The sequence below is a fragment of the Mustela nigripes genome, chromosome 6 (genome assembly GCF_022355385.1).
Source record: "Mustela nigripes isolate SB6536 chromosome 6, MUSNIG.SB6536, whole genome shotgun sequence".
In the NCBI taxonomy this organism is placed as follows: Eukaryota; Metazoa; Chordata; class Mammalia; order Carnivora; family Mustelidae; genus Mustela; species Mustela nigripes.
Window position 1 is genome coordinate 141,770,512 of NC_081562.1, and position 144,179 is coordinate 141,914,690.

The 144,179-nt window shown below is 36.4% G+C and overlaps 1 protein-coding gene across 3 annotated transcripts; it reads right to left on the reverse strand.

Annotated features, from left to right (window-relative positions):
* Positions 1 to 15,823: 15,823 nt before the first annotated feature.
* On the reverse strand, positions 15,824 to 117,779 carry CUL2 (cullin 2). 3 transcript variants are annotated; one of them, XM_059404394.1, is made up of 21 exons: positions 117,602 to 117,779; positions 93,629 to 93,769; positions 82,057 to 82,159; positions 78,544 to 78,638; positions 71,860 to 71,965; positions 65,966 to 66,048; positions 41,426 to 41,522; positions 41,222 to 41,332; positions 37,760 to 37,922; positions 34,573 to 34,697; positions 32,788 to 32,895; positions 32,046 to 32,105; positions 31,185 to 31,313; positions 30,990 to 31,076; positions 29,818 to 29,970; positions 29,453 to 29,530; positions 24,437 to 24,503; positions 21,345 to 21,547; positions 19,351 to 19,452; positions 17,652 to 17,768; positions 15,824 to 16,617 (listed from the first exon to the last, which is right to left on the reverse strand). In XM_059404394.1, the coding sequence occupies exons 2-21, from the start codon at positions 93,745 to 93,747 to the stop codon at positions 16,486 to 16,488; spliced, it is 2,238 nt and encodes a 745-aa protein (XP_059260377.1). In that variant the 5' UTR covers positions 93,748 to 93,769; positions 117,602 to 117,779; the 3' UTR covers positions 15,824 to 16,485. The 3 variants fall into 3 exon arrangements, with proteins under 3 accessions (XP_059260377.1, XP_059260376.1, XP_059260378.1); XM_059404393.1 differs by lacking the exon at positions 117,602 to 117,779 and adding an exon at positions 117,355 to 117,538; XM_059404395.1 differs by lacking the exon at positions 117,602 to 117,779 and adding an exon at positions 117,069 to 117,212.
* Positions 117,780 to 144,179: the final 26,400 nt, after the last annotated feature.

Consider the following 144,179-nt stretch of genomic DNA (forward strand, 5'->3'; position numbering starts at 1 on the left):
GTCAAAAAAATAAATCTTTAAAAAAAAATTCTTTTATTTGAATATAGTTCACACACACTGTTACCTTAGTTTCAGATGTACAACATCACAATTCAACAGGTTCTGTGCTACGCTGTGCTCACCATGGGTGTAGCTGTCATCTGTCACCATACAATGCTATAAACGGGGATATTTTTAGTTAAGCCTTTCTCTATTATTGATCTTTCTCATATATACATATTTAACTTTTTATTGAGATATGTTTCCTATACCATAAAGTATATAATTAAATGGTTTTTAATATATTCATAATGTTGTGCAACTATCACCCTTACCTATGAAGTGAAGTCTTTACCTCTCAAAAGAAATACCTCCAAACCCATTAGCAATTGCCCCACATTCCCCCTTCGTCTAGCCCATGATAACTACTAATCTACTTTCTGTCACAATGGATGTGTTTATTATGGACATTTCACTTAATGTGTTTTTTTGTGACTGTTTTCACTTAGCATAATGTTTTCAAGTTTTATCCACATGGTACCTTGTGCTAGAATTTCATTCCTTTGTGTGACTGAATAACACTCTATTGTATAGATATATTACATTTTATTTATCTGTTTTTCAGTTAGTGGATGTTTGGGTTGTTCTTTTATGAAGTCTTAATTCACAATACTGCTGCTATGCACATTTGTGTACAAGTTATTGTATGAATATAAGCTTTCAGTTCTCTTGAGTATATGCCTAGGAGGGAATTGCTGGATCACATGGGGATTCCGTCTTTAAACTATTGTGGACCTGATAAATATTCCAGAGCAGCCACACCAGTTTACATTTCATCATGTGAAGGGTTCCTGTTTCTCCACATCTTCACTAACATTGGTTATCATAGCCATCCTAGTGAGTAGAGGATGTCTCCCATCTCACTGATTTGCATTTACCTACTGACTAATGATATTGAGCATCTTCTCATGTACTTATTGGCCATTTGTATATTTTCTTTGGAGAAATGTCTGTTCAAATATTGTGCCCTTTTTAAATTGGGCTAGTAGACTTTTAATTATTGAGTTGTAAGAGTTCTTTACATATAATATATATATATATTTTTTTTTATAGTAGACTCTTATCTGATGTATGAGTCCACAAGTATTTTTTCTCATTCTGTGATAAAACCCTACACTTTTTAACTAAGTTTTAAAATTTTAATCCCCGTATTGTTAACATATAGTGTTATATTAATTTCAAGTGTACAATGTAGTGATTCAACAATTCTATACATTACTCAGTACTCATCATGCTAAGTGTACTCTCAGTCTCCTTCACCCACTTCATCCCCATCTTCACCTCTCCTCGGTAACCATCCGTTTGTTCTCTATTTTATTTTCCTTTGCTCATTTGTTTTGTTTCTTAAATTCCACATATGAGTGAAATCATACAGTAGTTGTCTTTCTCTGACTGACTTATTTTGCTTACCATTATACTCTTTAGTTCCATTCATGTTGTTGCCAATAGCAAGATTTTATTCTTTTTTATGACTGAATAATATTTTGTATATATTTATCACTTCTTTTTTTTTTATATATACTACTTCTTTATCTATTCATCTATCGATGGACACTTGGGCTGCTTCCATAATTTGGCTATTGTAAATAGTGCTACAATAAGCATAGGGGTGCATATACCCATCTGAATTAGTGTTTTTGTATTTTGGGGTAAATACCCAGTGGTGCAATTACTGGATCATATGGTAGTTCTATTTTTAACTTTTTAAGGAAACTCCATGCTGTTTTCCACAGAGGCTGCACCCACCAACCACACATGAAGGTTCCTTTTTTTCCCTCCATATCCTTGCCAACACTTGCTGTGTTTTTTTAAATTTTATTTTACTTATAAATTTATTTTAGCCATTCTGGCAGGTGTGAGATGGTATCTCCTTATACTTTAATTTGCATTCTGTGATGTTGAATGATGTGGAACATCTTTTCATGTGTCTGTTGGCCATCTGAATGTCTTCTTTGGAGAGATGTCTGTTCATGTCTTCTACTCATATTTAGTTGTATTATTAGTTTTTTGAGTATTGTGTAAGTTCTTTCTATATTTTGGACACTAGCCCTTTACTGTATATGTCCTTTGTAATTATCATCTCCCATTCCATAGGTTGCCTTTTAGTTCTGTTGATGGTTTCCTTCACTGTGCAGAAACTTTTTATTTTGATGTCGTCCCAATAGTTTACTTTTGCTTTTATTTGCCTTGCCTCAGGAGACACATCTAGAAAAAAGGTTGCTACGACCAATGTCAGAGACATTACTGCCTGTGCTATCTTCAAGGATTTTTATGATTTTCAGGTCTTACATTTAGGTCTTCAATCCACTTTTTAGTTTATTTTTGGGTACAGTGGAAGAAAGTGGTTCAATTTCATTCTTTTACATGTAGCCGTCCAGTTTTCCCAGCACCAGTTGTTGAAAAGAATTTTCTCATTGTATGTTCTTTATTCTTTTGTCAAAGATTAATTGACCATACAACTGTGAGTTTATATTCTATTCTGGATTTTCTACTCTGTTCAATTGATCTAGGTGTCTGTCTTTAATGCCAGGACCATACTGTTTTTTGTTTTGTTTTGTTTTGTTTAATTTTTTATAAACATATATTTTTATCCCCAGGGGTACAGGTCTGTGAATCGCCAGGTTTACACACTTCACAGCACTCACCAAAGCACATACCCTCCCCAATGTCCATAATCACGCCCCCTTCTCCCAACCCCCCTCCCCCCAGCAACCCTCAGTTTGTTTTGTGAGATTAAGAGTCACTTATGGTTTGTCTCCCTCCCAATTCCATCTTGTTTCATTGATTCTTCTTCTACCCACTTAAGCCCCCATGTTGCATCACCACTTCCTCATATCAGGGAGCAAAACAAGTCAAGCAGAGAAAGACAACTATCATATGATCTCCCTGATATGAGGACCATACTGTTTTGATTACTACAGCTTTGTTATATAACTTGAAGCCTGAAATTATGATAGCTCCAATTTTGTTTTTATTTTTCAAAATTGCTTTGGGTATTTGGGGTCTTTTGATAGGGATAGGGATTGCATTAAATTGGTAAGATACTGAGTTTCATAGACTTTTAAAAAATATTTATTCTTCCAATCCATGAGCATGGGATGTCTATTTCTTGGTATCATCTTCAATTTCTTTCATCAGTGTTTTCTAGTTTTCAGAGTAAAACAGGTCTTTCACCTCTTTGGTTAAGTTTATTCCTAGGTATCTTTTTTGGTACAATTATAAGTGGGATTGTTTTCTTAACTTTGCTTTCTGCTTCTTCATTTTTAGTGTATAGGAATGCAACAGATTTCTGTGCATTGAATTTGTATCCTGTGACTTTACTGAATTGATTTATTAGTTCTAGTAGTTTTTGGTGGAGAGGTTAGGGTTCTCTATATAAAGTATCATGTTATTTGCACACAGTGAAAATTTTACTTCTTCCTTACCAATGTGGATACCTTTTATTTCTTTTTGTTGTCTAATTGCTATGGCTGGGATTTCCAATATTATGTTGGATAAAAGTGGTGGGAGTGGACATCCTTGTCTTGTTCCTGACCCCAGGGGAAAAGCTCTCAGCTCTCTCAATGGTTATTTTCTCCAATGAGCATGAGGTTCACTGTGGGTTTTTCACAGGAGGCCTTTATTGTGTTGAGGTACTTTCCCTCTAGCACTACTTTGTTGCAGGTTTTTAATCATGAATAGACATTGTATTTTGTCAAATGCTTTTTCTGCTTCCATTGAAATGATAATATGTTTTTAATCTTTTCTCTTATTAATGGTATGTATTGTGTTGATTGATTTGTGAATGATGAACACCCTTACATCCCAGGAATAAGTCCTAGTTAATTGTGGTGGATGATTTTTCAATGTGTTTTTGGGTTCGGTTTGCTGGTATGTTGTTGAGGATTTTTGCATCTGTGTTCAGCAGAGATACCGTCCTGTAGTTTTCCTTTTGTGTGTGTCTTTCCTGGTTTGGTATCAGGATACCAAGTTCATAGAATGAATTTGGAATTTTTCTTTCTATTTTTTTGACAACTTTGAAAAGAATGGGCATTAATTATTCTTTAAATGTTTGGTAGAATTCACCTGAGAAGCCATCCTGTCTTGGACTTTTGTTTTTTTTTATTACTGATTTAATTTCTTTGCTGGTTATTGGTCTGTTCAAATTTCCTATTTCTTCCTGCTTCAGTTTTGGTAGTTTATATGTTTCTAGGAATTTATCCATTTCTTCTAGGTTGTCCAACTTGCTGACATATAATTTTTCATTTATAGTTTCTTACAATTATTTGTATTTCTGTGGTGTTGGTTGTTATTTCTCCTCTTTCATTAGTGATTTTGTTTATTTGGATCCTCTCTCTCCCTTTCTTTTTATGAGTCTGGCTAGTTGATCTTTTGAAAGAAACAGCTCCTGGTTTCATCAATTTTTCATTCCTTGTTTTTTAGTTTCTATATTATTTATTTCTGTTCCAATCTTTATTATTTCCTTCTTTCTCCCTTAGGTGTAAGCTTCAGTTGTTTATTGGAGATTTTTCTCGCATCTTTTTTTTTTTTTTTAAATATATATTTTTAAAGATTTTATTTATTTATTTGACAGACAGAGATCACAAGTAGGCAGAGAGGCAGGCAGAGAGAGAGAGAGGAGGAAGCAGGCTCCCTGCTGAGCAGAGAGCCCGATGCGGGGCTCGATCCCAGGACCCCGGGATCATGACCCGAGCCGAAGGCAGAGGCTTTAACCCACTGAGCCACCCAGGCGCCCCTTTTTTTTTTTTCTTTTTTTTTAAAGATTTTATTTATTTATTTGACAGAGAGAGATCACAAGTAGTCAGAGAGGCAGGCAGAGAGAGAGGCAGAGAGAGAGGAGGAAGCAGGCTCCCTGCTGAGCAGAGAGCCCTTTTTCTCGCATCTTGAGGTGGGTCTGTGTTGCTATAAAATTCCCCCTTAGAACAATGTCTGCAGACACCTGCAGATTGATGGTTCTTGTTTTTGTATCTGTCACCTTAAGTCTTTTTTTTTAAGATTTTATTTATTTGACAGAGAGAGAGAGTGAGCACACAAGTAGGGGGAGGAGCAGACAGAGCTGAGCAAGGGGCCCGGTGAGGGACTTGATCCCATGCCCCTGGGATCATGACTGCACCAAAGGCAGACATTTAACCGACTGAGCAACCCAAGCATCTCCTTTATGCCTTTTGATTGAAGCATTTAGTCCATTCACATTCACAGTAATTACTGGTATGTACTTATTGCCATTTTGTTACTTGTTTTGCAGTTGTTTTTGTAGTTTTTCTCTGATCTTTTTTTCTCACTCTCTTTCATGGTTTGCTGGCTTTTTTTAAGTGGTATAGTTGGATTCCTTTCACTTTATTCTTTGCATATCTATTACTGGCTTTTGATTTGTAGTTACTTTTCAGTTTGTATATAATATCTTCTGCATACAGCAGTCTATATTAAGTTAATGGTCACTTAAATTTGAACCCATTCTTTACTCCCCACTCTAATGTTTTAGGTATATGGTGTTCTATATTATGTCTTTTATTTTAAGAATCCCTTGACTTTTTTTTTTAACAGAAATACTATTACTGCTTTTGTGGTTTTTACTTTTCATACTCTCATTTATAGTCTTTCCTTTCCACTCAAAGAGTTACTTTTAATATTTCTTGTAGGACTAGTTTAGTGGTCATGAACTTAAACTTTTGTTTGGGAAACTCTTTCTCTTTCCTTCTATTCTGAATGATATCCATGCTGGATAGTTTTTTGGGCTGCAGACTTTTCCCTTTCAGCACTTTGACTAGATCATGCCCCTCCCTTCTGACCTGCAAAGTTTCTATTGAAAAATTGCTGATAGCCTTATGGAGTTTCCCTTTTATGTAACTGACTTCTTTTCTCTTGTTGCTTTTATTTTTATTTTTTCTTTATCACTTCTTTTTGCCATTTTAGTTAATGTGTGTTTTGGTGTGGACCTCCTTGGGTTGATTTTTTGGGGGATCTCTGTGCCTCCTGGGTCTGGATATCTGTTCCCTTTTTCAGATTAGGACATTTTTCAACTATTAACTCATCAAATAATTTTTCCCCTCCCTTTTCTCTCCTTCTTCTTCTTTGCCCCTTATCATGCAAATGTTCTTATGCTTGATGAAGTCACTGAGTTCCCTAAGTCTATTCTCATTTTCTGTAATTCTTTCTCCCATTTGTTCTGCTTGATTAATTTCCATTACTCATTCTTCCAGGTCATTAATTCATTATTTCTCTAAGTTGTTATTTATTCCATCAAGTGTATTTTTAATTTCATTTATTGTGTTCTTGATTTCTGATTGGTTTCTTTTTATCTCTTTGCTGAGGGTATCACTGATGTCCTCTACTCTTCTCAAGTCTGGTATCTTTATGAATTTCTATCATGTGTATTACTTATATTCATTTCACTTAGGTCTCTTGTTATGGTGTGGTCCTGTTCTTTCATTTGGAACATATTCCTCTGTCTCCTCATTTTGTCCAACACTCTGTGTCCATTTCTCTGTGTTAGAAATGTCAGCTAAGCCTCCAGCTCTTGAATGTCCTTATGAAGATGTCCTGTAGTACTCTGCAGTGCAGTGTCCCATTCCCTAGGACCTGGCACTTCAGGAAGTGTCTCCTATGTGTGTTGTATGTGCCTTGCTGTTGAGTTCTGGCTGATTTTTCCTTCAGTCCATTCATCTGCAGAAGCTCTTTCTGCCTATTTTGGGCAGTGTTTGGTACCCAGCTGAGTGGGAGAAATTTTAACAAATTTTAACTGGTCTGTTTGCTAAGTAAGACCTGATGCCACCACTGCTGGAACTGAGGTCCCACAAAAGTTATGGATCAGGACACTTATTGCTGGTGAGGTTTGCATCAGTCTTCTATGAGAAGGGCCCCATGGTACCACAGCAGAGGTGAGCATGACTGGGAAGGGAGAACTCAGTGAAGCATAGGGGCATGGAACTTGGTGTAAGCAAGTTAGGTAGCAGTGTGGGCACTGCAGTGATTCTTGCAGGTGGCCATATGTTTATGCCATAGGGGGTGGGGAATGATACCTGTCAGATCCTTTGTTCCTGGAGAGGCAGTCTCATGGTCCTGTCTCTCTGGGACATCCCCTGAGATAAGAAAATCACTCTCTCTCCTGTGTGACCCAGGTGTTTTTCAAATTGCTGCTTCTACACTGCATCTCTTTATCTCTGCTGACTCTGTATCATGCTGTCTTTTTTAAGGGCAGGACTCCACTTCTTAATGCCCTCCAGACTCTCCTAGATTGAGTACACACATTTTTTAAAATTCCAGGCTTTAAGTCCTGCTCGTTGTAAGAACTCACAAAATTCAGCCCTTCTCACTATCAAAGCTAAATGTTATGGGGATTCATCTTCCCCATGTGGCTCCCCAGTGTGACAGTCTGTTTCTTGCCCTTCACTGCGACCCTAGTTCCCTCCTGCCACAGATGCCCATAATTCATTTTGCTCCCAAACAGCATTTCTGGGAAACATTTGTTTCCCCAATTCCTGCTTTCTCCCAGTGTCCCTGCCTTTTTCTGACAGTCTCTTGACAGTCTCCCCCCACCTCTAGAATGCTTCAGATGGTCTACTTCCACCAGAGCTCAAGATTTGTGACCGGACTCCTTTACGCAGACAGAAATATAGCTTGCTGTGTTCATCTGGTGGAAAAGCAGAGGCATTCTGAAATACATGAGCCCTCCCTGAAAACCAGTTTGTACAATAACCAGGAATTTTTACTCAAATTCAAAGGAGACTTGAATAGAGAAATTTTAGACACTGAAGTGAGGGTGATGTTTTGAAGTGTTTTTGGCCAGAGATTTTTCCAGACCCCTCAATTCAGTGGCATATAAACTGTAACACTTCTTTAGTTCTAGAAAAACAGATTTTTGGTTGTCCAAGCAACCAAATTTCAGCCTGGTGTCAAGAAAAAGATGCTCTCCATCTTTTTCCTTCTAGGAAAAAGAAACCAAACTAGGCAGACCTTGTTGTCTCTCATGTTACCAATTCTTCTAGAGATTCTGGAGGTTCCTTTCATTTGGCTTACAAAAGGAACATCTAGAATGTTTACAGTCTAACCTGGAGAACTGGAGGTGTCTCCTTGGGTATTTCTTCTGCACATAAGAGACAAAGCTATTTCATTTAAGCCAAAAACGTATGGAAGGGGATTTTTCAGTATGAGCTTTAACTATTTTACTGTTAAGGCCAATCTAACTGTGCATTAAGCCTACTGAGGCTCACACGATATAAGCCTGGGAACTACTATCTCGAGGTCCTCAGTACATACACTCAAATATCTGTCCTCCTTGTTTGGAATCAGAGCATATCAGACACAAATTTCCTTGGTGATCTTGTTAGAATGTGTTAGACCAGCTTTACTATCACCCCACTATCTGTCTCTCCAAACTGGGGCCTCTTGACTTTCTTTGCAGATGTAGCCCCATTCCAGCCTCCAAACCAAATCCCTGTGGTAGAAAAGATCTATAGTCCAGCACTGCTAGTTCAGGCTGGTGCCCATATCTGATGAGTGAATTTCTTCCTATTTCTGAGACTTTTAGGCTGGCTCCATTTGGGTTAACTGAGGTTTTCTCTTGCTTCCTGTACACAATCTCTGTTATAAAAATGCTAGGACTTGGGGTGCCTGGGTGGCTTAGTGGGTTAAGCCGCTGCCTTCAGCTCAGGTCATGATCTCAGGGTCCTGGGATTGAGCCCCACATTGGGCTCTCTGTTCAGCAGGGAGCCTGCTTCCTCCTCCCTCTCTGCCTGTCTCTCTGCCTACTTGTGATCTCTGTCAAATAAATAAATAAAACCTTAAAAAAAAAAAAAAAAGCTAGGACTTGGCTTGCACATTCCAGTCTCCATAGCTGGGCCCTGATATCTGCTGACTCCTTTGCTGATGCAGGTTCTGCTTTCCATACTGCTGAGTGTCCCTTGCCTCCAGCCATGCTGATACGCAGCCTACTCCTTGATACATATACCTGCTGCTCTGCTGGCATACTGTCAGTCTCTAGTGCAACCCATCTGCCAGATTCGGAGTATGCTCTGAACGTAGAGACAAACAAGTGGGACATGAGAGAAAGAGTAAAGAAAACTCTAAGGTTTGGCCTGAGAAACTAGAAGGAGGGAGTTGCCATCAGTGGAGACGGGAAGGGCTGTAAGTAGAACATGCATGGCGTTGCAGGAGGAAGACCAGAAGTTCAGTTTTGGATATGCTGACACAGAGATGTTCATTGGCTATCCAGCTACAGAGACTGAGTTGGTCACTGGACATACATTTCTGGAATGTGGGAGAGAGGCCTGGACTGGAGGTTATTATTTTGGATGTCACTAGTATGTAGCCAGCATTTAAACCATTGCACTGGGTGAGATCACCTAAAAAGGTTGATGTAGATAGAAAGTCCAAGAACTGAACCAAAAGACACTCCTACATTAGAAATTGATAAGAGGAAGAATCAAAAAAGACTGCTTTCTGGAAAACTGGTTGCTCTTTTCCAGCAAATAATTAGTAAACATGACCATAGATGCATGCTGGGATCTAACCAGAGTTCTTCCTCTGTTTCTTCACAGAATGTGCCTCACTTTACACACAAATAGGATGCTACATACCACTGGTGGAGGCCTTTTTTATATAGTTCTTACCATGGACTTGGATTTGCTCCAAGTCCTCTTTATTTTCTCCTGGTATGTGTGGGATCAGTACTGTGATTTCCATGAACATGCAGCAGCAGAAGAAGTGAAGCTCTGTCTAGAGAGCAGTGCAGTTTTATAGGGTCCCATCTGATGGAATAAAAGGTTTAAGAACAACTTTCTACCCAAATATGCTAATCAATCATATCTGCAGGTGAGCATTTGGCTTTTTGTGTATATAGATTCATCACCTGGTAAATGGTGATTCTTTGGGAACTATTTTCTCTCTTTTTAAGGAAAAATTGAAAAAAATTGTGTTTAGTTAGCTTTTATAAGTATCATCTCCTAGCTAAAATGTAAACTATTTAAAATATTAAAAGCCCAGAAAACAATCTTAAACAAACCCATTTGAAAAAATGTATAAAAGGGAATCAGAGCACCATAAACTTGGTGGCTTAAAACAACAAAATTTATTCACTCACAATTCTAGAGGCAGGAAGTCCAAACCAAGGTGTTGGTGCGCTCTTCCTTGTCTTTTCAGTTTCTGGTGGTCCCCAGCAATCCCTGATGTTCTTGGCTTGTTGCTTTACCTTCCAATCTCTGCCTCTGTCTTCACGTGGTCTTATTTCCTGTGTGTCTGTGTCCAGATTTCCATTTACTTAGAAGGACACCAGTCAAAATATTAGGGCCCACACTAACCCAGGATGGCCTCTTCTTAACTTGATTACAACTGCAAAGCCCTACTGCCAAAAAGGGTCACATTCACAGATTCTGGATTCTGGGGAGATAGGAATTGGCGGGGGGGCGGGGACGGACACTATCCAACCCAGTAGAGTAAGAGTGAATTGAATTTACTCAATATGTAGCCAAAATACAATATATCATTCTCATAAAGATGAGCACATATGCCCACAGCAGAACAGTTAACAAAGTAAACACACAAGAGGATTTACCCTAATTCCCAGTTCATATCACACTTCACTGTATTTCTCTAGTGTATTTTCAGAAACTATAGCACTCTTCTACTGTGCTCCACTGTGTTTCATAGATTCCTTAGTTGGCCACTTGCTTACCCTTTTGTAAGTCATCCCTGATAGGTTTGATAGTCTACTAGGGCCAAAAATGAATCAGGTAGCTTTCTGTTTCTTCCTTTATCTCTGCTTCACACAGAATCCCAGATTAGTTGCCTCAAGCTCTTCCCCTGGTCTCTGAACTTTTGGATCTAATCAGCTTGGATAGCAGTGAGCCTAACTTCTTCAGAGCTATGCTTGGCCTCCTAAAGGGACAATCTCCTATGGAATGCAAACTGGCTCCCTCCATTCAAACATGGGTCAATGCAAGTGAAAGCACAAAAAGTTGGGTGTTAGGTCATGGATACCTCTTCCTTACTCTGAGTGCCACTCTTCCCTGTTATGTGGAGCAGTGGGCAGGGTGCCCCCAACCAGGATCAAGCACATAGTTTACAAGTGGGAGAGCATGCTCCTTTCTGATGTCTTCTTATACCCTGTATTTCCAGTTTACCAAGTGGCTGGAGATCTTCATCTTGGCTGTCAACATGTAGACATGGTTATTTTGAAATACACAATCCAAACAAGGAATCCCAGATATTTACCTCATAGCATAGATTTGAATTCTGTCACTTCAGCACTATATAAACTAAAATACTAAAACAGCTTTTTTTTTTTTTTTTTCTTTTCAGCATCACCTTTTCCTTTAATGTCAGAATACTTCTGCTGCATCAGTTGCCTCCTTGGGCCAAATATTAGGTACAATTTATGCTAACCCAGTTTATTTCTACTGAAAGAAGATCTTTGCTTATCATGTCTGTCCTTTCCTCCCTAAGAGACAAACTAATAGGTAAAACCTGCCTACTTGAAGAAGTTGAGGTTCTCAACAGATGGCTGAGTGCAGTGCTAGGGAGAGTCTCATGAGCTAGTTGATAAAACCAAACATTATTCATCTCTTCCCTATAACACCAAAATTCTTCCAAGGAAAATATCAATCTGGTTAACCTGCTAACTTTACCTGCTCCCAGGACTGCTAACTTCAACACAACCTCTAACTCCTCAACTATTGTAACTATAAATAGTAAGTCACTAACAATGGAGAAAAAGAAAATAAATAAAAATGGAAAAACCCTTCCTTTCATGCTCAAGTTCTTTTCTACAAATTCGTTCCCATAGGTTCCTAATTCTTGCTGAAAAATTGTATCATTAAGCTTGTCAGGAGAATGCAAAACACTGATATATTTCTTCCTAAAGGGAAGTGTGTAACTAGTAGCTGACAAAGATTTGTGAATATAAGAAATAATCATACAGATTCACTTCTGGCTCCGTTACCCCACTTCCATAAATGTGCCCTTGCCTCAAAGTGGGTAACAAAGATCACCCACCAAAGTATAGAAAGACAAACCCTAGAATGGGTATAAACTACTAAATATTCTCATCTCTTTTCATTCTTGTTTTTATGACTCAAAATGTATGTATACATTCGTGTGGTAATAAATGTTTACCTCTAATCACATTTAACCTGGACACTGTTAATTCATGGCAAAAGAGTCAATGAAATGAGAATGCATCAAAAAACCTCTAGGGAATAGTTTCTAAGATTCAGGGCAGGAGCCTCTACAAAGCGGTTTCAGACAGTAGAACCAACTACCTGTTCCATTTGGTTATCTCAAAAGCACATCGAATGCAAGGTGTTATAACCAAGTTCATCATGTTCCTCCTCCATCCTCATCCTGTTCCAGGCTTCCTCTAACTCACTAAATGGTGTTAGTTGTGAAAGCCAAAAATCTACAAGCCATCTTTGACTCACCCCTTTCCTCATTCATCCTAGCCCAACCCATTATCAAGTCATATCAGTTTTATCTACTTCATTACTCTGGAGATGGCCACTGCCACCAAAACAACTGCTAACCTCACCATAGTCTCCTAAGTATCCACACTAACCATCAACAGTCCTCTAGAGTCTATTCTTCACATTAATGCAGGTTATTCACTTTCCACTCAAATTTGCAAACAGTACTTTGAAATAGTTCGCAAACACCCAAGAAAAAAAATAAATGCATACACTATAAAGCATAATAAAATGAGTATTTCCATTTTACTCATGCACCTACATTTTGAGGGCGGGGGGAGCAAATGTAACTCCCCTGCATAAAATCCAAGTAATTCATTCACAGAGGTATTTTGGTTCTTAGGTTATGGCTGCCACTTCTTACCTGAAGATCTTCGATGTTACTACTTAAATATGCTCTACTGCTTTCATTTTCTGCCCTCCTAACTTCTCTTACACAACTCTCCCCAGGGTACCCAGGGTTTTCCTTCACAAGCACTTACACTAGAAATGGCATATTTATGACTGATTGTTACAAATCTAAAGCTCTGTGTTGGCACAGACTGAATCTTTTTTGTCATTGCAACGATTGTACCCACGTAATACACTGGCACCAGTAAATGTTTGTTAGACGATGAAAGGTGAATTGGTTGAACTATGGGCGGAGAACAGGGAAAGGAAAAATCCTTAGAATTTCCTGTGTGGTAGAGTCATTTCATGTGAAAGGGGCTTCTCCCCATCAGTGAATCCTACTTTTAATGAATTCTAGCCCACGGGGTAGTATATGTATCATAAGAATTGCCTAATTTGATTGCATCAGCTTTAGACATGCTTCATGAACTTCAACCAGTGAGCCTCTCCGTATTATCTCTATTCATTTAGCTATAGTCTATGCACAACTGCCCTTAGGACTAGCGCTTTAAAAGTTCACATCTTTACTTTGACCTCGCTCAACCAAGAAAGTGTACTGGGAACCAAAATTAAGAGCTCAATAAATTATCTATTGCTACTATATAGTTGGAGAAATTTTAACTGAACACAGGTTTGTATTAAGTATATATACTTTAAGTAAATATTCTATAGCTGTAAATTTGAATGTAAAATATTGAATTTACAAGTATCCTTTGCCATGGATCAGCTATAAGCCGAGTTTTTAACAATGTATATATACTTCTTAAATAAGTATCTTAAGAAACTAAAACATGAAGCACTGATTCTCACAATCACCTAGAAACAAATTTTTATTCTTTAAAGCCAGGAGAAACTATTCTTTATGTAAAAACTGAAGTTACTTCTATCTTACAGGCTATTATATATATATATATATAGAGAGAGAGAGAGAGAGAGATAAAGAGAGAGAGACACTGTATTTATTAGGCCCACAATTTTGACTGGGATTTAAATTCAGGTTCTGCAGTTTCTGGCAATGACCTCTAGAAAACTCATTTAGTTTCCTCATCTAGGAGAGAGGAGCATTGCCTGGTTAACAGGACTATCTGAATTTCAAACAAAGTAACATATAAGGAAGCACCAGTCACAGTCTGTACTTGGTAAAGGTTAAAAAAATTAACAGAAACTTTATAGCATTGTAGCATATACGGGTTATAAAATTCTATAAAGGTAGTTAAGTTATAAATAAAACACAAATCCTAGAGTATCTCTTGTTTATATTAAAGCAAACTGTCATAAAATCTTGGCCCAAACCCTAGAATAAACCTACAGCAGGAAGTAAAATAATCTGGCTTCAAGGAGGATGAGTGCGCACAAAAGCTGCATGCTCTCTGGCTGAAAAGGTTATCACGGACTCATCTGTGTTAACTATCTCAGTGTTAATACTAATTTTTTAAAAGCTCCTGAAAGTTTTGCTCACATTATTTTTGTTTTCCAAGATCAAGCACAGAGAAGCTTTTCCTCTCTTTCCTCCTCTTTCCCTTTTGTAGCTCTGACCCTCTCTGCCTATGAGAGCACTAGGGACCACACACAGGGTCTGCCAGGTTAGTGCTCTGGGCTGTGTGCAAGGGTCTTCAGCAGTAATGACTTCAAATACTTGACCTAACTTGACCAAACTGCAACCTTCCCTTCATTCTCCTCAGCAGAAGTTGTGTGCTATAATTGATTTGAAACACTGCCCCTTTCAGATGGTGACTTGGTCAAATGTATCTGGCCTCTTCCGCCTCATGCACAAGCATACCTTTACTGTTTCTTTCAAGTAAAATGAGCAAAAGATGTGAAGAAAACTCTTGTCAGTCATTTCTGTAGACCTCAGCACAACTATTTTGTCAATTTTTCAATATAATATATTTTCTTGACAATTTAGATACCAAGATAAGACTTAAATTTAACATTTATAAATATTTAAGGAAAAAAAGAATCAATTTGGAAACTTTACCAACAAGTTATCAAAACAAAGGTTTGTTTTTTGACATTGCATGTACAATATTCTATGGTTTGCCATTACTTCCTCTCTAGGAAGAAAGATAAAATGAGAAATACAGTATAGAAGTAAGTCGTTGGAAGTTGGTAGTTTTTTTCAACACTTAAAGAGACACGAGTCAGAAAAAGTGCAATCCAACAAACCAACTGCAGAAGCCATTTTGCAACAAATTTGAATATGGACCACATATTAGATGATATTAAGTAATTATTATTTTTGTTAGGTATAAAAACGCCTTATAGTTGTGTTTTTGTTGTTTTTAAAAAAGATCTTATTGGTCAGAGACACAAACTTAAGTATTATAAGTAAAATGATTCATGTGGAAATGCATTAAAATATTTCAGCTTAAAAAAATCACATTATGTGTGTCGTAGTGGTGTGGGGTAGAGAGGTAATAAATATAATAGACCAGAGTATTCTAATACTGCTGTTAATATATATATAATAAACAAAATAGTGGAATTTCATGTCTCTATATAAGTGGCACCTGGTGTAATGCACCATACAGACCAAAAAACAAAAACAAAAACAAAAACAACCCCCCCCCAAACAGCACTTAGGTTATGCACTGCTAAGCACACCTGTGACTTGTGAGAGTCAATCTAGTGTCAAAATGTTAGGGTTGTATGGGTAATATATAGATAGGAAAATGGAAAGAATACACCGGTATCCCAGGATCTCCTACAACTCAGAGAAAGATAGGGAGGTAAGAGAGCTGTGGTATTTGCTTATATTAGAATTAAGGTATTATGAAAACAGAAGACAAATTTTGAGCGAGAAACTCTTTCTATGCCAGACCTGAGGCCACCACATATTCTCCTCATCCTTTATTTCTGTGGTGTTAGCGCATCACCAGAAACTCTCGATAGAATAAAATCTTCAACATCCAAAACACTCATATCCAACGCAGTTCCAATCCATGAAAATAAAACATTCTTTATGTTGAATGCATCTTTATGCATTCAAGTACAACAATCTAGACATTTTTCATGTAGGACTCAAGTAGGAGTAAAAGTGAATTAAACCATTCAGATAAAAATGCAACTAAAGCTGTATTAGCTGCTTTGATGACTCATGAGAACATTTATACATACACGATTATATGTGATACTCCATCCACATAAAAAAGGCATTCTATTTCTTTATTTTTTTTATTTGACAAGCAGCAATATCATGTTTGTCATTTTAATGTAGATACAATTATTATGTTATCTGTCATATTACAATATTTAAGTTTTTTATTTTATGTTCTTTAAGATACATTAAAAAAAAAACACATCAACTGCAAACGTGAAGGGGAGAAAAAGCATGGTACCCAACCAAATTCCCACATTTCAGCAATACTTCACTCATTCTTTTAATAAAGTTTTAAGAAATGTCATAATGACATGAGCTTGAAATATCTCTAGGCATTTTCTCTGACGCTCATGACGTGGCACTGGTGATGTTGTAAACAGCAGAAAAACAGGGGCTGCCAAATGACCAAATTATGGAGGCACAGGCCTGCTTTTTCCCACAGGAACACACCAAATGGTGATGGCAATGATCTTCTCACACTCACACTAGAGGAGAGCGACATCACGCTACGTAACTGTATTCATCTGCTGATGCTTGACTGCGCTCGATGTACTGTTTGTCTATCAGAACTTCAATACATTTCTTAATCATGCTGATGCTAGGATTAAACCTAGCTCTTGACTGGCTAATCACCTGTGTAAGAGAGACATGGATGTCAAAGTACTGCTAATTAGTAAGCTATAAATAATTACTTTTAACCAATCAGTTGTGAAAGTGCCTCAGATGTACTGAGGTCCCATCAAACAGACCTAACCCATATGGGAAAAATGTACTTAAAGTAGTTATGAAATCATACTGATTAAAATGAATAAAATCATCCTAAATGGATGGATGTGATACATCAAGCAAATGAATCCCATGAACAGTCCTGAATTTTTTAAGCTCGGATGGCAGTGCACAAGGAGAGAGGAAACAATGAGCTCAAAGTTTGATGACAAAAAAATTTAATGCAAAATAAGAAAAAAGTCTAATGTTTCTGTTGTGAAGGAATTACAAAGCAGAACACAGAGCAAAATCCATTAATATTCATCCATAACTAAATTAAACTATAAATTACTTCATCTATCTAAATACACACCCACACGCTCCAGCTCCTACTTAACCTCACTTACCTTCCAGGTCCTAGCTGAACTAAACACTTTCTCAAGAAAGCTTTCCCCAACATCCCCTGAGTCAATACTTTTGTATACATTCTTATACTACTGTAGCTCTTTTTCAGTGCATGTTAATGTAATTTTTTATTTTGCTTGCATACTATTTCAATAATGTAGTTCTTCCCTATTAGAAGGTGAACTTCAAAAAGGCAGGAACCACATCTTGGGTTACTCTGCATCACATTCCTAATGACTAGCACAGCACTATATCACATGTAGACACTCATATATTTATGGAATGAATGATTATTTGAAATCATCAATTTCCTCCAATAACTGGACAAAAGGCTCAAAATATTGGTGAACTTCAGGCCTCTATATCTGAGCCAAAGCAAACTTGAACTTAATACTGAAATTATAAGTAAGTACTGTTTTCATTAAGTGATGAGGCATTTCTTTATGCTCTTTTGGAATCCTATTATTTATGTACCATTTGACAAAGAAGCATTCCTAATCCATTCATTGATAATACTGGTTATCTCAAAAAGCCTTGAGGGCTTCCCCTCCTTTTACCTCTTGAATAAGGGCATTATGCCGAAGTACTTTTCGTGCTTTCATGATACGAACTATAGCAGCCTGGAGATACATTTTCCGGTCCTCATCTACAGCACTTCTAGTCTGCTCCATTTCCTGTTTCACAGGGGTGGGGGAGGGAGCAAATGAGACATTAAGTCACTGAATCTTTCATAATTCATTTTATCAGTGAGTTTACATAAACTTCCCATCAATACTGAGCATCAAATTAATAGTTATCATATGCCCATTATCACATAACCATTACCAAATGAGTATCTACAGTGAGTTATTTATAATTTCTTGGGTTAAAGTTGGAAGGTTATTAAAAAAAAATTAACACTCTTGTAAAATGTATTTCAAGTAAACAAGCAATAAAGTAGAACCTAAATGACATAGAACAGTTAATTTTCAAGATTTCTCCTTGAGGGGCACCTGGGTGGCTCAGTGGGTTAAAGCCTCTGCCTTCGGCTCAGGTCATGATCCCAGGGTCCTGAGATCGAGCCCCACATCAGGCTCTCTGCTCGGCAGGGAGCCTGCTTCTCTGTCTCTCTCTGCCTACCTCTCCGCCTACTTGTGATCTCTGTCTGTCAAATAAAAAGATAAAATCTTTAAAAAAAAAAAAAAAAAGATTTCTCCTTGAGATTCTCTCTCAATCTTCCTCTGCTGCTCTCCCCTCAAATAAGTAAATAAATAAATAAAATCTTTTTAAAAAATAAAAGATAAAATACAATCCACAAATTACAAATTAGTATTCACTAGTGTAGAGAATAATGGGATTGCAAACATTTTAGGGTTCAAATTTAATTAACGATTAGTTGACACTGGTCTCCCCGTGAGGGAGTAAGCTCCTGAAGAGTGACTGACATCTTATGTAACTTTACATCCTGACCAAGGATAGGGTGGCACATAGAAGGGAATCGAGAAACTTAAGTGACATTACCAGGCTATCCCATAACAAAGCAATAATCATTACTGAGTTAAAAGAGGGGCGCCTGGGTGGCTCAGTGGGTTAAAGCCTCTGCCTTCGGCTCGGGTCATGATCCCAGGGTCCTGGGATCGAGCCCCGCATCGGGCTCTCTGCTCAGCGGGGCGCCTGCTTCCTCCTCTCGCTCTGCCTGCCTCTCTGCCTACTTGTCATCTCTATCTGTCAAATAAATAAATAAAATCTTAAAAAAAAAAAAAAAAGATCAACAGTAGATGTTCACCTTGCAAACCAGCTCATCTGGTAGTTTGAACCCTACTCTGGACATTACTAGATCACACTCTGAGCATTAACAAGATCCCAAGTGGTTCATTTGCACATGAATTCTGAGAAACACTTCTAAAGACTTCTTTGAAAAAATGTGATAAAGCTTTCCCTTATTTTACAAATAAAAGATATGCGACATTATATTACTACTCAAGGTAAAAATTTTTGTGAAGAATCCAAGCAACACTCCACATTTTAATATAGTCTGAAAGTAAGTATGCGTATAGTGTAATACCTTTTTCCTTAGATACCCATTATATTACTGTTTTTATAATCTAAGATACTGGCAGCAGTTTTGTTTGCAAAATTAGTAAATTCAGAGAATAAACCAGAAAAATGCATTGCATTATTAATTTTGATGTGCAAAGTTTTGCATTATTTCAGTTACCACTTGTGAAGTCCAATGCTCAAATCTTTCCAAAAGAAATGACATTAAAAATCACTTACCTGTGGTGTGTCTTTTTGCATTGATGTAGTAATTTTAAATTTTGTTCTTTTACTGCTAAAGTTCATATTTAATGAAAATGAAGATTCTGCATCAATGTCTTCCTACAATTAAAAATAATTCATTTATATTTATAAAAATTAAAATAATTAGAGTTGCTGTAAATAATGTGCCATAAACTTAAATGACTAAAAAAGACTAATTTCACATTATAAAGAATTATTTAAGAGAATAGTAGCTTTCTTCTGTCAAGGAAAGAAAAGAGGCTAAAATCAATTCTAATTTTACACTTGAATTTTAATCTGTTTAGATTTAGAAATAAGCTATTTCTTGTCCCGACTATTATAAATAAGCATTGGATAAACAGTCATAGCTCATTGGTTTAAACAGAATTTAACATTTTAATTCTTATGAACTACTAGGCTCATAGTTTTTCTATCACCCCATTTTGAAAAAGTGAGCAACCAAATGTCTTTTAAAGTACTGTAATAACAAAATACAGATTATAAATAACCGGACGACAGAAGAAAGTAGTTTCCAGTGGCACACGTGACCCTGTGTGGTTCTGATGAAAGCTTACCCTTGAACTCATGTTTTATTCAATCTACCTGAAGCAAGTGGCCTTTTCTCAAGTTAAAGTTGTTAAGCTAATTTTTATAATCACAACTCTGATCACCACTCTGATCATACAGTGAGTTTTCTTATCAGCAGGATCAAAAAGCACCTGGCAAATGAACTCACGCTCAATAATAAGCTACAAGTTCTGTTAAGGAATGGCAGATTCATAATTAAAATTTAATGTGCAAACAAGAATCTATATTTTGTACATTTCTGGGCAGCTAAAGTAATACATTTTAGAAAACTATACAGCTTCTTAGATACTTAATTTAGCTTACAAATTTAACAAACTTCAGGTTTTAAAAAAATCATGCTTAACTTATAATTACTTGACTTAATTAAAATATTAGGAATTTAGTATTTTGTTAGGATTCTGAAGTCAGAAAAATCATTTCTCAGTATTAAGAAAAGCTTGATTTGAATTTCAGAATATACGCCATTTAAAGCTGTTCAGTTATAGGCTACAAAATACCATCAATTAAGAGCACCTGGATGAAGCAGTTAAGTGTCTGACTCTTGGTTTCACTCAGGTCATGATCTCAGAGTCATGAGACTGAGCCCCAAGTTGGGCTTTATACTCAGCAGGGAGTCTGCTTAGGATTCTCTTCTCCCTCTGCCCCTCCCACCCCCTTCAAATAAATCAATCTTAAAAAAATATATCATCAATTAAATGAACTGAGGACAGAAGTAGTAGGCTATTAACTTCACCAAAATAAAAATGACACCTCATTTACAAGAATTTTTTCTTATAGGCATAATTTGGTTTAGAAGATTTAACTCACATCTGTTGCTTCTGAACCACTTAAATATCCAAGATATACTATAACAATAACAAAAACTTGTTATCAGGAAAAAAAGCTAAAAAGAAAAGAAGTATATTACTAGCTTGCTATTCTTGTGACAGGCAGTACAAATATATGGTGGTTATTAGTTAAATCCTGGAATGAAGGGACAGGAGAGTGAGAGCATTTAGGATGGTCACACAAGCTAACTATGCATACAAATATCAATAGTGGTCATTCCCTATTACAGAAGTATGTAATTAAATATCAATTAAATACATGAAAAAGTGAAACACTACAGTTTTTAACATCAGTTAATCAGAATCCACCTGATAGCAATTCTTTCACAATTTTCAGTACACTGTCACAGTATAGGACAAATGAAATCAAACTATAAAGTGCACACAGGCACCAACTTCTCTGTGATTCCAGAAACTCATAGCTATAAGGAGCCTGCAGCGTTGTTAGCTGACTCAAGCGCTTTCCAAAGTACAAAGGGCATTACCAATTATAACCTCACTTTAAAAACTCAGAACATCTCGTGAAAAAGATATAATGTTAATAATGCTTAAATTCCTTGAAATACCACCCCATACCTTTTCCGAATCATGGTTAATCATTTTCACATCAAGTAATGATTTGATTGTTTTTGTCAGTTCTTTTTCATTCATCTGAGTGCTGTCCTGAAGCTCTTTATAGCTGACAGTTTCACTGTTGTTAAAGGCAAGAAGAACTGCCATTTGGTATGTAGTAACCATGGCTACATATGGTTTGCCCAAATAGTTCATTTTAACTTCACCTACAATTAAAACAAAATTGTAACAATAAACTGATCATTCAAAGAAACAGAATTCTAAGTAATCAGTCCAGAAACAGAGCCAAAGGATTAAAGGAGCCCTGGAACCTTATGATAAATGTGAAGACACCAGAACAAGAAGCTTAAAGGTGGACGGTGAGAAACAAAACTAAATAACTAAACTAGATACACTAAATAACTGATGAATATACAAGGCTAACATCTCTCTTGCAAAGGAATAAACTCTTTGGCTTTAATTAAGACACACATACACAACAGTAAAGTAAAACCCAAAAAAGGAACTAACGACAAGTTCCAAAAATCTGGTTATTATGGACCAGCTTAGGAATTTAGTACTATTCAAAAACAGGAAAAGAATGTTGATTTCTTTCCTATTTAGGTGTTAATGGTAATACTCTTCAGGTCAAATTCCAATGGCAAAAACTATATACATAGTCTTTTCTTTATTTCTATATACAATTAATTGCTGAACACCAAAAAAGTGAGCCCCTCACAAAATACTTTAGGAGACAGGCTGATTATTGCTGAGATAATTAGAGAAAAAAGGAGAGTTTAAACTCCGCAAGACATTCAGGGGAAGTAAAACTAAATTAAATACAAATACATTAATTAAATACAAATACATTAAGATGTATGAGAAATTCTTTTAGTTATCTAAAACACAGGGTGAGTGAGGTGCTTGGGTGGTGCAGTCAGTTAAGCGTCCAACTCTTGGTTTCAGATCAGATCGTGACCTCAGTCAGGGCTGTGAGATTGAACCCTGTATTGGGCTTCCTGCTTATTAGGGAATCTGCTTGAGATTCTCTCTTCCTCTCTCCTTCCCACTTGTGCACTCTCCCTCTCTCTAAAATAAACAGATCTTTAAAAATAAATAAATACAAATAAAACTGGTTGAGCAATTTTTTTCCTTAAAACCAATTATGTTTAATAAATGAGAGTAGAAAAAATTCACAACAGATGTAAAATGAAAGGTCAAGTACAAACTGACCCGCTTATTAAGAATATCATATCTCTCTATTTCACAAACTGCTGAAAAAAGGTAAAAGCCCAACTTGCTTAATACAGATAAACTTGTATAAGTATGTATTACCATGTACCAATTATGTACTAATACGTATTACCAACATAATGACACATTATATTACAAATATAAATTGGTCAAATAAATGGCACTTAAAAGAAATTAAGTTTCTCGTAATGAAATTTCTCTTATGTAAGTGAACAGAATTTCCTAATAAAGGTTAATGGCACTTGACTGATCAAATTTTCTTACATCATTTCTAAGAGATACACATACCCTCCTTTCCTTATACAAAAGGTAAGTTGATTCAATGCATTTTCAAAGCATAGTTTTAACAAAAGGAAAGAGAATTTGAGGGTTTGCTTTGGTTAACATCTTCAGGCAACTCAGAGCAACTGCACACAGTCTACAATCATTCAGGTAGTAATCCTACTATCACATAAGTGTACAACGGTTCCAGAAAGAAGCAAAGGACTGGATTACGGTTCCAGAAAGAAGCAAAGGACTGGATTCTAACTAAACTTTTCTAAAATTAGAAACTACTGGAAATTAATTGTGACATTTTGGGAAAAGCATTTGCTATTGCAGTGCACAACAGCACCACAAATAAAAATCAAATGGTTAGATATCCTTACAATGCTATAATGGTTACAGAAATTTCCCTGGTGCTGCCACACTGAAAAATAGTATGGAGGTTCTTCAAAAAGTTGAAAATAGAGCTACCCTATTGACCCCTTAAAGATACAAATGTAGTGATCTGAAGAGGCACGTGTACCCCAATGTTTATAACAGCAAAGTCCACAATAGTCAAACTATGGAAAGAGCCTAGATATCCATCAACATTTGAATGGATAAAAAAGATGGGATATATATATATATAATATAATGGAATACTATGCAGCCATCAAAAGAAATAAAATCTTGCCATTTGCAACGACATGGATGGAACTAGAAGGTGTTATGCTTAGTGAAATAAGTCAATTATCGTATCTCTCTGATATGAGGAATTTGAGAAACAAGACAGAGGATCACAGGGGAAGGTAATGCAAAATGAAACAAGGCAAAACCAGAGAGGGAGACAAACCATAAGAGACTCTTAATCTCAGGAAACAAACCGAGGGTTGTTGGAAGGGAGGGAGGTGGAAGGATGGGGTGGCTGGGTGATGGACATTGGGGAGGGTATGTGCTATGGTGAGGAAAAAAAAAGTGAATGGAAAAATGTACACTATTTTGAGGGTAAAAAATCTGAGCCAAGAATAAAGGTGATTAATGATGACAAAAAATTTTTTTTTCTGAGGTTTTCTGACATATTTAGGGAAACTTGTCAAGTCTTGGTTTCTAGATAAAATTTCTAATGTCTAGATAAACTGGTGTGTTACAGAAATGTAACAAACTATTATAAAATTCAGAAACTTTCTTAATAAGCAGTAATAAAATATAAGCAGCATAAATTTATAAGGCACTACTAAAAAGTGCTTCACTTGGGGTGCCTGGGTGACTCAGTCATTTAAGCATCTGCCTTCAACTTGGGTCATGATCCTGGAGTCCTGGGATTGAGCCTTGCTTTGGGCATCCTGCTCTGTGGGGAGTCTGCTTCTCCCTCTCCCTCTGCCCCTCCCCCTGCTTATGCTCTCTCTCAAATAAATAAATAAAAATCTTAAAAAAAAAGTGCTGAACTTAAACTTCATTAATAGTTGCTTTAATGATAACCAGCAGGGTAGACAGAGGAAAAGAGATGAAAAGCCATCATTAGGGAAAAAAACTATCATTAGGCTATAAGAAATCCTTTCCTATATTATTAAGATATTTATATCAGTAAATTTCACTAGATATAATGAAATGTGTATTACCTGTACAGAGATAATGTAACCACGTAAGTTTCCTTCCACTGAAATGCTGGCTGTAAAATAATTCAAACTGTAAAAAAGAAAAAAAATTAATTATTTTCAGCTACTGTAACATAACTTATTTAGCTATTACTACACAAAAAAGTTGATGTTAGAAAAGATATTATAACCCATCTGGTGTACTTACTCATTTTATAGATGAGAAAACTATCCATGCAAGTCCCTGACCAAGATCATACAAATATTAGTGCAGCTCTTTTCACTTACAATTTTGTCCAGGGTACTCTCCCTTAAACTACAACCCTCCACAATTTGACTTTATGTATAAATTCAGAAAGGACAGTCAATGCTTAATTATCAGTTTCAAATGACAGCAATTTGGACTTTATAAATACTAATTACTGACCCAAAACACCATCATATAAATTTCAATATGAAAATGCAAATCATACCTTCATTTTTATTTTCCTATTTGCCAACATATGCCCTTGCTGAAGTGACAGGTTAATATTTCTGTGATTACCTATAAGGTGATAACTACAATTTAATTTCCACATCCAGCCAAACACTAATACAAGCAAAGCTTCAAAGCACTCATCTTTGTATCATCTTTTGTTGATATTACTGTAAAAAAATTTAACATTCTATTAATGTTGCTTTGAAATTAAAAAACTCCTTCCTTGAATTGAATGTGTAATTGTAGGACATCAATTCAAAACATATCTTTCAAAGAGTCAGTACATAAATATATAGTGAGAAAATGATACTGAAATGTAAAATAACAACAACAACAAACAAAAAACCGAAACACTCAATATCATTGTAAAGCCGAAAAATAAGCAAACACATCATGTCACAATTCAAAATTGTGGGCATACTTTCAGAATGATGTGCCTCATGTAATATTTACAACTAAAGCTTTTAATTGTATATCAAACCTAACCTCCTGTACTCCCATAACAAAATTTCAATCAGCAATGTTTGACCTGCCAGCCAAAATAATTAGTGAATTTTTTCAGCAGTCCATTCCACATTTGCTTAGTCCTCATAAGCTGAAACTTGCTGAGCATGCTTTCCCTCCAGTGGTGCAAATCCACCAACCCCCTTGCATGATAAACAGGAAATGACTGACACCTGAAATACTTAGGATTTTATGCATGGTTCTAATCTAGACAAATGAAAGTCAAAATTATGTCATAAAAGTAACCCAGAAGTTGGCTCTAATTAACAACCTCCACAGGTGTCAATAAAATTCAATTACTACTATGCAACTCTTTATTTATTTATATATATATATATATATATATACACACACACACATATATATATTTAAAGATTTTATTTATTTATTTATTTATTTGACAGATAGAGATCACAAGTAGGCAGAGAGGCAGGCAGAGAGAGAGGAGGAAGCAGGCTCCCTGCTGAGCAGAGAGCCCGATGAGGGACTCGATCTCAGGACTCTAGAATCATGACCTGAGCTGAAGGCAGGGGCTTTAACCCACTGAGCCACCCAGGCGCCCCACAACTCCTAATTTAATTATGGACAAAAGCAAATAAAACATTTTGAAATTGAGAAAATCAAATTTTCTAAATTATTTAAGCGCAAGGATGTATATTTCACGGATCAAGCCCTGCGGCGCGATGTATATTCCAAGCTCTGAAAACAATGTTTTGCCTCTTTCTACTCCTAGCAACTAGTACTATCAATAAAGTTTTAATGATAATGACATAGATAAGCCAGCAGAAAACATTCCTTTACCATTAAATTTTAAATCTGATTACAAAGATTTTCATGTCTATAACTACCCAAGAACAAAAGACTGAGCACCAAATGGAAACATAAATTCATCTGGTATTCAAAGACAAACGCTATAAAACCTTGCTTCATTCTATCATTAAACAATTATGTTACCAAAGTTTATTAGTAAAATATATACCTTGCCTAAACTTCTCATTTTAAAATAAATAATTGTCAGGCTAGGACACCATCCTTTAAATACCATGTGAGGGTATTAATTAGAACTCAAAAGGCCTTGGGGGCGCCTGGGTGGCTCAGTGGTTAAGCATCTGCCTTCAGCTCAGATCATGATCCCAGGGTACTGGGATCGAGCCCCACATTGGGCTCCCTGCTTGGCAGGAAGCCTGCTTCTCCCTCTCCCACTCCCCCTGCTTGTGTTCCCTCTCTTGCTGTCTCTCTCTCTCTGTCAAATAAACAAACAAAATCTAAAAAAAAAAAAAACTCAAACGGCCTTAAAAAGTAAAGAATTCATATTCACTTCTAATAAAGAGCTGCATTAATACATAATACTTTATATTTCTTCGATATTATTCAGATTTGTAGACCAGGTACAAAGGAAGTACAACAATGAAGATTTATTGGTCTAATATGCAAAATAAATTACTTTTAATTAAAGCTTAATTTCCACAGTTTTAAGATTCATATGTGTAAAATGAAGTAATTTTTAATACACAGTTATATTTAAGATACAAGATATACAAATGATCATTAAGGCAAGATGAATTAATTTATGTGTGGAAATGTACTCTGTTAAGTACACCAATGGATTCTGAGTCCTAGGTAACTAAACACTTGGATTTAGTAGGAAAAAATAGAAGGACAAACTCCCTCTACTGGTAATTAGAGAAAATCCAGATGGAGAGGATAATACTCTTAGAATCATAATTTCATAGTCAGAAAAGAACCCACTATTTGTTTGCAAATGAGGAAACTGAATCCTGATGAAGGTTTATACATTAATAAAAGTTGAAGGGGTTAATAAAAGTGTTATTGGAAATGATTATTTCAAGGGGGGAGAGAACAACAACATAAAGTCAGAAGGAAACTATTTCTGACAGCAACTATTCTCTGCCTTAATTGCAATTCTTACTTCTTAAGAAGTAAGTTTTAGTACTGTTAAAGGTGAGTACATCAAAATGCCTTACCTGGCTACCCCATCTCCTACCACTAGCTTGCATCTATTCTTTTTGCAAAACCCATAATAACCTGCCCACTTAACAGAGTGCTTTTCTTCATATAGTTTTTAAGATGGTCACGCTATTATGCCTTTCTAAAGAAGACCCAATAAGTCCTTAAGTTAGACTCTCTGGTCTAAAAGTCTAATGCTTGGTATCTTGAAATCTACCTGGTTGTTATACTTCTCTACTCTCCTAGTACCACTACTACTATAACTATTACTTCCTCTCTATCAGCTACCATTTATTGAGTACTTACTATATACCAGGCTAAGTGCTTTACATTATTTCATTTTATTTTTGTATCAACACTGAGTAGTCCTATCATCAGAAATATCAGAAAGGTATTTGCCCGAAGTCACAGAGCATAGAAAATGGCAGAATAGACACAGGAAACCAGAAATGATGACTCAGAGTCTACACTGTGTTATTTTCTTTATAATCCTTATTTTAAAAGGAACAAAAAACACACTTTTAAAAAACGACTCAAATAACTGCAAACATCTCTAGGGAACAGAATAATGAAATACCATTTTCATTTTAAACTTCATAATGTATGCATAATTCACTGGATCACAACCTCAAGTTACTGCCCAAAAACGATAATGAAGATTTCTCTAGAAAAACTGCTATTCAAACTTCCATCGAGTCAAGAAATAAGAAACCTCTTTTGGTGAGTTAGAAAATCAAGGGTCAGTTTCAAGAGAAATGAAAAATGTCCACTCAAAAACCTGTACAAGAATGTTCATAGTAGCATTTTCATATACCAAAAAGGTGGAAACAACCCAAATGTCCATCAACCAATGAATGGACAAATAAAATGTGGTACATCTATGCACTGGAACTACTGATACATGCGACAACATGGGATGAACCTTGACATTATGCTAAGTGAATTAAGTTAGTTACAAATGTTAAGACTCTATGTGAGGTGTCCAGAATAGGCAAATCTACAGAGAAAGAAAGTAGATTGCCTAGGACTGAGAGGGGTGGGGAAGGGTGTTGGGGGAAAACAGAGAATGACTATTAATGGGTAGGGGTTTTGGAGGAGCAATTCTGGGGCAATAAGAATGTTCTGATATTGCGTGTGTGTCTCGTGGTTGTACAACTGTGAATATACTAAAAAACTACTGAAACTATACTTTAAATGAATTAGTTATATAATGCTATGGTTTGAACGTTTGTGTCCCTCCCAAATTCATATGCTAAAATCCTAATGCCCAATATGTTAGTAGTAGGAGGTGAGGCCTTTGGGAGGTCTCAGATCATGAGGGTGGAGCCCTCATAAATGAGATTAGTGCTTACTATAAAAGAGACCCCACAGCCCCTTCTACCATGTGAGGACACAAGAAGTCTGTGACGTGGAGAGGGCCTTCTCCTCACCATGCTAGCATCCTGATCTCAGGTTTCCAGCTCCAGAACTGTGAGAAATAGATTTCTGTTGTTTATAAGCTGCCCAGTCTGTGGTATTTTATTAGAGCAACCCGAATAGACTAGGACATCTGATACCTTAATCATATCCCAATAAAACTGTAAAGATACAGTCTCTTTAAAAGTTTTATAGTAGGCATTGTAAGGCTTATATTCAGTTGCACTTTAAAGCGTTTTTTCTAGATTATTTCACATTCCATATATACTTACCTAAATTACAGGCCAGAAATAAAAATAACTATTATAAGGGATAAATGTGGAGGCATAAAAATGTCTCCAAATTCAAATGAAAAATTAGAAAATGACTGTTTTAAGTACTGAGTTCTAAACTTTCTTCTAATAATTTCTGTAGTTTAAAACTGCTTAAGAGCAGATTTAATAAAAATAAGAGACACACTTTGACAAAGAACTGTATGACACCCTTAGCATTGTAGTTTTAGTATTAAATAACTACAATATACATTCTTCCTACAAGCAGACAAACTATCATTTGAGCATATACTTTAATATAATATGAGCCCTTAAGACTTTGGAACTATACTTAAAGTAATATAACATGAAGACTATTATTAAAGTTTCTTTGGTCTTCTAACATATTTCCTGCAAACTTACCATCTGTACACTTTTTTCCAATTCCTGGGGAATTGCAAATGTAGATGAAGGAGCCTGAGTAAGAGGCCATGCACCAGCCTAGAAGGAAAAAAGTTCAACAGATAAATATCTAAATTAAAAGTAAAAATTTGTAAAATTATTTAAGTGACTAAAGCACCTTTTTTTTTAACCTTCCTCGAAATGTTGATAAAACCCATCAATATTTCTAACATGACACATTTCATTCCAATTCAATATAACACTTAACTTTAGAAGCTACCATCCACTGATTGAAAGAAATGTAATCAGTCATCTATTCATTAATTCTCTGCATCAGAGTATTTGAAATGGTTAATAAATGCCCAGAATGGAACACATACTCATACCTGTAGAACATATATTTGAAAACTAATTCCCAAATCTATTACTGTGTCTTGATTTTTGATAAAATTGTTGAACTTATTGTTGAGATCAGCACTGACACTCATATCTGTATACATCCGATGTAGCTTGCTGGTAAACTCATAACCACAGGCTTGCTGTAAAAGAAAAAAGTTTTCAAAAATATATGATTAAAAAAGAAAAATAAAAAATCATATCGATTATTAAGAATGTGTTTCTACTGATAGGCCTATGGTCAAAGGTCCTGCTTATGTACTTACTCCAAAAGCCTATATTATTCATAATCCAAAGCAGCTATTCAAAACAAAATCTTACAAAGATTTTTTTCTTCTTCAATGCAGACTAAATGAAAACACAGATTTATAAAACAGTAAATTTCCCTTTAAAACAAAAACTTTTCTATAAATTCATGTTTCTTATTTCAACACTACAAAATGCTCCATTTACTCTAAGTAAGATACCTTATGAAGTATTATAGTATCAAATACCTAGAAAGATGACTAGGCATATTTGAATCACTAGTCAGTTTCAGGAGGGTACTTAGGCATATTTTTAATACCATCTACTGAATAATGAAGAAATCCACTTCCTTGAAATTTTTCAAAACTGTATCATCAGCAGGTCAGAAAATCTGGATCTTTAATCTTGGGATAGAAAATGTTTTGTGTTTAGATTATTTTTTAAAAATCAAAAGGTAACTACTGAATGGTATATTTAAAAAGGGCCACATAGTATATTCAATGACTACTATGTAGGAATTATCAACTACTAAGTAACTCAGGATAAATATGAATCGATTACTATTTCTCTCATCAGTGTGTACACTAAAATGATGTAAAAATGACCTGAAATTCAACTGCACTCTAAAACTTGTGAACGGAATAATATAGGTGTATTCATTCATTAAGTAAATACAAGTCTCTTATAAAGTTAACAGGTTTGTATCTTGTGGATGATTCTAAATCAATATATAGAGAGAGATTTTGTCTTTTCAATTCAGTATTTGCAATCCCACCATGCAAATATACATTCTGTATTTTTTAACCAGTCACCTAGTAATGAAATATTTCTTTACTACATATAATGCTGCAATAAATATCTTTATGTGCTCATGGAATAATTTCTAGGACATGATCAGATCAAAGGCTTAAATTACCTTTAATTTATTGATCATGGCTTCTTCAGAATCCATAGACATAGATAACCCGTGAATTAAACGTTTTGCCAGCATTCTTGCGTAGAACTGCATTAAAAAATTTTGTTCAAGATTACTTTCTTTCTGATGATTTAAAGTTCAAAAGTAAGTCAAAGCTGATTAAAACACAATTAAAGCTTTCTATTAACAACTTACCTTTTGAAAAACATCTTTATCGTCAATATACTTGAAAACAGTAATGAAGCTCGTGAGTTTGTCCTCCACTTCATTCTCAGTCATCCCCTTCGCTGACTTCTTTAATAAGTTGTCACAGTACTTAGCAAGCTCAAGTAGAAATTGACAGTAAATTTTAGAAAAGGCCCTTCTGTACATATCATGCCTCAAAGGAGGCAAAGTGGCAACAATACAGAGTAAGATCAATGGATAGGTTCTTTGCCATCCTAAAGCTGTTTTAAAAATTATGAACATGCCCCAAAGAACTTAAAATATATTTTATAAGGTAAAAACAAAACAAAACTAAACAAAACAAAAAACTAGAAATAAGTAAAAAAAAACTAATCAACGTGTAAAGCCCAATAAAGCACTGATATAATAAAAGTTTCAAAAGAACACCCAGATGAGTTTTGAGAGGCTCTGATAGTTTTTTATATTAAATAAGTACTTTTTAAAAATCTTACAAAAACCTTGGTATGTCAGTTTCCTGTAAAGGCTATCAAAAATTTACTGCACAATTTCCTTTAGATTTCAGATAAAATCAGTAAAATCCCTAGGAGAAGTAATGCAAATTATTCCAAAGCACACATATTTTAAATGCCAAACACTGTGAAATGAAGTATTTTCCTTGTCAGTTATTCCTTTAGTACACGGTCGATTACATTCCTTAAATAAATGCCAAATTATACACAAGGTACACAATCATTTTTATTTTTAATAATTTAATTTCATCTATTTTTCTGAAAGATACACAAAGCCAAATTAATTTGATGCTCTCCTCAGTTTTCTTTTTCTAATACTGATTTTCCATAAAATTACTTTTAAGCAACCATCAAAACTTACCAGTTCAGGTGCTTTGCAAACAGACTTGGGTTCTCTGTAATTTACAACTGATGTGAGGGCCTAAATAAGAAAACAGACCAGTAATTAGCCCCCAGTAATGGGGTAAAAGTGCAGCTGGTTCAATACAGTATGCTATAATCTGTATATCTAAAAAAGTTACTGTCTTACACAAAACACAGCATTCTGATGGTAGTGTGCTCCTGTTTTCATATTTAATGCAGGTTAAATTTCTAACTGTATCCCTCATAATAATTATATATAAAAAACTGTATATATTTTTCCTACCGAAAGACAGTCTCTATAATTCATTACTGGTATCTGAACACAGATAAAATAAGACTACATTTTAAAAAATCTTACAATAACTATGTAAAAACTTTATTTTAAAGTATACCAAAATCAAAAAATTTAGAAAACATACTTATTTTTTTTCAAATATTATTCAGTATAATACCTTAGTATTATATTTAAAAAAGGAAAAACCAGCACTAAGGAATATTAAAATTATACAAGCATTTTTTTAGAAGATACTAATTTATTAGCAATGTCCCCCTACGTAGCATACTCATGGGAAATTCAATTCCCATATAATTCAAGCATTCAATTTAATCACTCAGTCTTTAATCTAAAAGTTGTATTTCTATTTTGACTTTGTCTAGATTAGAAATCATATACACAATTAGGAGCTCTCATTCTGAAACTGCCTAAAGAAAATTGTATGTATTTATGTATTAAAAATTACCTTATCCAATGCACTCATAAAGTGCTGATCACCATTTAAAACAGTGTTGATAAGTTGAACAAATTTACCATGTACTTCCAAAACTGACTCCACAAATAGTGTTGGCATCTAAAAATATGAAATACAGAGTATAAGATCACCTTTTAAGAAGTTCAAGGATAAAATGAGGCTTACTAAGAAATTGTTTATGTGTAAAGTTTTCCCCAAATTAATGTTACACACACACACAAACCCTCAAAAATGTTTTTAGCTAAGATGACCTGAAAAGTCTAAAACTTTGATATTGAAATTAACCTGTCATTCAACATGAGAAATATAGGACTAGAGTTCTGCCAGAAGAACCCACTAAAAGCACTCCTCTCTACTGGAACACCGTATCTTCAGGGTAACAAGATACAGCCTCTGAACGAACTACCAGGCCTACCACTTTCATAGAGGATTATATAAACCAAAACTGCCTTCAAAGCTACTGAAGGCTGAGAGTGAAAGAAGAGTTAAAAGGCCAGAGTCTGAGAAAACAGAGAGAGATCCCTGACCTAAGCAGTACAATTCTCCTACACCTCAGAGGTAAGAAGTATCTAGCAGTGCAAAAGTGAGTTTTTGAACTTAATGGAGAGAACTATGTCATAAAATTATTTGAATCTATTACAGATGTATTCTCTTACACATCCACCCCGTCCTTGACACCACGCCCTATGCCTCTTTGCTCAGTATCATTCAGTACCCTAAACCTAAAAGACTAATAACATAAACTAATGGTTTTATTTATGCATTACTGGCAGAACATAAAATCACTGAAGTGATCAGCATTTAATAAATGCTCCTGAACAATGATGTCCATATAGAAATTACTGAAATGAAGAGCCAAAGCTCTACTTCAGGAAGAGAAGTAACATTTCACATCATGTCTATCTTACTGGTTAAGCCATCACTAAAGTATTAACAAAGAAGGTGATACAGCAAGACTTGACAATAGTTAACACAATTCGAGAGGAAAGACACTTTGCTGTAAACAGTCATTTAAGTGGTAGGGCACTCTTCAGAAAGATGAGTAAGAGGGACATGAGGATCACTGCTGGAAATTTTGGGTAGCAAGCATATATTTAGGGAAGATTGTTTTAATCTAAATTGTTTCCTGGGCTACCAAATTTGGAGCATATATAAAGAAAGCAAATTGTAACTTGCCTGTATTGCCCCTGATTAATACCATTACCACTACAATTATTAATGCCAATTACATAGAAACACAATCACTTAGAAGCAGCAAACATATTTTTCTGTGAGAAGTTACTTAACAACTGCCCAATGAACACATCAATATGACTAAGAGAAAACCTATTTCATTCAATGATTTCCTAATAATGTGGTAATTCCAGAATGAAGCCAACTACAGGCTTAATTTTTTTTTTTCAACTACAGGTTTAAAACATTTTAATAAAGATACTTCATTTGCTGGGGTGCCTGGGTGGCTCAATGAGTTAAAGCCTCTGCCTTTGGCTCAGGTCATGATCCCAGGATTGTGGGATCAAGCCCCACATCAACTCTCTGCTCAGCTGGGAGCCTGCTTCCCCCTCTCTCTGTCTCTGCCTGCCTCTCTGCCTACTTGTGATCTCTGTCTGTCAAATAAATAAACAAAACCTTAAAACAAACAAACAAACAAAAAAAGATGTTTCATTTGCTATCATGGTAGGATTTTTCTCTGGCATTGTTGAAAACAGTAAAGTCAAGAAAAAGTCCATTATAATCTGATTAAGAGAAAAATATCCAGTTCCTTATATCACTCACATTTTCCTGAGTAAGATTACTGGTTGCTCTAAGGCCCTCATCATGGATATGATTTTGCAGCTCCTGAATCATATGAGGTAAACCAGTGGACACAGCACGAAGTAACACATACATATTTGCCATGTCTGAAGAGAAAAAGAAGTTTGATTATCAAATTTCCAAAGAGTTCAAAAAATGTTTTAATGTATTTGGTAATATTTGGTTCAAAATGCAGAATTACAAGAGAATGCAAAGAAAGGGCTCTACACCCATCTCCTGACCATCAACAGGAAAGCAATATTACAGTTAACATTTCAAAGATGTTTCACACACATTCAAACAAATAGTCTTCCCTCTGCCTTTTTACACAAATAGTGTAGCATATTTTATGTATTATTTGCAACTGCAGAACAGAACATTTACAGATCTTTTATGTCATCATATAAAGGTAATTTTCCAACTGCATTAGCACCCCCATTATATGGCTATATTAAAATTTCTTTAAAATTGATGCAAATTTGCTTTTTTCCAATCCTTGGTAATACAATATTACAATTAATAATCCTGTATATGGACAAAGATATCTGTGGTATAAATTCCTGGAAGTGGGAGTATTGTGTCAAGAGCTTCATCTTATAGACAGATCCTTATAAAACAGCTCCCAATAATAGGAAGTTCTCTTGCCAACAACATGTAATCAAACATTTTGCTCTTTCCCATTGAGAAATGAAAATGATGTCTCAGTGCAATGCTTTTTAAACTTTTTATTGAAATATAACACATACACAAAAAGTGTACAAACTATAAGTATATATCTCAATGAATTATCACAAGTGAACACATACATACCCACGTCATCACCACACAGAGTAAGAAAGAGACAATTCCCACACCTAAATGCTCCTTTCATACCTCCTCCCAATCCCTATTCCTCTTGCTCTTCTACACAGGTAATCACTATAATGATTACCAACCCACAGATTAGTTTTGCCTGTTTTGAACTACTTATAAAAATGGAATCAATTGTACAATTCCTTCATGTTTGGTTTCTTTCGTTGAACATGTTTATAAGGCTCACCTGCATTCTGTATGTCGCTGTAATTGTTCATTTTCAGTTCTCTAATAGTATTCCATTATAGAAGTATACTGTACTTTATTCTACTGTTATTGGATATTTGAGTTCTTTCTGGTTTGGAACTAATACAAATAATACTGCTATAAACACTCTTGTACCTTTTTGTATATATTTGCATGTAGTTTGGGCAGGGCATTATGTATCGGGATTGGAATGGCTAGATCAGAAGATATGTATACATTCAACCTTAAGAGTTAATGTCAGTTTTCAAAGTAGTTGCATTAATTTATACTCTGAGTCCACAGTATATAACAACTTCTTACTAGTCTACACACTTCACAACACTAATTATTTTTGGTCTTTTAAATTTTATATCAAAATGTGAGTACTGGTATCTTAGTGCGGCTTTTAATTCACATTCTCCTATTTTAATAAGATTGAGGGCCTTTGTATATGTTTACTGGCCACTTGGATATCCTCTTCTCTGCAGTACCTATTCAAATTTCTTGACCATTTTGTATTTTGGACATAAATCTTTTTCAGTGATTGCAAATATATTACCCTATGATTGTCTTCTGATGGTCTCAATGGTCTTTTAATGATCCAAAAGTTTTTTTTTTTTTTTTTTAATGCAGTCCACTTGATCAGTCTTTCCCTTTGTGGCCAGTGCTTTTTGTGTCTCATTTAAAATATCTTTCCTTACTTCAAGGTCATGAAGTTACTCTCCTATATTATCTTCTCAAAGTGTTACTATTTTACATGTAGGTAAAAAGCCAACAATGTATTGATTGATTCTGTATATGGTGTCTGAGGTAGAGATCAGATTTTATTTTCTCCCCAGAGAACATCCAATAGACTCAGCATTATACTAAAAAGACTTATCTTTCACCCACTGCTCTACTGTGTCACCTTGGTCTCAAATCAAGTACCTATTATGCACGGATTATTTCTAGGCTATTTTATTCCATTGGTCTGTTTGTTTACCCTGCACCAATGTCTCATTGTCCTAATTACTGTGGTTTTATCGTAAGTCATGCCATCCTGCAAGGTCTTCCCATGATAGTCTTCAAGACTGTCTTGATTTTTCTTAGTCTAAGAGTTTAACTTTCAGAATTAAAACAAATGAAAAATCATTTAGTTTTGAGTAGATTCTCCTGGATCTATATATCAATGCTACCTTCAATTCAACAATGTTTCATTTTCTGTGTAGGTCTTGCAAGTATCTTGTTACATTTATTCCCTGCTATTTGAAAACTTTTAGTGCTATTTTCTCCTTAAAAAAAAAAAAAAAAAAAATTTCAGGCGCCTGGTTGGTTCAGTGGGTTAAATCTCTGCTTTCGGTGCATGTCATGGTCTCAGGGTCCTGGGATTGAGTCCCCCCTTGGGCCCTCTGCCCGGCAGGGGGCCTACTCCCCCCCTTGCCCCCCCCCCCCCGCCAATCTCTCTCTGCCTACTTGTGATCGATCTCTCTGTGTCAAATAAATAAATAAATAAAATCTTAAAAAAAAAATCCACTTTGGAAAGCTGGGTGGCTCAGCAGGTTAAGTGTCTACCTTAGGCTCAGGCCATGATCCCAGGTAGAGCCCCGCATCCGGCTCCTTGCTCAGCAGGGAGACTGCTTCTCCTTCTGCCTGCTGCACCACCACCTATGCTCTCTCTGACAAATAAATAAAATCTTTAAAAAAACAAGCTCCATTCTTTTACTACTTATAACTAGTATCTCACTTGTATTTTCTTCTATTCTGAATGAGATTGAGTATCTGCACATATTTAAAATGTTTATTTCCTTTTCAAGGGTGCCTGGGTGGCTCAGCTGGTTAAAATGTATTATTTCCTTTTCATCTTTGTTTTCCTGCTATTTAGTAGAAACTCTTAATATATTAAGGAAATTAGGCCTTGTGATATGTAAAAATGTACAAACACTTTTTCCTAGTTTTTCTTTTGACTTTGGAATACACTTTGAAAACATACCTTTCCAAAACAGTCTTTTAAAACAGATTATTAAGAATTGATAAAAGGCATATTGAATATTTTAGACTAGACTATTTTTGAAATCTAAGAAAGCTTGGAGATGTGTAGAAAGTGGATTTATAATTTAGTTTCTATTCATACTCACTGTTTCATATCACTTACCATTTTTTTTCTCTTGTCGGATGATATTATGACATTCTGCATGTAAGAACTGTAAGTGGTCTGCTACCATTCGTTGCTGACATTCATGAATCACTTTAGTATATGAACTTGGATGCAAGTATTTTCGACATCGAATTTCTTCATCTTTTAATCTACCTAGAACCTTTAGAAATATATTTTTACAGTCATGAACTACTATGAGGAAAAACCTGTAATACCAGTAAGTAATGTAGATAGCCTAATTTTAATGGTTCAATTAAAGATGGCCAGGTAACAAATATGGATTATATAACCAATTTAAACTCACATTCCATAAATCATTTTAAATTTTATTTAGGCATTAGTTATCACCTACATTTTACCAAAATCTCATGAACATGAACTCAAGTTAAGTGGCCTGCATTTTGTCTTCATTTAATAACCCTGATCATGCTATTATATAGGTAACCTAACATGCAACAGGAAAAGTGGGTAAAAGTTATTAAAAAACCAGAACAGGTGGTCACTTTATGAATATTTAACTATCAAACTAAAAAACAGTTTACATCAACTGGATTAAGTAGATTGATCTAATTATTTTATGTTGGTTCCTTGTCTCATAAAATGTAAATGTAAATAGTATATACATGATAATTATCAAATTAAAGATTTCATTAACATTTTTTAAAGTCATATTTAGGGGTGCCTGGGTGGCTCAGTGGGTTAAGCCGCTGCCTTCGGCTCAGGTCATGATCTCAGGGTCCTGGGATCGAGTCCCGCATCGGGCTCTCTGCTCAGCAGGGAGCCTGCTCCCTCCTCTCTCTCTCTCTCTCTCTGCCTGCCTCTCTGCCTGCTTGTGATCTCTGTCTGTCAAATAAATAAATAAAATCTTAAAAAAAAAAAAAAAAGTCATATTTAGTCATATTTAAATATGTCAATTAAGAGCTTTAGTAAAGCTTATCCTACATAAGAAACACTGGGCTACCAATAATACACTGATTAATATTAACAAGAACGCGCTAATGAAGATAAGAGCTAGAGAATCTGGCTAATTTCTACCTCAAAACAAAACAACATTCACAATAAAAACCAGCTAGTATAGCACATATACATACAAATGTTTAGACTTGGAAAACTCAGTCTTCCATATTAACCAACTTGAAGCTATGTAACTAGACTTTCTGAACTCAAATGGTCCCAGAGAACTATGCACAGTTAAGCCTTGGAGAATACTGCTGAGTTTGCGAGGGCCTGAGAAGGTAATACTGGAAAGGAAGGTGATGTTGAAAGGGGAAATAATACATCATTCCTGGTTACCTCTCAGATACCTTTTGATGAAAATGAGGCAAAGACTGAAGAGAGACTCACCATCCTATCTTTCCTACTACGCTCCCCTGTGGAGCCAGTAGTCTAGGACAAAGTCACAAAAACCAAAGGCAGGCAAGAAAGCTATCTGAACTAAAATATGTTCAGTGCATATTTAATCAACTAAGAAAGTAATTTTTGTCAAAAACTTTTGCTTTTAAAAGAAAAACATCCCTTAAAAGGATTATGCCTATTAGTCATTTACAGATTTAATGTTTATGGATTAACTAAATGCAACAGGAATTAGAGTGGGAAGGTGATGGAGGATGAGAAAAGGAAAAAAATTAATGATAATGGAAGGGGATGGATGCATATCAAAAGAAAGGTAGACAAGAGTGGAGTGTCTCAATGTGGGGCTTCAAAGGGCTATAAAAGCACTTACAGCTGGGGAGAAAAGGCAGAAACTACAGGTAAAATAGAGAAACAGAAGTAGGAAGACTACATTAGTCTGTTAATTAAATGAACTACGCTTACAAATGCTACTTCCCAAACACAATTTCCAGTGGCCTTCATTTTAACAGTTTGAGATATAATTTATTTATTGTAGAATTTACCCCCTTAAAAATATAATTCAATGGTTTGGGGTATATTACATTATTAGTGTTTTTAAAATTACGATAAAATATGTGTAACATAAAATATACCATATTAACCATTTTTGAGTGTGTGAGTCAATTGCATTAATTATACTCATAATGTTGTGCAACTGTCTATTTCTAAAACTTTTTCACCACACCCAACAAGAACTCTGTAACCATTACACAATAATTCCTCATTCTCTCCTCCCAATAACTTCTTGTCTTTACCTATTCTAGATATTCCATATTCTAGAGAGAAATTCCATGTAAGTGGAATATATAATACTTTTGTCAAGGGCCTCTTTTTGAGAGCCAAATATAACAAGGAGTGTGTGTGTGTGTGTGTGTGTGTGTGTGTGTGTGTGTGTATAACTGATAATCCATGTGCACTTTTCAGGACTGGATCTAGAACCTTTAATGAGAGTCTAAGAAGCAAAAAGGCTTAAAGCTAAGAGTCACTGACCTGGTGTAACCTGTACTTAGTAGATGGAGAAAAATGTCCTAGAAGGCTTAACTTGAGGTCCTAGAGCTAATCAGTGACAATAGCAGAAAAGAATTAAAACAACTCAGACTTCTAGATCTGGGTTTTGTGGAATATGTAACAACGTACTGTTATCTCTTGACCTGTCATCTATGGAGGCCACTCTACAGCTATTCCACTTGAAACACATTTATCTTCTTGGCTAAACAAAGTAACAAAAATCATTGTATAATAAAATGCCTGGAATTCAATATTGTAAATTAAAAAACTTGGCTAAAAATTTAATACATCTTTACGATGAATGACTTTATAACACAATTATTTCTTTACTAAAAAAAGTATACATGGAATTTTTAAATAGTAATCAATATGTGTTGGTTTAAGGAGTAATTAAAATATCTTGTGGAGTTTTTCTCAGTCTTCCAAAAACTGAACAGACCAAAACAGTAACCTACCAAGTATTCAGAATTATTAAATTTTTCCTTCCATTTTAAAGAAGGAAAGAGGGGCACCTGGGTGGCTCAGTGGGTTAAAGCCTCTGCCTTCGGCTCAGGTCATGGTCTCAGGGTCCTGGGATTGAGCCCCGCATTGGGCTCTCTGCTCAGTGGGGAGCCTGCTTCCTCCTCTCTCTCTGCCTGCCTCTCTGCCTACTTGTGATCTGTCTGTCAAATAAATAAATAAATAAAAATCTTGGCGGGGCGGGGGGGGGGGAGGAAAGGTAAAAACCCAAACACCTAGCCTCTATGCTAAACACAGATATAATTTATTCTTTTGCCAAGAATGTGAGTATTAATTTTAAAGACAAGCTAATCAAGTAATCAGGATTTATCAAGAAGCATCAACCATTTTCAAAATTGGATAGAACTTTTTCCCATGGAGAATGCCATAGCAAGAACAATGACTTATCAATAGGTATTGCATATTAACTATAATTCAGAATAATGATCAAATAAAAGAAACCTTTTCCACCAAATAAATGTATTACCTAAGAAAATAAATGTTAAATAAAATACATGTCTTATATATGAGAAGATGCAGTTAGCATAATGTGTTCTTTACCTTTTCCATATACTGTGAACAGTTTGATTCTTGTAATAAATTTGAAGCTTCTTGTTTGTAATACTCTCCTGTTTCAGTCAGAAAGGGAGACTCAAAGATTTCCTGATAAAACTAAATAAATCAATTAAAATCACATTTAAAAAATTAGAACAGATAGTTTAAGAAATTAAAGGTCTGATTATGTTTTTAAAGGAGGCTTTTTACCTTTAAGGGGAATTTTTTCTTATACTGTTCAACATGAACAAAGGAGTTAATAACCCCATGGATTACTTTCTGGTTTGGGTCTTCTCCACCACGATCACTAGAACAAGATATAACAAAAAAAATATTGAGAATACAAATTATCTATGGAAAAATACCAAAGTATGCCAAAATACGGCTGCTTATTCTACTAATCTAATCAAATTACAAAGCATTTTAAAGGTCAATGCATGCTTGATGCTTAAAAATAATTTTTCATATCAGAGCTGAATACTTATGATAGTTAACATACTCATTATATGTCTTTTCAATAAATAATAGCTTTGATTGTTACACTGATATATTTGGTTATATTGACACTAGAATGATACCTACTTGATTTTAGAGTAGACACGAGTCCAGTAAGTTAAGAATATCTGAATTTCATTTACCAAAACTCTATTATTAGATGATTTGGTCTGAGAATTCAGTTTGAACCAGTTCACTATAATCTAACAGTACATATTCCTCAAAGGTACACTTTATATATTACCACTCACTGAAGGGACTAATACCGTGTTCTTTAAGAGATCTACTAGAGCCACTGAGCTGCTTCCCACTCACACTGAAGGTATTTTTCTTTTTAGAAATTTAATGATATGTTTCTGTATTGCAAAGGAACCTAAAGTCATCTCAGTTATTCATGTGACATTTGGTAAGTCCTACTTAGCAAAGGCACTATGAGTAATACAAGTTTTAATCACTATAAGAAATGTATCTGAGTATCAGGCTTTCTAATTACAGAAAGAGGAAAATGAAATAGAGAAAAAGTTTGCCTAAAGCTACTGTCTGGCCCCAAGCTGGGAATTTCTGACTCCAGTACTAATACTCTAATCAAACCACTATGCAGTTGTTAACCTTCCTACTGGCAATCTTTCATCTCACTTTAAAATGTTTTTTTCCTCTGAATTAATGATTATTTTACAAAGAGAGCAACAAGAAGTATATTATCACTATTTCATAGTAAAAACTTCTTGTTCTTTATAGGTAGGCTATAGACTTTCTAACATTGTCCCTCCTTGCTTCCGGATCATTCCTCAATTATCTGGATAGCCTGGAGAAAGTTTTTTGTACATGAATTAATATGGGTATAGTAATTCTGTACACAGAATCTTAGATACAAAGTCTACATTACATTACTAATAAAAACAATGAGTTTCCCTAAGGCCACATAGAGTAAACTCATTTCCTCTACTCATCTTCGGTTAGTACCTTCCTAAACCCAAATTAAATCTGGTGAAATAATGATCTAACCGATCTTATCTATTTGAAACACACTGGGTTTTTTTTTCCCCTTTCAACTTTGCAGGATCAATAAATATCAGTCAAGAATGAGAAAAGTGAATATTTGGAAAATCAGATTACCTAGAATTCTTTTTTCTTTTTTTTTTTTAATTTTATTTACTTGACAGAGAGAGACACGGCGAAAGAGGGAACACAAAGAGGGGGAGTAGGCCCCCCACCAAAGAGGGAGCCTGACACAGGGCTCAACCCCAGGACCCCAGGACCATGAACTGACCCGAAGGCAGATACCCAATGACTGAGCCACCCAGGTACCCCTAGAATTCGTTTCATTAACAAATCCTATTCTTCTTGCTCAGCACCAGGATAACTTCCATTCCTGATATTCTCAACACACCTGCCATTTGCTTCTGATTCCAAAAGGCCCAGATAAGCTGGAATCAGGGAACATACTGTCTAAAAGAAACAATGATATTCCCAGTGTTTAATAACTAAGCTGTCCTCCCTAAAAAGTTAACAACTGCAGAAGTTCTGCGGCATAATTATTCAATCACTACATATTTTTATAACTGCATAAAAGCATTATAAATATACAGGGTTTCTACTGGACTGACTGATAATGAAAATAAACCGTCAAATGATGTTGTTAGAAATATACAAAAGCACTGACTAAATTGGTCATCTGAATAAACTCTAATATCATCTAAGAACAGAGGTCCCAAGAGATAAACCTTGAGAAAAGAATATAAAGAATTTTTAGAAATATGGTTTATTATTTGATCCTAATAGGACTGTGTGGAAAATGCCTAGAGCAATCATAAAGAAATTGCCAATATAATGAAACCACTCAGCTGGGATGATGGGGACTAACAGGAATATTTAGCATAGACCTTAAGGCCAGGATTTTGGAGTCAGACTGCGTGGGTCTGAGCTCTGGCTGCATTAATATGTCACCTTGGTACTCAGATTTCCTCTTCTGTAAAATGGGGATAACAAAAGTACCTAAACCTCATGGTTGCAAGGATGTAGTGAAGACTAAGCATAATCCAAGAAAGCATGTAACACAGTCCCGGGTACCTGAGTAAACAATAAACAGCACCTATTATTTTAAGTACTGACAGGAGAAAAATGGAACCACTTTTAATATATTACAGAGAAGAATAAAGCAAGAGACCAAAAGAGACCACAATCACTGATTGGGACTTTAAAATCAAGGCTTTTAAAGAAAACTAAATGAGCTGTTAATTGAAATAGCAGACTGGATTTGTGATAGTCATCAAAAGTTAGGCTGGAACTCTGAAAAGTCCTGATACTGGTATATGACAATGGGCAACTTAACCTTTTAGTGAAACCTTCCTTTCCCCTTATGTTTAAAATGAGACTAGGGTTCCAGCAAACTAAATGCAGTCTCCTGCTCCCACTCTAAATCTGAGAAATGACAAGAAGGATACTTTTTAACACCCCAATGTTGGCAGTAGCCCTTGGACTTCAAGAAACTGAAAAAGATAGAAAAAAGACTGAATAATGTAGGAAAATAAAACGACACACCAAAATACACAAGAGTATGTGACAAGGAGAGGGTGGGAAGAGAGTGGAGGCAGACAGGCAGAGAAGTGGCAGAGCCGACAAGCTGGATGGCACACAACGGATGATCAAACCCACTAGGTCATCAGGAGCACCAGCCAGACTGTGAAGTGAGGCACCCAGCAGCAGCTGTGTCTGCATCCCCACTGGAGCAGTAAGTGGCGCACCTGAGAGATAGTGAAGCCCAAGAGAAGGGAGACCTCTGCTACCAGACCACTTGCAGCAGTCCTCACTGGAGAATACCTCCTACTCACTCCTGTTCCCATGCCAGGAAGGCACTGGGAAATCAAGGGAATGGTTTCCCTTTAGACTGGCAAGACTGCATAAGAGCAAGATTGCTGAGTGGTAGAGAAACAGGCGTTCTCAGACTCTGTTTGTGGAAGAACGAGCACTTCAGAGGGCAAATTGGCAAAATTCTAAATGCACATACTTTATAACTCCAAACAAACATCTGCATTTTGTGCACAAAAAAAGCAAGAGTTATATTAGTAGTAAAACTGTAAACAAACAAATATACTCTGAGAAGAGCTTAATCAAATGAGGTGGAACCATATCAAATATTAAGTAACAATTTAAAAAGAATGTACTATGTACTAACAGAAAAATTATCAAGATACATAATTGAATAAACAAAGAAGTAAGTGTAAGTATCATTTATGATTGTCTGAAGTTACAAAAAAGTCACATGAAAAAAGAATATGATATCTGTATTGTACTTATATCTGTATGTAAACATAAAAATTCATAGGAAAGGGTTTGTAAAGACAGCTAACCAAATAGTAACAGGGATTACCTCTGGATAGAGAAGGACTGAGGAAAGAATCTGGTTCATTCAAAGTTTTTCAAGAAAGCATTTACGTGTCACTTGTGTATTTAAAACTAAGTTTTTCATTAAGTAGCTAATAATAAGGTCTGGGGAAGAAAATGTACAAGATAAGTCTGGAACATCCTGACACACTAGACAGCAAGGAAGATAGCAAGTATGACTAAAGTCATATGAAAAAAGACCATGAGCCAACTAAACAAAGAAAGGCGATTTAAACTTTGATAAAACAATGAATAGAAATGAATCTAATGTATTTAAATCTCTAAGTTCATCAGAATGTAATGGAGAAAAAAAGCTAGTTAGTCATTTTCTGAGGATAACAGCAAACCAACTCGTTACCTTAACAAGTAAGTAAAGGAAAGAAACAAGTAGTTATTTTATCCTTCCTATATAACCAATGGGTCACCAAATAGTAGATGAGAGGGAAGCATGTCTTTATAAGATTATTCCAGGTAAAAGTGAAAATTAAATGGCAAAATTAAAATGATAGTACAAACCACAATAAACAAAAAGATCTTGGTATTCAACATCAGCGACTGCTTACATCCAAAAAAGTGAAAAAACAGATAATATGGAAGAATATCTACAGCTTTGCCAGAGGGAACCAATGAGTCTGAGTAAGCCTCTGGGCTACCAATTTGCAGGAAATAGAGAGGACAAAGGAACATATTTAAATTTGTCTCATGCAAATCAGCAAAATACAGAGGATGGGAAAGTCCAAAAGATCAAAGGGCCAGGGTTCACCAACAAAGTAAAAGGAGGGAAAAAGGACAGAAAAGCAACCTGTTGATTAAAAGACTTATAACCTGTTGATTAAAAGACATATAAAGTTCTTTTGGATAGACAAGACTAAAAACTCGTACAGAATCTGGGAATATACACATACGTGATAAAACCCTAAGAAAAAGAAAAAAGGTATGGCCTTAAAAGTCAGGATAGTGGTAAACTTTTGGAGAAAGGAAAGGGATGGGACACAGGCAAAGATTTCAGGGGTGGCTGACATGGTTCTATTACTTGACTTGGGTGTAAGATCAAGAATATTTACCTTATAATAATTCATTGGGTTGTACAATTGTGTTGTACAACTATGCTGTATCGTTTTTCTCTATTTTATATTTTACACTAAAAAGTTAAACACATACACCAAAATCTCCAAAAGTACAAAGAAAACTGATATAACAATATTAGTATGTGCTACAATTAAAAAAAAAAAAGTACAAGATGGACAAAAATACTAAAATGCAGTAAAAATAACTATGGAAATGCCAATCTTGATATTTATTCAACAACAGAGATGTGACACAAAAAACAAAAACTGCAAAGAAAAAAGTTAATAAATCTAAAAATAAGCTGGGAAATTTTAAAACATCTCTCTCAGGAATTGAGAGATAGAAGAGCAAAGACTACGAAATTAGACTTAATCTAAGACTGTAGAATGAAATGAAATCTCATGAAATCTCCAACATCTATACAATTTAGAAACAGAATAACAAACACATGGATATGTCAGAGAAAACACAAATCAGCCACAGCAGCCTATGTTATGGAGTGTTCCAAATTCAAAGAGGAAGAAATAATTTCAATTTAATTTCTCTTTTTGGTCAAAGAGTACTCAAACTAGAAAGTTAACTACAGAATTACTGGAAAGCATAATTTTGAATCCTTTTAACATTAAAAATGCAGTGTTTTCAATAGTATCCTTAAGTATCTAATCAATGCCTTTTACCAGCATTTAAAAATATATCTATTTTGTTCATTTTTATAATTTCATATATCCAGTTTTAATTTTAAAGATTTATTTTATTTGAGAGAGGGAGGGGGACTATGAGCAGGTGAGGTACGGGAGGGGAGAGAAAGTGGGAAAGGGACTCTCAAGCAGACTTCACACTGAGCACAGAGCCCCACATCGGGCTTGAGCCCACGACCCTGAGATCATGACTTGAGCCGAAATCAAGAGTTGGAAACCGGATGGACTGAGCCACCCAGGTGCCCCTCCAATTTTAATTTTAAGTAAAATTAAAGTTCTTGCACAAAATTTATACCACAATATTTATGTTTCCAATTATTTGGTTATGCTTGCCTTTTTATATACCACTGAAAATACTCAAATCTTACATTGTGACATTTAGATACATGAAGTTACAATTTTTATTTATTAAAATTATAAACAACTTTAGATTGTTACTGCACCAAAAGTCCCAGTTGGCAATTCTACTATATTAATGTAAGTTAGCATATGAATAAAATTATTTTATCTTTTTTTAATTTTTATTTTATTTTCTTAAAGATTTTATTTATTTATTTGACAGAGCGAGATCACAAGTAGGCAGAGAGGCAGGCAGAGAGAGAGAGAGGAGGAAGCAGGCTTCCCACCAAGCAGAGAGCCCGATGTGGGACTCGATCCCAGGGCCCTGGGATCATGACCTGAGCCGAAGGCAGCGGCTTAACCCACTGAGCCACCCAGGCCCCAAAATTACTTTTATCTCTCCAAGTGAAATAAACATTGAAAAATACGCAGATAGACAATCTATGGTTACATCAGGTGTTTTCTTCCTTATATAAGAGCCTTTTACTTAAGGAATATCAATTATATTTTGTGTGTACAGATTTTGTGTTACCATGAAAAAAATTAACCACTGTTACACTGAACCTCTTAACAAAAACAACAAAAAAATTACAACATACATTCTACTTGTAAATCTATTATTTCTCTAAAACACTTTTTTCCAAAATGCATGAAACTGGGATTATTTCTATAGTGTTTATATCTTTCAAGAGAAGCCATCTTTTAAAAGAACATAATTAAGCAAAAAGAGACCAGTCCTAATTTATAGCTTAAAAGCAGATGATCCATGATCTTTAAGCTAACAATGACCTCCTCCTTTTCTCCCTTTACATCATTTTACATTGCTGTTTCTTCTGTGTTCTTTTAGGACTTCTTCTTGTCTTTCCTGCAGAAATCCCACTGCACCCAATTACAACTTTTCTCCAAAAGACATGAAATCCTAACTGTAGTTTACTAAGTATTTCAGCATTCGTGTTCCACAAGAATTATCACTTAGTGGAATGTCGTTCTTGCGGGCCGAGAACGATAAATGGTGCCGGCACCCGGGAACTAAATAAAGGAATCTTGCAAGGTAATCCGCAGGGAAGCGGGGAGTAAAGCTCCGCAGGAAAAGGAGGCTCCAATTTGGATCCCAGAGTGGCTGGTGCGTGCAGCCTTGCCTCCAAACACCAGTCATGATGCTGAAGATGCTGATGATAACTCTGGGGATGCTACACCTCCTGCGGCAGACTCAAGCCAGAGAGCTGTGGGCAGTGGTTAAAGCATGGCCATATCCTTTACCAGTGACTAACTCTTCTCTCATATTCCCTCCTCTCCCTTTGATGCATGGCAGGTCTGTAACTTGCTAGGAGCATGTACTGATATCTCAGCAGTGTCCATGTTAAATGGTGGCAAATTCCTCAACTGTTCTTATAAACAAAATGACTCTAGTACCTTTGAGACAACAGTTAATGTGTCTTGTCCCAATAATATTACTTATCAGCCCACTCCCATATGCATCTGGCCACCGTTCCTCTTCCTCGTAACAAATGCTAGGGAGCTGAATGATACGTTGAATTGCACTAAGAACTGCTATCTTTCCCAGTGCTGGAATGTTACAGCCTTCAAGCTGGCTGTGATTATGCGTATCCCTACCCATGTTCCTATCCCAGTTTCCATTCCAGAGGACAAGTTACCGGGGGTGCTATCCAGAAAGAAGAGAGATTTTGGTATCACAGCCACCGTTGTGACAGCATTGGCTATATCTGCAGCAGCTGCCACGGCAGGAGCAGTCTCGCTTGCTGCAACTATACCCACTGCGGAAGCTGTGAACACCCTTGCAGAAGGAACGGCGGCTGCCCTTCAAACACAGACTCAGATCAATACACATCTGCAAGCAGGAATCCTGATAGTCAACCAGAGAGTGGATTTGGTTCAAGAACAAGTGGACATATGGGGGGCCCTGTGGGACTGGGATGTATAGCACCCTTCCCGGGAATTTGTGTAACTCCCATAGCCTATACTAATATGAGTGACTTACAGAATGTCTCCCGACAGCTCTCCCAATACTTGCGGGGGAATTAGTCCGCAGAATTCCAAAACTGTACTCAGCACCTGCTACTAGGCATAACAAGGATAAATAACACCAGAGTTGAGCTTGCAACCCTCCCAGAGATAATCAAAACATTGCAAGATGTGTTAACCTTTACGAAACAGTGGGCTAGCATAATTGGTCTGATGATAATCCTCGTAGTGGGCTTGATTCTGCTAGTAAGGAAACTGCAAATTTGGAGGCGACAGCAACATAGGCAACAGCAAGCCATGGTGCAGGCCTTGTTAGCCATCGAGGCTGGAACATCCCCCCAAGTGTGGCTAAGTATGCTGGATTGGTTGTCAATGATGGGTAAGATTGGTGGGGGAAATATACCAACCTAAGACAGGACGCAGATCATTGATATCTGCCGTCTGATGACGGGTAAGGATATTCCCCGCCACTGACAACCTAAGACAGGCACGATCCCTGCCATAAAAGAAAAAAGGGGGAGATGTTGGAGGCAGGCCCCTGGCCAGGGCGGCCTCCGCCATTAAAAGATGGCGCCTGGCTAGTTGCCAGGTTAAGATTGCCTCATGAGACTAAGCAGAACGCCCAAAGGAAGTAAACAGCATTGGTTGCTAGCGAAGTTGTTCGTTTAGGTGCAGAGCCTGATTCGCTCCCTCCTGTACCCTGCTCGCTGATTGGTCATGTAAGCGTATATAAGTGTGTAGACTTGTGGAAATAAAGAGAGATAAGATGCTTCCGAACTGGGGCTTCTTGTCATCCTTGCGGGTCGAGGGCGATAGTGGAAGATACTGATTTCAAAAGGAAAAATCCTCCATTAGCCTGACAGGTAACTTTAATTCTTTAAAGGCTGAAATAGGGGCGCCTGGGTGGCTCAGTGGGTTGGGCCGCTGCCTTTGGCTCAGGTCATGATCTCAGGGTCCTGGGATTGAGTCCCGCATTGGGCTCTCCGCTCAGCAGGGAGCCTGCTTCCCTCTCTCTCTGCCTACTTGTTATCTTTCTCTGTCAAATAAATAAACAAAATCTTAAAAAAAAAAAAAAAGTACCCCTCTTCAACCTCCATACTATATACTCATATCTCAACTAAATGAATACTACAGATTACAAGGTAAAAAAAATACTCTGGTAAAAGACTTTGAAGTCACATCCATTTCAGACCAATCTAAAAACACTCTTGTCTCCCAGAAGAGAAAAGAAAAAAATATAAGAACGGAATAGTAAAAGAGAAAAAAAGATACAACAGGGAAGATCAATAAGATACAATTGATTCTCTGAAAAAAATGCAAGAAAATACACAAACCTCTCACAAAAGTCATCAAGAAAAGATGCACATAAGTAATATTATGAAAGAAACTATTCCAGATGGGGATTAAAAAGAAAATAATACATTAACCAAGTTATTAAAGTTTACCACAATTTAAAAAGTATTATAGATATTCTCTACTCTTTGATATTATATGATGACAAGGGCATATATATCACCATGTGGAATCCCTCCCCTAAGCCGTAATTTCAGTATAATCATGACAAAGTATCAGAGAAATCAAAGTTGACATATTGCAGAATACTTGATCACTAATTTTTTTTAAAAGTGTCAACTTATGAGAGACAAAAACAATGAAAAAAATTCTCCAGCAAGTAGAGGAGACCAAAAGAGACATGAGAGCTAAGTGCAATGCTGTGGTTTTTGACTGAATCTTGGGACAGAATGAACACATCAGTGAAAAAACTGGGGAAATGCAAATACAATCTGTAGTTTAGTTAACAGTTCTGTACTAATGTTGATAAATACACCATGGGTTATCAGATGATAACAGTAGGAAAACAGGAGTATAATACAGGAACTTTCTGTACTAGTTTTGCAACTCTTCTGTAAACTTAAAGTTCTTTCAAACACGTTTTTAAAAGAAAATACTGTCAGTAGCTACTTCCAATAATTTTGAAAAAATAATCCACAACTGATTTAGAAGAAATAAATATCTTACCAAAAAAACTACTGGCAGTGTAAAAATCTTATTTAAAAAACTCTGAGACAGGGCGCCTGGGTGGCTCAGTGGGTTAAGCCGCTGCCTTCGGCTCAGGTCATGATCTCAGGGTCCTGGGATCGAGTCCCGTATCGGGCTCTCTGCTCAGCAGGGAGCCTGCTTCACTCTCTCTCTCTGCCTGTCTCTCTGCCTACTTGTGATTTCTCTCTGTCAAATAAATAAATAAAATCTTTAAAAAAAAAAAAAAACCTCTGAGACAAAAGATTCTGCTTTGGAATCTAGCGCTCTAAAATATGGCAAAAGGTTAGAGACTGGAAAGATGGCAGAGTAGGAGGATCATGAGCTCACCTCATCCCATGGACAGACACACCAAGGAAACAACTACATCCACACAACTAACTCTGAAAATAATCTGAAGACTGGCAGAATAAATCTTCCACACCTAGTTGTAGAGGAAACCCCAACAAAAAATGTGGGAGGGACATAACAAGCAAAGAGGAGTGAGGGGATGAGACCTTATAAGGAACTCCCGGCGCTGGGGACTCACACTAGGAAGATGGGTCCCCATAATGTATGGCTTTGAAAATTACCCAACTTAACTTCCAGAGCATTAAAAATCACCAGAGCTTAATCCCTGGAGCGCTGGAAGGCAATAAGAAACTGAGTCCCTGCCCTTAAAGAACCAGCACACTAAATAACTTGGTAGACACATAGCAGAGAAGCAGCAGTTTGAAAAGCACTTGGGGTGTACATGAAGATTTACTGACTAATCTTAGAGAGGGTCTGGAGCTATAGGAGATTTCTTAAGGAACTATACTGTTGGTAGGTGCCATTTCTTTCCCACTCTCTGGTCTAGATAACTGGATACAGTTCTAACATTCTCCCATCTACACTGCTACCCACCCCAGTGTTCCCCAATCAGGCTGCCCCTGCCAAAACTGGTACCACTCCAAAGTAACTCCTGCCCTGAGAAGTTGGGGAGACAACACCATACATCAACCCACCCACAGTTTCTACAGCCAGGCCTCTTAGCTGGCTGCACACATAGCAAGCCCCTGCCCTTCAGTGCACTTGCAGCGGTGGCAGAGGCTAACTGTAGGCAAGTAGGCTGAGTGCTAGCCCCAACAACCACCAGTTGCAGCTGGGCCTCTCAACAGTGTAGGGAGTAAATTCTGCCCAGTATCCCAACAACAGCCAGCTGGGCTGAAAGTCAACTCCACCCACCATCAAGCCCAAAGCAACTGTGGCTGAGCCACAACAGGAAAGCACATGCAGCTCACACAGGGACCACCAATGAAGTACATGGTTCTGGTTACCAGGGGAGACTGTGCTACAGGGTAACACATGACTTCTACACAAGGCTACCACTTTCAAGACCACGATACAGCTAACCTAACTAAGACAAAGAAACAAAGAGAGTTAAACAAAATGAGAAAGCAGAGGAATACAACCCAAATGAAAGAACAAGACAAGAAAAAGAGCCAAGTAAAAATGGAGATCAACAATATTTCTCATAGAGTTCTAAGTAACGGTCATAATGATATGGCCATAAAGATACTTGAGAGAAGAGTGAATGAATTCAGTGAAAACGTCAACAAAGAGATACAAAATAATTTTTAAAGTGTTGAAGAACACAATAACTGAAATGAAAAAAATACTAGAATGAATCAACAGCAGATTAGAAACCATAGAAGAATGGATCAGTGATCTGGAAGACAGGGTAATGGAAAGTAACCAAGCTGAACAGAAAAAAAAAAAAAAAGGAACAAAAAGAAAAACAAAAAATAATAGGTTAAAAGAACTCTGCAACATCATCAATAGTTAACAACATTCATATGATAGGGATCCCTGAAAAAGGAGAGAGAAGGGGCTGGAAAATTTATTTGAAAAATCAGTAGATGAATATTCCCCTTATCTGAGAAAGCAAGCATACATATAGGTCTAGGAAGCACAGACAACCCTTAACAAGATGAATCTAAGGAGATCCACACACCAAGATACATAACTAAAATGGCAAAAGTAATAATAGAGAATTTTTTAAAAAGTAAGAGTAACAGCACCTGGATTGCTCAGTCAGTTAACTGTCTGACTACTGGTTTTGGCTCAGGTCACAATCTCATGAGTCATGAAATCAAGTCCTGGGTCAGGTTCTGTATTCAGTGGAGAGTCTGCTTGAATATTCTCTCCCTCTCCCCCTCTCCTCAACTCACACATTCTCTCTCTCAAATACATCTTAAAAAATAAATAAATAAAAGCAGCAAGAGGAAATACCTATATACAAGGGAAATACTTCAAGACTATGAGCTGATTCTTCAGTAGAAACTTTGCAAGCCAGAAGAAAGTGGCACAGCATGTTCAAAGTACTGACAGGGAAAAAACTACAACCAACAATATCCTACCTGACAAGGTTATCATTCGGAACTGAAGGAGAGAGAGATTCCTAGACAAAAGTTAAAGGAGTTTATCACCACTAACCCAGCCTTATAAGAAATGTTAAAGGAAATTAGTTAAATGGAAAGAACGGGCATAACTAGAAGAAAGTAATAAAAGGTATCTAATTACATAAATAAAAACAAACATATAGTAAACATAATAGATTAATTACTTAAAAAACACAACGAGGTTAAAACACAAAAAAGTAGTAAAATCAGTTATATCTATAAAAATCAGTCAAGAGATAGACAATTAAAAAGATGTAAAATGTGACATCATATATGTAAAATGTGGAGGGAGTAGAAATTTAATGCTTTCAGAATGTACCTGAACTTGAGCAACCATCAATTTAATATAGCCTGCTATACATGTTGGATGTTATATATGAGCCCAATGGCAACCACAAATCAAACACCTACACTAGATACACAAAAAATAAAGACAAAAGAATCTAAGCATAACACTAAAGAAGGCCATAAAACCATAAGGAAAGAGAACAAAAAAGAACAGAGAGCTACAAAAGCAACCAGAAAACAATGAACAAAATAATATGTAATAAGTATATACTTATCAGTAATTACTTTAAATTTTCAAAGACTAAATGCAAAAGACATAGGGTGATGTGGATAAAAAAACAAGACCAATCTATATGCTGCTTACAAGTGACTCGCCTCAGACCAAAAGACCCATACCAACTATAAGCGAAGGGACAGAAAAAAATATTCCACGCAAATGGAAGTGAAAATAAAACCTGGAATAGAAATATAAACATCAGATAAAACAGACTTTAAAAGACTGTAGCAAGAGACAAAGATCATTACAAAATAATAAAAGGGTCAATCCAAAAGGAGAATAGAACAATTATAAGTATCTATGCACCCAACATAGGAGCACTTAAATATATAAAGCAAAAATTAACAGACATAAAGGGAGATATTCACAGTAATACATTAGTAATAAGGAATTTTAATACCCCACTTATATCAGCGGATAAACAGATAATCCAAACAGAAAATCAATAAGGAAACAATGGCTTTGAACAACACATTAGACCAGATGGACCTAACAGATATAAATAGAACATTCCATCCACAAATAGAACACACATTCTTTTCACATGCCTATGGAACATTTTATCAGACAGATCACATGTAAGGCTACAAAGCAAGTCTCAATAAGATTGAAGTCATACCAAGCATCTTTTTAAATCTCAACAGTAAGAAACTAGAAATCAATTACAAGGGAAAAAAAAAAAACGAGAAAAAAACCCCACAAACACATGGAGGCTAAAAAACTGCTATTAAACAACCAATAGGTGAACAAAGAAATCAAAGAAGAACTAAAAAAAATAAGTGGAGACAAATGAAAATGAAAATATGAAACAGTCCAAAATCTTTGGCACACAGAAAAAAGCAGTTCGAAGAGAGAAGTAGATATTGATACCTACCTCAAAAAAACAAGAAAAATCAGAAATGATTAAACCTTACCAAAAACAAAAACAAAACCTTACACCAAAAGGAACTAGAAAAATAGGAACAAACAAAACCTAATGTTAACAGAAGAAAATAATAATGATTACAGCAGAAACAAATGAACTAAAGACTTAAAAAAGGAAAGAAAGAAAACAATGAAACCAAGAGCTGGTTCTTTCAAAGATAAAACTGACTAACATTTAGACAAACTTACCCAAAACAAGAAACAAACAAAAAAAGGAACTCAAATAAATAAAATCAGAAATGAAGGAGGAGAAATAACAACCCACCTCACAGAAATACAAAGGATGAGAAACTATTAATAATAATTACATGCTCACAAACTGGACAACCAAGAAGAAATAGATAAATTTCCAGAAACATGTAATCTTCTAAAATTGAATCAGGAAGAAATAGAGTATTTGAACACACTGCTTACTAGTATTGAAAATGAACAGGTAATCAAAAATACCCAACAAAAAAAAAGCCCAGGACTAGATGGCTTCATAGGTGAATTCTATCAAACATGTAAAGAAGACTTAATATTGACCCTTCTCAAACTATTCCAAGAAACTTAGAAGAGGAGGGAAACTTCCAAATTCATTCTACAAAGCCAGCATTACCCTGATATCAAACCAAGACACACACAAGCACGCACGCACGCACGCAAACAAAACCACAGGCCAATATCCCTGATGAACACAGATGCAAATTTCATCAACAAAAATATTATCAAACCACATCCAACAATGCATTAAAAGGATCATTCACCACAATCACCACAATCAAGTGGGATTTACTTCAGGGATGCTTCAGTATTCACAAATCAATGATACCTTGCAATAACAAGAGAAAAGAAAAAACCATCTGATCATCTCAATAGATGCAGAAAAAGCATCCAACAAAATACAGCATCCATTCATGATAAAAACTCCCAACAAAGTGGGTTTAGAGAAACATACCTCAGTATAATAAAGGCCATATATGAAAAACCAACAGCTAATACCATATTCAGTGATGAAAAACTGAAAGCGTTTCCTCTAAGATCAGGAACAAGACAAAAATGTCCACTCTTACAACTTTCATTCAGCATAGTACTGGAAGTCCTAGCTGTAGCAATCAAACATAATAAAGAAAGAAAAGGCATCCAAATTGGTAAGAAGTAAAACTATCACTATTGTATATGACATGATACTATATATAGAAAAAAAACTAAAGACTCCACCACAAACTATTAGAATAAATGAATTCAGTAAGCTTGCTGGATACAAAGTTAATATACAGAAATGTAATGTTTCTATATACTAATAATAAAGGAACAGAAAGAGAAATTTTTTTAAAATCCCACTTACAACTGTACCAAAAAGAATAAAATGCCTAGGAATAATGTAAACAAGGAGGAGAAAGACCTTCTACACTCTGAAAACTATAAAACATTGATGAACTGAAAATGACACAAAAAATGCTTGTGGATTAGAAACATCACTATCGTTAAAATGTCCATATTGCCCAAAGGAATCTACCAATTCAATTTAATGGCAAAATACCAATAGCATTTTTCACAGAACAAATAATCCTAAAATTTGTATGGAACCACAAAAGACCTTGAATAGCCAAAGCAATCTTGAGAAAGAACAAAGCTGAAGGTATCACAGTCCCAGATTTCAAGATAAACGAAAAAGTTGCAGTATTCAAGGTGCCTGGGTGGCTCAGTCAGTTAAGCATCCAACTCTTGATTTCAACTCAGGTCATGATCTCAGGGTCCTAGGATTGAGCCCCACATCAGGTCCCCCACTCAACAGGGAGTCTGGTTATTTCCCTTTCCCTCTACCCTTTCCCCCACTTGCACATACTCTCTCTCTAAAATAAATAAAATTTTTTTAAAAAGCAGTAGAAACCAAAGCAGTATGGTACCGGCACAAAACAAACACATAGATCTACAGAACACAATAAAGAGCCCACACTTCTATGGTCAATTAATCTATGTCAAAGGAAGCTAGAAGACACAATGGGGAAAAGACAGTCTCTTCAATAAATGGTGCTGGGAAAACTCGACAGCTATATGCAAATTAATGAAACTGGATCAGTTTCTTACACCATATACAAAAATAAACTCAGACTGGATTAAAGATCTAAATGTGAGACCCAAAACCACAAAACACCTAGAAGAAAATACTGGCAGGATCAGCCTTAGCAACAGATTTATGGATATGTCCTCAGGCAAGGGAAACAAAAGCAATAATAAACTACTGGGACTGTACCAAAATAAAAAGCTTTTACACAGCAAAGGAGACCATAAATAAAACAAAAAAGGCAACCCAGTGAATGGGAGTATTTGCAAATGATATATCCAATAAAGGGGCTAATATCCAGAATACATAAAGAATTTATACAATCAGGGCGCCTGGGTGGCTCAGTGGGTTAAGCCGCTGCCTTCGGCTCAGGTCATGATCTCAGGGTCCTGGGATCGAGTCCTGCATCGGGCTCTCTGCTCAGCAGGGAGCCTGCTTCACTCTCTCTCTCTCTCTGCCTGTCTCTCTGCCTACTTGTGATTTCTCTCTGTCAAATAAATAAATAAAATCTTTAAAAAAAAAAAAAGAATTTATACAATCAACATAAAAGAAAATACCCAGACAATTTAATTAAGAAATGGACTGAGGACCTGAATAGACATTTTTCCAAAGATATACAAATGGCCAACAGACACATAAAGAGATGTTCAAATCACTAATCATCAGGGAGAAGCAAATCAAAACCACAATGAGGTATCACCTCACACTAGTCAGAATGGCTAGTATCCAAAAGACAAGAAAATAGTAACCATTGGTCAGGATGTGGAAGTCCTATGGGCTGTTGATGGGAATGCAAATTGATGGCAGCCACTGCAGAAAACAGAATGGATGTTACTTAGAAAATGAAAAAGAGAAATATCCTATAATCCAGTAATTTCACTACTGGATACTTATCTAGAGAAAATGCAAAGATGAATTCACAAAGATATATGCACCCCTGTATTTACTGCAACATTATTTACTATAGCCCAAAGAGGGAACCAACCAAAGCATCTACTGATAGAATGAATGGATAAAGATGCAGTAAACATACACAATAGATACTACTCAGCCATAAAAAAGAATGAAATCTTGTCATCTGCAACAACACGGATGGACCTAGAGGGTATTATGCTAAGTGAAATAAGTCAAACAGAAAAAGACAAATGCCACATGATTTCACTTAGACGTATAATCTATAAAACAAAGCAAATAACAACAACAACAAAAAAACAGACTCAGACTCAACAAAAAAACAGAACAAATCGGTGGCTACTGGCAGGGATGTGGTTGGGGGGCATAGGTGAAGGGTATTAAGAGCTATAAACTTCCAGTTGTAAAATAAATAAGTCACAGAGATGAAAAGTACAGCATAGGAAATATAGTCTATAATATTAATAACATATGATGGTGTTACAGATGGTGACTATACTTGTGGTGAGCAGATGTATAATATTGCCAGATCACTATGTTGTACACCAGAAACAAATATAACAAAGTATGTCACCTATAATTCAGTAAGAGAAAACAAAGACAAAGGTTAATCTGTAAATGTGAAAAAAAAAAATTCTTCTTACAAAGAAACTCTAGACCCAGATGGTTTTGCAGGGAGTTTACTAAACACCAAAAGATGATCACCCCATGGTCATTAAAGAGGGCACGTGATGTAATGAGCGCTGGGTGTTATATATAAGACTGATGAGTCACTGAACCCTACCTCTGAAACTAATAATACACTGTATGTTAATTAACGAATTTAAAGAAAATTTTTTTAAAAAAGATTACCCCAGTTACAACTCTTTTTTTTTTTTTTTTTTTTTATTTATTTGTCAGAGAGAGAGAGGGAGAGAGCGCGAGCACAGGCAGACAGAACGGCAGGCAGAGGCAGAGGGAGAAGCAGGCTCCCTGCTGAGCAAGAAGCCCGATGTGGGACTCGATCCCAGGACGCTGAAATCCTGACCTGAGCCGGAAGGCAGCTGCTTAACCAACTGAGCCACCAGGCGTCCCCCCAGTTACAACTCTTAAAACACTCTTTTCCTCAAAAGAAAAAGAGGAACAGCCCCAATCCATCCTACAAGGATGAGCCTGACACCAAACCCAAAGACATATGAGAAAGAATAGTTATAGGCTCATTCCATTCATGGATATACATTCAAAATTCTAAATAAAATATTATTTAGCAAATCAAATGCAAAAATGTTATAAAAGTTATTATAAACAACCACCAACCTGGGTTTTATTCTAGTTATATGAGGATAGTTTAATATTAAAAAATCCATAAATGTAACCCACCACTCTAACAGATTAATAGAAAAAAACATGACTGCTCAATACAAATAGAAATCATTTTATAAAACTCAATACCAAATTCAAATTAATTTAATCATTCTGATAAAGAGTATCTAATAAAAAAATCAGAGGAAGCATCATTTTAAAAGAGGAAATGTTACATGTGTAATCTTTAAAATTAGGAATGAGACAAAGATGCTCATTACCCATCACCCCTCTTCAACACTGCTGTGGAGGTCCTGGTCATTGGGGGTGTGTGTATGTGCACAGGAAGCATGTGCACGCACACACACACACATGCACACACACACACACAAGAAATATAACTATCATTAACAGATTATGACTGCTTACATGGAAAGCACAAAACTAAGCACAAATTATTAGAAATGACACTTTTTTTTTCTTGGAAATGAAGCTAGAAACGATGGAATTTAACAAGGTGGCTGACTATAAGATTTATATATTGAGTGTTGTATTTCAAAACACTAGCAGAAAACAAATAGAATGGCTAATTATACAGATAAACTTTTTGTAACAGTATCAAAGAATATGAAGTATCTTGAAATCAAACAAAAAGCATGAAGAATCTTTACAAATATATAAAAACTATTTAGGGGGTGCTAAATAGTTTTTAGCTCAGTGGCTAAAACTGAGTGGGTGGGTGGCTCAGTGGGGTAAAGCCTCTGCCTTCAGCTCAGGTCCCAGGGTCCTGGGATCAAGCCCCATATTGGGCTCTCTGCTCAGTAGGGAGCCTGCTTCCTCCTCTCTGTCTGCCTCTCTGCCTACTTGTGATCTCTGTCAAATAAATAAATAAAATCTTTTTAAAAAAGCTATTTAGGAGGTAATAGGAAGATTTAATAGGGATAACTTAATAGGAAGATTTAATGAAGATGTAAATTCTCGGGGCACCTCAGTGGCTCAGTGGGTTAAGCCTCTGCCTTTGGCTCAGGTCATGATCCCAGGGTCCTGGGATCAAGCCCCGCATAGAGCTCTCTGCTCAGCGGGGAGCCTGCTTCCTCCTCTCTGCCTGTCAAATAAATAACTAAAATCTTAAAAAAAAAAAAAAAAAAAGATGTAAATTCTCTCCAAACTAACTTATATCTTCAACTGAATTTCAATCCTACAGAAAATTTCTTCTAGGTAACTTATAATCACCTTTAAAAAAAGATGATTACAACCTATATATGAAAGAGTAAAGGACCAACTAACAGCAAGAACACTTCTGGCTTGAGCGCCTGGGTGGCTCAGTGGTTAAGCTGCTGCCTTTGGCTCAGGTCATGATCTCAGGGTCCTGGGATCGAGTCCCGCATCGGGCTCTCTGCTCAGCAGGGAGCCTGCTTCCTCCTCTCTCTCTCTCTCTGCCTGCCTCTCTGCCTACTTGTGATTTCTCTCTGTCAAATAAATAAATAAAATCTAAAAAAAAAAAAAAAAAGAACACTTCTGGCTTATGGAGGGCAAATTTGTCTTACCAGATATCAAGATTTATTATGCTGTAATAATAAACACAGTGAGGTGTGGGCCCAAGGACAGACAAACAAACAAGTGGAATAGAGAAGAACCATGATAGGGAGCCACACTTGTAGGAAACTTTGGTATCTAATAGGGCATGATGTTAGAATAATGGTTAAAGTAGGAAGAATTTAAAAAACAAAAAACCAGGAGCTATGAAGTTAAAAAATTTTTTTTCCATTTGTCACTTGTCTTTGTTTATGATTATACAACAGAGAGTGGATGCTAAAAAGTCATGACTGCTTTGCTGCTGAGTTGTAATTTCAGAATAAATAAAAACTTTTCCGATTCAACAAATACTAAGCATAGAAACTTATTTCAGATTATAATTTGCTAAATGGTTTTCTTGGGGATAAAGGAGTCTACCATATAAATGCTAAAGCAGCTCTTCTGATCCTAGGAATCCATAAACCTTCTAAAAAGTATGTAAAGGGTGCCTGGGTGGCTCAGCTGGTTGAGCATCTGCCTTCGACTCAGATCATAATCCCAAGGTCCTGGGATTGAGCCCCACATCGGGCTCCCTGCTTGGCGGGGAGTCTGCTTCTCTCTCTCCCTCTATTGTTCCCCCTGCCTGTGCTCTTGCTCTGTCAAATAAATAAAATCTTTACAAAAATACAAATAAAAGTACAAAAAGAATGTAAAGTTCTGAGTGCATATACATATTAAGTATTTTTATGTGGGGAGGCTCCAGAGTTTGCATTATCTTCCTAAAGGACCATAAAGATTCCACACACACGCACACACAAATAAATAAAAACCACTATAGTTAAGTAAACAAATATTTAGGTATAATAAATTATCATCAGTAGATACTTGGGAAGAGAAAAAAGTTTCAGCTAAAAGGAAGAAAACGGATATTCACATTTTATGTGCCAATTAAACTTTAAAAATATATTTTTAAATTCTGAAATAATTATAGATTCATAGGAAGTTGCCAACATAATACAGAGTGGTCCTGAAAACATTCATCCAGTTTTCTCCAGTGGTAACATCCTTCATGATTATGATACATCAATCACAGGAAATCAACATGGATACAACCTATAGACCTTACTCAGATTTTTTACCTTATTTAGTTTTTATACACAATCATTTGTTTTTTTTATACACAGTCATTTGTTTGTATATATGTAATTCTATGCAATTTTATCACATACCTAATACTGCCACTATATTCAAGATACACAACTACTTTATAACCATAACACAACTCCCTCATACTACCACATTATAGTCTCACACCAACCACTAATCTGTTCTAGTTTTTAAGAAAAACATATTTTTAAGTATTCTTAATATTTACATAAACTCCCTAAGTGCATGTACATATGTGTATATTATATGTAATATATGTATATATACATACACACATCCATATAAATATATGTACACACATATATATGTGCATATATACAATCTTAAATGCACAGATAATTTCTATTAGAAAATACTTTAAATCCTTAATAGGGATTTGCTTCAAATAACAGAACTGAAGGCATCAAGGGAAAAGTAAGTCTTTTAATTCCTCTTTTTAACCTTCTATACATTTTTAATTGTATACAATCAACACATTTTACTTTTATAATTTTTTTTTTTGTAGAAAGATAATGCTTTTTTTTTTTTAAGATTTTATTTATTTATTTGACGGAGAGAGATCACAAGTAGACAGAGAGGCAGGCAGAGAGAGAGAGAGAGGGAAGCAGGCTCCCTGCTGAGCAGAGAGCCCGATGTGGGCCTCGATCCCAGGACCCTGAGATCATGACCTGAGCTGAAGGCAGCGGCTTAACCCACTGAGTCACCCAGGCGCCCGAAAGATAATGCTTTTAAACATCCTTTGTGTAAGCTTGATTTTCAGTGGCCAGATTTGAGAAACCACAAGTTCACAGTAATGCCCTTTAGACACTTGTAGAGAATATCTAGCAACCTAGGGATGAAAGCAGGGAAAGGAAATTGTGAATGAACTGACAGGAAATCAAATTTGTAATATGCTCTGCTAGATCCCAGATTTTATTCTGTAAGTTTGGTGGACCTCTTTCCACAAAGACGTTGTAGGTACACATAGTAAAATACTTCTCTGTTAGCAGCAGTGGCAATGAGATGCAACTTCAACAAACCACTGCTAAGAATATGTAATATATGGGTAAGACCACAACTCAAGGATCAGAATTACCGGTCTTCTGATTCTCATTAAGCCATATACTAGATATGTGACCTGAGTAAGCTGACTATTTTCTTCAAGCCTCAATTTCCCCATTTGTAAAATGAGCCTATGACAATATTCACCATCATTACAAGGGTCAGCCAGTTTTACCAATGGGGAATACCTACCAGAACCACTTGTCCGTGTAATGGAAGTTATAAGCCTTATTATCTTTAACGATAATGGATAAATAGATACTAAAGCAATGCAGTGAAAATACCCAAATTGGAAGTTTGTAGACATGGAATCTTTTTCCTTAGGTATTTCAAATTCAGCAAGTCATTTCTACTTATTGAAGTTCAATTTATTTACTTATAAATAAAACTTGCCCTGCTTTCTTATGATCAAATAAAGAACTATGTGTGAAATTACTAGAATATTCAAAGCATTATAAAACTAAAATGTATATAAAAGCCAAAGTACTAGAACTAGGAATGGAAGAAATGTTCTGTGAATTTAAAAGACAGGCATAGGGGTGCGTGGTGGCTCAGTCATTAAGCATCTGCCTTCAACTCAGGTCATGGATCCAGATTCCTAGGATCAAGCCCCACATCAAGCTCCCTGCTCAAGGAGAAGCCTGCTTCTCCCTCTCCCAGTCCCCCTGCTTGTGTTCCCTCTCTTGCTGTCTCTCTCTGTCAAATAAATAAATAAAATCTTTAAGAAATAAAAAAAAAGGGGCGCCTGGGTGGCTCAGTCAGTTAAGCGGCTGCCTTTGGCTCAGGTCATGATCCCAGGGTCCTGTGATGGACCCTCATATTGGTCTCCCTGCTCGGTGGAGAGTCTGCTTCTCCCCCTCCTTCTGCCTGCTGCTCTGCATACTTGTACTCTCTCTCTCTGTCAAATAAATAAAATCTTTTAAAAAATAAATAAATAAAAAATAATTTAAAAATTTAAGAAAGAAAAAACTAACAGACACTTTAGAATTAGCTGAAGCCATATTTGAATCCCTGGAAGTAAGAAGATGGGGCTGGAGTCAAATTAGCTTTGTTAGGGCACCACCGACATCTTCATTTGTAAAATGGTAATGGAAGTAGCACCAACATCCCAGAGTTGTAAGGATCAAATAGGATAATGCAGGTAAAGCTTTTAGAACACTTCTTGACACATAGCTCCCATATTTTATTATTATTGTTGTTATTGTTATGCCTTAGTTTCCTTAGCTGTAAAATGTGGGGTAATACCTACTTAATAGAGTATACAAGAAAAATAAATAAAATATTAGTAGGGCATTCAAATAATACTTTCATGGAAGCTGACTATAACAACAAAATTAAGACACGTTGTCCTAATATCTCTAATCAAATAATCTGTCTTTTCCAGAACATCCTGTATTGTTGTATTATTTTTTAACTTTAATTTTATTATTATTTTATTACTCTTCTATTATTTTTCATACACAGATTTTCTTTCATTTTTCATCAAATTCATTTTTAACAAACTAACAATCACACTTCAGAAAATTTACTAGGTTGGGCAAATTTACTAGGTTTTCTATGGGAGGAGCCCATAGAAAAAACAATGATTTCCTTGTTTTCCCTCACATAAAAAACTCGTATTAAGGAAAGCATTTTCAGATGGAGTGGCCATTATCATACATATCAAACATATTAAAAGAGACATTTCAAAAAACTGCATTTAGAAAATTTTAACAGTATTTTCAATAAACTTAATGTAAAATAGCTGAATTCCAAGTCAAGAAACAAGTTACTACTTCACAGCAAAATAAATACATTAGAACCTACAAATATTACTGGGAGTGTTCTTTCAGTTAATTATGGTTTAGTAAAGAAAAGAGAAAAATAAAAAATGTCCCACCCTACTGCTTCACTATCCTTTTTTCTCCATCTCCCTATCTTTGGATAAAATGGAATCATTAAAAAGACAAGTAACAGTTTTTTAAAACCAAGTTACTAATTGCTATCATCTACTTTCTACTATTTAGTATTAACATTAAATTTTAAAATATTCCCCTATCCTCTTTGGTGGCTTGTTTTTTTGTTTCTGTTTGTTTGGTTTTTTTAATGTCCTATGAGGAGCCCATAGAAAAAACAATGATTTCCTTGTTTTCCCTCACATAAAAAACTCGTATTAAGGAAACCATTTTCAGATGGAGTGGCCATTATCATACTGCAATTCACTGGTCTAGATAACTCCAATAACATCAGTTCCAATAAAATGACATTTATTTTACACACACCTGTATGACTGACTTTTAGTTCTTCTAATTACCCAAAAGTGAAGTCCAGTAAGAATTTTTTAGGATGTTCTACTCTGGACTCTGCAGGAAAACTTACTCTCTTAAATTCTATTCACACAGAAATTAGGTAAAGAGTCCACCATGCTGGGCCATGAATAGAATGCAAAGCCATTTTCCCACAAACAAACCTCACATACAGGCAAGTTACTAATTTAACACTGGAACTAAGAGGTAATCTGTTTTCCCAAATAGGTTATCCTTATTAAGAGTTAAACTGAAAGAATATGTCAAAACAATTCAGCTATGCCCTAGAAGATCTAAGAGGTAGATCAACAACAAAGGACATGTCACTTTCTTCAACAACAAATAACATGTCACTTTCTTTCAGGGACTTACTTATTTACTAAGCATTTTGGGCTAATGACCAAAGACCTGTCAAAAAAAAAGATTATAAAACAATTTTAAAATATTGGCATTAAGATGGAAAATGAGGCTTCTTTAAGTAAACCAAGGCCTGCGTCTAGTTAACTGCCATGCAAGTGTACACTATATAAAACCGTTTCAAATAGGAAAATAGAATTGACTCAAGAAGACAAATGTCAGTACTCACTTTTTTATTTCTCGGAGCAACATTCGGATAAGGATGGTCTGAAGTGGTTCAACCATCAATTTTCTCCACATATCCAATGCTAGCTGCCAGGAAAAATAATCAAGGATGAATTACCTATCATTTGTTTTTAACATTTACTAAAATGTTGAAAGACTTTTTAAAGTAAAAAGACACATCAAGTATTTAAAACTAATATTTCAAAAGTCAAATGAAAATTGAATATACATAAAAAACAAACTTCTAATTTAAACTAAAAATGAGTATCAAACTTGTACAAAAAACAGAATTAAGGTTTGAACTAACTGAATCTGAATTGAATTTAACTGAATTAACTGAAAATCTTAAAGAAATACTTGATTTGATTTTTATAAATCATAATTTATTGATTGTTAAATGCCTGATATTATGGAAAGGTTGTAAAAATGCTAAGATTAAGAGAAACAAAGGAATTATGTTAAAGTAATTTGGCTGTTGACTGATTTTTTTTTTTTTTTTTTTTTTGGTCAGGGATAGAGGGAGAGAGCAAGAGCGAGCACAGGCAGACAGAGAGGCAGGCAGAGGCAGAGGGAGAAGCAGGCTCCCTGCCGAGCAAGGAGCCCAACGTGGGACTTGATCCCAGGACGCTGGGATCATGATGACCTGAGCCGAAGGCAGCTGCCTAACCAACTGAGCCACCCAGGCGTCCCATGTTGGCTGATTTTTAAAATTATAAAACCTCTCATACAAACATAAAGGGTAAGTCAATTAAAAGAATAATAAAATACATTCCTGTACTCACAACCCAGTTTAAGAAACACAACTTCCCTATTACCAGTGCTCTGAATGTCCTCCTACCTTCCCCTCAGAGGTTCCCACAACCCAGAATATTATGTAAAATCATTCCCTTGCCTATAATTCTACCAAATGTGTACATATCCCCACAATTTTTTAAAATTTTAAGTCCCATATAGTTAACACACAGCACTAATTTCAGGTGTACAACATTGTGATTCAACAATTCTAAATATTACTCAGTGCTCATCAAGATAAATGTATTTTTAATACCCTTAACCTATTTCACCCATCCCCTCACCCACTTCCCCTCTGGGGAGTGAATGAACATTAGTTCATTCCCTATAATTAAATCTGGGTTTTTTTTGCTTTTGTTTTTTTCTCTGACTTAACATGGCATTATATACTCTAGATCCATGTTGTTGCAAATGACAAGATTCGTTTCTTCTATGGCTGAGTAATATCCCTTTGTAGATATAGACTACATCCTCTTTATTCATACATCTATCAATGGACACCTGGGCTACCTGCATAATTTATATTGTAAATTATGTAAATAATTTGGTACAATATATACAGGGGTGCATATGTTTTTACAAATTCATGTCTTCATTTTCTTTGAGTAAATACCCAGTAGTAGAATTACTGCATTATAGGATATTTCTATTTTTCATTTTTTGAGTAATATCCATTCTGTTTTCCATAGTAGTAGCCATCAATTTACATTCCCACCAACAGCCCATGAGGGTTCCCTTCCACATCCTCATCAAAACTTGCTATTTCTTGTCTTTTGGCTACTAGCCATTCTGACTAGTGTGAGGTGATATCTCATTGTGGTTTTGACTTGCATTTCCCTGATTATTAGTGATTTGAGCATCTCTTCATGTGTCTGTTGGTCATTTGTATCTCTTCTTTGGAAAAAGAAAAATGTCTATTCGGGTCCTCGGCTCATTTCTTAATCCAATCATTTGGGTTTTTTAATGTTGATTGTATAAATTCTTTACATATTCTGGATACTAACCCCTTATTTGATGCCATTTGCAAATATTTTCTCCCATTCACTGGGTTGCCTTGTTTTATTGATGGTCTCCATTGCTGAGGAAAGGCTTTTTAATGTTGGCATATCCCAATAGTTTAATATTGCTTTTGCTTCCCTTGTCTGAGGAAATACATTCATAAATATGTTGCTAAGGATGATGTCCAAAAGAATACTACCTACATTTTCTTTTAGACATTTTATGGTTTCATGTCTCACTTTTAGATCTTTAACCCACTTTAAGTTGATTTTTGTGTATGATATAAGAAAGGAGTTGTTCCATTCATTTGCACGTAGTTGCGCAGTTTTCCCAACCCCATTTGCTGAATAGATTGTTCTGCATTGCATATTCTAGCCTCCTTTCTCATAACATTAACTGACCATAAAAGCATGGGTTTGTATGCATGGTACTTTATCTTGTTCCACTGATCTATATGTCTATTTCTGTGTTAGTAACATTCTGTTTTGATTACTACAGCTTGTGAGGTAGTTTGACATCCAGAATTGTAATACCTTCAGTTTTGTTCTTCTTTCTCAGGACAGATTAGGCTATTTCAGGTCTTCAGTGGTTCCATACAAATTCAAGTTCTGTGAAAAATGCTATTTGTATTTTGATAGGGATTACAATGAATTTATAGATTGTTTTGGTATATCCTTGTGTTTTTAACTGGCATCTTCTTGTTTGAGGCTGGGTATCTTTTCATACGTTTATTGTATATCTTAGTTTTTTTCTGTGAAATGCCAATTCATCTCTTTTGCCCATCATTCAGTTGTATTTATCTTGTTCTTAATAAAAACTAGGAGTTCTTCATCTATTATAGAAATTAAACCCTTGACAGTTTTATATATTACAGACATAGTTTGTGACTTGATTTGAGTTCCTTTACAGTGTTTTTTTGAGTAAAAATAAATTATATTTTAATGTCTCAAAGTTATCAATCTTTTCCTTTATTGTCTGTATTTTTCTTGTCTTTTAAGAACCTCCTTACCCTAATGTCAGGGATGTGTGTGCTCTTATATTTCCTTCCAAAAGTTTTTATGTTTTGCCTTTCATATTTGAACTTCAATATATATTTCCCATAAAGAGTATAAATTATTCCTGTATCAAAAATTGATTGCTCCTCTGTTTCCAACATAATTGCATCTATACAGCTATTAGTCTGGTTTTAGCCTCTTTATTCTATTTCCCTGGGGTAACCTTATTCTGATCAATTGGTAATTCCATTTCAAATAAGTAAAAGCATCTGCCATCCCACAGGGTCCATTCTTCAAGTTTTCCCTTATTTTTTGTTTTTTAAATTGCACAAACAGGGAAAAAGGTGATACAAAAGAAAATGAGATGTTATAGCTACAGTAGGAGCACAAACTAAGAAACCTTTTGAAAGCAAACTGAGGGGCTATCAAAATTCAGTGTGTGCTTGGACCCAGAAAATCCACTTTGGGTACTCACTCTAAGAAAATTTCTGCTCATGTACAAAGATTTATATATAAATGTTAACTCCTTAAGCATGAAGATTTGTGTCTACTTTGTTCACTACTGTATTCTCAGCATACAGAAAAGTGCCTAGGACACAGAGGGATTAAAAATATATTTAATAAATGAATAAATGAACAATGATATTCACAGCAGTATTGTTTATTACAACAAAGAACTGAACACTAAGAAAAATAGTTTAATAAATGATTAAGAAATTATTCTATATCCCTACTATAGAATACTGAACTCTCAGAAAAATAAACTTATGTGCAAAGAACTAGACACATTAACCAAAAAACAAAACAAAACAGGCAAGAAATACAAGTTGCAAGATATATGGTATGCTATCATTAGGGTACATAGGATATGATACCATTAATGTTTAAAATACAAAATTAAACCATTACATGCATAGTATAAGTTTTTATATATAAATGCACAAGCAAAATTCAGGGAAGACATTGTTTATGGTGATTTCCTCTGAAGAGTGAGCTTGATAGTGTTGGTGATAAGGGACAATTATTAAAATATTCACTTATAATCCTACAAACTAAAGCAATTATTATTTCCCACTGAACTGTTACTCTACATCCTTTTTCCCTTATAGTTTTATTCCTATTAATGTACTGTGTCCAAATTTTTTCATTAAATATTTTCGCCTTTATTAAGTTCCTATGAACTATTTTTTGCCTTCATAACAAAATTGTACTGTACGTATTCATCTATGTATGGTTTTTACTATTGGATATTAGACATTTAGACTGCCTATCCATTAGTCACCCTTATTATTAACAATGATCGCAAGGAATACTTTTTTTTAAAAGATTTTATTTATTTATTTATTTGACAGAGAGAGAAAGTGTGTGAGCATAAGCAGGGGGAGCAGCAGGTAGAGGGAGAAGGAGAAGCAGGCTCCCTGAGAGCAGATGCAGGGCTCGATCCCAGAACCTTGGGATCATGACCTGACCTGAAGGCAGATGCTTAACCAACTGAGCCATCCAGGTGCCCCACAAGGAATACTCCTAAGTATTTAAACTTTTCCCCCCATTATTTATTATTTTCACAGTACAGATTACCAGATATGGGACTATCTGGTTAACAGTACTGCACATTTTAAAGTCTACTGAAAGACAATGACAGGGGTGCATGGGTGGCTCAGTCGTTAAGGGTCTGCCTTCAACTCAGGTCATGATCCCAGGGTTCTGGGATCGAGCCCCACATTGGGTTCCCTGCTCAGCAAGAAGTTTTCTCCTTCTTCTCCCACTCCCCTTGCTTGTGTTCCCTCTCTCTCTCTCTCTCTCTCTCTGTCAAATAAACAAACAAACAAATAAATAAATAAATAAAATCTTTTAAAAAAAGATAATGACGAATTTCTTTCCAACATGATTATTCTAAGTAAAATTTGTACTAATGCCACATCTTAGCTGTTTATTTCTTTCATTAACTCACCACAATTTCACATTAATTTCTGTACTTATCTGGCATGATAAGTACATGAGGACAGAGACCTTCTGCCTGTTCACCACTGCATCATCAGTGTGTGACTACTCAATAAATACATCTTTATTGATTGATGATGATTTACTGACTGATGAATAAACAAATACTGTACTGGAGTATTTCTTTTACAACCAATGTATGTTTTCTGTAACTTTCCACATTTAAATTTACATTTTACCTCAAGAATCTGAAAGAAATACCTGACCTCCACGCTTCATTGTTTTACTCTGAACTTCGTTAATTACATTTTAAATTAAAATAAATATGTTATATCCATAAATCTGTATTTCTTCTCTTTTAGGATCTCTTTTAAGCCTAGGGCCTTTGCACTTTTTATTTATTTATTTATTTATTTATTTATTTATTTAAAAGATTTATTTATTTATTTATTTATTTGAGAGAGAGACAGTGAGAGAGCATGAGCGAGGAGAAGGTCAGAGAAGCAGACTCCCCGTGGAGCTGGGAGCCCGATGTGGGACTCGATCCCGGGACTCCAGGATCATGACCTGAGCTGAAGGCAGTCGTCCAACCAACTGAGCCACCCAGGCGTCCCTGCACTTTTTTTTTAAAGAGAGGGAGCATGCAGGACATGAAATGGGGGGAGGGCCAAAAGAAGAGGGGGAGAGAGAGAGAAAATCCTATGCAGGCTCCACATCCAGCATGGAGCCTGACACAGGGCTCAACTCCACAACCCTGAGATCATGACCTGAGCTAAAATCAAGAGTCAGATGCTCAACCAACTAAACCATCCAGACGCCTTGACCTTCACACTTTTTAACTACAACAATCTCAAGAGTATGTTCTAAATACTCTTGGAAAATATTTTCTTAAAGACTTTTTATGAATTTTTCACATAGTGGAACTATTAAACTGTCACTTATTCATCTATTTTTAATTTTTAAAATAATACTAATTATATCTCTTCCGTTCTCATCCATGTAAAGATTCTTAGGAAATCGTTGCAGTATTTTATTAACATTTATGATGTTTTAAATCTTGACAATTTTAAGACAGTCAACATTGTATCCTTAAAATAAAGGAAAATCAAATTCCCACAATATATATATTAAAACACTCTCACATCTGCCATTCAGGTAAAGAATTTCCTACCTCTCCTATTTCCATAAGTGGTTCATTCATATCTACACCACCATAGCCATACTGAAGGTCAGCTTCTGTCAATTTATTCTTTTTAATAAACTGTGTGTTGAGATACCTGAAAAACAAATATAGTACCATGGACATTATATTAAAATCAGGAGGAAAACAATTAACTTGCAACTTGAAAATAACAATTTTAGGGTTATATAAATCAACTATAGAAGAGTGTGGTAACATATCCAAAGAAATTATGCAGAAGTAAGAAATACAATTTAAAAGGATCAAAAGTATCAGCCAAAGGCTAAGAGCAAAAGAATAACCTCTAGAGTAGTAGAGGAAAAGCCTATTACTTCAGTCTCACTTTTAAAAACTCAAGGGTTTTGCTCTAAAAATTTCCAGTACTCATATAACCCAACAGCTAGTACCCAAGGTGCTTCTACAATCCTTCTGCATATAGTTTTCACATTCCCAGATTCTTCTTGGTAAGTCAGGATAGTTCACTTCGCAAGGAATTAAACAAAGAAATAGTTAAAGGTAAAACTCAAGTCCGTTCTTCAATTTATATCTATCACCAGGAAAAGATGTAACTTTTCATTTTTAAACAACAACAAAAAGAGATCACAATTAGTAGGTAAGAAAATAAAATAGACTGTTATATACAGTAAGAAGTATGGGCAAAACTGACAAATGTAAAATCACTTCGTCCACCCAGAGGAAAACAGCTTTATAATGTCTCAACACATTCTAAGACTAATAGCTGTATTGAACTCCACAAATTATTGAGTTGAATATAGAGTTCTTTATAGGAAATAAAATGTGTAGAAAGGGCTCAAAATGTTATTGCACTCACTTTTCGCAATCTTAGATTTCACTATAATGCCTATAATGCTCACCACCTAAAAATACTGATTTGAAAGGTTCTGCCATGTGTAAATAGCTATAGACAACACAAATAGGCAATAACCACAAACTCTCTAAAGTGAAACACTTTCTAGCTTTCACTGCATCAAAATGAGAAGTCTACTTCATGTCTGCAGACAAATGAAACTGGAAACAAAGACAACAAAAGACTGCATAACTTCACAAACAACTCTAGGAGACAATGAAAAACACAATTCCTGGAATTAACGCCAAAGCTGTATAGATACAACCACTTACACAAGTTGCATTCCGACACCAACTGACTACAAGCCTCTAAACTCCAAGGCTTAAAACCCTGGTAACTCCCTTGGACATCTTAGTCTCTTCTACCCATGTTACAATGTCCTATTACATTTTTCCTCCAAAATGCCAATTCATCCTTCCTCCCATCCTCTCCAGTAGTACATCCTCCTAATTTCATGTTGGGTTTTCAACCATGCCTTTCATCTGAAGAAAGGGAACAGGAATGAGACAGAAATAAGAGCTAAAGAGAGAACATCTGGGCTACCTGGCCTCAAACAGGAATATATAAATTGAAGAGATATTTTAACCTCTGGCCTCTGTCATTCAGGTCTCAGCTCAGACACACTTCTCTCAGGCCTGACCTGAAACCAAGCCAAATGAACTTTAACTTCTACTCCGATTTAAGTAACTATATATAACTGTTTTATATTCTTCACGGTACTTACTACTTTGTGAAATAAATCCAATTCTTTCATTTGCTTACTTGCTCTGTACATCTGTCGCCTCTCCAGAATATAAGAACTACAAAGCAAAGACCTTGCTTACACAGCATCCAGAACCAGTGGCAGGTAAATATGAAGTCCTCAAAAAATACTTCCTTGATGAATTACTGAATACATAAATGGACAAAATTCCAGACAGCAGGGATAATAAAAGCTAATATTAGAATACAAACTTAGAAAAGCAGCCTGGAGCCAGATCATAAAAACACAAATGCCAGGAAATAAAAGTAATCACTAACATTTACTGAGCTCGTGTCACATGTCAGGCATACCCATAAGCATTTTATATGGCTGCATACTATGAGCTAGATAAAGTGTGGTATTATCGTAAGATCCTCCTTTTATATGTAAGAAAACTGCAGCTTAGAAAGCTTAAAGAACTTGCCGATGGTAAATCTGCTAGCAAGTGGCAGAGCTGGCACAGAAATTTCACAAGTTCTCCCTCACTCATTCAACAAGTAATGACCAAGCATGAATTCTAAATCAGGTAGTGTGCCAGGCCCCAGGGACAGAAAGATGAAAAACAAAAATGTGGGCTTCCTGCACAGAGTTTACACATCTGGTAGAATATACAAATGTAAACAAATATAATATTTCAACAGTGACATGTGTTCCCTGAGTAGTGGGACTTTGTCATATCTTTACCATTTATATGTACCTTCCTTTATGCATCCTTCGCACCAAACCAAGTTTGTCGCACCAAACCAACACCAAAAAAGTTTCTTTTTTGGTCTGTGGTACCATGCCATTCCAGTAATCTCACTAAGAGATTAGAAACATTTACCTCTCTTCCTTCCATTTCACTCCTTTAATCAGCTGCTTTTCATGTCCTCTGAAACTGCTACTCACACTCTCCCATTACTTTCCTTCTCTCTTCCAATGCCTCTCTGCTTGGATCATGTGCAACACTCCCATGACTGGTCTCTACTTCCTGTTTCTGCCATCTCCAATTCATCTAAAAATTACTCACCTATTCAGAATCCTGAGTAGCTCCTTTATACCTACAGAGTAAGTATAAACTTCTTAGGATAGCGGTTTGTTAATGCTGAACGACCAGCTGCTAGATCTGCAGAGGTCAGGAATCACTATTCCGTTTCAAAGATCTGTATGCATATTCTTGAGCCAGCATACTGCTTTAGTGGAGCTTTATGTCTGATATCTGACAGGATAAGTCACTATTCTCTTTACCTCATGGAATAAAACAAACTTACAATTAACTCTATCTTTCTCATTCCAGATTTCTACTCTTGGTGTTAAGTTTAAGCTTGATAGATAAGCTTTTAAAATAATTTAAAGATTTAACTTAAAATGTAAATAGCACAATTTTTTCATTTTGATGTGTGGATACAATTCTTAATTTCTGTCATTGGAGTATTTTACAGTCAATTTTACTCATCACACATCTGTTTTTAAATTAAGACATACATTCTAGGAAATCATAAAAGAAATCAGGTTCCAATAATTTCTTAAAATATTTTATACTCTACCACACAGGCAATATCTTGCTGTTCTGCTCACATATAATTCAGTAGTTTTTATAATTTTTATAAATGTTTTTATAATTTATTTCATCAACAAAGTATTTAGTAAGTATCCTTTGCTTTCCTGGAACATTAGCACTGACAAAATTAAATAGTACTTGATAATAAGGAATAGCCAAAAGTAACTTTGAAGCCTCAGAGAAACCAAGCATTTCAATCTGTCTTAGGAAATTCCATTACAAAATTGTTCTCATGCTAATACCTACTGGATTTCAAGAGTTGTTAGTTCTCCAGTTAATATCTTATGTACTCCACTTCAAGAGCCAGCAGGATCTAAAGAGGTATGGAGTACTGGGAAACGTTGAGGCAGGAATATCATTATTTTCTTTAAAGTCAGAATCCTTAAACTACCTATGCTAATGCATATCCATTTTATAAATCAGTCAGAATAACGAAGAGGCTAGAAATTACTTGATAAAAAAATTTAAAAATACTTTTGAAACAAAAATGAATTTTTCCTTTTTATTTCTTGATTTATTTTTTATTTATTTCCTTACAGAGTATGATTAAAAATGATAGCTAGCCTTGATAACCTCAGTACCCCACAATTAAAAACTATCATTAAGCAGTTTTCATCTAATTACTGCCAACTATATCCTCTATGAAAAGGATCTTACCATCTATACTACCAATATAATTAAATAAATGATGATCAGCCACAGTGGTCAAATAAAATTCTCTATAAGTGAACCCCAGGAGCCATTAGTTCTAAGTCTTTGATAAAGACAATGGAAGGTTACTAGGTGATTTCAGAATGATCCGATCTGCATGTTAAAAAAAATAACATGAGTTCAGTAAACAGAAAAAATTTGAAATCAAAGGCTGGAAGACTGCTTATAGGGACTTATCATTAACAAGAGAAACAACAAAATGCTTACAATGCAAAGGAAATAATGAATTTAAGAGACATTTGGAGGACCTGACCAATAGGTAGAGAGGATAATCATAATGAATCATAAATGAAGAAAGGATAACTGAGGCTTCCAGCATCTACGTCTGGATATACAGTACATATAATAATATACAGTATTATTTCCAATTAAAGTTAGTAATACTGGGGCACCTGAGTGGCTCAATTGGTTAAATGTCTTAACTCCTGATCTCAGCTCAGGTACTGATCTCAGGGTCATGAGTTCAAGCCTTGTATTGGGCTCCACGCTGGGCATGGAGCCTACTTAAAAAGTAATAATAATAAATAATAAAATTAATAATACTGGGAACAGTGTGGATGTAAAAGATAATAAGCTCAGTTTTGAAATCTGCAGTTCTACAACGTACCCATGGAATACCCTAAAGGAACAGGCAGGCTAGGTAAAAAATACTCTGAAACTTGGGCCACCTGGGATAAGCCCATATTTTGGTGGTTAGCAGTATATAGGTCATAGCTAAAACCAGGAGAAATTGAAATCATTCTAGAAAGAATGCATAGTTTAAGCTAAGTTATGAGAACAGAATCTACCTAAATGACTGAAAGAGTGTATTTAGAATGAGACTAAAGTAAAATGAAGAAGTTAAATAGGCTTAATTGGACTGATCTGGGTTTAAATTGTGATTTTTTTTTTTTTTTTTTTTTTTGGTAGCTGAGTAACGCTGAGCAAAGTCATTTAACCTCTTTGAGCCTAGTTTGCTCCGCTGCAAATCTGGTGACACCAACTACCTCATATGGTTTATATACATACATACATTTGTGTATATATCATATGTATTTAATAAAAGCTCAGTAACAGTACCAATTTATTATTAATATTAGTATTGATTTAAATAGTACCAAGTTATTGATTTTGGCAAATAAGAGATACAGACAGATGCAAGGAGAACCTAGGAAACAAAATGAAACAAGAAAAATAATTTAAATCTTTATGAAAATGTCTCAGCTCAAGAGGGAACACACCGCACATAGCATACTGCACTGGCATACAGTCTAACTACTCTCTTAGACATCTATATATCAGTGGCCCAAGCTTCTCAGCAATGCCAAAGGCATGCATGTGTTCTCACTCTTATCCTTAAGATTCCTCTAATTCTCCTCCACAATTTATCTAGGGTAGTCCTAAAAGTTCTATTTATGACTATCTTACTTTGATGGATGAAAAGGGGGGAAAAAAAAAACCATGAAATGTCAATATGTTTAATGTATGGTAAACACTGTTTTATAAAAGCCAAAGCCACAGTAAACCTTGTGCTTGTCAGAAACTTCTAGCTTCTGATTTTATTACATTTGGCTCTTCTAAGAAGAAAAAAAAAGCTAATGGCGGTTGAAATAAACTCCAGTTTTCAACAGAGGCAACTTTAAGTAAACTTCGGTGTTGTTATAAAAACCTACAGGAACAGGAACCACTGAAAAAGGACAAACATTTACCTCTCTTCCTTCCATTTCACGCCAAGAGAACCAAGCCCTAGCCTCAGTGTGGTACTCCAGCAATGCATGGAGTAACTATACAGAAAATGCTCTGCCAGCCAGCTTCATTCCTGAGTTTCTCACTGGGGAGAACTGAGGAGTTTCTCCCCAGTGAGAAACTGAGGCAGGGGTCCATCTCTGCCCAGGCCACAATGCATAGGCCAAAATTATCGCCTTCATCATAAGCCACAACCATTTCAAGAGTAGTCACTCTCATTCCAAAGGTAAAAAGCCCAGGTGACTTAACAATACTATTCCTTATTTATCCACTTTTCTTCAATAAACAGGTTTCTTCCTTATGTACCCAGGAAATTATTTCCATTGTCTCTGTGAACGGGTTAGAGAGGATTAGCACAGAGCACCACAGAAATATGCCAGAGCAACAGTTAACACAAAAGATCTAAGTAGAAGACTGGGTAGAACAAGGAAGAGGGAAGTTCAGAGACAGGAATGGCAGAAAAACACATCAGAATTAGTCACTTAGAGAAAGGAAGACAAGCAATTCAGACAAGCAATCCAGACAGATACAGGAGTACAAGGAGAGACAGGAAAATGTGAGAGAAGGCATTAGGACACTGTAGGTAATTTAATACAATGCCTAAAGGATAAGGTAGAACTTCAAGAGAACAACGGCTGAATGCTTTAACTACCAGTCTTTCCATGAAACATAAAATACTGGATCTTACAGTCAAATAAGAACATACTGGAGAGGAACATGGGCTTGGATTTATTTCACCAAGTTTCATCCAAGCTGAAGTTGCACTTTGGAACTCTGTCAAGATTTAACATGTACTATATATAGAGAGAAAAAGAGTCCCAGACAATATAAAAAAAAGAAAAATAGAACTATGAAATTAAATATAGTTTTAGTTTTCAGAGAGTAACTTTCCATACCCTGCCTGGCTTCCAAAGACCCACATGACCCAGACTACAGACCTTTCTCCATAGCAGACAAAGCCCATTGAGCAGAGAATGCTTTAGTTTTGTTCATTTATTTAAAAATTTAAAAACAAAAAGCCAAAAGTCCTTCAATTACTGAATACCCGCAACACTGCTTGGGTTGTCAAGAGTTTAAAGGTGTACTTACCTATACAAGCAGTCCATATAGTCTGCACCTTTGCTATATTCCTCCCAATACCTATGATACATAACAAGTACTTGCTCTTCAGACTCCAGAACTCTCTATATAAAGAAGAAATACATTTTTACTTGGAAAGCGCTAATCATTTTCATTTGTAAGCTATGAAATTTATCAAAAATTATTTTTAAAAGTATTCTATATTATATTTACAGTTACATTCTAATTTAACTACTTTTAGTAAAACTTAAATGACCAGGAAAAAATGTGTCTTAGATATGAAAATAAAGCATCCATACTAGAGAGTTAACAGTTCCATTCTCTAAAAAGATAAAATGTAATAGTGTGAGGTATCTTTAGGCTACAATATTATACTAAGATCAATTTAAAAGAGGATATAATTCTACTGCCATGTATCTGTGTGCCTCCTCAAATCCCTCACTTTTGGTCATCCTGCTAGTTATATAAATATATCATCACTCTGAATTACTCACTTATGTTAATAAGGCTATTTATGAAAATTTACACCTTTTCTATATTCCCCAAATAAGTTGTTTTATATTTACTTAACAGAAATCTATTACTTTTTGAAAAATAAAAATATCAAACTTAAACCTGAGATCTAATTTTTTAAAAGTTATTTTTGAAGGAAATCTATTCTCAGTAAAAATACACTGGACTGACATTCAAAAGATACCAGGTTCTTTTATCTCAGTTCTTTCATAAACTGTACCTAGGACTTTAAGCAACCCATGACCTTAATTTCCATCTAATTAATTCTCTGCTGAAATGCAATGCTTTTAAATGTGGAATTTTAATAATTAAGGCTCAGGAGAAAGAAATAACTTATAAAGAGTATTTTTTTGCCTGTCATTTTAATAAATTAATTAAAAATAGCAACTATTATTAATAACACTGGGGGGAAAAGCACACTTAGAAACTGCTGCTGCTGGGTGAATAAATATGAGAACAATTTGTTACTGTTTGTCAAAACAATAAAAAAATGTTCATGACCTATGACTTAATAATTCTATGTCCACGAATTTATCCTATAAAAAACTCGGCTACACAAAAATAATTTAGCTACCAAGATATTCACAGAAGTACTGCTTATAAAAACAAATTATATATATTGCAAATAATCCACATGCCCAGCATATGAGAATATTTAAACAAATTGTATTATCTCTATACAATGAAAAATTTTACAATCATTGCCAGAATTATAAAAGTCCATTTAATGACAAAGAGTATTATAATAATATTAAAATCAAAAAGATTATAAAGTGTATAATATGATTCCATTTTCTAATAAAAATGGAAGTCTACACAAAGCAAAAATAGGCAAAGGACAAATATCAAATTATATATATTATCAACATATGCCAAAACAGATGTATTTAAGTATAGATATTCAAAAATATTCACAGTAGTTAATTCTGAAAACGGCAATGCAATACGTTAGTAATTTAAAAAGTTCCCTCCCCCAATCAAACAAAATTTTCTTCTCACAGGTGAAACTGCTTCAAATCTGTTGGCTATGTTAATAGTTTACTTTGTCATCAACTATTAGCCAACTTCTTTTTTGTCACAGGATCTGAGAAAACATATGGTATACAATTATGTAAGTATTCTAAACTTTCATAAAACTACTTCACATTACTTTAAAATATAATTACACCAATGTTAATTTCCTACTGTTAATAACTGTACCACTGTTATATGAGATGTTAACCTTAAAAAGCTGGTAAAAAGGATATAGGAAATTTGTATTACTTTTACAACTTTCCTGTAAGTCTGAAAGTATTTCAAAATAAAACATTTTTTAAAAAAACACAACCCATGCTAAAATATAAAACTTGAATAATTTGTAAGTACCTTACACAGGTAACAATTATGGGATAGCCAAAGTTCACTAGATTATCATAACAGAACTTTAAATTATGAAACATTGTAAGAACAATTTCAAGTATCTATTATCAAAAGTGCTTTCATGAGCTGATAAATTATAGCACATATTAGAACACTAAAATGTATCCGCCATGTATAATAAAAAGTAGAGCATTTCCTTCTAAAGTTTTAAAAGGGAAACATCACATGATCAATTGTGCTCTGGGGTTATCACTACTTTAAAATTTATCTGCACCTAGCCAAATTCAAGGTTAGACACAATATTATACAGTGTTAATGTATCTCCATTTAATTTTTATTTTATTTAAATTCAATTAATTAACATTATTAGTTTTAGAGGTAAAGTTCAGGGATTTATCAGTTGCATACAATACCCAGTGCACATTACATGAAGTACCCTTCTTAATGATCACCCAGTTACCCCATTCCCTCACCCTTCCCCCCAACGACCCTGTTTCCTAGAGTTAGAACAGCCTCTTATTGTTTACCTACCTCTCTAATTTCATCTTATTTTTCCCTCCCTTCCCCTATGATCCTCTATTTTGTTTCATAAATTCCACATGTGAGTGAAGCCATATGATAACTATCTTTCTGACTTATTTTGCTTAGCATAATATCCTCTAGTGTGTTTCCATTTTAAAGATAAAGAAACTTAAATTTCAATCCATAGGAAGATTGAGTTGCCCATGGTCACACAGCTAATGAAGGTTAGAGTCGTTTCTAACCCAGACAATAAGTGATCTCTTCCTGATCAGACCAGTAGTCCAAAATAAGAAATACTGTCTATAGCCAAATGCCACAAATTCTTTGTTCATACACAGATCAAGCCCATGATGTTGCCCTTGTACATATGGCATACTAACTAAAATAAGGGGTCACAGGAACAGTTTCTATCATGCTTTTTATTTCTTTTTTTCATTTTTTAAAATTTTTTATAAACATATAATGTATTTTTATCCCCAGGGGTACAGGTCTGTGAATCGCCAGGTTTACACACTTCACAGCACTCACCACAGCACATACCCTCCCCAATGTCCATAACCCCACCCCCCTCTTCCGACACCCCTCCTCCCAGCAACCCTCAGTTTGTTTTGTGAGATTAAGAGTCACTTATGGTTTGTCTCACTCCCAATCCCATCTTGTTTCATTCATTCTTCTCTATCATGCTTTTTAATTTACCATTTCCCTTTTTCATTTTAGGTTTTTGTAAGACTTTATGTAGGATATATAGAGGCAGCTAAATGGCTGAAAATAATAAAGACAGAGATTTACCAAGAGGTGGGAAGCAAGAGTAAGAGAAAACGGTTCTAATAAACACCATCCAGAGGACATATAAGCAAATTTTAAAGTTGAAAAAACCTTGATTTGAAACTCCACTATTTCAGTTACTAGTTATATGATCCTGAATAACTAAACTGATTTCCCTTGAAGAATCTAATATAATGCTTAACTCACAAACCTTAAATCTATATAATCAAAAAAAATTCTATTTAGGAAACAAAGCAAATAACCTTAACCTGATATAAGTTATGCACTGGAAAACAGTAAACTAGCCTAATAGTAACTACCCAGCTACAAACACATTTATGTCATGTATGTACTACTTCTTACCTTGTGCAAATGCCGTACGTGATTTTCCAAAAAAATCTTAGTTTCTGTATAAAGTCTTTCTCCAAGGGGTTCAGGATAGGCCACACATAAAGCATAGATATCTCTAGTTAAATTGTTAAGGTTTTCATATTCTATATTGGAGATACTACTTTAAAACAAGAGATTTAACTCAAGTTTGCAATTTAAGGTTTTTCAGGCAATTTAAGATTATACAGATATAGAAAAAGTAAAATATATATAGCCAAGCTTACTTTAAAAAGCCCTGTGTTATTCACATACTCATTCAGCAAATATTACTTGAGAATTAGGCAGCATTGTAAGAAAATGGTTCTTCTCAAAGAGCTTAAAATTCAGGGCAGCATTCTGTAAAATCAAATTACCCAGAAACCTACAAAATAAGGCTTATGTAAGAATGGACATAAGCATAATATCAACAAAGGGCTCTGGGATATCACAAGCAGGTATGTCTATGCAATTGTGAGAAACAAAACAATTACAGAAATTACTTATTTGACACAGTTTCCCACACCACAGCACTCATCAGAACATCCTATAACCCACACACTATCCTTTGGTATTTACTCCGTAAGAAGAATTATTCTATGAATAGAAATATCAATTAATCAATTAAGTTTTTGGGTACCACCTTGCTAAGTATCACAAGTGGGAGATGTGCTGTAGCAGACAGTCCTTAAACAGACGTCAAAGGAAATGGGATCTGATTGAGACTTGAGTTTTACTAGCCAGTGATCTTGACCAAGCCTCTGAACCCTTCTGCGTTGCCATTTCCTCATCTCTAAGTTAAAGATAATAAATCCTCTTTTGATATCTCTACAGAATCCTTTAAGACCCAAATTAAGTTCATGAATGTTAAAGTGCATAAACTGTGCATCACTGACCAGATGTTGAAGATGAAGCATACATGAAGCAATATGAGAACAGCTTAATTAGAGATGCAGATAAAAACTGAAAATAAGGTTGATTATTTGGGATGGAGTCAAGTATTTAATATACCTAATATATTTTTATTTATATTATAAATATATTCAGCATACTTAATATAAGAATTGGGATGTATTTCAAAATAAAAATTTTGCTTAAAAATATGGAGATGCGGGGGCGCCAGGCTGGCTCAGTTGGAAGAGCATATGACTCTCGATCTCAGAGTTGTGAGTTCAAACCCCACCTTGGGTGTAGAGATTACTAAAAATAATAATAGTGGGGTGCCTGAGTGGCTCAGTGGGTTAAAGTCTCTGCCTTCAGCTCAGGTCATGATCCCAGAGTCTTGGGATCGAGCCCCACGTCCGTCTCTCTGCTCAGCGGGGAGCCTGCTTCCTCCTCTCCCTCTGCCTGCCTCTCTGCCTACTTGTGATCTCTGTCTGTCAAGTAAGTAAGTAAAAATCTTAAAAGAAAATAGTAAATAAAAAATTTTAAGAACCAAACTTTCATTATAAAAAGATATAGAGGTAGGATGAAGACTGTTCCTCTTCTGTATCTCCATAACATTTTATATATTCTTTTTCTATAGTTCTTTTATACAATAGAAATTATTAATAACAAAGGTATTAATAATAAGAACACTAGCCTGTTCTTAAATCATCTTTAGATTCATAGATCCAAGGCACAATTCCTAACACATAAGAGGCACTTATTAAACACTTGGTGATGAGGTAGGGAATCAACATCATGTGCTCTATTTACCTAGTATTTACCTAGAATTTACTCCAGAAAGAACAAGCAGCCCTCTCCATTATGAGGTCATGGATGGGTAGATTTTGGCCAGACTTTTCCAGGTTCCTTCTAAATCCTTTTATTTGTTTTCATTATACATAATTAGTAAGTAATAAAATCTTAATGTATATATGTATACATTCTTCAATATACTACTGCTAAATATAAACAAAAAAACTTTTTACAGTTAAAAAACACAAAGAAGCAAAAATATCCATAAAGTATAATGTTGCTGTGCCAGGTTTTTTGTTTTTTGAAAATTTATTTATTTATTTGAGAGACAGAGACAGAGAGTATGAAGTGGGGGACAGAAGGAAGGGAGAAACAGACTCCCAGTTCAACAGGGAGCCTGACTTGGGGCTCAACCCCAGGGCCATGACACCATGACCTGAGCTGAAGGCAGATGCTTAACCAACTAAGCCACCCACGTGCTCCTGTGCCAGGTATTTTTGTAGAAAAAAATATATAGTAAAGAAACACACTATTACGATTACTTTAAATCAGTCAAGATATCATGAACCTCTATAAAACAGATTAAGTAAAATAGTACATAAGAACTATTTACTAATAATAACATAAAAACATTAACCTATATTACAAGGAAAATAGAATTTTTTAACATACATCTAAGAAAAAATTTAGAAATTTATCCGGACAGAAATTCTGTAGAGAACTGACAATAGTTTGGGGAGAGGAGAAGGAGCAAGGTATGAATAAAGAAAGGTGCTCCAAAATAATGTACTAAATGAGCTCCTGGATCCAGCTTGGAGCTTTTAGCTATAAAGTCCTCAGGGGGGGGAAAAAGGCCTAATGCACCACATAAGAGTTTTATCATACATTTATACTCAATGTCAATTACTCATCATAATCTTACCTTAGTGAAAATAGATATAAAAGTGCTGTCAGAATTAAACATATTAGAAGAGAGTAGTTACCCCTAGTGACTGAGGGGGAATGTGGAGTACTTCTGGGATGCTAAGAGTGCTATTTATTGGGTACATGGGTATGTTCATGTTATGAAAATCCACCTATATGTTACTGTGTCAGTGTGTATACTACACTTAAATGTATTTTTTTTTTCAATAAAGACTAAACTTAGACAGGATCTAGATCAATTCCTTTGGCAAAGGTGTGATGCACTTAAGATATTTAAGTTCTGGGCGCCTGGGTGGCTCAGTGGGTTAAAGCCTCTGCCTTTGGCTCAGGTCATGATCCTGCGGTTCTGGGATCGAGCCCCGCATCGGGCTCTCTGCTCAGCGGGGAGCCTGCTTCCCTCTCTCTCACTGACTACCTCTCTGCCTACTTGTGGTCTCTCTCTGTCAAATGAATAAATAAAATCTTTAAAAAAAAAAAAAAGATATTTAAGTTCTGAATACCTACTTCAAGTTTTCATCTATCATATTTGCTCTACCTTTTTTTTTCCCCTAAAGCCATAATACACTTTTCTAAAATACACAACTTGATTTTGAAAAATAACATGATTCAGTACCATAATTTCAGTATGATATGCTAAATTATGTGCCCAAAAGTTCTTTATCACCAAACCTAGTATCTCAAAATATCTACTGCATGCACATGTAAACAAAATTGGCTAAAAGGACTCAGGCTACAGGACTTACCTTCCTTCCACCTAGGGAAAATGGATCTGTGCAGGGCAGGGAATACAAGGAGACTTCCCCATTTCAATCCATATACAGGATTTATATACTGTTTGACATCCTCAATGAGGATGTACTTGTGTCTTTTTTAATAGAGTGTGCCTTAATAAATCTTTCAATTTTTTAATTCACCATAGTTTGGGGTCTCAGTTAACCACTGTATAATGTCACTTAACTATCTAAAACATATTCCTAAATGTGCTATTTTTCTCTAATCTATTCAAATATCTAACCACCTTGGAAATACTTAAGCCTTGAGAAGAGCACCCAACCCTCTACGATCCAATTATGATTTGGTTTTAGAGAAGGCACTTTAAAAAACAAAAAATGGGAAATAACTGGAGAAGGCCAGTTTTAGATTTAAACGCTCTCTTTTCCAAAGTCCTCTTTTCCTTATGTTACTCTTTAGGGAGCCAGGATATAAAAATTCCTCTATTATGAACTTTCCACTTATAAAAACTCTCACAGCCAAAAAACAAAACTGTTCCAGAGCAAAAGTTTTCTACTTTGTTACAACCAAAAGACAGTGTTGGCCAGAAGAAAAATCATTTACTTTATTTTCTCTATTAAAGGTGTTACCTAGGGGTGCCTGGGTGGCTCAGTGGGTTGAGGTCTCTGCCTTTGGCTCGGGTCACGATCCCAGGGTCCTGGGATGGAGCCCCACATCAGGCTCTCTGCAACAGCCCGGAGCCTGCTTCCTTCTCACTCCCTGCCTGCTTCTCTGCCTACTTGTGATCTCCTTCTGTCAAAATCTTTTTTAAAAATAAACAAATAAAGGTGTTACCTATGCTTGGGTTTAATTTTGAATATTAACACTATCAATTTTATTGTATAGTGGTTCTAAAACAATGAGTTCTACAATGGGGATGTAAAGATTATTCACAGCAGCGGGACACACACCATCAACCATTTTCTAAGAAATCTCCCCCTTCAGAAATGAGAAGTAACGTAGTATTATTATTTTGGGTGTCTTGACACCAGGCTGCAAAATCCACCTTCTTTTCTTCTGTCTCTGCTGTCCCTCAACTCTTCCTGTCTAGTCTTTTTCTGTCTGGGCTCTCATCTTCCCCTCCACTACCCGAGGCCTTCATCCTGTGTGTACTGGTCCTGCTGAGGGTCACTGCAGATGCCTCTCATTAGAAACAAGAAAAAGAGGGGGACCTGGCTGGCTCAGTCAGTGGAATATGAGACTCCTGATCTCAGGGTTGTGCGTTCAAGCCCAATGTTGGGTGTAGAAATTTCCTAAAAATAAAATCTTTACAAGCAAAAAGGAAAAAAAAGTTGGGGGGGGGGGACAGGGGCAGAAAACCAAGCCATGGGAAAAGAAGTATACATTGTATGTTTATGGGTTCTTATTATGAAGGTATAGCTTGCAGGAGATTTATATGGATGTGCTTTTAAGTTATGTATATTACATCTAAGAGGAAACAAATTTTAAACAGTGCTGGTAAGTTTAAAAACAAAAAAAGAAAAGGAAAGCTTATCTTAAAATTGAAAATGGTACAATGTCCAAAAAAGTATCGACAATAAAAAAATACAGATCCTTATTGACATTTCTGAAGAAAAAGAATAAACATGCAACATGTAAAAGATGCAGAATCTATGAAATCATCAACTAGTAAGCAAGGGTACAAATTATTGGTTAAATGGAAAAACTTTAAAGTGTATAGCTACAGAATTACAATAATCAAATATTTGTCTGATTTAATTTGGAGCAGAGTGAAAATGTTACTGATGCTTCAAGCAGAGAAAACTACAGATAAAGCCTTTCTCAATCTATACAATCAAAGAAAAAATGATGGACTACTAATGCAGGCGCCAAGGTTAATAAGTTCTACTAACATCTGTGAGGATCGTCAGGGATGGAGATGACTTACTTCAATATTTTTCAATGTAGTCAAAACTGGTCTATGTTTGAAAAGATGCCTAACAGAATATATATTAGAAGTGAGGACAATGGTACAACTGGTTTTAAAACCTGGTTTTACATTCATGAAGGCATTTTAGATTTCCCCTCACTTAATCACTTTGGACTTGCATAAAACTATTAAGAATCTAACTTGCCCTTAAGTAGGAGAGCATCTATATTATACTGCAGGGTTTGGGAATTATCCTAACAGCCACCAAAAAGCAGAAAACCATGAATAAAAATAAACCAAAACAGCCAAAAAACTCCAACCCAGAAAAAAAAAAAACAACAGTAAATCTAGATCTACACCAAACCTCATGGCACTTGATAGAAATCCTTAGTAAAGGGCAAATCCCAAACCATGCTAAGCTGTTGTAAAGCTTTTGTTAGAAATATTATTACCTGTGTTAGGCAGAATTCTAAAAATGGCCTGCTAAGATTTTCCACCCTAATACCTGCAACTGCTACTTTATGTGACAAAAGGAACTCAGAGCAAAAAGTCAGAATTATGATTACTCATCAGCTGACCGCAAGAGGGAAAGTAGCCTGGACTTTCCAGGTGGGCCTAATTCAATCGAATGAGCCTCTTAAAGCAGATCCCCATCTGCTTCTAGCCCTCTGTGGCTAATCGCAGAGGGGGAGGTCTGAGATAACACAGGATGATTTGCCATGCCACAGCTGGCACTGAAGATGGAAGGGAGTCACATGCAACAACTGAGGTGTATCAAGTCACCAAGAGAGAGACAAGAAAATGGAGACCTAAGACCTGTAACTGCAATGAATTAAATTTTCCCAATTAACAGCAACGGGCTTTGAAGAGGACCCTGAGCTCTAGATGAGTTAACCAGCCAACTCCTTAATTTCAGCTTTATGAGATCCTGAAGAGAGAATGCAGTCATATCATGGACCTCTGATCCATAGAACTGTGAGATAATAAAAGGATATCTCTCAAAAATTTGTGGTAATTTTTTATGTATTAAAAAACTGATGTCTTTTATTTACATTACCTATCAACCAGAATGCCCTGCATTGTACCTGGATGCAGTACATTTATGAAGGATCAGTGTTAAGAAACCTGCTTATCAACACAAGAGAACTAGCTAAATATTAATGTTATTTATTCCATCTGTACAATATGCTTAATGACATTTAGTTGATAGTAGCTATTCACTCCCCAAGTATTGACTGAATACCTACATGTGCTAGATGCTAGAATACAGCAGTGAACAAAATGGGTAAGAAGTCTTGCCCCTTACGGAGTTTATATTTAGTAAAAAATGTTGCAGACAGGGTTCCATAAATTCTGTACTTACACACGTTAAACACTTCAAATGATAGAACAAGCTTTCTTAATGTCCACTTCAAGAGTATAAGCAGACTTGAGCATTTTACTTCAGCATTCAGTCCTACTAGGGTAAGTCATCTTATACCATCAATAAGCCATGACATCCTCAGCTATAAAATGGGACTAGTAATACATATTTTACAGTCACTAGTTATAATCACATATATATGTTGAAAGAAAAAATTACGACAGAAATATATACACAGCATGATTCAATTGATATAAAGTTCCAAAAACAGAAAGAACCAGTAATTGCGTATACATAAGCAGTTATACTATTAAAGAAAAAAAAAACATACAAGGAAATAATAGATGCAAAAGTCACAATAGTAGGGGCACCTGGTGGCTCAGTGGGTTAAGCCGCTGCCTTCGGCTCAGGTCATAATCTCAGGGTCCTGGGATCAAGTCCCGCATCGGGCTCTCTGCGCAGCAGGGAGCCTGCTTCCCTCTCACTCTCTGCCTGCCTCTCTCCCTACTTGTGATCTCTGTCAAATAAATAAATAAAATCTTAAAAAAAAAAAAAGTCACAATAGTAGCTCCTTCCCAAGATAAGGAGTGGGCTTGTGAACTGAGAAGGACATGTAGTGAGGGGAGAGTTGGTGGATCCTCGCAGTGTTCTGGTTCTCAACCTGTGCTGATTATACAGGTGTCTGCTTTATAATTATCTGTTTAGATGAATGGATAAAGAAGATGTGGTATATATATACAATGGAATACTATGCAACCATCAAAAGAAATGAAATCTTGCCATTTGCGACGTGGATGGAACTAAAGGGTATTATGCTTAGCGAAATAAGTCAATTGGAGAAAGACAATTATCATATGATCTCCCTGATATGAGGAAGTGGAGATGCAATGGGGGGTTTTGGGGGGTAGGAAAAGAATAAATGAAACAAGATGAGATTGGGAGGGAGACAAACCATATGTGACTCTTAATCTCACAAAACAAACTGAGGGTTGCTGGGAGGAGGGGTGTTGGGAGAGGGGGATGGGGTTATAGACATTGGGGAGGGTATGTGCTATGGTGAGTGCTGTGAAGTGTACAAACCTGGCGATTCACAGACCTGTACCCCTGGGGATAAAAATACATTATGTGTTTATAAAAAAATTTAAAAATTAAAAAAAAAAATAATAATAATTATCTGTTTAACCCCATATGTACATCTCACCAACTTTTCCACATATGTACCAGTTAACCCTTGAACAACAAAGGAGTGAGGGGTGCCAAACCCCCAGCAGAAGGAAATCCACGTATAACTTGACTATTCTAAAACTGAACTACTAATAGCCTAGGGTTGACTTTACCTTACCTGAAACATAAATAGTTAACACATGTCTGTATATTATATTAGATAATGTATTCTTACAATAAAGTAAGCTAGAGAAAAGACAATCTTATTAAAGTCATCAGAAAGAGAAAATACATTTTCAGTACTGAATTTATGAAAAAAAGGGTGCATCTGACTCTTCATTTTGGTTCTGTTCATGATCTCATGGGTCCTGATATAGCGCCCCATGTCAGGATCCATGTTCAGTGGGCAATCTGCTTGAGATTCTCTACTCTCCTTCTGCCTCTGTCCCTCCCCACCCCAGTTCTCGCTCCCTAAAATGTCTAAAATAGATAAAATAAATCTTTCCAAACAAAACCTTTTTTAAAAAAAGATTTTATTTATTTATTTGACAGAGCGAGAGCTCACAAGTAGGCAGAGAGGCACGCGGGGGAGGGGGGCAGGCTCCCCGCCAAGCAGAAAACCCAGGAACCTGAGATCATGACCTGAGCCGAAGGCAGAGGCTTAACCCCGAGTCACCCAGGCACTCCCAAAACACCTTTTTTATATACACATAGTTCACAACTATGTTCAAGGGTCAACCACATTCATTACATTTCACACACCCAAAAAAAAAAATGCTTTATAAAAGATCAATTACTGGGGTGCCTGGGTGGCTCAGTGCTTTAAGTTTCTGCCTTCAGCCCAGGTCATGATCTCAGAATCCTGGGATCCAGCCTGGCAAGGGGCTCTCTGCTCAGCAGGGAGCCTGCTTCCCCCTCTCTCTGCCTGCCTCTCTGCCTACTTGTGATTTCTGTCAAATAAATAAATAAAATCTTTAAAAAAAAAAAATCAATGACTCTCACATACGGTGATACACAATGGGAGGGGCTTCTTTTCATTTTCAAAAGATTAAAGTTTTGGGGCGCCTGAGTGGCTCAGGGGTTAAAGCCTCTGCCTTCGTCTCAGGTCATGATCCCAGGTCCTGGGATCGAGCCCCGCATCGGGCTCTCTGCTCAGCCGGAGGCCTGCTTCCTCCTCTCTCTCTGCCTGCCTCTCTGCCTATTTGTGATCTCTGTCTGTCAAATAAACAAATAAAATCTTTAAAAAAAAAAAAAGATTAAAGTTTTGTAGCCTCTAAAATTTCTATCTACGATACCTAAGGCTCAGAAGTCAACCTCATATTCTTGGACAAATTAACATGGAAAAAAATTTTACTTCAGAATAATTAGTAACCAGTACTTTATTTTTCACCCAAAATAGAATTTAAAGTAAGAAATTCCATTCTTAATTTTATTGTTTTTGCAGATATTCTTTATTTTAAAGGGAAGAAAAAATACGTGAGCAGGTATTATACTGGACCATCTCAGACAAATCAAACAATAAACATCTTAGAAATAACAGTGACTGAAGCAACACTTTCCAAGGAAGGTATTTCTACGACCGACTCCTTTCTCTGTTCATATTTCAGTTGAAATAGCCTTAAAACTACCTATGTACTTGTTTAGTGAAACCTCATTAATACACAAGTAAACTTAACATTTTCCATTTTATCGAGATTACTATGCAAAAAAGAAAAAGAGTCCTTTGCAAAAATAATCAATGATGCTCTATAAAAAAGAATTAGACTAACTCAATAATAAGTTCTTCAAAGGCAGAATCTATATCAATTATCCTCTAGATACACTGGCAAGTATTGGGAATTAGATGTTAGAAATCTCATATTCAAGTCTGTGCTACTTCAATTACTACCTGCATGGTGTGGGTATCAATTTCCTCCTTTGTTAAATAAAGACAATTGTATCTGCCCCACCAATCTCATAGGCTTATTTGAGGTACTACACAATATAAAAAAATATAAAACACCCTTGCAAACTATGAAGGCTTCCAGAAACGTTACTATCATTTTATCTTTAGTGGCTAGAACATAGGTAGCCTAATATGTTTCTTAGTAATGACTGCAAATGTAATGAATGAGACGGTTTGCTGTTGGTCTAAAAGAACCTCACCATTCTTACATCAACAGTCAGCTTAATATTAAAAACTGAATTAGGCAGGGTGCCTGGGTGGCTCAGTGGGTTAAAGCCTCCGCCTTCAGCTCAGGTCATGATCCCAGCATCCTGGGATTGAGCCCTGCATGGGGCTCTCTGCTCAGCAGGGAGCCTCCTTCCCCTTCTCTCTCTGCCTGCCTCTTTGCCTACTTGTGATTTCTCTGTCAAATAAATAAATAAAATCTTAAAAAAAAAAAAAAAGCCTGAATTAGGCATTAAGAACAAGTTGGGTCACTTACAAGTGACCAATGCCAAAATCCAAGCTTTTATGCCCACATGATGAGGGTAGCCATCCCTTAATCCCAGAAGACTGCTAGAGGGCAGCACAGAGTTGGAAAAAACTGAATCTCCACACACATTTTGGTTAATACCTTCACATCTTAACTTCCCTTTCTGGAGAAAGAATTTCTGGTTCCTACAGTGTCCAGCTAGTACTGAAGGCCTCCTGCAAGGCCCTGGCACTACCTTGCCATTTGGACCCAGAGATACCAGGCCTCAATCCTATCCCCTTTATTTACCCTAAGAAAGGACATGTATGGTGTGTCCTGTGGCAGACTGAGACAGTTCAGAAGTCTGCCAGTGAACATGTGCCAATGTACCTATACTGTCCCCATGCCCACCCAGCCTTGGTCCCTGGAATACAATGGCAGAATTGGTAAGACTGCCATCCATGAATTTGCCCCAGGTACCTATGGCCGAGGTTCCTAGAAATCCCCTTTAACTTCCCAAATACTAAGAAGCAGAAGTATTTTAATATTGGGGGGCTTTTTCTTGGTGCCAGAGTTTATATCCATAATGCCCTGGTTACAGTGTTTTTTATATGTAATTAATATATATAGTATGTATATATTTTTAAAAGGGTTGCTGTCATGTGGGAATGCAGAACACCATGATTCAGATTGTTCTAGAGAAACCACAAATGTATTTTCATATAAAACTGCTAATTCACAAATATAGAAAACTTAACTAAAAAACACATTTCTAGCTGTCAAGTCATTAAACTTGCCACTCACTCTCTACCTGAAACATTCTTCCCCCAGATATTTGTAGGATTTGCTCCCTCGCTTTGGTCCAGTCTCTGTTCAAATATCACCACCTTCCTCAGAAAAATCTTCCATGACCATCCCACCTAAGAGAGTTGCATACATACATACTCTAACCATTCTCCATGCCCTTACCTGCTTTATTTTTCCCTGGAGAGTCCATCGCTACCTGCTAGTAGAAGCACTGGCATTAGATTTTTTTAAAATACCTGTTTATTGTCTGTTTCCCTTAGTAGAATGAAAGAAAAGTAGTTTTGTATACACTGTATTCCCAAAGCCTCACGTAGTACCTGACATATACATTAAGTGCTCAATTAGTACGGTCAAATGAAAGGTTCTCAGATTGTTGACTGACACATATAGGTGAACTTGGAAATGTAAACAATATATGTGAAAGCAGTCACACGGCATTCTCTTCCATTTACATAAGCATAAACCTGTTTTCACTTTTCAACAAGTGAAAACTTTTTATCAGTTTTAGGGCATTTACCAATGTTCACTGACAGAGTTACTAATACAATATCACTATCAATACAAGAACATTTATCAGTGCCACTAAAAGGATACGAGAAGCGATCGTTCCATGTTGCTCTTTCCACGTATTCCAACATGACAACAGCTTTGATTGTCGTTAAAAGTTTGTTCCATGTTTCATCAAAATCTACTACTCTTGGTTTCAAAGACATTGTGCAAGTTTAGTGTTGAAATCTGTTAATTAAAACAACAGTAACGTTAGCAAGAATTCTACAAACAAGTTACTTGTTTTTAAAGCATCACAAAATTCTCCAGCACAATAGACAAAAGGGGTGAGAACAGAACCTGGCGCACAGTAAAAACACAATAGACACTGGCCACTATCTTCTCATGACTATCCAGACAAGGAACTACACAGAATATTTACATTCATTACAAACTCTAGGAAATGGAAAGTTTTTACTACAAGTTATTTAAAATCAAGAGTGTTGTTCCAAGGATTTAGAAGACTCAGTGTGTTGAGGGAAAAAAGCTGAGGCCCCATTAGCCAAAACACAACTTCCATCATAAGAAATATGCAAGAGACACTCAATAAAAAGGTTTTGGCTCCAAATCCTTGTATGTACTCTTAAAACTAGGGAATGAGATAGGTGGGAATATGAAAAGACATAAGAAAGTAAAAGGGTTTATCTTCCCAGAGCCTTAGTTAAGTAAAAGATTAGGGAGAAAATTTACATTTCTATCAAAACAAATGAACCACAGAATAGAACACAAAATCCACAGGAACCTAAAAAGATTTTAAAAATGTACAGATTTCAAAGACCATCAGGGTTGCAGCAGAGAGCTAAGGCTCCACCTTAGATTCTCAGAGTATCCAGTCCCACACACCTAATGAAAGCATGGCTCTAGCATGAAACCTCTGATTCTGGTGACCTTGACCAGCCCAGAAGTGAGCTAAAAGATTTCTTTGCCTAGCAGACAAGCTATATTCTAGAAGTCAGCCAGTTTCTGAAACAAAAGGGTAGAGAAACTTGGCTTAAGTCTAGATTCCAAATGCTTCGCAATATCACATCAGAAAAACAGATTAAAAGAGAACTCTTTTAAAGTTAAATTTAATTGAAGAAGGGAGTACTTTTCTGACATGTGTTTTAACATTCTCCCCAAAGCTTTCCATAATTACCAGAACTGTGAACACCAAGCTAGCCTTGTAGGCAAAGCCAAGTAAGGAGGAAATCCTTTCTCTTGTCTCCTACTGTGTAGGAAAATAAGGAGTAAGTAAACAATGGGCAGAAGGGGAAGAAGCATAAAGAGAAAAAGGAGACAAGGGGAAGAAAGTGGCTACATACCACCAGCCCACCAACTGGAAGTGGCTCGAAGCCCTGCTTACATTTTTGTTCTGAGAAGTAAAGAACTCAAGGAGTCCAAGGAAGAGATTTCAAGAAAGAGAAAGAAAAGGAATCAGAGAGAAACCAAACAAAATCCAGGAGGATGTGCCATCCTTTCCTCCCTTTCCTCAACATACCATAGACTAACCACCAGGATTTATTTAAACTTCCAGTACTAACTAGAATGGATGAGCAGTTACCTGTGAGTGGGTGAGTTTGAGTGCATGTATGTTGTGAGTAGGTGTAGGGGAGAAACAGGGAGGACCTAAAGCACTAGCTCTACAAAGAATCAATGTTAACCACTTCACACCCTTATTTACTACATCCTATCCAACTGTGTTCCTGAATTACTTCTTAAATTTATCTATTCCTATAATATTTATGTAGTGCTATGAGCCAAGCATCAGTCTAAGTACTTTATACAAACTCATTTAATTCTCAGAACTATCTGATTAGGTAGGTCCAACTATTCTCTCCATTTTCCAGGTAAGAAAACTGAGTCACAGGGTGATTAAGGAACCTGCTTAAGGTCACAGCACTATTTAATGGTGGCCTCAAAAGGATTTACACCTGTGCTGGATCCCTTCCTCTTAATTGCTATCTGCAACTATAGTGCCTTACTAGCATCTTTGGTGAATCTTAAATACTTGCAAGGCACTATTCTAGCCTCTGAGGATACAGCGGTCAATAAATAAAATTCGTGACCTTCAAAGTTATAATCTCAGAACAGACACTCAAAGACAAAAATAACCTACCTAAACCAAAAAGTTAACCGGTCACTCATACTTAAAAGCCATTTGGTATTTTCCACTATAGATAGCACAAAGTTTAAACTCACTGACAACCTGGCATACTAAGCTTCTATGATTTGACCTTATTAGTATAAGCATCTTTTCAGCTTCCTCTTCTCATGGGACTCCTTTCCTTGACATCATAAACCAGTAACTTCTCTCTGCTTTGAGGTTAGTGAACTCGGCAGGCTGATTCACACACCCAGCCTTTACTCTTTGTTTTCTTTACCTAAAATTCTTCTTTTTCTTCCTCCCTCTTTCTACCCATTCACCTAACTTACTTATATCACAGCCTTGGTGTAGTATACCTGCCGTTAAAAAACTTTCCCTGGGGGGGCACGTGGGTGGCTCAGTAGGTTAGGCATCTGCCTTCAGCTCAGGTCACGATCTCAGGATCCTGGGATCGAGCCCCATATCAGCACTCCACTTGGCTGCTTCTCGTTCTCACTCTCCCTCTGTGCTCAACTCTCTATCACTCTCTTAAATATATAAATAAATAAATAAAAACTTCCCCTAGGCCCAGTTAAACCAGGCTAGGTGCCCTATTTTATGTAGTACTTGAGAAAATTCTGATTTACCACACTCCTAGAGCATTACCCAACCTGAACTGTAATTGTTTCAGTGTTTTTATTTTTTATTTTTATTTTTTAAAGATTTTATTTATTGACAGAGAGAGAGAACACGTAGGCGGGGGGGGGGGGGAGCAGGCTCCCCGCTGAGCAGAGAGCCCAATGCAGGCTCAATCCCAGGACACTGAGATCATGACCTGAGCCGAAGGCAGAGGCTTTAACCCACTGAGCCACCCAGGTACCCCTACTGGAGTGTTTCTTAAAGATAAGGCCTATTTTGTTACTGTATACTAAAAAGTTGTCAATGTCCCCTTTATAATAGTTTTTTCCCTTTATAAAAATGGTATTAAGCCCACTACCTGTAAATTATTTTAATGGCTACATGATTACCTTTTACCTTTATTTAAATTTTGGTTTGGTAGAGGTTTATAGTAGAGTGGGTATATATGCAGTGATAATCCATTTTTAGATGGATGGAAAATATGGAAGTCAAGGTGAGAAAAACACTAGCTTAGTGAAACATACTAGAATTTAATGAACCAATAGCTAAAAGTATGTTGAAACTGTCTCCTCAATTCTCTGCTTACACAATAGAAAGCCCATATAATTAAAAATCTAAGTTTTTGTCTTATTAAAATTGTTTACATGTAATTATTCATGAGGAATTTATATAAAAATGATACAGAGCAAGTAAAGAAATAGGACCATGATCACCTCACTATTCTACATCTCCCAAGCTGTCTGGTAATTCGTAAAAATAAATGAGTCTTCTTCTTCCCTGTGCTTTACTAAAGACCCCATCATGGTCCTATGCCTGACATTCTGCCAAGACAATTTCCATTCCCACTTAGATTACATCCCTGTGAGTGTCCACAAAGTTCTCATATTACCACCTTAGCTTTTTCCTGAGTTTCACCCAGGCAACATTAGGGATCTGGGGTTTTGTTTTGTTTTAAAGATTTTGTTTATCTATTTGAGAGATAAAGGAGAGAGAACACAAGCAGGGTAAGTGGCAGGCAGAGGGAGAAGAAGGTCCCCACTAAGCAAAGAGCCTGATGTGGGACTCGATCCCAGAACTGAGATCATGACCTGAGTTGAAGGCAGATGTCTTAACGAGTAAGCTCCCCAGGCACCCCAATGTTAGGACTTTTAACACTTAGGCAGTACACAAGTACTATGCCTAAGGCGCATGAGTGTTATGAACCCTAAAAACAAATCACAGGCTCTAAGTACTAAAAAGAAAGAAAGAAAGAAAGAAAGAAAGAAAAGCAAGCATTGCAAAAATATTCATGTGTCATTACATTTCCAAAAAACATTATGTCAACATTAATTTTAATACCTACAAAATTTTCATTATATATGAAAACAATTTAGACTAGATTTTCTCAGAACCATTTGTAAATATGTATGATTATCAACAGTAAATTAAATAATTACAAAAGTAATTTACATAAAAAGAGTTATCATTTGACCCAGAAATTCCACTCCCACATATATACCCAAGAGAAAACATGGTCACACAAAAACTTGTACACAAATGTCCACAGCAACATTATTCATAAAGGCCAAAAAGAAGAAATTAACTCAAATGTCTATCAACAGATAAATGGATAAATAAAGTATATCCACACAATGGATTATTATTCCACAATGTTAGAGAATGAAGTACTAATAGATGTTACAAATGGATGAACATAAAAACCAGACTTAGTGAATGAAGTTGCTCAAAAAAAAAGAGGTCATCTGAATGCATTCTATGCTGTATATATTATATATTCAAGCATTATTCAATCTACAAGTCAGCAAAATCCAGACTGTAGGAAACTACTGGATAATCAGATTTCATCAATAAATATGCACACATGTAAGAAAGAAAAGAAATGAAGAGAGGGAAAGAGATATAGAGGAGGAATTTAAATCAGACTAAAAAGCACATTAATCAATTAACAATATGAATGAACTTGTTTGGATGCAGACGATCTTTTGCATTAAATTATGACACCCCTGGACACTTGGGACAATGATGGGGTATTTGATAACCTTAAATAAGTAATTTTTAACTTTTTATAATGATAATTATAAAATGAGGTTTTTTAAATTGAGAGTCCTGTCTATTAGGTCATATTCCAAAATATTTATGAATATAATGAAATGCTATCTGAGATAGGCTTCAAAATTAACAGCTTGTGGGACACTTGGGTGGCTTGCCTGATTGAGCATTTGCCTTCAGCTCATGTCATGATCCCAGGGTCCTGGGATGGAGTTCCACATCAGGATACTTGCTCAAAGGGGAGTCTGCTTCTTCCTCTGCCTGCCACTTGCCCTGCTTATGCAGGTACCCTCTGACAAGAAATAAAATCTTTAAACAAACAAAAAAAATTTTTAAATAAAAAATTAAAAAATTAACAGCTTGGTTATGAATATTTAGGATGAGTGACAAGTACAAGCAAGTTTATTATACTATTCATTTTTCTGTATATATTTGCAATTTTCCAAAGGAATGGGATAAAAATCCTTCTCCTCCTCATCATAAACATGGGGTGAGGGGAGTACATAAAAGAATTAAGAAAACTCAGTTTCTGAGAGATACTAATCTAAGAGATCCAACATGCAATCAATATGCATCCTAAGAAAATCAGCACAAGCGGCGCCTGGGTGGCTTAGTGGCTTAGTGCCTTCAGCTCAGGTCATGATCCCAGGGTCCTGGGATCGAGCCCCACATCGGGCTCTCTGCTCAGCGGGGAGGGAGCCTGCTTCCACCGTCTCTCTCTCTGTCTGCCTCTCTGCCCACTTGTGGTCTCTCTCTGTCAAATAAATAAATAAAAATCCTGTACTAAAAAATCAATTAAATAACTAAATAAATAACAGGCGCCTCTTTTTGCCATATTAAAACATTGAGGAAAAAGAAAAGATTCCAAAAGTTTCAAGAAAAGAAGAACAGGTTACAGCAAACCCTAAGTTGGAAATCTTTAGATTTATCAAGAGCAACACTGGAAGGTGGAAGGTAATATAAAGCTATGCCTTCAAAATTCTCAAGGAAACCGACTAACCACCTAGAATTCTCTATTAAGAGTGATATCAATTTACTTCCCATGCAGCCTTTTTAAACAGGGAAATAGAAGATATATTCTATCAGGAGGGAATGAAACAAATTAAGAAAGACTTGGGATCCCAGAAACAGAAGGATCTAACAAAGGAGAAATAGGAATTTTTCAGAATAGCTACTATACAGAGCTAAAAACAATTTGTCCAGAAAGACACTTAAGAATAAAGGGCTGCAGGAGAGTTGCCCCAAGAAAAGGGGAAGGAGGAACTAATAGATTGTCTCCGGTGGCAATCAACTTTTCTTGTAAAGGAGTGTAGATAATATATACTTTAGGCTTTGAAAGCCATTCAGCCTCTGTTACAACTAACTCAATTCTGCCATTGGAACACAAGAGCAGTCACAGACAATAGCAAATGAATGAGCATGGTTGTGTTCCAATAAAACTTTACTTACAAAAACAGGGAGAGGAAAGGATTTGGCCCCTGGGCCATATTTTGCCTGGACTCCTTCCTTTCTCACCCCTCCTCTCACTGCATAACATATTTGGACACTGCAAGGAATTAGCAGCTCTGGTGGAGAATCAGGGGATAACTTAGGTAGATTAAATTAAAAACTAAGAAAAGTTTAAGAAAATATTTCCTAGTTATAACACAAAAAGCCTGAATCATAAAAGAAAAAACTGGACTTCCTCAAAATTAACAACATCTGGTCTTGGAATAATGCTGGCAAGAAAATGGTAAATATATAATAAATATATATAAACCTAGTTATAAAGGGTAGAAAACAAAAGTAGTAAAAATAACTATAAATATAATAATTAGTTAAGCAATACACAAAAGGATGTAAAACATGACTTCAAAAATATAAAATGTGAGGGAGAGTAAAAATATAAAGCTTTTTAGAATGCACTCAACCTTAAGCTGTTATCAACTTAAACAGTTACAAATACAGTTGTTATATGTAAGCCTCATGGTAACCACAAAGCAAAACAAAAGATACACAAATGGTAAAGATACACAAAGATAAAGAAAAAGGAATTTAAGCGCACCAGTAAATAAATTCTCAAGCCACAAATGGAGAGACCAAGGAAAGAAAGGAACAAAGAGGAGCTGCAAACAGCCAGAATAACAATTTACCAAAAATATGGCAGTTAAATGTATACCTATCAACGTAAATGGACACAACTCTCCAACCAAAAGACAAAGAGTGACAAAATGGATTTAAAAACAAAACCCATCTATATGCTACCTTCAAGAGTCTCACTTCAGATTTAAGGATATACACAAACTGATGGTGAAGGGATGGAAGGTACTCCTTGCAAATGGAAACAGAAAGAAAGCTAGGATAGTTACATTTAGAAAAAAATCAATAAGCAAATATCAACCTTAAACATGTTGGGCCAGGTGGACTTAATAGATATATACGTAACATTCCACCCAAACACAACAGAACCCATTCTTCTGAAGTGCACATGGAACATTCTCCAGGACAGATCATATAGTAGGCCAAAAAATAAATCTTAATAAATTTAAGAAGACTGAAATCCTATCAAGCATTATTTCTGACCACAATGGCATAAAACTAGAGATCAATAACAGGAAGAAAACTGGAAAATTCACAAATTTAACAACATGCTATTGAACAACCAGAGTCAAAGAAGAAATCAAAAGAGAAATAAAAAGAGACTGAAAAGTATGGAAAACAGAACATACAACAAACCAGAACTTGTGGGATACAGCAAAAGCAATTCTAAGATGGAAGTCTGCAACAAATGCCTACCCCAAGAGACAAGAAAAATCTCAAACACTAGCTTCACACCTCAAGCAACTAAGAAAAAAAGAGCAAAGGAAGCCCAAAGTTAGTGGAAGAAAGGGAACAGCAAAAATCAGAGTGGAAAAAAGTGAAATAAAGACTAAAAGGATAATAGAAAAGATCAATGAAACTAATACCTGATTCTTGGAAAAAATAAACTAAAGTGACAAATCTTTAGCTAGATTCACCAAGAAGAAAAAAAGAACTCAAAATCAGAAATGAAAGAGAAGACATTACAACTGATACCATGGACACACAAAGGATTTTAAAGAAATGATTATGAATAAATAACATATAAACAAATTTAACATATAAAAAAATGGATAAATTCCTAGAAACATAAAACTTACCCAAACTGCATTATGAGGAAATAGAAAATTTAACCAGACTGATTACTAGTTAAGAGGTAGCACGAGTAATCAGAAACCTCCCAGCAAACAAATGTCCAGGACCAAACAGCTTCACTGGTGAATTCTACTAAACATTCAAATAATGAATACCAATTGTTCTCAAACTCTTTCAAAAAACAAAAGAGGAAGGAAACCTTCCAAACTCATTTTATATGACCATTATTATTTTGATACCAAAATGAGACAAGGATGCCACAAGAAGAGAAAATTGTAACTGATATCCCTGATGAACATAGATGCAAAAATCCTCAACAGAATATTAGCAAGCCAAATTCAACAATACAAAAGGATCATACAGCAAGATCAAGGGAAATTTATTCAACATCCTCAACTCAGTGTGATAAACCACATTAACAAAATCAAAGATAAATATTATATGATCATTAAAATAGATGCAGAAAAAGCATGACAAAATTTAACATCCATTTATGATAAAAAAAAACTCTCAACAAAGTGGCTTAAAGGGAATGTACCTCAGCACAATAAAAGCCATATACTAAAAGCCTATGGCTAACATTGTAACCAATAGTGAAAAGCTAAAAGCTTTAAGACAAGGATATCTACTCTTATTACTTTTATTCAACATACTATTGAAAATTTGAGCTACAGCAATTAAGCAAGAAAAATAAGTAAAAAGCAACCAAATTAGAAAAGAAGAAAAACTGTCAGTATTTGCAGGTAACAATATTATATGCAGAAAATCCTAAAGGCTCCACCAAAAACCTATTTGAAGGAATAAACTAATTCAGTAGTGTTGTAGGACACAAAATCAGTATACAAAAATCTGTTGTATTTCTATACACTAATAACTAACTACCAGAAATCGAAATTAAGAAAACAATCCCATTTACAACTGAATTAAAAAGAACACCTAGGAATAAGGGTGACTGGGTGGTTCAGTCGTTAAGTGTCTGCCTTCAGATATCAGATAGGGTCATGATCCCAGGGTCCTGGGATGGAGCCCTGCAACAGGGTGCTGGGATGGAGACCTGCAACAGGCTCCCTGCTTAGTGGGAAGCCTGCTTTTTCCTCTCCCACTTCCCCCTGCTTGTATTCCCTCTCTCTCCATCGCTCTCAGTCAAATTAAAAAAAAAAAAAAAAAAAAAAAAAAACCCAAACCTAGAAATAAATAACCACAAAGTTGGGAGAACCTGTACTTTAAGACAGTGATTGAAGAAAACACAAATGAAAAGATATTCCGTGCTAAAGACATTCTGTGTTGGGCACCTGGGTGGCTTAGTCATTAAGCATCTGCCTTTGGCCTGGGTCATGATCCCAGCGTCCCTGGATCCAGCCCCGCATAGCCCCGCATGGCACCGCACCATGCCCCCTCCTCAGCGGGAAGCCTGCTCTTCCCTCCCACTCCCCTTACTAACCTCTCACACTGTGTCTCTCTCTGTCAAATAAATAAAATCTTAAAAAAATAAAAAATTGTATTAAAATGTCCATACTACCTAACGCACTCTACTGAGTTGATGTAATCCCTATCAAAATTCCAACAGCATTTATTTTCCTACAGAAATAGGAAAAACAGGGGCGCCTGGGTGGCTCAGTGGGTTAAGCCGCTGCCTTCGGCTCAGGTCATGATCTCAGGGTCCTGGGATCGAGTCCCGCATTGGACTCTGCTCAGCAGGGAGCCTGCTTCCTCCTCTCTCTCTCTCTGCCTATTTGTGATCTCTCTCTGTCAAATAAATAAATAAAATCTTTAAAAAAAAAAAAAAGAAATAGGAAAAACAATGCTAAAATCTGTATGGAACAAAATAACACAAACTCATAGATACAGAAAAAGACTGGGGGCTACTAGAAATGGGGAGTAAAGAGTGACCAAATGAGTGTCAGGGTCAAAACGTACAACCTTCCAGTTACAATATAAATAAGTCCTGGGGATGTGATGAGTAGCATGAGGACCATAGTTAATAATACTAAATGTTATGTATTTGAAAGTTGCTAAGAGAGTAAATCTTAAAGTTCTCATCACAAGAAAACAAATTTTTCTGATTACATAACAGATGTTAACTATACATACTGTGATAGTCACTTGGCACTATGGTGTATGATATAGGACATTGATATAGGACAGATACACAATACACACATAGAGGATTACTACCCAGAACTCTCAAAGAACTCTATCAAGAATGCTCAAAGCTCACTAATAATAAAACACGCAATCCAAATAAAAAGCCGAAAGACCCAAAGAGTTGAGAAATACTGATAGCAAATGAGTACATAAAAGATGTTCAACTGGGGCGCCTGGGTGGCTCGGTGGGTTAAGCCGCTGCCTTCAGCTCAGGTGATGATCTCAGGGTCCTGGGATCGAGCCCCACATCAGGCTCTCTGCTCAGCAGGGAGCCTGCTTCCCTTCCTCTCTCTCTGCCTGCCCTCTCTGACTACTTGTGATCTCTCTCTCTCAAATAAATAAATAAAATCTTTAAAAAAAAAAAAAAGATGTTAAACTTCATTAGTCATTAGAAAAATGCATATTAAAACTTCAACAAGATACCACTACACACCTATTGGAATGGATCAAAAATCCTACAGAATCAAATGCTGATGAGGACGTGGAGCAACAAAAACTCTCATTTGTGCAAATGGAAATTTAAAATAAAATAACAACTTAGGCAGTTTCTTTTAAATATACACCTTTCGTTTAACCAGTAATCCCCTTTCTGAGTATTTATACATTAGAAATAAAGATACAGATTTACAAAAAAAAAAAAAAAAAAAAAAAAAAACTAAACACAAATTTTTATAGCACCTTAGTAACTGCGCAAAACTGTAAACAACCCAACTGCCCATCAACTGGTGAATGGAAAAACAAAATATGGTACCTCCACGCTGTGATGTACTATTCACCAATAAAATGGTATAAATTACTTTTATATGGACAATAGATGATTCTCAAAAGCTTTAGCTAAGTGAAAGGAGGATTCATTTAACTAAATATATTTGATTCAATTTACATTACATTCTGGGAAAGGCAAAAACACATGGACATACATCAGATCACCGATTGTCAGAGGCTCAGGAAAGACTATGGAAGAGCAACAGAAAACTTCTGGGGTGATATTAATTGTGGTGGTACTTACAGGACCATAAAAATTTGTCAAAATTCAAAGAACACACACAAAAAATTCAAAGAACATTTTTCCATGTCTGTTATTCTTCCATAAACCCAAACCCTCAAACTCAAGATGTTCATCCTTCCGCAGTATCCCACATCTCAGCAAATATCAACATCCAGAGTTCCTCAAGCCAGAAATTTTATTCTTTCTTGATATCTGACTCTCCTCTACAAATCAATCCAATCAATAAGTCCTGTCTTTATCTTCTAGCCAATTCTTGAATTCACTGACATCACCCTAATCCAACCCACCACCTCTTACCTGATCACTGCCATAGCTTCCTAAGTGACTGCCTGTATCCTCCTTTGACCCCTTGATACATGTCACATACCACGACCAATGTAAACTTTCCAAAACACAAATCTGATTATTTCATACACTCGGCTTAAAATCCTTCAAAGACTCTAACTTACAATCTTTAGCAGGTATCTTATATTTTATTGTTTAATTAAAAAAAATTCTCTAATTTATCACTCTGACATCTTTCCCATAAAAGTTGGTAAATATTTTAATAATATTCTGATGACAAAGATTTTAAAACAAGTTATCAGTTTTAAGAGAAAAGCTAAGTAGCCTACGGTAAAGATGAGAATAAAAAAGTAATCAGGAAAATCAAACTGTTAATCTATTTAGATTTCCAATAGAAATGTTCTAAAATCTTGGGGCACCTGGGTGGCTCAGTCAGTTAAGTGTCTGCCTTCGGCTTGGGTCATGATCCCAGGATCCTGGGATGGAGCCCCGCATCGGGCTCCCTGCTCAGCGGAGAGCCTGCTTCTCCCTCTCCCCGCCTCTGTGCCTACTTGTGCTCACTCTCCATCTCTCTGTCAGATAAATAAAATCTTTTTTTTTTTTTTTAAAGATTTTTATTTATTTATTTGACAGACAGAGATCACAAGTAGGCAGAGAGGCAGGCAGAGAGAGAGGAGGAAGCAGGCTCCCCGCTGAGCAGAGAGCCCGATGCGGGACTCGATCCCAGGACCCTGGGATCACGACCTGAGCCGAAGGCAGAGGCTTTAACCCACTGAGCCACCCAGGCGTCCCAGATAAATAAAATCTTAAAAGTAAAAACAATGTTCTAAAATCTCTTTTAAGTTTTTCTCCTCACTACACGTACCTCATTCCTCAGAACATTAAAAGCTGACCTGTCACTTAACTTTCCAGTGAGTTTTAGGTTTCTGAGGCTGAAAGAGAGCTCCAAAAGAACATGTTACTACCAAAAGTACGATGTGTTAACACAGCCTGACGAAACTGTTTTAAAAACAAATTTACAAATAATAGCAGAAATAAAAAACATAACTTTGCCAAGATGGGTGGATCTTAATTTGAAGCAATATTGTTCTTCATTTGGATATTTTTCTTTCTTTTTTTTTTTTTTAAAGATTTTACTTATTTATTTGATGAGAGAGAGCACAAGTAGACAGAGCGTCAGGCAGAGGAAGAGAGAGAAGTAAGCTCCCCACTGAGCAGAAAGCCTGATGTGGGGCTTGATGCCAAGACTCTGGGATCATGACCTGAGCCAAACAGACACTTAACCAAGCCACTCAGGCACCCATGAACATTTTTCATATAAAGAACTGATTTGGATAATTACATTTCAGCAGATAAAGCAGTAAAAGATTCTCAAAACTTTCCATTTTAGGTAGAGAACTGATATACACAATTGGATAAATATTTTACCTGAAGTATAAACTATTTTAGTAAAACATATAACCATGTTTAACATGTTGATGAAAGTGACTACACTTTAATTACTGATAAATGCTTTAGTATGCCACAGTTCAGTTGACTTCCAAAAGTATGATTTACGAACAATGTAAAAGGCTAGAAACTTAATATTGTGATTCTTTTTTAAAGATATATTTGAGAGAGAGTCCACATGTGCATGCACACATACATGGTGGGAAAGGGGCAGAGGGAGAGGTAGAGAGTCTCAAGCAGACTCTGCACTGAGAGTAGAGCTCCATGCAGGACTCGAGCTCACCATCTTCAGATCATGACCTGAATGAAAAGCAACAGTTGATGCTTAACCAACTAAGTCACGAAGGCACTCTGTAACTCTCTTTTCAGCAAAAAAAAAAAAAAAAAAGAGATAGAGAAAAACAAAACTACCAAATAATGACTTTTTACTTCAGTATTAATCACTACTGCCAAAAATTTGGCCAGTCCAAAAATTACAATACTGGGACCTCAATTAATTTCAGGTACTCAATATACCATAATTAGCTTTTCAAATGATATTTAGTGGGCTTAGAGCAGGTTATATTCTAATTAATATCATTATAATTAATATAATTTGAAAGCAAATACTTGAGGCCCCATACAGGACATTATTAACTTGCAGTATTTTTCATTTGCATAGAAAATGCTACCTCTACTACACACTGACTAAAAATGCTTCTGTCGTTTCATATTAAAATAAGCTCCGGGGCTCCATGAGGCTGCCTGGGTGGCTCAGGGGGTTAGCCTCTGCCTTCAGCCCAGGTCATGATCTCAGGGTCCTGGGATTGAGTCCCGCATCGCGCGCTCTGCTAGGCAGAGACCCTGCTTCCTCTTCCCTCTCTCTCTGCTCACCTCTCTGCCTACTTGTGATCTCTCTCTCTGTCAAATAAATAAAATCTTTAAAAAAAAAAAAAAAAGCTCCAAGGTTGCATCTAAACAATTTCATCTTACTGTATTCAAATGAGTGAGCCAATAGAGTCAAAAGATATCTTTGTTATCTGATGAGGCATGGGGTACAATGCTTTTTGTTGCAACAAGATTTGATCCATGGAGCTATTAGTACTCCACAAATGTCATTTCCATCATCTGTTTAAAAAAAAAAAAGACAAGACAGAAGTAGGGGAAAAAGAGTAAAGAGAAATACAGTAGACTCTCATCAACCTCAGTTGGCAAAAAGTATATTGCAGGAAGAAAACCCTTAAGTCTCAAAGAAAAAGAAGGATAATGGGGAGTAAGTAATGTATTTATACTACAATATGTAAGTTGTAGAAGGCAAATGCTTCCAAAATAAACCCATCTGACCAGAATTAAAGTCCATTTTCTCTTCAAACTTGAGATTCTCTCCCAAGTCTCTACAGACTGTACTTCTCAAGTTTTCACACTGCTCTCATTAGTATGCAGTTTAATGTCCCTTTTACTTGCTTTCTCTTTTTTTCTTAATATTTAGGCAAAGAATTTAAGACACCAACCAGCCTTTAAAAAAGAAAAGAAAAGAAAACCATTCTCATATACCTATCTCAAATAAGTTATAAAACTTAAGTTTGTCTAATTCCCTCAAAGGCAGGCAAGCTCACACACTGCCATGCATGCTAGACAAAGCTGTGACCAACAAGCCTTTTCACAAATAATTACATGATCCAGGGCACAATTTTTCCTAGGCCTGATCTTCTACCCAAACATTAAAAAGGGTTACCCTAATCATTCTGTCTTTGCACTACCCAAAGAATTGCAGTATTTGTTATCCTATTCTTTGAGAGCTAAATTAAATCACATATATTTAAAAATCTTGGATTTAAATCTTTTCTCACAAATATAGGCTAAGATGTTAAGATTAATAGTAATTTGCTTTTCTGAGTTGTTTGTTATGGGTTACATAGTTTTTATGGATGATGGAATCACATACTAATCAGCTTCTACTGGTTTATTATTGGCTGTAATAAAATTCAGATTCCTTGCTTCTCTTCCAATTCCTACCAACTTTATCACTATTTCTCAACTGGTCCTTTTTTCCATTCAAATTAATATACCTGGGAGCTGCTATATATTAATTCCCACTTAAATCCTGACAAAGCTCTAGAAGACACAGACATGAGAGAATAAGAAAAGGGGATATGGCTACAGCGGGTATACAACAACTTTGCTGACTACCTCCTGTTTAAAATTCCAAAAACAGCATGGACAACACAACCTCTTACAATTCCATTCTTTCACTTAAGTGTCCATTAAGGTAAAGAATAAAGGCAATCCCTCTCCCACTGCCCCTCCCCCTGCTCATGCTTGCACGCGCACTCTCTCTCTCTCTCAAATAAATAAATATTTTAAAAAAAATAAAGACAATCCAACACACAAGTTATAAAAAAGAAATAAAAATGATACCAATTCTCCTACAGGAGAGACCTGAAACAGGGTGTACTTTGCCCATGACTTATAATCATCATAACAGCATCTAACTACAGAGTTGTTAATAATAATAATAGCAAATTTTTATTGGCTTGCATATATTCCAGAAACCATGCTAAACACATTTTATACATTATCTCATCAATTCCATAGAATAACTCTAAAATGACTATTTTAAAGATAATAATGTTTTAAAGAGACAGAGATTTAGAAAATTTGGGTAAAATACATACATAACTGTTAACTAGCAACCCTTGAATCTGAATCCAGATCCATCTGGCTTTAAGATGAAGCTCTTACCCCTGTTCTCTACTGCATTTATTATTTGCCATTGTAAAAACTAGAGTTGGCTCAGAGGAAGTGGATGAGATGACAGTTCAGCCTTCTAGAAGCAGACAAGTCCCACCTAAAAGGCTGAATATCTTAAGATGGTGGAGGAAGTTTCTGCCAGATGTCAAAACATTAAGAAAGAGGGGCACCTGGGTGGCTCAGTCAGTAGAGCATGTGACTCTTGATCTCAGAGTGAACTCATGATCTCAGGTTGAGAGTTTAAGCCCCACATTGGGAATAGAGTTTACTTAAAAAACAAAACAAAACAAACACGCCATCCATGAGAAAGAAAGAGAGGAAAGAAGGAAGGAAAACACTGGTCTCAAAAATGAAAAAGTGTGAATCAAGAAACTAGTATGCTAAACTGGCTCTGTCAATGACAGTGTGATCCCAGACTAGTTGCTATTTCATTTTCTCCATCTGCACAACATAAAAAGGCAATGTTTATAAATACTTTCCAAGTTTGCTGGGTAATGCTAAGTTTAGGTAGTATTATTCTCTACCATTTTCTGTAATTTAAGTTTTCCATCCATGTTTTTGACTCTAATGAAGACCAAAACTGTACCATTACTGAAATCTTTATGCCTTTACTCTTTCTCATACTTTATTCCCATATATCAATTAAACAGGCTTTCTTTCATTCCATTTTTCTTATAAGCAGTTCATTTTAATGTTTACCTATTTCAGATAGGAAAAAATGCAATTCCTTTCATCATAATGCCACACCATTTCCTTAATCCTTGATTACCTTCTTTATAACTAGTTTTTAGCCCTCTAAAATTTAACTTCCAAACTAGCCAAAGTTTGGGCATATCTAAGTGCCAACATAAAGCCATCTATTGATAATCCACACAAAATACACTGTCCTTACTTACATGCAAACCTTAACTCAAAATGGAAGAAAGGCCTATACTTAAGATCTAAACATATAAAAATAGAAAATTCATAGAAGAAAACACAGCAGGAAAGCTTTGGCATCGGATTTGGGAATGATTTCTTGGATATGATACCAAAAACACAAACAAAAGAAAACACAGATAATTGGTCTTCATCAAAATTTAACTTTCATGCATCAGAGGACACTATCAAGAGTGAGAAAATCCACAGAATGAGAGAAAACATTTACATTTTTTTAATATGTATAAATATCCTATATAAAGAATACCTTAACAACAATAACAAATTTTGAAATGGGCAAAGATCCTGAATAGACACCCCCCCAAAGATACACAAATAGCCAACTAGCACATAAAAAGATCTTTAACGTCACAAGTCATTAGCGAAATGTAAATCCAAAATACAATGAGATGCCACTTCACACCTAGTAAGATGTCTATTATCACAGCACTCAAACAAGCCAAAAATGGAAAGTAACTAATGTTGGTGAGGATGTGGAGAAATTGGAATCCTCGTGTAATGCTGGTAGGAAATGTAAAATGGTGCAGCCACCATAGAAAACATTTCAGTATGCTCTCAAAAAACCAACTACAGAATTACCATATGAGAGCACCAATCGCTCTTCCAGGTATTTACCCAAAGGAAACGAAAAGCAGGGAATGGGAAAGATACTTCTGTTACAACATTTGCGGCAGCATTATTCACAATAGTCAAAGGTGGACAGGACTCAAATGCCCATTAACAGACGAATGGATAAGCAAAATGCAATACACATAAAAGGAATACTAATAATTCATAATAAAGGAGTAAATTCTGATACAAGGTACAGCATGGATAAACCCCCAAAACAGTATGTCAAATAAGATAAACCAAACAAAAAAGAACAAATATAATATGATCTTCCTTTTATATGGTAACAAAGGAGACAAATTCATAAAGACAAAAAGTAGACAACAGATTACTAGGTGCTGGCAGGAGAGACAATGGTGAGTTATTGCTCAATGGTTGCAGTTTCTATTTGGGATAATAAAAAAGTTTTGGAAACAGATAGTGGTGATCATTGTGAAGACACTGTAAGTAAAATTACTGCTAGTGAACTGTACACTTAAAAATGGTTAAAATGGGAAATTTTCTTATGTATATCTTACCACAATTAAAAAAATAAATAAATACAAAAAAAGGTACTGTCCTGGGGCCCCTGGGTGGCTCAGTGGGTTAAGCCTCTGCCTTTGGGCTTTCTGCTCAGCGGGGAGCCTGCTTCCCCCACTCTCGCTGGCTGCCTCTCTGCCTACTTGGGATCTCTCTCTCTCTGTCAAATAAAGAAATAAAATCTTTAAAAAAAAAAAAAAAGGTACTGTCCTTCTCAGTGTTTAAAATCCAGATCATACGGACAACAAAGTTCTGATGCAAAAGAAATATCTAAATCTCAGTGCAAAGTGATTTCTAAAAATTTTTTAAATGTAATTAAACAATACTTAGAACTACAAAGATAAAATATGATTAATTTTGGTTTATACAGACTTTTACCAAATAAAAGAAGTATTCTGAAAGCTAGCTTAGCATGTTTTTTAAGGTTCAGGACTATTTGGGGATCTTCCTGAACATCACTATAATTCATTATTCTAGTAACTTCATACCAAAGTATGCTCTATTTCTCAATGTCAGAAAATAGTAATTATAAACAAAAGGGGACAGCTAGCATAAACTCTATAGTGTTTGGAATCAGAGTTATCGGTATGAACTCATAGTTTTTAACAAATGCACACATGGATTAAAAAGATACACAAATAAACATGGATGTTTGTGTATGTGTGAGTTAATGTGTATATATACACATATATTTCTAGCTCTGTCTGCTAAGAAGGCCTAATAGGGAGCAATGACACCTCAGTAGCAATATATGCACACATCACATCCAGATCTTGGTTTCTAAATATCATCTCCAATAGCAAGAACCAGAGCTCCTAGGACTAATGACTGATTCTAGGTCTCAGCAGAAAAATGGAAGATAAACCTAGAAAATGTTATCATGTCAGGAAAAAAAAAAAAAAAGCTTTCCTAAAGAAAAGAGAATGGGGGCACGGTGAAAAAACAAAGAGTCAATCTGAAGACCATACCTGGAACCATCTGACAACAAAATAATGACAGCATTAAATTATAAACCATAGAATAAAACAAGTATCCATGACTCAATACTAACATAAACAAATTACTAAATAAACAAGAAGGGGCAGGTCTTCCCTACAGAAAAATTCCAATTAATAAATGTAGAAGGAAATGAGAAAAACAAGATCACTATCAGGTGAACACCATTATAGTAATTGTTACAGGCAAGATCTACCAAAGAATACTGAAAACAAATGGGCAAAGGTTTGAGGAGAAAAGGGATAAACGCACAGTTTCAAAGAATCTCCCCAAGATTCCTTGTAATTACAAAGACAAAAATGGTGACTTTACAAGTAGAGAAATCTGACAGACATGGCATCCACCATATGAGAATTAACATCACCTCAAACAGGATATACTGACATCCTGCACTCAACATCAATAATGTTGAATGTAAGACTCAACATTACACTGCACATTACTTCTATAGCATTTTTGTCAAAAATGCAAAACTTCAATAAATCAGGAAAACATCAGACAAAACCAAACTGAGAGACATTCTACAAAATAAACAACCACACACTCATCACAAGTGTGAAGGTCATAGAAGAAAAAAAGACTATTATAGATAAGACTAAGGAGACACAATAACTAAATGCAATGTAAGATTTTGGACTGAATCCTGAAACAGAAAAAGGACATTATTGGAAAAACTAGTAAAATTCAAATAAGGTCTGTAGTTTAGTTAACAGTATTGTCCGAATGTTAATTTCCAGTTTTAATCACTGTACTCTGGTTGCATAAGTTATTAACATTAGGGAAAGCTGGGTGAAAAGTACCTGGGTGAAGGTACAGATTTCAAAATTTTAAAAAAAAATTGTTGAAGTATCCTATACATTTTCTCCCTCAAGTGAGTTAAAACAAAGTTGAGAAACTCAATAAGTATTTACATAGAGTAAGTAAATCCAACATTTCAATATATGAAAAGCAACCTATGTTGAAACAAGACTTTAGTCATTAAGAGATACTTATGTATTTATAGGTGCTAGAGATGCTATCTTCAAGAAACTTATAGCTGGTAAGAGAAACAAAAACAATAAATTGTCAACTTCGTTGATAAAAAAATTCTGACACACAATCAGGCTACAATCCAATGATTAAATAACAAGAGTAACATCATTTATGATATTAAAGTATATAAATGAAAATCATTTAGATAACTAAAATCTTCAAATAAAACATTAACACCTATACATTTACAGAATTTAAGTTAGCCTAACACTCACTACACATATTTCAAATGGTAGTCTTATAAGTAATTAGTGTCTAATGCTTCAAAAAGTACTATTAAATATTTTCCATTAAAGATTCTATTTCTTCAACCTAAAAAGCTAGTAGCTTACTTTAATCTCCAGCAAAAAAGAAAAAAAAAAAAAAAGAGAGAGAAGTAAGGATAACAAAAATGACCTCAAAAATCAAACTGAACGAAACAATTCTTAAATCAAGTACAATCTCAGGGGCGCCTGGGTGACTCAGTCAGCTAAGCACCTGCCTTTGACTCAGGTCATAATCCCAGGGTCCTGGGATCAAGCCCTGCATGAACAGGTCCCTGCTCAAAGGGACGCCTGCTTCTCCCTCCCTCTCTGTGCTCTTTCTCTCTCAAGTAAATAAAGAAAATCTTTAAAAAAAAACAATCTCAGAAAAAAACAGATATATTTATATACCAAGTGACTGGCTAATAAAGACAGCTAACTGAAAATAAAAATGTCAACGAACATATAAAGCATTATAATTATATATTCATTAAAAAATATTCCCTCTCTCCTCCTCTGGGTAGGTCAATCAACAGGGTTCAACTGCACCCCAAAAGTTATAGCAGATGCTAATGATCTTAACCCTACTCAGTCTCAAAACTTCTAAGGATCAAAAGACCTACACTGTTCTAGTCTCTCCAATAAGCCTTCCCAAACACAAAGTGGTAACAGAGGATGACTCTAAATATTCTTAAAGATAATAATACAAGGATTATGCTAACATCTGCAATATAATAGAAACATTACTGTTAAGATTCAAACCCAGGCAAAGAGCCAGATCACTCTGAACAGATACACTGATTAGCTGATTACTGAGCAAGGATTCAGTCACACATCTCAAGTATCAATAACTTGTTATAAATCTCTAACATTCTAAATTTCTGCCTGTTTTTCCTAAACATAACAACAACCAGTTAAAAGTCTTTATAATATTAAGATTCCAGGGCTGATCCTGTCATCAATTTTCTTGAATTTACTTGACAGTAGATACATGAAAACACTGCCTTCAATTATAATCAGACATTTTCCGATATATAAAGAGAACAGGCCGCTAAGAAAGGTGAAACACAAAAGAAACAGTGCAAACTTTTGTAAAAAGTCTCATAAAAAGTAACAGCTCTTTAAACAACACCACATCTGTAGGTCCAAAACTCAGCAGGGACCAACTGAGAAAATGCTGCAGTATTCCAGGGCTTTCTCCACTTCTCTCTATATTCTTTCCTTAGTTGGTCTCAACCTGTTTCATAACTTAAACACCATTTCATACTCTAAAAAAAATACAAGGAGTCAAGGCAGGTGAAGTATGCTACCATTTTGACAAAGTGGGGAGAATATATACATATTTTCTTTATATGTGCATAAAATATATCTTTGGAAAGGTATGTAAGAAATCATGAACCCTTTTTAGCACCACAAAAATTGGGTGTTACAGGATACAAGAAATAGGGGAGATTTTCACTCTGTACCTCATCAAACATTTTAAGTCTTGAATCATGTGAATGTAGTTTTTATTCAAAACATAAATAAACCAACAGATAAGTGCTGATGATGCCCGATCTCTTTTTTCTTTCCTCACCAGAATTTAAGTCCCATGAAGACAGAGATTTTATCTATGTTTTCACTACTACATTCCCACTGCCAGGTCCACTGCTGGTGCTTGAAAAACATTTGTTGAATGAATGACTTCTTAATCACTTCAGTAAACTCCAGATGGTATATCGAACTGCCTACTTCTTAACTCCACTTGAACATCTAACATGTCCTACTTAACATGTCTTATCTAACCTTTTCCCCATATAACATGCTTCCCTCACCACTTTCTCATCTCCATACCAGCATCACCACCCTCTAGCTGAAGTCCAAACACCAGGAATCACCCCTGTCCCAACCAACTACACTTTCATGCAAGCCTCAAGTTCAATCAATGCCGTTAGCTCCAAAATGAAGCTCAAAAATCTTTAACCTGATCTAACATGCTAGTCACTAAGCTACCATAGCCTTCTAACTGGTCTCTCTGCTTCTTTTCTCCTCTTATCCAGTTTTCCCTGCAGTCAGATTGTCAATCTGACCAGAGCAATTTCAGTTTCACAAAAATTCCAATAGCTTTTCCATGTACTTTAAGAATAAAATCCAAACTCCTTGGGACAAAAAGACCTCACCAGATCTGGCCCTTGGCTATAACCTAACTTCTTATCCCCCACTAGGGTCCACATGCACTGAGCTTCTTCAGTTTACTGACCCCAAGCTTGACAACACCTCTGAGAACTTCCCTGTGCTGTTCTCTCAGAAAGGAATACTCTCCCCTCAGACTTCAAAAGGCTAAACCCTTCTGACTTACTTGTCAGGTATTAGGTCAAAGCACACCTCAGAGAGGTCTTTTTCCCAACCACAGCATCTGAAGTAGTCTTCTCTCAGTCACTACCACAACTTTCCATTTTATTTCCTTTATTGCACTTAATAATTCTCTGAAATTATTTTTATTCCTTATGTCTTATCAGTCTCTCCTCCCCCACCAGAACTGAAGCTCTAGAAGGACAGAAACTTCACCTGTCTGGCTTATTGTTGTATCCCTAATGCCCACAATAATACTTGATATATGAACCAGGTACTTAAATATTTAACTGATAGAGAAGGCAAACTGACTTTAAAGAAGGTCCACAATATTTAATTTAATAACAAACTGGTGAGGATAAAAGACATGGATAAACCATCTTAACTTCCATAAAATACCGAAAATCAACAGAGGCTGGAGAGTGAAATAAGATTATTTCAGATGCTTCTGAACATTCAAATACATAGAAAAGGTATTTTTCACACACTATGTGCATGCACACTGTGACACTGCTACAGGGAAACTAAATTATACACAGCATCTGAAAAGAAAAAAAGGGTAACTCAAAACACTGTGTACATCTGTAATTTCACCTCTGAGTCTTTCAGAAGGGTCTTTCAAACACCGTATTTGGGTAAGAGAGGCAAAGTATAATCAATTTGTCTGCCTTGGAAAGGAATCTGAGATTCTAAAGGATAGGGTATAGCCTTTTGAGTGTTTTAAATACCTATTAGGCAGTCAGTAGTCAATGAGAACAAAGTGATTATTTCCCATATTTTACTCTGAATGTACATTTGGGAAAGATGTAGTTCAAAGAATTTTATACTGTCAAGTCAAAGCTCCTACAGTGAATGGTAATATCTTCAAATCTTATCTATTCTAGTTACTAATCTAATTATGTTCAAAATGTAAACTTACACGGTACCACCCATCAACTGGCAATAGTAATCCCTGAAGGAAAGGGAGATGATTTGACAATAACAGTGTGCAATTCACGGATGTTTTATTTACATGCACATATCGGTGGGGTTGTAGGGAATGGTCCAGACTCCCTAGTGTGTAAGTGCTCTGAGAAGTCTAAGGATCTTATTTCACTAGACCCTAAGTGTAGAGACAGGTCTGGAGTGCACGTAGGTTACTCCTCCCCATAGCTATCAATCTTCGCTGTCTGCGGAAACAAAAGTGAAAATACTCGTGGCAAGGATTTAAGAGACTGATGCCCCCACACACACCCCCAAACACAGAGTTGTGTATGCGTGTGAGCTCGTAAACAAGCAGAAGAGTACACGCACTCTCACCTTCCCTCCTTCGGAAGAAAATGGGGCCGAGGGAGGGGCGGCCAAGGCCGGGTAGGGGAGGCCCGGGATCCAGTCCAGGGGGTGCCGGGCTTACGGGTCAGCGCTCCGGGGAGCCGGGGTCACTTACGGGACACCATCTTCCCCCGCCGCCCCCCTTCCATCCCTCTCCCCTCCCCCCCTCTTCGCCCCCAACTCCTTTCCTCCGCCCCATCCCCGCCACCCATTAACCGGGAAGGGAAGTTTCCCGGAGCCTGCAGCCCGGCTCCCCGACCCTCAGCGGGGTTACCTTCTGCAGAAGCGGGACAAGGGACAGGGGATAAGGGGAGGGGGAGGCAGCCCGAAGGAGTGAAGGACGAAGCCCCCGGCGAGGAAGGTGGGCGGCGGCGGCGGCGGCTGTCAGCTCGCGTTCCCCTGCTCACAGCGCTGCCATTACTGTGCGCCGAGGCCGCCTCCCCGGCCGGCCGCCGCCACCGGCCCAGGAGACACGGGGGGTGGGGAGGGAAGCCTGGGGAGCCCGCGCGCCGGGCGCTCACCTGCCACAGCGGGAACACAGCAAAGCTCAAGGCCGCCGCCGCTCCCGGACGGGACAGGGGCGGCGGGGAGAGGGAAAAGGGGAGTAGGACGCGCTGGTTACGGGATCCGTAAAACAACCGGCCTCTGGACCCGGCTTTCCCCCCCCAACACACCCTTCGGGCTCCTTCTTCCGCTACCTCCAAATCCCCCCTCAGAAAGCAATGGTAGAGTCCGCGTTACGGCAAGCGCTGGGGCCCGATTTAGTGCAATTGCGAAGGGCCGCGGAAATCAGTATTCAAAGTGACTTCTTGCGGTATTCCCGGTTAAGGAGACAATCACGGTTCGCTGAGCCCAAGAGACTCAATACCTACCAAGTTTTGGCACTACTAGTAACCATATACCAGAAAGGTGTTTTCAACAAAAGCGCGTTCCCTTTGAGTTGTTTGAAATCCATGTGAATATTCTGAGACCTACAACCTCCTAGCCAACACTACCATGGGCTTTTCAAATTGTCAAAAATATGTTAGCAAAACTATGTTCCCCTCTGATATACATCTTTTCTAGTGGGTCTGTCTATAGATAAATACTGAGACATAACTATATTTTAAATAAAGGAACTTCTCTTCACAGTCTTCACCACTGAGTCCCCACCTCCCCAAAGCCACTACCACATCAGTCTAAAAGGTGTTAATTCCTTAATTTTAACAAGTAATGTTCAAAAAAATGTAGGCTCACCTATCTCCTCCTCATATACACAGAGCCACAGAGAACAAAAGCCTGGATTTATTCCTTATTTGCTTTCACATCCACAAGATCTTGGAGTCTTGTTATTCAAACTTTCTCCCTTCCAACCCTCTTTTTCAAAACTATTTGTACCAACCCTTTAAGGTCCATTAAAAATCCTGTTTGCTTGCTTGCCCATGACTGCATCTCTCTGATATTCTCAAATAAACCTATCTTTTGCTGGTAAAATAACTGGCGGTTTGAGTTGTAAGATTAACAATCGCTTAAAGACTTTAGTTCTATTAATAAATGGGACTTTTTGATAATGTATGATGAGATGTCACCATATGAAAGGTCTACATGACACAGTGGACCAATATTTTCCAAATGACCAATGCAGGCCATTAAAAAGTCATGCATGGATAAAGGATCCATTCAAAGTGCCAGGTAGACCAATGGATAGATCAATATATGCATGTGTGTATGCGTGTTGCACACACATAGAAACAAAGTACAAAAGATTCCCTTATATGATTTCAGATTCTTCATTGCAAATTACCTTTAAGAAATTACCACTTAACAAATGTTCTGTAACATCAGAGAAGAATATCCACATTTAACGGGAAAGACTATTAAAGGTCTCCTAGTTTTTTCATATTCTTGAATCATAGGGAAGTTTTTATTAAGTCAGATATTAAAGACATATGCAAAAAATGTAAAGCCATGTCAAGATAAGTAGAATATCTTAAAATAGTTCTTTTTCTGGTTTTTTTTTTAAGATTTAATTTATTTATTTGACAGAGAGATACACAGCAAGAGAGAGAACACAAGCAAGGGAAGTGGGAGAGGGGGAAGCAGGCTTCCCATGGAGCAGGGAGCCCCATGTGGGGCTCAATCCCAGGATCCTGGGATCATGACCTGAACTGAAGGCAGATGCTTAATGACTGAGCCACCCAGTGCCCAAAATGGTTATTTTTCATATAAACATGTGATGTATGTTAAACTGTTTGCATTTACTACTTTTTAAGTTAATAATTGGGGTTTTAAAATTTCTTCTTACTTCTAACATGGTAACTAGTGCTAGATATAAACCACATAAGTATAAGCTTTTTGAGTCCCTCAATAATTTGGAAGAGTGTTAAGAGGTCCAGAGACCAAGAAGATTGAGAACAGATGCCCTAAGTCATGAACTTCCCCGTCCTTCCACTTTCCTTTTAAACTCTAGCTGGAGATAGGAATTATCATGAAGGGTGCCAAACATGAATCACTATAACACCCCCTATTTCTTTTTTTTTTTTTTTTTTACATTTTATTTACTTATTTGAAAGAGAGAGAGAGAGAACAGAAGCAGAGGGAGCCGCAGAAGGAGAGGGAGAACAGGCTCCCCTGCAGGGCTTGATCCCAGTACTCTTGGATCATGACCTGAGCTGAAGGCAGACGCTTAGCCAAATGAGTAACCCAGGCACCCCTAACACCCCCAATTTCTAAATTCCAGAGACCCCTCAACCCTTTAGAGCTATCCAACCTATATAATAGGGAAATACATTTAAAAAAAAACTTATAGTATCTAAGCCTTTTAATACTAAATTGAGATTAGTTCTTCCTTCCAGAAAAAAAGATATTGTTTCTGGCCAACCAATGGTTGGTCTTTACCCTCAAACCTAACTCAAACCCTAGTTCATCTGTGAATCCTTTCTCTGTTTTAATTTTTAACAGAAATTACATATACCACTAAAAATGTGTTTTGGCTTTGTAAAATGTTTGTTGATTTCATTTATTTTTTTCTTGATTTCAAAAAATTTTTAGAAAATGTTTAAAAAGAGAGAGAGAAAGGAAAAAGCCCTACCAATACTGCAGAAATAGAGTACCATATTTAAGCTGACAAATACTCTTCAAAATGCTTTCCATGAATATAATTAAAAATGTTTATGCAAATCAGATCATATTATAGATGTGCTATTTTGTAGGCAGTTATTTCACTTCAAAATCTTTCTGATTTTGGTCTGAGAACATTAAATAATTCTTAGATAAAGTGATTTATAAATTAGTATTTAAAGAGGAAAATCAATGAATAATATTTTAGGTAGAATATCTTAAAATGTCATTGCATAAATCAGGTTTTTTTAAAAAAAAAGTATGTCTATTTCAATTCCCAATTGTGAGTGCACATAATTTTTTCTTTCAAAATTTCCCAAGTTCTGGGACATCTGGGTGGCCCAGTCGGTTAAGCTGCTGCCTTAGGCTCAGGTCATGATCCCAGGGTCCTGGGATCAAATCCACATTGGGCTCTCTGCTTGGTGAAGAGACTGAGTCTCCCTCTCCCTCTGCCTACTGCTCTACCTGCTTGTGCTCTCCCTCTCTCTCTAATAAATAAATAAAATCTTTAAAAAAAATTTTTCCAAGTTCATCTCCTAATCCCTCTGCACCTAGTATTTGAGGAGCCCAACCAGAATCATCTTCTATCTTTATAAGCTTCCTTTATAACATAAAACCCGAAGAGGCCTTATTATTCCTGGACATTTATTATTTCAAACAATTTGTCTCATTTTTACATTCTATATACTCAATCTGAATCATCCCTCCTTAAATCTTTACTGGGAATATGCATTTCCTGGTTATATAATTTATTAAATATTTTTACACCTTTTGTTTTTAGCAAATAAGAAAACATGAGATCTTGGAGAACAGTTTTCATGTTTGGAGTGGCTGATTAAGGAGCTACTTTGTGCTTACAAAGTGCAAAGCTCTTCTTTGGAGAAATATCTGACTGGAGGACTGGGGCAGAAAATGCACAAGATGAGCCTGGAGCACCTTGTCATGTCAGAAAGGAAGGAAGTACTCAAAAATAAAACATCCACATTGACTGGAGTATGTCAAAGGCACAAGAGCCAAGTGAAAGAATTTCCAATGGCCAAAGCCTGAACAATTTGAGAAAGAAAGTAAAGTATTAGTGGATTATAACACAAAGTATAAAATAAACATCCATGGATTCATACTAATATAAAAAATTATGGAATAAAGTAATAAATGCGGGAGAAGAAATTATCTTAATTCATGCAGGAATTCCAAATAAATTTTGCAGATACTCCACCTAAAAGAAAGAGAGCATGACTCCCCACTTTTTGGCTGTGTACCATAAAAGTGACTTCCTTCCAAAAAATAAAGAATGACTTCACAGTAGAGAAACCTGACAAATGTCACATAGCCACATGATTAAAGTCAACATTAACAAGATAACTCATTGTGGGTAGTATGTTCCCTTGGAGTGAAGTAATGAGAATGGCATTACACTTCTGTGATTTTCTTTCACAAAATGCACAGTTCTAGTCTAATCATGAAAAAATTATCAGAAATTTCATTAGAGGGGCACTCTGCAAGATACCTGACCAGTACTCCTCAAAACTGTTAAGGTTATCAAAAAAAGTTAAGGCTGAGAAATTGTCAGCCGAGAGTTGACATGACCACTGAAGGTAATGTGGTATCGTGCAGAGGATCCTCAAACAGAAGAATACATTAGGGAAAATCTAAGGAAATAAATCATGTGGATTTTTAGTTAATTACAGTCTATCAGAATAGATCCATTAATTGTCACAAACATACCATACCAATGTAAAATGTTCACAGGGAACACTGAAGGGGGGTGGTGTGGGGAAGAGGTTATATAGGCATTCTCTATTATCTGCTCAGTTTCTCTGTAAATCTAAAACTATTCTTAAAAAAGAAGAAAAGCCCATGGGGTGCTGAGGTGGCTCAGTTGGTTGAGCCACTGTCTTCGGCTCCGGTTGAAGGAGCAGGAGGCTGGCTGGTGGTCTTTTAAGGTGGGGGTAATATTCAATTGGCATTTCACGGTTGTGATCCCAGAGTCCTGGGATCATATCAGGCTTCTCCTGCTTTGCGGGGAGCCTAGTTCTTTCTCTCCCTCTGCCTCTCCCCCTGCTTGTGCGCTCTCACTCTGTTAAATAAATAAAATCTTTTTTTAAAAAGCCTATCAAGGGGCGCCTGGGTGGCTCAGTGGGTTAAAGCCTCTGCCTTCGGCTCAGGTCATGATCCCAGGGTCCTGGGATGGAGCCCCAGCATCAGGCTCTCTGCTCAGCAGGGAGCCTGCTTCCTCCTCCTCCTCTCTCTCTCTCTCTCTCTGCCTGCCTCTCTGCCTAGTTGTGATCTGTCAAATAAATAAATAAAATCTTTAAAAAAAAATAAAAATAAAAATAAATAAAAAGCCTATCAATTGAAAAAAAAAAAAAAACTCTCACAACTGTACACTAAAAAAAAAAAAAAAAAGGTACGGGGTTTCTAATCAGAAAATCTAGGAGCCTGTAAGATCCCTGTATGGGAGGATGGATCCAGATGAACAGGTTATATCTTTGTCTCTCTTAGACAATTGTGGTTGAAAGCTATCAAAAGAAAAAGCATTCTCTTTTAAATGTAAAAAGAAAATGCCTGTAAATCCTTTATATTTTCTTTGCAGTCACATTAGGACAAGTAATTTAACAGGAACAAAGCTGTGTTAAAAGAGAGCTCATTTTACAGAAATACTCAATTTCATGATTTGAGATAGTATATTTAAGAAGGTGATTTCTCTGGGCGCCTGGGTGGCTCAGTGGGTTAAGCCGTTGCCTTCGGCTCAGGTCATGATCTCAGGGTCCTGGGATCGAGTCCCGCATCGGGCTCTCTGCTCAGCAGGGAGCTTGCTTCTTCCTCTCTCTCTCTGCCTGCCTCTCTGCCTACTTGTGATCTCTCTCTGTCAAATAAATAAATAAAATCTTAAAAAAAAAAAAAAGAAGGTGATTTCTCAGAATCGGAGAGTGAATCTGAGTAATGGATTACGATAAATAATATGTGATAGGTGAAAGAAGGAGAGGTGACATTTTCCTCAAGTGTTAGCTCATATCAAAAATACATATGTCACTAAGAGTAGAACATGAATCATGATCCGCCCCAAAAAGGTGTGATGGAGATGAGAGAACTTGCAACGTAATAAAAATAAGTAATGTAGGCCATCCCATTTGAGGACAAAGGGACAAAGAAAGCAGAGAACATCAAATGTGGCAAGTCTGGAAGCAAGCTAATTTAGAGAAAGCGTAGATGGGCTAAACGACACAGCCTTCAGGCAAAGGAAGGTGGTCTATCAGTAGTGTTAATTTGTGCAAGTGGGTCCTAAATGTTTAAGCATGCTCAGCATCAATGTCGGAAAAAGGAACTATGCAAGATTATGCAACCAGATTTCTAAAATAGAGTATTGAGGTACGGCAAGATTAAGAGCCTTAGCTGGGCATCAATGCCTTTTCCAATAAATAGCATACATGAGTCAAGTAAGCAAAGAAACAAACAAACAAAAAAACACCCTTATTAACATATGATTTACTTGGCCAGATCTCTGTGGAAAGCAAATAAGACTAACACTATAATAAGAATTGCAAAATAGTTTACTATTTAATAAAACATACTGTAAAAACAATTCATATATCACACCAAACTAAAAAAAAGTTACCAACCTCTCTCTACCAAAAAGATGTACTTTGGGTACAAAAAGATATAGTATAAAAAGAAAAAGACAAAGTGAAACAGGGCGCCTGGGTGGCTCAGTTGGTGAAGCAACTGCCTTTGGCTCAGGTCATGATCCCGGAGTTCTGGGATCCAGTCCCACTTCCAGCTCCCTGCTCAGCAGGGAGTCTGCTTCTCCCTCTGACCTTCTTCTCTCCCATGCTCTCTCTCTGTCACTCTGCCAAATAAATAAATAAAATTTTAAAAAAAAAGTGAAACATTCACAATATATAGTCTTAGAAATCAGCATATGTGTAAACTTAGTAGATCTTGTAACCTATACTATTTATAATTAGTTACTCATCTTGTAGCCTAGATCCTCATCACATTTCCTTTATGACTATTTAGGAAGATAGGAAAGACTGAAGGCACGGCCTCTATGCACTGTTTGACACTTTGTTTCCTTTTCTTTTTTGTTTTTAGAGAGAGGGTTGGGTAGGGGGAGAGGAAGAGGGAGAGAGAGAATCTTAAGCAGGTTCCATCTTATGAAAACAAGAGACAGATGCTTAACCAACTGAGCAACCCAGGTGCCCCAACACTTTGTTTTCTGATTTCATTTATTTATTTTTATCTTAAATTACCACAGTAAAACTGGGGGAGGGATATATAGTTCTAATAATTTTAGCACCTGTAGTATCTGTGTAGCCACAACACAATTGGAACTCAGAAGAGTTTCATCACCCCCAACAAGCTCTTTCATGTTATTCCTTTGTATCACTTTGTTTTCTTTCCATGTCATCTTGGGTTCTCATCCAAGTCTTTTCTCAATTAAGTTTTTCTCTCATCTGTGTTTTCTGACCAGTTGACCTTAGCAAAGAAAATGGTAAAGGACAATGTCTTTATCTGGGGATGTGTATCTGGCAGTAAAAAGAAAGAAAAAGAGGGTTGGAGAGGAAGCCCTCTGGGTAGTGGAAAAGCAGGAAACATATTCAGAACACAGTTTACAGGCTTCCATCTGGACAAGTTCCATAACCAAGGAAGTCTCAGCCTCCCTACCCATGAAATTAAGGAGTTGAGAGCTAAAACTTATGTAAGAGACACAGCACCTGGAATTCAAGATGTTTCTACCATACACCATAAAAGAATTCTTTTATAATTTTAAGTTAATATGTAATTTTATTCTAATTCAGATGTTCTCTTATCTAGATTCTATTTTTTAAAATAGGAAGCACAAATTGTGTAAACATTTGGAGGAAGAAAAATATAAAATTGAAAGATGATGACTACTAGCTTAAAGCTTTTTATTATGACAATTATTTTTTACCTTTAGTGGTAGAATACTTAAGTCCAGGTAGCAGAAGAATACTAAACTAGAAGAGTCCTAAGTTTACTTCCAGATTTCACATTTTACAATTCTACGCACAGGCTTTACCTGTCTGTCCAGGACGAGAATATATGAACTGTTGAATCCATGAATGAGGAGCAACACTGAAGCTGACCTATCACTACCACCCCTCACTACACTATGAAATGTGAATCTGCCCCTGAGATAAAGGGTGGAATCGGGGCACCTAGGTGGCTCAGTCAGTTAGATAACTGCCTTCGGCTCAGGTCATGATCCTAGGGTTCTGGAATTGAGCCCCACCTCGGGCTCCCTGCTCAGCAGAGAGCCTGCTTCTCCCTCTCCCTCCGCCTGCTGCTCTGCCTGCTTGTGCTCTGTCAAATAAATAAAAATAAAACATTAAAAAAAAAAAGGTGGCATCAATGTCCCCTATGCAAACACAATGAGTGTGGCCAGGGAGCCATGAACTATTGACCAAGGTTATCATGAGTGTTAAAATGTGTTTGCTATTCTTTTTTTTTTTTTTTTTAAGATTTTATTTATTTATTTGACAGAGAGAAATCACAAGTAGATGGAGAGGCAGGCAGAGAGAGAGAGAGGGAAGCAGGCTCTCTGCCGAGCAGAGACCCGATGCGGGACCCGATCCCAGGACCCTGAGATCATGACCTGAGCCGAAGGCAGCGGCTTAAACCACTGAGCCACCCAGGTGCCCCGTGTTTGCTATTCCTTACGTATCTGTTTTGTGATCCAAGAGCATACAAATGATTGATTCCATTATAAATCCAAATCAATAATAATGTATGAATCACAGTAAAGAATAAAGCACCTAATGGTGTATGGTAACTGTCTAGATCACTCAAGATTCTTTCAACTGCAAATGGTAGAAACAAGTTTAAGAACAAAAGAAATGTATTGGCTTATGTAACTGGAAGTCCAGGGAGCAAATGTCCAAACAAATGACCTAGAGATCTTTTAAAATACAGATTTTGATTTATAGATGTGAGAAGGGCCAGATATTCTACATTTCCAACAGTCCCCTCATTTCTAACAAGCCCCTGATGTTGACACTACTGGTCCATGACCACACTTTGAGTAGCAAGCTCCTCAAGAAAAGGTGCTAGAGGGCGCCTGGGTGGCTCAGTGGGTTAAGCCGCTGCCTTCGGCTCAGGTCATGATCTCAGGGTCCTGGGATCGAGTCCCGCATCGGGCTCTCTGCTCAGCGCGGAGCCTGCTTCCTCCTCTCTCTCTGCCTGCCTCTCTGCTTACTTGTAATTTCTCTCTGTCAAATAAATAAATAAAATCTTAAAAAAAAAAAAAGAAAAAGAAAAGGTGCTAGAGGAGTGGTGGGGTAGCTCAGTCGGTTAACGGCAGCCTCTGGCTTGGGTCATGATACTACAGTCCTGGGATTGAGCCCCATGTCAAGCTCCCTTCTCAGCAGGGGAGTCTGTTTCTCCCTCACCCTCTCCCCCTGCTTGTGCTCACTCACACTCTCTCTCTCCAATAAATAAATAAAGTCTTTATTTAAAAAAAAAAAAAAAAAAGGTGTGGGGCCCTTGGGTGGCTCAGTACTTTGGGCATCTGCCTTTGGGCTCAGGTCATGAGTTCAGGGTCGTGGTACTGGTCCCCATATCCGGCTTCCTGCTCAATGGGAAGCCTGCTTCTCCTTCTCCCTCTACCATTTTCCCCTTTGTGCTCTCTGGTTCTATCTCTCTGTCAAATAAATAGATAAAACCTTAAAAAAAAAAAAAAAAAGGTGCTGGAAAGGGTGCTGGGCAGCTCAGTCAGTTAAGCATCTGACTCTTGATTTTGGCTCAGGTCGTGACTGGAGGGTCAGATGATGGAGCCCCGTGTTGGACTCCTGCCCAGTGCGGGTTCCAGAGAAGGCTGGTTGAGATTCTCCCTCTCCCTTTGCACCTCTGGCTCAAGCATGTACCCTCTCTCTCAAACAAACAAGATAGGAAAGGAAAGGAAAGAAAAGGAAAGGTCCTGGGAAAGTCACGAAGAAAGTAAATCTTTGAAATCCTCTCATCACAAGGAAAAAAAAAATCAAATCATTCTGAAACTGATATAATGTTATATGTCAGTTATACCTCAAAAAATGCAACAAAAAAGAAAAGGGGGCTAGGCAACCATCATATATGCATATTGCTCTCGAGGAGTTTTCAATCTGGTCACTTATTAATATATAGGAAGAGCACCTAAGTTGATAAAAATATAATAGAACATACTCTTTGCATTTTTTTTATCCAACACTCTTCAAATCTGCACTAATTATTGCATTCAAAGGTATTCTAATTGGTCTCTTTGTTTACTGAGTGCTATGAAGAAAATAAAAAAGGAGGCATCTAAGCCAGTCTCAGAGATCAGAGATACAAAGTCAGTCAGCATCCATTCCAAATCTCTTCCCCCTTTGCCTTCTTCTAGCAGCTTGGGAAGACCATGTGACACATTTCTGGCCAATGAGGAGGCAGGCAAAAGTCCCAAGGGAAACATGATCTTTCCTGAATAAAAAAGACAAAAGTCTCACAAGAGGCTTTTGTTCTTTGCCCTTTGTCTCTCATCATTTTCTTTCTGCCTGAAGTGGGGCACAATGCTTTTAGACACCCGTTGCAGCTTCGACTAGTGATTTTAAGGACAAAAGGCACACCCTAAGGATGGCAGAGCAGAAAGATAGAAGAACCCAGGGTCCTTATAAATATCTTTAAGTAACTATACCATCCCTGTATTTGTTATTTTGTGAGACAAATAAAACAATTACATCTTAAGTTCCTGTTGATTTTATTTTACTCCCAGCCAAATGCATTTCTAACCAACACAGATGCTTTCCTTATGGAAAAATACATAACCTGAAAGCAAAAAACTAAATAGACATTAACCAGGCAAAGGGAGAAGACAATATGCTATTTGTGTTTAACTTCATATTCTAATTTCATTTACTAACCTTGAAATCAATAGCAGACTTTGTCAGAGGCTTTATGCTCAACTTACAAATTTTAGTTCATTTATAAATCAAGTATACTTTGTATTAAAATTTAAAAAATACCCACCCTCACTTCTTGTTATTAATGCTCAATTAGTTGATAATTTTGACAGACTAAAGTTCTCTAAATCTTTCCCAAACACATACAAGTTGTTTTTTTTTTTAAGATTATTTTTATTTATTTATTTGACAGACAGAGATCACAAGTAGGCAGAGAGGCAGGCAGAGAGAGAGGAAGGGAAGCAGGCTCCCTGCTGAGGAGAGAGCCCGATGTGGGGCTTGATCCCAGGACCCTGAGATCATGACCTGAGCCGAAGGCAGCGGCTTAACCCACTGAGCCAGCCAGGCACCCCCAAACACATACAAGTTTTATTAAGTAACTTCTCTTAATAAATAATTTATTTCTCTTAAAAATAATTATTTATAATAAACAATTTCTCTTAATAGTTTATTAACTTTTTAAGCCACCATCACAAATTCCATATATCAAAATTGTTCAGGCATTTCACACAGTAACGAAAGCAATGCCAACTTTACAGCAATAATGACAGATCTTCATTAGGACATGAATACTTTTACAAACCTATTCTAAACATAGCAGTTAACTAAATCAGAGCCTCATACTCACATTCTCTTCAATATGTCAAATTAAAACTATATTCCCTCAGTTTTAAATATTTTAAAGTACAAAAATTACACAGACAAGTTACAATTGTAATAAAGCTTATTCTTAAACCAAGCAATAAAATATTAACACCATGGCATTAATTTACTTTTACTTTTTCTACATTTCTATCTTTATTTCTACCTCTTCCTGGGCTTCCAAAGTCACTTTCTCAGCTTAGAAGAGTAGCAGCATTGTCTTGCTAAGGTCACCCTGTCTGTGATTCAGAATTGTACCACAGGTGGAGAGTTTATAGTCAGTAGACTCTGGATTCATGGGTTCAGAAGGCTACTTCCAGGATGATTCTGCTTTAGTTCACAGTAACACACCAGCCCTTCTTGTTGTTATCATCTACCTGCTTTGGTAACAAAGGATCCCACCCAAGCCCCTGACTCCCAGTGAGGATTTTAGGGTAGGTTTGGATTTTGTATAACTTTTGTGTGTCCTCTGGGTATATCTAAAGTTTCAACCTTACTCATTTTCTTACTTCAGTTTGCTATACAATTTCATATGACATGATTAAATTGGATCAGATTAGCATTCTTATCTGAATTACAATATGTATCTGCATGCCTGATTTATGTTGAAGACACATTGTGACTTCTTTACATGTTCCCTAGAGATCTCATCAACCATCATTTCATCACTATTTTATTGATAATTCTGCTCCTATTGTCCTTTGATTTCAAATTTGGACTTTTAAAGCAAAAATTAACATAATAATCAGTATTGTTCATCTATAATAAGCATAAAGCAGCAAAACAAACACTAATACTAATCAATAAAAACAAGGTAGATAACAAGATTTAATGTTACTGTTGTGGACATTGATCTCATTGTGGTTTTGATTTGTATTTCCCTGATGCCGAGTGATGTGGAGCACTTTTTCATGTGTCTGTTGGTCATCTGGATGTCTTCTTTACAGAAATGTCTGTTCATGTCTGCCCATTTCTTGATTGGATTATTTGTTCTTGGATGTTGAGTTTGATAAGTTCTTTATAGATTTTGGATACTAGCCCTTTATCTGATAGGTCATTTGTGAATATCTTCTCCCATTCTGTCAGTTGTCTTTTGGTATTGTTGACTGTTTCCTTTGCTACGCAAAAGCTTTTGATCTTTATGAGTCCCAGTAGTTCATTTTTGCTCTTGCTTCCCTTGCCTTTGGCAATGTTTCTAGGAAGAATTTGCTGTGGCTAGGTTGAAGAGGTTGCTGCCATGTTCTCCTCAAGGATTTTGAAGATTCCTGTCTCACATTGAGGTCTTTGATTCATTTGGAGTCAATTTTTGTGTGTGGTGTAAGGAAATGGTCCAATTTCATTCTTCTGCATGTAGCTGTCCTATTTTCCCAACACCATTTGTAGAAGACACTGTGTCTTTTTTCCCATTGGACATTCTTTCCTGCTTTGTTGAAGATTAGTTGACCATGGAGTTGAGGGTATATTTCTGGGCTCTCTATTCTGTTCCATTGATCCATGTGTCTGATTTAGTGCCAGTACCATACTGTCTTGATGATGACAGCTTTGTTATAGAGCTTGAAGTCTAGAATTGGGATGCCACCAACTTGGGCTTTCCTTTTCAATTCCTCTGGATATTTGGGGGCTTTCCTGGTTCCATATAAATTTTAGGATTAATTTTTTAAAAGATTTAATGTTACTATATCCTAACAGAGTCACTTTCTTTGTGTTCTAATTTTACAACTACATTTTGGCACATTGATTTTCGGGGTGGGGGTTGGAGAGGATTTTATTTACTTACTTATTCCTTTCTTTTTCTAGCTTTCTTGTCATTGTGTGAGTTTAAGGTGTACAGTGTAGTAACTTGCTACATGTATGTGCTGTGCAATGTTTCCCACAATAAGGTTAGTTAACACGTCATTCACCTAACATAATTACTGATGTGGGAAACAAAGGTAGAAGGAAATGTAGATAAAATTAAATGTCTTTATAACTTGCAGCCCTTTGATAAATACTTGAGATAGGCAAATTATGACATTTCTTCAGGATCCTAAACCTTCTTTAACATATGAAAGTCCTTTGGCAGGGCCAGTCAGGTGTCTGCTCCGCTCAGATCATGACCCCAGAGTCCCCCACCAGCCACACATGGGTCTCCTTCTCCCTCTCCCACTCTCCTTGCCTGTGTTCTCTTTCTTGCTGTCTCTCTGTCAAATAAATAAATAAAATTTTTAAAAAATGAGAGTTCTTTTGGAAATTCCCTTATCTTTACTTCTCCCAGTCCCAAGGAATATAATCACTCGCTTCTCACAGTCTTGGGGCAGCAGGAGACAGCAGGCAGCTGTGGCAGTAGTTCCTTCTGCCCCGGGTCCTGTCTCCCAGATTTAATAAAACCACCATTTTGCACCAAAGACATCTCAAGAATTCTTTCTTTGCCATCGGCTCCAGACCCCACCAACCAAACTTTCCAAAAACTACATCAATTATCATTTTGTTTTTGTTGTTATAATGAGAACATTAAAGCTCTACTCTCCTTGCAGCTTCCAAGTACACAGTACAGTATTGTTAACTATAGTTACCAAGCTGTATGATACAGCCCCAGAACTTACTCATCTTAACACCAGAGGTTTGTCCCAATATTCAGCCACTGACAACCACCATTCTACTCTGTTTCTAGGATTTCAATATTTTTGGATTTCACATATAACTGAAATCACACAATATTTGTCTTTAAGGTTATTTCACTCAGCATAATGCCCTCAAGGTCCATTTATCCATTTTGCTATAGTGGGAGGATTTCCTTCTTTCTCATAGCTGAATAATATTCTGTTGTATGTACGTATCAAGATTTATTTATCTATTCATCCATTGGTGAACATTTAGGTTGTTTCCATGTCTTGGGTATTGTGTATAATGATGCAATGAACATGGGGGTACAGATACCTCTTTAAGACAGTGATTTTATTTCCTCCAGATACATAATTAGAGCTGGGGTTGCTGAGTCATATGGTAGTTTTAATTTTTTTTTAAGATTTTATTTATTTATTTGACAGACAGAGATTACAAGTAGGCAGAGAGGCAGGCAGAGAGAGAGGGGGAAGCAGGCTCCTCGCTGAGCAGAGAGCCCAATGTGGGGCTTGATCCCAGGACCCTGGGATCATGACCTGAGCTGAAAGCAGAGGCTTTAACCCACTGAGCCACCCAGGCACCCCGGTAGTTTTAATTTTTAAAACCTACTTTTAATCTTTTGAGGAACCTCCATGCCATTTTCCGCAGTGACTCTTCCACCAGCAGCCCACAGGGGTTTCTTTCCTTTACATTTTTGCCAGCATTTGCTCTCTTCTCTGTCTGATAATAACCATTTTAACAGGTGTGAGGTGATATTTCATGGTGGTTTTGATTTGTATTTCCCTGATGGTTAGTCATGTTGAACACCTTTTCGTGTATTTATGAGCTATTTTAAATGTCTTCTTTGGAAAAAAAAATTCCTATTCAAGGTCTCTGCCCACTTTGTAATTGGATTTTTTTGCTTTGAGTTATAGAAGTTCTTTATACATTTGAATATTAACCCCTTATCATATACATGATCTGCTGATATTTTCTCCTGATCCATATGTTGCTTGTTCATTTTGTTTATTGTCTCTTTTGCCATGCAGAAGATTTTCAGTTTGATGTAGTCCCACTTATTCTTCTTTGTTCTTTTTTTGCTTTTATTCCTTGTGCTTTTGGTGTCATATACAAAAAAATCATTGCCAAGACTGATGTCAGGAGCTTATCATTTACATTTTCTTCTAGAAGTTTATGGTTTCCAGTTTTATTTATTTTTTAAAATATTTTATTTATTTGGCAGAGATCACAAGTAGGCAGAGAGGCAGGCAGAGAGAGAAGGAAGCAGGCTCCCCATGGAGCAGAGAACCTGATGTGGGGCTTGATCCCGGGACTTTGACCCACTGAGCCACCGGAGCACCCCCTGGTTTCCAGTTTTTAATTAAGTACTTAATCCTTTTTGAGGTAACGTTTGTGAGTGCTATAAGACAGAGGTCCATTTAAATTCTTTTGCATGCATGAACTCCTGGTTCTCTTATCAAATATTAATTGATCATATGTGCACGGTTTATTTCTGGGCTCTTGATTCTGTTCCATTGTCTCTCTGCTTGTTTTTATGCAAGTACTATGCTGTGTTGATTACTATAGTTTTGTAACATAGTTTGGAATCAGGAAGTGTGATACCTCTAGCCTTGTTCTTTCTCAAGAATACTCTGGTTAGGGTGCCTGGGTGGCTCAGTGGGTTAAGCCGCTGCCTTCGGCTCAGGTCATGATCTCAGGGTCCTGGGATCGAGTCCCACATCAGGCTCTCTGCTCTGCAGGTAGCCTGCTTCCTCCTCTCCCTCTCTCTGCCTGACTGTCTGCCTGCTTGTGATCTCTGTCTGTCAAATAAATAAATAAAATCTTTAAAAAATTTAAAAAAATAAAAAATTTAAAAAAAAAGAATGCTCTGGTTATACATGGTCTTTTGTGATTCCACATAGATTTGAGGATTGCTCTTTCTATTTCTGTAAAGAAATGCCATTAGAATTTTGATAGGGATTTTTGAATCTGTAGATGTCTTTGAAAAGTATGGACATTTTAATAATATTAACTCTTCTGATTGATGAACATGGAACACTTTTCCATTTATGTGCCTTCAGTGTGTTTCAGAAATGTCTTATAGTTTAAAATGTCTAAATCCTTCCTTCCTTGATTTATTATTCCCAAGTATTCGGTAGTTTTTGATGCTATTGTAAAAGGGATGATTGGGTTTGTTGTTATTGTTGTTGTTGTTTGTTTGTTTCTTTTTCAGATATTTATTGCTAATGTAAAAAAATGCAGCTGGGGTGCTTGGGTGCCTCAGTCAGTTGAGCACCCAACTCTTGGTTTTGGCTCAGGTCATGACCTCAGGGTTGTGGGTTGAGCCTGGTCCAGCTCTGTACTCAGCAGGGAGTCTGCCGGAGACTTTCTCCCTTTTCTGTTCATTCTGCCTCTCCCCATGTTTGTGCTCTCTCTCTCTCCCTCTCAAATAAATAAATCTTTTAAAAAATGCAATTGATTTCTGTATATTGATTTTGTATCCTGAAACTTGACTAGTTCATTTATTAGTTCTAATGGGTTTTTGCTATAGTTCTTTCAGGATTTTGTATACATATATATATACATATGTATATATATATATCATATCATCAGCTAAGCGACACAATTTTACTGCTTCCTTTCTTATTTGGGTGCCTTTTTTCTTCTTCTGCCTAATTGCTCTGGTCAGGACCTCCAGTACCATGTTGAAAAGGACTCATGAGACTGAGAGTGTCTTGTTTCTGATCCTTAGAGAGAAAACTTCTGACCTTTCACCAGCGAGTACAATATAGCTGTGGCTTTGTGATATATGGCACTTATTAAATTGTAGCACATTCCTTTTATTCCCAATTTGTTCAGAGTTTTTATCATAAATGCATGTTGAATTTTGTTAAGTGCTTTTTCTGCAACTGTTGAGATGTCATAGGGTTTTTGTCTTTCATTCTATTAATGTGGTGCATCACTGTTATTGATTTCCATATGTGGAACCATCTTTGCCTCCTTGGAGTAAATCCATTTGATTATGGTGTGTGAGCCTTTTAATGTACTGTTGAGCTCAGTTTGCTAGTATTTTCTTGAGGTTTTTTGCCTCTATATTCATCTGGGAAGTTGGCCTGTAATTTCTTTTTCTTACATGGTCCTTGTCTGGCTGGCCTCATAAAATGAGGTTGAAAGTGCTCCTGTTTCTTCAATTTTTTTGGAAGTGTTTGGGTATTAGTTCTTCATTTAGTGTGTGGTATAATCACCCATAAAGCCATCTGGTCCTGGGGGTTTCTTTTGTGGGAGATTGTTGGTTACTAGTCAATCCCCTTATTTGTTATTGGTCTATTCTGATTTTCTATTAATTAATGATTGAGCATTGGTAGCTGTAGGTGTCTGTGAAGTGGCAAGAGCCAGTTGCAGATACAAATGTAGTTGTAGGGCAAGCAGCAAAGGTTGGAGCCAACTGTGGGGACACTGGTAGCTAGAGGGGTGCTGGCTGTCATCGTGTATTTCCATGGCTGCTGGGCCTTGCCACAGACGCATAGCAAAGGAGGACTGTGCTGGGAGTCAGGTTGGAGTCATGCAGGTATACAGCTGGAAGAGCTGGCTACTGCACAGGCCAGTGGCAGGAGACAGCGCCAGTCTGCAACCACAAGAAGCTGTGGGGCCCCTGGCTGTGGGCATGCACTCCTATGGCTTCATAGTCTCTCCACAGGTGTGTGGAAATGGAGGCCAGTGATGTGTCAAAGCAGGAACGTTCAGGTGCACAGCAGGGCTGGGTTGGCTATAGGTGAGCCCAGTAGTGTGCCAGCCAGTAATAGGAGAAAGGGCTGAATCAAGACCCATAAACTGCTATGAGGGTCTTGGCTGCCAGCATGCACTTCCTTGGCCACAGTATCTTGCCATGTGCTCGTACACCTCAGCGGCGGCCAGTGACAGGCATTCGGCCACTGGCATGCAGCGTACACCTGGAAGGACTAACCTCAAGGGTGCACACATTGGTGGGAGACAGCTGTGGGGGTCTTGGCTGACATTGTGCATTTGTTAGCTGTAGAGGCCTACACTACAGCAGGCACAGGGTAGTCGGTAGTGTAGGGGTAGGGAGAATGTTTAGGGAGCTAGGAGAGACTCAGGTATCTTGTATCTGGGAATGGGAATACCTCCAAGATGGAAAGCTGGTAAAATCTGCAGGAGGTCTATGGCAGCTGCTCTGGTCATTGGTTTCTTTTGTGGTGAGCCTACTAGAATACCCTGTAGTACTGGTTGCTGGGAACCAAGGTTGATCCCACTGAGAACCTGATGTTGGTAGTTCCTGTTTTTATTCCTTGTTCCTAGAAATCTCTATACATCTCAGCTTTGCCTGTCTCTGCATGGGATGAAACCAAAGCAGGTCCTTCGTGGGCAGTAGGGGGCACATGCCTTGAAAGGATGGGGAAGCTGTTCGCTCTGCTCTCCCTTTCTCAATGAAGGGAACTACTTCTAGCTTGGGAGTTCCCAGTGGGCACTAAGTAATGCCCACTTGGAAAATGGAATGATGCAGGAAAATGAAGCTGTTTTCCTTCTCTTTTTGTGTAGTAATTCTTGAGCTTCTTGTTCCACTGTGTTGCTAGAATTTTTAAGTGAACTCCACATCTCTCCCAGAGCTGTTTTTGGTCATAGATAACTATTTAACTGTTGATCATTATAGGGGGACAGAGGCAAGGATCTGCTATGCTGCCATTTTAGTCTGGCACATTGTTCTTAATGCTTTTCCTTTGGAGTAACTTTATGTACTCATAGCTTTTTATAGATTAAAATTATTCCAATAAAGCATAATTATCATTCTTTGAATGTTCAAATTATCATGGTTGGGCCAGAGAGATCTTAGTTGTTCTTATGCCTGTTCACTAGTACTCCAGAATTTTGATTCTGGTAATAAGATCTTCTTTGCCCATTTAAAAGTTCCCTGTATGGAGATAAGAAATCAAAAAACTTTACAAGGAATACTGGTTCCCTATAGGACTGAATAGTATTAGAGACTAAAATTTGAGTATTAGGGATATATGTGAGACTGTTCTAGTCAAACACGGGTGGAACACAGGATAACACCACTGCAAAGACACTTCAGTGACAAAACTAGAAACATAGTATTTCCCACGTGAGAAATACTATGCAGCTGTTAAAAACAATAAGGTAAAAGACACTTCGTGAAGCGCATATTCTTGGGAACTAAATAGACCTTCCTTCCCCTGCATTTCCAACTGCAGCCTATTTTCTTCTCCCACGCCAAATAGTTCCTGGGATCAAAAGCAGCTGGGTGAGCTGTTCATCTTTATTGGGAGTGATGACTCATGTTAAGAGCTCAGAACTCCCTGGTGAATACCAATATTAGTGTGCTAAAAAAGAGCTACTATTTCAGTAGACATTTTATTCCCCCATCTCAGAGGCTAGAAAAACCCAGGGGATATGGGGAAAAGTGAAACTTCTCTCGGGTATCCTAGCAAGGAACTGCTAGCCTGCCTGGGCACTACCACAGGCTAAACACTTCTTTGTCTTTCACCTCCTCGACCCTTTCTCCTCATTCGTATATCTAGATAAGCAGACCTGAAGCTCAATGATAAAATAAAGAGAAACGATAGTCATTCTAGCTCCCAGGGTGAGAAAGGGCCAGGCAGCACAAGGAGTTTTCAATAATGATTAAACTAAAATGCTGGAAAGGACAGATAAAAATCTGATTTTTAAAAAATGGAAAAACAACAAAAGTACCTAAAGGGATTCAAGTGCAACACTTAAAAATAATTTTTTTTAGATTTATTTATTTATTTGACAGACAGAGATCACAAGTAGGCAGAGAGGCAGGCAGAGAGAGAGGAAGAAGCGGGCTCCCTGCTGAGCCGAGAGCCTAATGCAGGGCTTGATCCCAGACCCCTGGGATCATGACCTGAGCTGAAGGCAGAGGCTTTAACCCACTGAGCCACCCAGGTGCCCCTATAAATAATTTTTTAATTAAAAAGTTCAGCAGAGCACCCGGGTGACTCAGTCAGTTAAGCGACTGCCTGGAGTCCCAGAATCAAGCCCTGCATCGGGCTTCCTGCTTAGTGGGGAGTCTGCTTCTTGACCCTCCCCTTCTCGTGGTCTCTCCCAATCTCTCTCTCTCTCAAATAATTAAAATATAATCTTAAAAAAAAAAATTTCAGCCAACCAAGGGCACCAGGGTGGCTCAGTCAATTGAACTTTGGACTCTTGATTTTGGCTCAGGTCATGATCTCAGGGTGGTGGAATTGAGCCCCATGTTGAGCCCCGTTTTCAGTGTGAAACCTGCTTGTTCTTCTCCCTCTGCACCTCCCCCCACTTGCCTGCTCTCCCTTTCCATCCCTCTCAAATAAATACTTAAAAAAAAAAAAGAAGAAGTGCAGCAGACCATTTTCCATAATGGTGCTGAAGCAACTGGACATCTATAGACAAAAGAAAAAAAAAGATTCTTAATATAAGTCTCATACATTATATAAAAACTAACACAAAAATGAGTAACAGACTTAAATATGGAACTTTTAGAAAGAAACAAAGGAGAAAGTCTTCAAGATCTATGTTTAATCAAGGAGTTCTTAAACTTGACAATGAAAACATGACCTATGAAAGGAAAAAATTGATAAATGTGTCTCATCAAACTTAAAAACTTATTCTGCATAAGATTCTGTAAAGAGGATGAAAAGACAAGCTACAGTGTGGGATCTTGCATACCATACATATGACAAGGGGCTTGCTATGGTCTGAATGTTTGTGGCCTCTCAAAATTCGTATGCTCAAACTCTAATCCCCAGAAATGGTATTAGTAGGTGGGAGCATTGGGAGGTGATAAAGTCATGAACTTTCCATCATCATGATTGGGATGAGTTCCTTATAAAAAGGCTCCATGGAGGCCCCTAGAGTGTCCCCCCCCCACCCCCGCCACCATAACGTGATAATACAATGAGAAATCTGCAACACAAAAGGGGGCCTTCATCCAAATATGTTGGCATCCTGATCGCAGACTTCCAGCTTCCAGGACTGTGAGAGGTAAGCTAAATTTCTCTTATATTTAAGATACCCAGTCTGTGGTACTTTGTTATTGCAGTCTGAATAAACCGAGACAGCATTCATACCTAGAATATACAAAGAGTTCTCAAAACTCAATAGTAGAAAACCAAAAAATCTCAATAGGAAGCAGACAAAGATGTGAAGAAACATTTCACTGAAGAGGATATACATATGAAAAATAAACACTCAAAAGAGTTGTTCAGCTGCATTAGCTCTCAGGAAAATGCAAATTAAAACCAGAATATGCTATCACTATACATCTTTTGGAATGACTAAAATAAAAAATAGTGATAAACCAACTGCTGGTGAGAATGCAGAAAAACTTGATCAATTATTCATACATCACTGGTTGGTTGGAATAAAAAATGGAATCAGTCACTCTGGAAAACAATTTGGAGGTTTCTTTAAAAACTGAACATACAACTACTCTACAACCTAACAGTCAGTGATTGGATTACATGACTTGAAATATAGAATGAAAAGGAAAAATAGAAAGAGCAGTGGGCAGAGGGAAAAATAGTACATGGGAGAATGAAGGTACTCTATGGACTTCATTTTATTGGGGTAAAGGAGACTCCTCCATGGGTGAAATAGTGCATCTTACTGGATAAAATAATGGGTATATAAAACACTAGCAAGATAAAGACCAAATTATACAATGATAAAGGGTACAATTTTATATAAATATATTACACATAGAGCACAAATAATATGCAGGGAGAGATAAATATAAATTTAAATATAAATACAACACATAGACGGTTTTTAGATTTGGACACACATACTGAATAAAAATAAGTAAATGCACAATTAAGCAATTTTAAAAGGCCTATATGGTAAAATAACATGTAAACTATACCTATACAATCAGGCCAAAACTAATAAAACTGGCCTTATTTTGTGATAAACAATAATTTTTATTTTAAGATTGTTTTGATCACAAGATGAGCAATTACAGGGAAAAATCTTGTTTCAAAGGAAAACCAGTCATTATTTATAGCCCATTTTTCTTATTTATCTGCTTTGTGGGGGGGAAGTCTCTGCTTTTCATTGTCCTTGAATATTTTATACCCTCCAATTTGTGAATGTCTTCTAGCAACTGAAATATACCATAGAGCTGCCATTTTCACTCTTCCCTCTCTCTTCCTTACATCAGTAGAAAAAAAGCAACACAGTTTTTTCAAGTCTGAACAAATGCAAAAAGTTTGAAATAATATCATGCATCTTTTGCAACCACAAGAAAAAAATCTGGAAAGACACATGGAGATTAAATAAAATGTCATGTCACTAGATAATAAATGGGTCAACCAAGAAATCAATGAAGAAATAAAAAAATACATGGAGGGGCGCCTGGGTGGCTCAGTGGGTTAAGGCCTCTGCCTTGGGCTCAGGTTGAGATCCCAGGGTCCTGGGATCGAGCCCTGCATCAGGCTCTCTGCTCAGCAGGGAGCCTGCTTTCCCTTCCTCTCTCTCTGCCTGCCTCTGCCTGCTTGTGATCTCTGTCTGTCAAATAAAATAAATAAAATCTTAAAAAAAAAGAAATATATGGAGACAAATAAAAATGAAGACACAATTCGCCAAAATCTTTGAGATGCTGCAAAGCCATTCTAAGAGGGAAGATTATAGCTATACAAGCCAACATCAAGAAGTCAGAAAAATCTCCAATAAGTAACTTAACCAATAAATATACCTAAAGGAACTATTGAAAGAACAAACAAACAAAGCCCAAAACCAGTAGAAGGAAGAAAATAAAGACTACAGCAGAAATAAATGAACTAGAAAAAAACAATAGAACAGATCAATGAAACCAGGAGCTGATTATTTGAAAAGATAACAAAATTGGTAAACCTTTAAATAGATTCATCCAAACAAAAAACAAAAACACAAAACAAAAGAAAGAAAGGAAAGAAAAGAGAGGACTCAACTAAATAAAATCAGAAATAAAAGAAGAGAAATAATTGCCAACATCATAGAAATATAAAGGGAAGATTATATGCCAACAAATTGGACAACCTAGACAAAAAGGTTAAATTCCTAAAAACATACAGTCTCCCCACACTGGGAAGAAATAGAAATCAGGAAAAAATAGAAAATTTGAACAGACCAAGTAATAGCTATGAATTAGAATCAGTAATTTTAAAAAATCCAAAAACAAAAATCTAGGACCAGTTAGCTTCACAGGTGAATTCTACCAAAAAGTTAAAGAAGAGTTAATACCTATGATTCTCCAACTACTCCAAAAAATAGAAGAGGAAGGAAAGGTTCCAAATTCATTCTATGAGGCCAGCATTACCCTGATACCAAAACCATATAAAGATACCACAAAAAAAGAAAACTATGGGTCTCTGATGAAGGCAGATGCACAAATCACCAACAAATATTACCAAACCAGATCCAAAAATATATTTAAAAGGTCATTCACCACGATCAAGTGGCATTTATTCCTGATGCAAGGTGGTTCAATACTCACAAATCAATCAATGTGATACATCAATAAAAGAAAATAAAAACCATATGATCATTTCAATTGATACAGAAAAAGCATTTGACAAAGTACAATATCCACTGATGATAAAAACCCTCAATAAAGTAGGTTTATAGGAAACATATCTTCACGTAATAAAAACTGTATTAAAACAACTCACAGCCCACATCGTACTCAATGGTGAAAAACTGAGTGAAATGGTGAAAAAATGAAAAAATTACTTCAAATATCAAAAATATGGAACAAGACAAAGATGTCCACTCTCACCATTTTGATTCAACATGGTAGTAGAAGTCTTAGCCAAAGCAATTACATAAGAAAAATAAATAAAAGGCATCCAAGTTAATAAGGAAGAAGTGAAACTGTCACTATTAGCAGATGACAAGATACTATATATAGAAAACACTAAAGACTCCACCAAAAAACTACTCAAACTTATACAAATTCAGTAAAGTTGCAAGATACAAAATCAATGTACAGAAACCTTTTGCATTTCTATATACTAATAATGAAGTAGCAGAAAGAGAAATTAAGAAAACAATCCCATTTTAAATTACACAAAAGAGAATAAAATATCTAGGAATAAACTTAGCCAAAGAGGTAAAAGACCTGAAGAGTAAAAGACTCTGAAAACTATAAAACACTGATGAAAGAAATTGAAGATGACACAAATGGAATGTTTATGCTCATAAACTGGAAAAAAATTCTTAAAATGTCCATACTATCCAAAACAATCTACAGATTTAATGCAATCCCTAAAATACCAATAACATTTTTCATAGAACTAGATAAACAATTCCAAAATTTGTATGGAGTCACAAAAAAACTTTGAATAGCCAAAGCAAAGTTGAGAACAAACAAAGCTGGAGGTATCACAATCCCAGATTTTAAACTATACTACAAAACTATAGTAATCAAAACAGTAAGCTACTGACACAAAAATAGACACATCGATTAATAGACCAGAATAAAGAGCCCAGAAATGAACTCACACTCATATGGTCAATTAATCTACAACAAAGGAGACAAGAATATACAACAGGAAAAAAGAGAATCTCTATAATAAATGGTTTTGGAAAAAATCATACCGCTTCCTGTAAAAAACAAACCTGGACCACATTCTTATACCATAAATAAAAACATACTCAAAATGGATTAAGGACCTAAATGTAACATCTGAAACCACTAAACCCCTAAAAGAAAACATAGGCTGGGGCATCTGAGTAGTTCAGTCAATTAAGCATCTACTTCCAATCAGGTAGTGATCCCAGGGTCCTGGGATGGAGCCTTCCATTGGGCTCCCTATTCAGCAGGGAGTCTGCTTCTCCCTGTTCCTCTGACCCTCCCTCTTGCTCATGCTGTTGCTCACTCTCTTTCTCTCAAATGAATAAATAAGACATCTTTAAAAAAAAAAAAAGAAAGAAAGAAAAGAAAACATAGGCTTCCTTGAACATCAGTGTTAGCAATATTTTTTTGGATCTGTCTCCTTAGGCAAGGTCATGAAAGCAAAAATAAACAATTGGAGCTATATCAAACTAAACAGCTTTGCACAGCAAAGTAAACCATTAACAAATGAAAAGGCAACCTACTGAATGCAAGAAGATATTTCCAAATAATATATCTGATAAGAGGTTAATATCTAAAATATATGAAGAATTCAAGCAACTCAACACCAAAAAACCAAACAAACCAGTTTAAAAAAATGGGCAGATGACCTGAAAAGACATTTTGCTGAAGAAGTCATACAGATGGCCAATATGAACAGATGCTAAACATCGTGAATCATCAGGAAAATGAAAATCAAAACCACAATGAAGTATCACCTCACAATAGTGATACTTCTGACTAGTGATACTAGTCAGAATGGCTAGTATCAAAAATCCAAAAAATAACATGTTGGTAAGGATGTAGAGAAAGGAAATCCTCAAGTACTGTTGGTGGGAACGTAAATTGGTGCAGACACTATGGAACACAGTATAGAGACTCCTCAAAAACTCAAAAATAGATAATATCATATGATCCAGCAATGGGTATTTATATAAAGAAAACAAAAACACTAATTCTAAAAGATATATGCATCCCTGTGTTCATTGCTATTTACAATGACCAAGACAGGGGAGTGACATAAGTGTCCATAAATAGAAGAATCAAAAAAGAAGATGTGGGGACACCTGGGTGGCTCAGTTGGTTAAGCAGCTGCCTTCGGCTCAGGTCATGATCCCAGCATCCTGGGATCGAGTCCCACATTGGGCTCCTTGCTCAGCAGGGAGCCTGCTTCTCCCTCTGTCTCTGTCTGCCATTCTGTCTGCCTGTGCTCGCTCTCTCCCTCTCTCTCTGATAAATAAATAAAATCTTTAAAAAAAAAAAAAAAAGAAGATGTGGTGTGTGTGTATATACATACACACATATAGTGTATGTATGTGCTATATACATACATACATATATATATATATATATATAATACACACACACACAGGAAATAGAATATTACTCATCCATAAAAAGTAATGAAATCTTGCCATTTGCAACAACATGAATGTACCGAGAGTGCATTATGATAAGTGAAATAACACAGAGAAAGGCAAATATCATATGATTTCATTTATATGTGGAATCTAAAAAATATAAAACAAAACAGAAACAGACCCAAAAACAAAGAACAAATTGGTAGTTGCCTGTTAGATAGGAGAGGGGTGGAGGGATGGGTGAAATAGGTGAGGGGGATTAATAGGTACAAACTGACAGTCATAAAATAAATAAGTCACAGGATCGTAAATCATAGCATAGGAAATATGATCAATAGTACTGTTATAACTTGTATGGTGACAAATGGTAAGTATAGTAATCATAGTGATCATTTCATCATGTAAATACATATTAAGCACTGTTATACACCTGAAACTAATGTAATTTTGTATGCCAATGATACTTCCATTTAAACAAATAAACAAAATAAAAAATAAAGAAACTGAAGATCATACAAATAAATGGAAAGATATTCCATGTTCATGGAATGAAAGAATTAATAATTATTGTTGAATGTGCAGACTACCCAAAGCGACCTATATATTCAATACAAGTTCCTGTCAGAATTCTAGTGGCACTAAAGCCCCCCAAATAGCCAAAGAAATCTGGAGAAGGACAAAGCTGGAGTGATCATACTTTCTGATTTCTAACTATTTTACAAAGGTGTGGCAATCAAAACAGTATGATAACTGGCATAAAAACATACAGAGAACAGCAGAAGAGTATAGAGAGTCCATTCATATATGGTCAACTAATTTTTGACAAGGACACCAAGAATACAAAATGAGGAAAGGATGG

Coding starts and splice junctions, on each gene's coding strand:
- CUL2 (XM_059404394.1), bottom strand. CDS start 93,747: ATGTCTTTGAAACCAAGAGTAGTAGATTTTGATGAAACATGGAACAAA. Junction 24,504..29,452: donor TGGAAAAAAGTGTACAGATG/GTAAGTTTGCAG, acceptor TCTTTTTTACAG/TTTGAATTATTTTACAGCCA. Junction 21,548..24,436: donor GTTACATTATCTCTGTACAG/GTAATACACATT, acceptor TTTTAATTGTAG/GTGAAGTTAAAATGAACTAT.